The 121,896-nt window shown below is 38.1% G+C and overlaps 21 protein-coding genes and 4 pseudogenes across 26 annotated transcripts; 14 read left to right on the top strand and 11 right to left on the bottom strand.

The window, feature by feature from the left end:
- Window positions 1-405: 405 nt before the first annotated feature.
- LOC110761956 (uncharacterized) lies at window positions 406-9,495 on the bottom strand. Its single transcript, XM_021964540.2, has 3 exons — window positions 8,945-9,495; window positions 1,409-3,359; window positions 406-1,033 (listed from the first exon to the last, which is right to left on the bottom strand). The coding sequence occupies exons 1-3, from the start codon at window positions 9,458-9,460 to the stop codon at window positions 642-644; spliced, it is 2,859 nt and encodes a 952-aa protein (XP_021820232.1). The 5' UTR covers window positions 9,461-9,495; the 3' UTR covers window positions 406-641.
- A 1,229-nt stretch (window positions 9,496-10,724) lies between these two features.
- Window positions 10,725-13,981, bottom strand: LOC110761896 (agamous-like MADS-box protein AGL104; annotated as a pseudogene).
- A 3,285-nt stretch (window positions 13,982-17,266) lies between these two features.
- LOC110761970 (uncharacterized) lies at window positions 17,267-19,876 on the bottom strand. The gene is made up of 10 exons (XM_088246911.1): window positions 19,692-19,876; window positions 19,468-19,524; window positions 19,315-19,330; window positions 19,120-19,181; window positions 18,403-18,433; window positions 18,227-18,288; window positions 18,008-18,107; window positions 17,876-17,917; window positions 17,629-17,771; window positions 17,267-17,527 (listed from the first exon to the last, which is right to left on the bottom strand). Exons 1-10 carry the CDS (start codon window positions 19,874-19,876, stop codon window positions 17,308-17,310), a joined length of 918 nt encoding a protein of 305 aa, XP_088103037.1. The 3' UTR covers window positions 17,267-17,307.
- A 1,956-nt stretch (window positions 19,877-21,832) lies between these two features.
- LOC110761957 (putative LRR receptor-like serine/threonine-protein kinase At3g47570) lies at window positions 21,833-23,902 on the top strand (annotated as a pseudogene).
- On the top strand, window positions 23,673-24,068 carry LOC110769736 (putative LRR receptor-like serine/threonine-protein kinase At3g47570). The gene has a single exon (XM_088249213.1). The coding sequence runs from the start codon at window positions 23,673-23,675 to the stop codon at window positions 24,066-24,068; it is 396 nt and encodes a 131-aa protein (XP_088105339.1).
- Window positions 24,069-24,229: 161 nt separating this feature from the next.
- LOC110761958 (cytochrome P450 81Q32-like) lies at window positions 24,230-26,126 on the bottom strand. Its single transcript, XM_021964542.2, has 2 exons — window positions 25,188-26,126; window positions 24,230-25,029 (listed from the first exon to the last, which is right to left on the bottom strand). The coding sequence occupies exons 1-2, from the start codon at window positions 26,088-26,090 to the stop codon at window positions 24,409-24,411; spliced, it is 1,524 nt and encodes a 507-aa protein (XP_021820234.1). The 5' UTR covers window positions 26,091-26,126; the 3' UTR covers window positions 24,230-24,408.
- A 909-nt stretch (window positions 26,127-27,035) lies between these two features.
- LOC110761965 (E3 ubiquitin-protein ligase APD2-like) lies at window positions 27,036-29,280 on the top strand. Of its 2 annotated transcripts, none has more exons than XM_021964551.2 (8): window positions 27,036-27,249; window positions 27,343-27,569; window positions 27,696-27,792; window positions 27,993-28,070; window positions 28,202-28,422; window positions 28,496-28,565; window positions 28,669-28,969; window positions 29,057-29,280. In XM_021964551.2, the coding sequence occupies exons 1-8, from the start codon at window positions 27,147-27,149 to the stop codon at window positions 29,133-29,135; spliced, it is 1,176 nt and encodes a 391-aa protein (XP_021820243.1). In that variant the 5' UTR covers window positions 27,036-27,146; the 3' UTR covers window positions 29,136-29,280. The 2 variants fall into 2 exon arrangements, with proteins under 2 accessions (XP_021820243.1, XP_021820244.1); XM_021964552.2 differs by having other exon boundaries at window positions 27,094-27,253.
- A 296-nt stretch (window positions 29,281-29,576) lies between these two features.
- Window positions 29,577-32,032, top strand: LOC110761964 (cytochrome P450 81Q32-like; annotated as a pseudogene). The gene is made up of 2 exons (XR_015832952.1): window positions 29,577-30,970; window positions 31,062-32,032. The product of XR_015832952.1 is annotated as a cytochrome P450 81Q32-like (transcript).
- Window positions 32,033-34,295: 2,263 nt separating this feature from the next.
- Window positions 34,296-37,996, top strand: LOC110761988 (metal transporter Nramp2). 2 transcript variants are annotated; one of them, XR_002527457.2, is made up of 5 exons: window positions 34,296-35,082; window positions 35,718-35,854; window positions 35,957-36,609; window positions 37,040-37,429; window positions 37,540-37,996. XR_002527457.2 is itself a non-coding variant. In XM_021964581.2 (4 exons), the coding sequence occupies exons 1-4, from the start codon at window positions 34,481-34,483 to the stop codon at window positions 37,259-37,261; spliced, it is 1,614 nt and encodes a 537-aa protein (XP_021820273.2). In that variant the 5' UTR covers window positions 34,296-34,480; the 3' UTR covers window positions 37,262-37,996. The 2 variants fall into 2 exon arrangements, 1 of the variants encoding a protein (XP_021820273.2); XM_021964581.2 differs by having other exon boundaries at window positions 37,040-37,996.
- Window positions 37,997-45,610: 7,614 nt separating this feature from the next.
- Window positions 45,611-49,100, top strand: LOC110761921 (pumilio homolog 12-like). The gene is made up of 6 exons (XM_021964503.2): window positions 45,611-46,504; window positions 46,631-46,793; window positions 47,712-47,875; window positions 47,966-48,224; window positions 48,493-48,626; window positions 48,762-49,100. The coding sequence occupies exons 1-5, from the start codon at window positions 45,771-45,773 to the stop codon at window positions 48,607-48,609; spliced, it is 1,437 nt and encodes a 478-aa protein (XP_021820195.1). The 5' UTR covers window positions 45,611-45,770; the 3' UTR covers window positions 48,610-48,626; window positions 48,762-49,100.
- A 4,866-nt stretch (window positions 49,101-53,966) lies between these two features.
- LOC148297967 (uncharacterized) lies at window positions 53,967-55,025 on the top strand. Its single transcript, XM_088249210.1, has one exon. It carries the CDS (start codon window positions 53,967-53,969, stop codon window positions 55,023-55,025), a length of 1,059 nt encoding a protein of 352 aa, XP_088105336.1.
- Window positions 55,026-60,027: 5,002 nt separating this feature from the next.
- On the top strand, window positions 60,028-65,602 carry LOC110761966 (aspartic proteinase 36-like). 2 transcript variants are annotated; one of them, XM_088246427.1, is made up of 12 exons: window positions 60,028-60,485; window positions 60,581-60,701; window positions 61,188-61,615; window positions 61,713-61,869; window positions 62,115-62,197; window positions 62,300-62,396; window positions 62,701-62,770; window positions 63,005-63,211; window positions 63,804-63,925; window positions 64,344-64,445; window positions 64,544-64,641; window positions 65,006-65,602. In XM_088246427.1, exons 1-12 carry the CDS (start codon window positions 60,262-60,264, stop codon window positions 65,181-65,183), a joined length of 1,887 nt encoding a protein of 628 aa, XP_088102553.1. In that variant the 5' UTR covers window positions 60,028-60,261; the 3' UTR covers window positions 65,184-65,602. The 2 variants fall into 2 exon arrangements, with proteins under 2 accessions (XP_088102553.1, XP_088102554.1); XM_088246428.1 differs by having other exon boundaries at window positions 60,345-60,485; window positions 60,581-60,690.
- Window positions 65,603-66,932: 1,330 nt separating this feature from the next.
- On the bottom strand, window positions 66,933-67,791 carry LOC110762011 (peamaclein). Its single transcript, XM_021964607.2, has 2 exons — window positions 67,608-67,791; window positions 66,933-67,465 (listed from the first exon to the last, which is right to left on the bottom strand). Exons 1-2 carry the CDS (start codon window positions 67,687-67,689, stop codon window positions 67,281-67,283), a joined length of 267 nt encoding a protein of 88 aa, XP_021820299.1. The 5' UTR covers window positions 67,690-67,791; the 3' UTR covers window positions 66,933-67,280.
- Window positions 67,792-72,705: 4,914 nt separating this feature from the next.
- Window positions 72,706-75,862, top strand: LOC110761985 (uncharacterized). Its single transcript, XM_021964576.2, has 3 exons — window positions 72,706-73,476; window positions 74,384-74,731; window positions 74,820-75,862. The coding sequence occupies exons 1-3, from the start codon at window positions 73,042-73,044 to the stop codon at window positions 75,441-75,443; spliced, it is 1,407 nt and encodes a 468-aa protein (XP_021820268.1). The 5' UTR covers window positions 72,706-73,041; the 3' UTR covers window positions 75,444-75,862.
- Window positions 75,863-78,574: 2,712 nt separating this feature from the next.
- On the top strand, window positions 78,575-81,208 carry LOC110761923 (ARM-repeat/Tetratricopeptide repeat (TPR)-like protein). The gene is made up of 2 exons (XM_021964505.2): window positions 78,575-80,614; window positions 80,751-81,208. The coding sequence occupies exons 1-2, from the start codon at window positions 78,829-78,831 to the stop codon at window positions 80,828-80,830; spliced, it is 1,866 nt and encodes a 621-aa protein (XP_021820197.1). The 5' UTR covers window positions 78,575-78,828; the 3' UTR covers window positions 80,831-81,208.
- A 949-nt stretch (window positions 81,209-82,157) lies between these two features.
- On the top strand, window positions 82,158-83,728 carry LOC110761998 (3-oxo-Delta(4,5)-steroid 5-beta-reductase-like). Its single transcript, XM_021964592.2, has 2 exons — window positions 82,158-82,398; window positions 82,490-83,728. The coding sequence occupies exons 1-2, from the start codon at window positions 82,360-82,362 to the stop codon at window positions 83,627-83,629; spliced, it is 1,179 nt and encodes a 392-aa protein (XP_021820284.2). The 5' UTR covers window positions 82,158-82,359; the 3' UTR covers window positions 83,630-83,728.
- A 7,750-nt stretch (window positions 83,729-91,478) lies between these two features.
- Window positions 91,479-93,747, top strand: LOC110744884 (3-oxo-Delta(4,5)-steroid 5-beta-reductase-like). Its single transcript, XM_021944920.2, has 2 exons — window positions 91,479-92,335; window positions 92,434-93,747. Exons 1-2 carry the CDS (start codon window positions 92,297-92,299, stop codon window positions 93,577-93,579), a joined length of 1,185 nt encoding a protein of 394 aa, XP_021800612.1. The 5' UTR covers window positions 91,479-92,296; the 3' UTR covers window positions 93,580-93,747.
- A 504-nt stretch (window positions 93,748-94,251) lies between these two features.
- On the bottom strand, window positions 94,252-96,107 carry LOC110744882 (3-oxo-Delta(4,5)-steroid 5-beta-reductase-like). Its single transcript, XM_088247072.1, has 3 exons — window positions 95,159-96,107; window positions 94,443-94,649; window positions 94,252-94,286 (listed from the first exon to the last, which is right to left on the bottom strand). The coding sequence occupies exons 1-3, from the start codon at window positions 96,075-96,077 to the stop codon at window positions 94,252-94,254; spliced, it is 1,161 nt and encodes a 386-aa protein (XP_088103198.1). The 5' UTR covers window positions 96,078-96,107.
- Window positions 96,108-101,267: 5,160 nt separating this feature from the next.
- On the bottom strand, window positions 101,268-102,934 carry LOC110744886 (3-oxo-Delta(4,5)-steroid 5-beta-reductase). Its single transcript, XM_021944922.2, has 2 exons — window positions 102,686-102,934; window positions 101,268-102,599 (listed from the first exon to the last, which is right to left on the bottom strand). Exons 1-2 carry the CDS (start codon window positions 102,722-102,724, stop codon window positions 101,463-101,465), a joined length of 1,176 nt encoding a protein of 391 aa, XP_021800614.1. The 5' UTR covers window positions 102,725-102,934; the 3' UTR covers window positions 101,268-101,462.
- A 562-nt stretch (window positions 102,935-103,496) lies between these two features.
- Window positions 103,497-104,879, bottom strand: LOC110744883 ((S)-8-oxocitronellyl enol synthase CYC2-like). The gene is made up of 2 exons (XM_021944918.2): window positions 104,738-104,879; window positions 103,497-104,659 (listed from the first exon to the last, which is right to left on the bottom strand). The coding sequence occupies exons 1-2, from the start codon at window positions 104,774-104,776 to the stop codon at window positions 103,529-103,531; spliced, it is 1,170 nt and encodes a 389-aa protein (XP_021800610.2). The 5' UTR covers window positions 104,777-104,879; the 3' UTR covers window positions 103,497-103,528.
- A 655-nt stretch (window positions 104,880-105,534) lies between these two features.
- On the top strand, window positions 105,535-107,636 carry LOC110744889 (glycine-rich protein). Its single transcript, XM_021944926.2, has 4 exons — window positions 105,535-105,689; window positions 105,778-105,822; window positions 107,137-107,169; window positions 107,278-107,636. The coding sequence occupies exons 1-4, from the start codon at window positions 105,650-105,652 to the stop codon at window positions 107,442-107,444; spliced, it is 285 nt and encodes a 94-aa protein (XP_021800618.1). The 5' UTR covers window positions 105,535-105,649; the 3' UTR covers window positions 107,445-107,636.
- A 62-nt stretch (window positions 107,637-107,698) lies between these two features.
- LOC110744888 (Syntaxin/t-SNARE family protein) lies at window positions 107,699-110,246 on the bottom strand. Its single transcript, XM_021944924.2, has 5 exons — window positions 109,881-110,246; window positions 109,313-109,427; window positions 108,556-109,191; window positions 108,275-108,458; window positions 107,699-108,108 (listed from the first exon to the last, which is right to left on the bottom strand). The coding sequence occupies exons 1-5, from the start codon at window positions 109,955-109,957 to the stop codon at window positions 108,083-108,085; spliced, it is 1,038 nt and encodes a 345-aa protein (XP_021800616.1). The 5' UTR covers window positions 109,958-110,246; the 3' UTR covers window positions 107,699-108,082.
- A 632-nt stretch (window positions 110,247-110,878) lies between these two features.
- On the bottom strand, window positions 110,879-114,001 carry LOC110744891 (uncharacterized). The gene is made up of 4 exons (XM_088249197.1): window positions 113,839-114,001; window positions 111,748-113,725; window positions 111,206-111,630; window positions 110,879-110,991 (listed from the first exon to the last, which is right to left on the bottom strand). The coding sequence occupies exons 2-4, from the start codon at window positions 113,583-113,585 to the stop codon at window positions 110,879-110,881; spliced, it is 2,376 nt and encodes a 791-aa protein (XP_088105323.1). The 5' UTR covers window positions 113,586-113,725; window positions 113,839-114,001.
- A 1,341-nt stretch (window positions 114,002-115,342) lies between these two features.
- LOC110744880 (ankyrin repeat family protein) lies at window positions 115,343-116,716 on the top strand. Of its 2 annotated transcripts, none has more exons than XM_021944916.2 (3): window positions 115,343-115,658; window positions 115,803-116,156; window positions 116,273-116,716. In XM_021944916.2, exons 1-3 carry the CDS (start codon window positions 115,385-115,387, stop codon window positions 116,584-116,586), a joined length of 942 nt encoding a protein of 313 aa, XP_021800608.1. In that variant the 5' UTR covers window positions 115,343-115,384; the 3' UTR covers window positions 116,587-116,716. The 2 variants fall into 2 exon arrangements, with proteins under 2 accessions (XP_021800608.1, XP_021800607.1); XM_021944915.2 differs by having other exon boundaries at window positions 115,345-115,658; window positions 115,761-116,156.
- Window positions 116,717-117,140: 424 nt separating this feature from the next.
- On the bottom strand, window positions 117,141-119,659 carry LOC110744890 (subtilisin-like protease SBT1.7 pseudogene; annotated as a pseudogene).
- Between the last annotated feature and the right edge of the window lie 2,237 nt (window positions 119,660-121,896).

The raw sequence follows: 121,896 nt of genomic DNA, 5'->3' as shown, positions 1-121,896 counted from the left end.
TTACATTGAGAGGCTATAGGCTTATTTATAGTAATAATAAGTCGGCAACTTTGCTTTGGACAAGTCGGTTGCATAGTAATTAACTTTTTCAAAGTCATTTTCAGCCACAAGTTGTCTTCTAATTCTAGATTTCTCTAGTTGTAATATATTATATAATTAGTAGGTTGTTTCTAGTGACTTTAACTTTTCAACTTCTCTCAATTTTTCTAGATTATTCTATATTATTCAAGACACAAGTGTGCATTAATTTTAACAAAATAATATAGCCAAGCTATTATACCGTTCAAATATATTATTTAAATAGTATAGCCCGCAAGTCAAGAGAATCAATAGATAGAAGGGAAGGCTGGATTGGTCCACGGAGATTGTTTCGTGCATATTCAACACTCGAAGATTTGTCAAGTGACTGAGATTTTTAGGAAGAGTTCTTGTGATGTTATTTGACAACAACCCATTATTCACGGTAAACCTAATCCCCCATTGACAAAACATTAATAAGCCCTAATTTAAACAATTCACAGAACTACTATACCCATAATCAAAATTAAACCCAAAAGTTCAGGCTTTATAGCCAATTTCACTATCCAAACTGTTAACTTATTGTAATTTCTACATTCAACAACATGCAATTGTTGTTAAAGTTAATGCCTAACACTCTCCACGTGACCAAGACTGAAAAGGGTGTGTCTAGCAGTTTCCAGTTTGTAAAGGGCTTCCCTCAGGCTAATGCGGGCATCAGGCAAGGCACAACTGCAAGAGAGGCCAACCTCCAGAATTGAGATCAAGCAATTACGTTCTAGTTCTGGGATGGTTCTTGGGTCTTCATTGGGCAGATAGTGCATGAGGTCTAGCATCTGAGAGTCTATCACTTTGGTCATGTTGTGAGGGAAACTTGACTGCACCCATCTGATGAGGTTTTGGTCCCCTGTGAATCTTTCATGGGTTGGGCTTTTCCCAGTAAAGAGCTCCAACAGCATTACACCAAAATTGTATGCATCTCCTGCTGTCGATGGTTTTTGTCCAAACCCATACTCTACATTGTAGTTCAATCTCAAAGTCAGCATAACTACATGGTGATATTAATTGCTACCGATTATCAATCTACAATATTTGATACATTAACAATACTTAATCGATGTTATGAATATTGATCAAATATCAATACCACCATGCATAAAATTTCGATAATGTAGCATGTACTGTAAATTAGAACTTAACACAAAACACTAATTATTTTTAAAAAAATGATAACTTAGTATGATGGAAGATCATGAAATATTGAACCTAACTAAATAACTTTTCAAGTGTGGAAATAATTCTGAATTATTTGAAGTGGGTAATGACCACCAAAGTGATATCAACTGTATAAAGTACTTAATCAAAAGAGGGCAGTTTGATTAGTACTAACCTGGGGGTATGTATCCAATAGAACCCTTTAGGAAATTTGTGGAGCTAAGGGAATGTTGAGTGCTCATTGTTCTCTCCATCAGCAACTTAGCTAGTCCAAAATCTCCAATCTTTGCGGTCATATCTGTGTCCAAGAGAATGTTGCTGGGCTTTAAATCACAGTGCACCACTGGAACTTCACAATCATGATGCAAATAGTCCAATCCACAAGCAACATCAATGGCCACATTCAGTCTCTCCACAATGTTCAATGCATCTCCATCTGCATTTTTTCTCTTGCCGTTTATCCAGTCTTCCAAGCTCCCATTACTCAGATACTCATAAACCAAAGCCAGAAACTCCATGTTCTTGAAGTCCAAGCTGGAGCATGATGTGATCAGCTTAACAAGATTTCTGTGCCTCACACTCCTCAGCGCCTCGCACTCCGCCAAAAAGCTCTTCCAGGAGCCTTTAATTTGTACATCAAGCACTTTCACTGCGACATCAATTCCTTCTCTTAAATACCCTTTATACACAAACCCAAAGCCCCCATTTCCAATCAAGTTTTCCTGGTTGAAATTACCAGTTGCCACACGTAGCTCTTCATATGTGACCATTTGATGCTTCCCATTTAATAAGTCAGAAGAACTAGTTTCTCTACTTGTTGCTTCGTAGCCGGAGCCTTTGTTTTTCCTAAAATAAAGCAAACAACCAACCACAGTACATATTGCTAGTGTAGCCAGAACAGCAGCAATGATAAGTACTAGGACCAGTATTTTTCTCCCCTGACTGCCACTCTTCTTCACACATGGCCCGTGCAGGCAAAGTTTTGGGTTGCCTTCTAGATGGACATTAGAGGTATTTTTAACAAACACTCCACCATTGGGAATTACTCCTTCCAAGTGATTAAAGGAGAGGTTCAAGTAGCTAAGGGCATGTAGCTCCTTAAGTTCATCAGGAATGGACCCAGAGAGCTGGTTTGAGGAGAGGTCTAGAATCTCAAGACCTCTCATTTCTGCCAGGGCATTTGGAAGAGAACCAGAGAGTGTATTTCTGGCCATGAACAACTCCTCCAAGCTTGTACACTTTGCAAATGAGCTGGGAATGGATCCAGATAAGGCATTGTCAGAGAGGTCTACAGCGACAACACTTTGTAGTAACCCAATTTCAGGCAAAGGTCCACTTAGAAAGTTGTTAGACAAATTCAGAATGGTGCTCAAACTAGGGAGGTTTAGAATTTCTCTTGGAATGGTTCCATTGAGCAAATTGTTTGATAAGTCCACGGAAAGCAATTTCTCAAAGCTTGCAAAACTAGGGGGTACATGGCCAACAAAGTAATTTCCAGATAAATCAACGTGGTTCAACTTTCTGAGATTACGTAGGGAGTTTGGTATTAGGCCAGACATTTTGTTTCTGGCTAAACCAAGCATTTGCAGCTCTTCCAGCTGGCCTATTTCAGATGGAATTTCACCCGAAATTGAATTGTAGCTTACATTTAGCAAAGCTAAACCACTGAGTTGACAAATTGATGCTGGTATGTTACCGTAAATTCGGTTGCCTCCTATGTATAACTTTGAGAGAACCTTGGAGAGATTGCCAATGGACTCTGGAATTACACCCTGCAGACGATTTTCGTCAATGGCAAGATAATTTAGACGGGTGCTATTTGTCAAAGAAGTAATGAAACTGATACCATCATCACCATAGCTTACAATCCGATTGAAACCAATGTTGTACATCTCAAGGAATGGCAAATTCCCGAGGCCTGGTGGAACCGTTCCTTCAAGAAAGTTGTTGGACATTCGAATTGATCGAATGCCGGAGACATTGTGCAAAGACACTGGAATATTTCCGGTGAATAGATTAAAACAGTTTCTAAAGTATAGAAGATTCGGAAGTGTGTGACCAATATTGCTTGGAATCTCACCCCACAGTTGATTTGAAGCTACAGTGAACAGAACTAGAGAAGAGATTGTTGATTATTGGCTCAAATTGCACCCACGTGTGTTGATAGTTTCTTCATGATGGCTGCCACACTAGCCATCACATGGCCAAAGGAAGAATTGTGTCAGCCGACCAAATATTGTGGGTGGATGCTGTCAAGTGGTGGCAGCAGCTTTGTAGGAGAATAACAACCTTGCAGAGCCTTTGCAGAGGAATATTGAAGCTTTGGCAGAAGATGGGAGCACGTGGGAGACAAAAGCCATGCAAACTTGGCTGGCTTTCTGACTTCATAGTTGGCCTCATAATTTGACTAGCTGGCCTTCACCCGTTGGCTTCTCTATAAATTGAGAAGCATGGCAGCAGCTGAAGGAGGGAAGTAGAGGGAGAGAAACAGCAAGAAGCCATTCGGCAGAGAGAAGAAAATTCTCTCAAGTTGTCTTTGCTTTGTATTTTCAGTTTCTCTTCCTATTGTAAATGTGTGAGCTTGGGTTATTTGGGTCTTTGGGAAATTGAGTGATAAACACTGTTGTATGTTCTCATTGATTATAGTGGAATACTCCGTCGTCTCCAAACTGGATGTAGGCATTGCCGAACCAGTATAAATCTTGGTGTTCTTGTTGGTGTTGTTTGTGTTCATTTTATCTCCTGCTAGTTGTGTTTATTTTTCACTCGCACTCGATTGACGCTTCCGCACAACAAGTGGTATCAGAGCTCCAGTTTCGACTGGGGAAATTGGCGTGCTACAGTACTGTGAACAGTACCGGTTCTACAGTGCCGTGAATAGTGATTTGCTACAGTAGCCGTGAATAGTGCCGAGTGGATTTGATGGCTGGAGATAAAGATGAATCTGTGAAGGAGAAGGAGTCGGCATCATCTTCGTCGGCACCTACATCCAATAGACATCCAATCGCCACTACAAGGTTAGAGGTTGAGAAATTCAATGGCTCTAATAGTTTTGGTATGTGGCAATGTGAAGTTATGGATGTGTTGTATCAACAAGAATTGGATATAGTTCTGGAGGATAAACCAGAAGATATTGATAACAAGCAGTGGACGCGAATTAATCTTCATGCTTGTGCCACTATTCGATCATTCCTTGATAAAGAGTTGAAATACCCATATATGAAGGAAACTTCTGCTAAGGAGTTTTGGACGAAATTGGAGGAGAAGTATATGACCAAGAGTGCAGAAAATCGGCTCTTCTTGAAGAAGCGACTCTTCCGATTTCAGTATCGTCCAGGTATTTCTATGCATGAACACCTCAATGATTATAATAAAATACTTGCTGATTTAGCAAACCTTGATGTGAAAATTCCTGACGAGGATAAGGCACTATGTTTGTTAAATTCATTGCCTGATGATTATGATCATTTGACAACTACTTTGTTGTATGGAAAATCCGAGGTGAAACTTGAGGAGGTGTCTGCGGCATTGGTGAATCATGAGTGTCGTAAAAGGGATCAGAAGACTCACAATTCACAAACCGAGGCACTTGTTGCAAGGGGTCGAACAGAGGAAAGAAAATCTGGGAAGCGGGGAAAATCTCGTTCAAAGTCGCGAGGGAAGTTTCCTGCTAAAGACGAATGTGCCTTTTGTCGCCAAAAGGGTCATTGGAAGAAAGACTGCCCCAAATTGAAGAACAAAGAGAAGGAGAAAGCGAGTTCTGAAGCAAATGTTGCAAAATCTGGAGATGATGATTTCGAGTTTGCTTTGGCTAGTTCATCTGCTGATGGTCACTCCGAGGAGTGGATTTTGGATTCAGGTTGCACCTATCATATGTGTCCCATTCGGGAATGGTTTTCTAGCTTCGAGGAGCTGGATGGTGGAGTTGTTTTGATGGGCAATAATAATGCCTGCAAAACACAAGGAATAGGCAAAATCTGTTTGAAGATGCATAATGGAACAGTCAGAGAATTGAGTGATGTTCGGTATGTACCGGATATGAAGAAGAATCTCATCTCATTGGGCGCTTTGGAATCCAAGGGTCTCAAGATCACCATGGAGGGTGGAGTTCTTAAAGCTGTGTACGGGGCACTGGTGGTGATGAAAGGTACAAGACGAAATAACTTGTATTTCTTGCAGGGGAGTACAGTTATTGGTGGAGCAGCTGTCACCGAAGCTGCTGACGCAGATAGCACAGACACTACGAGGTTATGGCATATGCGTCTTGGGCATGCTGGTGAAAAAGCGTTGCAAGGATTGGTGAAGCAAGGCTTATTGAAAGGTGCAAAGGCATGCAAATTGGAATTCTGTGAACACTGTGTGTTGGGTAAGCAAACTAGAGTAAAATTTGGCACTGCTATTCACAACACTAAAGGCATTCTTGATTATGTTCACACTGATGTTTGGGGACCTTCCAAGAATGCATCTTGGGGAGGTAGCCATTATTTTGTCTCCTTTGTTGATGACTTCTCTAGAAGAATATGGGTGTACACCATGAAGCGTAAAGATGAAGTCTTAAAGATATTCCTGAAGTGGAAAAAGATGATTGAAATGCAAAGCGGTCGAAAGATCAAGACTCTCAGATCAGACAATGGTGGTGAATATAAGTCTGATCCTTTCTTGAAAGTTTGTCAAGATGAGGGTATTGTGAGGCACTTCACGGTTAGGGAGACACCGCAACAGAATGGGGTGGCGGAGCGCATGAACCGTACTTTGCTTGAGAAAGTTCGGTGTATGTTGTCTAATGCTGGTTTAGGCATGGCGTTTTGGGCTGAGGCGATTACTTATGCAAGCCATCTCATTAATCGGTTGCCGGCTGCTGCGAACGAGGGCAAAACGCCCATGGAGGTATGGTCTGGTAAACCTTGTACTGATTACAAGTATTTACACATATTTGGTTGTTCTGCTTACTATCATGTCAGGGAAAGCAAGTTGGATCCAAGAGCAAAGAAAGCTCTATTTATGGGCTTTAGCACTGGCGTGAAGGGATACCGACTCTGGTGTCCAGATGAGAAGAAATTTGTTGTAAGCAGAGATGTGACTTTTGATGAGGCTGCTATGGTTAATCAGAACAAGCATGAAGGTGAAACTGAAGCGACCAAGACCATGAGTAGTTCAAAGCAGGTGGAGTTACTAAAGACTCCGGTTGTTCCAGTAAGGTCTGATGTTACAGACACTAGTCCTGCAGTTGATTCTGATGATGAGGACGATGAAGAGGAGGCACCTACCCAAGAGCCTCCACAGCAACAAGATTTTATTGCAATCAGAAGACAGAGAAGGGAAATTCGGAAGCCTGCTCGGTTTACTGATATTGTGGCATATGCACTTCCTGTTATTGAAGATGATATTCCATCCGCCTTCAAAGAAGCTGTCAGAAGTTCAGAGAACGTGGAGTGGAAGAAATCTATGGATGAGGAGATGAAATCTCTTCATAAAAATGAGACTTGGAAGCTGGTTCAGTTACCAAAGGGGAAGAAAGCAATTGGTTGCAAATGGGTTTATGCCAAGAAGATGGAATCTTTGGGAAAAGACAATGTAAGATTCAAAGCCAGATTGGTAGCTAAAGGCTACGCTCAGAAGGAAGGCATTGACTACAACGAGGTATTTTCTCCTGTAGTAAAACATTCTTCTATTCGTATTTTGTTGGCTTTGGTTGTGCAGTTTGACCTCGAGTTAGCTCAACTTGATGTCAAGACGGCGTTCTTACACGGTGATTTGGAGGAAGAGATTTATATGTCTCAGCCAGAAGGTTTTAAGATTGCTGGCAAGGAAAATTGGGTTTGCAAATTGCAAAAATCATTGTATGGCTTGAAGCAGTCTCCAAGACAATGGTACAAGCGATTTGATAGGTTTATGATCGGGCATGAGTACACAAGAAGTCATTATGACCATTGTGTATACTTTCGCAAGCTACAAGATGGATCCTTCATTTATCTGCTTTTATATGTTGATGATATGTTGATAGCATGTAAAAGCAAAGTGGAGATTGAAAGGTTGAAGACTCAACTCAGTAATGAATTTGAGATGAAGGACTTGGGAGAAGCTCGGAAGATACTGGGTATGGAAATTGAAAGAGATAGAGCGAAAGGCAAGATTAGTCTGTGTCAGAAGCAGTATTTGAAGAAGGTACTACAACGTTTCGGGATGAATGAAAATTCAAAACCGGTTAGTACACCTCTTGCCCCTCATTTCAAACTTAGTGCTTCTATGTCTCCTAATACTGATGAGGAGAGTCATTACATGGCTCAAATTCCATATGCAAGTGCTGTTGGTAGTTTGATGTATGCTATGGTGTGTACTAGGCCTGATATTTCACAAGCTGTTAGTATTGTCAGTAGATATATGCATAATCCAGGAAAAGGGCACTGGCAAGCTGTGAAATGGATTCTACGGTATATTCTGGGTACTGTGGATGTTGGTTTATTGTTTCAGCAGGATAAAGTTAATGGTCAATGTGTTGTTGGATACGTAGATTCTGATTACGCAGGTGATTTGGACAAGCGTAGGTCCACTACAGGTTTTGTATTCACTATTGCTGGAGGTCCAGTAAGTTGGAGGTCGATTCTGCAATCTACTGTTGCTTTGTCGACTACTGAGGCTGAATACATGGCGGTAACAGAAGCTATAAAGGAAGCCATCTGGCTTCAAGGGTTGCTTGATGACTTAGGGGTTCAACAGGACCATGTGGATGTGTATTGCGACAGTCAGAGTGCTATTTATTTAGCAAAGAATCAAGTTCATCATGCACGTACGAAACACATTGACGTGAGGTTCCATTTTGTTCGTGAGATTATTGAAGAGGGAGATATTCTTCTTGAGAAGATTGGAACCACCAACAATCCTGCAGATATGTTGACGAAACCAGTTTCGTTGCTCAAGTTTAAGCATTGCTTAGACTTGATTGGAATTTGTAAAATTTGTTGATTGCCCCGTGGGGGATTGGGAGACGACCATTGGGAGTATTACGAGTTTGGTACAATTTGAGCCAAGGTGGAGATTGTTGATTATTGGCTCAAATTGCACCCACGTGTGTTGATAGTTTCTTCATGATGGCTGCCACACTAGCCATCACATGGCCAAAGGAAGAATTGTGTCAGCCGACCAAATATTGTGGGTGGATGCTGTCAAGTGGTGGCAGCAGCTTTGTAGGAGAATAACAACCTTGCAGAGCCTTTGCAGAGGAATATTGAAGCTTTGGCAGAAGATGGGAGCACGTGGGAGACAAAAGCCATGCAAACTTGGCTGGCTTTCTGACTTCATAGTTGGCCTCATAATTTGACTAGCTGGCCTTCACCCGTTGGCTTCTCTATAAATTGAGAAGCATGGCAGCAGCTGAAGGAGGGAAGTAGAGGGAGAGAAACAGCAAGAAGCCATTCGGCAGAGAGAAGAAAATTCTCTCAAGTTGTCTTTGCTTTGTATTTTCAGTTTCTCTTCCTATTGTAAATGTGTGAGCTTGGGTTATTTGGGTCTTTGGGAAATTGAGTGATAAACACTGTTGTATGTTCTCATTGATTATAGTGGAATACTCCGTCGTCTCCAAACTGGATGTAGGCATTGCCGAACCAGTATAAATCTTGGTGTTCTTGTTGGTGTTGTTTGTGTTCATTTTATCTCCTGCTAGTTGTGTTTATTTTTCACTCGCACTCGATTGACGCTTCCGCACAACAGAGATGTTGTATATGGACAGGGAAACAGTCCCATTGAGTTGGTTACCGGAGAGATCAAGTTCCTTGAGTTTATAAAGGAAACCAAATTCACTCGGTATTGTACCACTGAGACTATTTGTGCCTAAATTTAAATGTGTGAGGGTGGAAGAGAGGTTGCTTATGGATGATGGGATCGGACCATGGAGATTGTTTCGTGCCAAATTCAAGACTTGAAGTTTTGTCAACTTACCAACATGGGGGCTTATGGTCCCTGCAAGTCCCAAGCCCGAAAGATTAAGAGACACAACTCTCTGAGTCTGCCCAATTTGGTTGCATGCAACTCCAGTCCAGTTGGAGCAGGGCGATGAGTTTTGGTCCCAGAAAGATGGAGGGAGATTGACCCCTGACTTGAATGAGATCAAGGCCTCCTTGTCTGTAGAAATATTGCTTGCAATGGCTGAGTCTACTGTCGGAAAAATATTTACAATAACACATAATATTATGGCAAACGTCTGAGGCAATAGATGGAAGTGGGAATTCATAGCTATCTCTTGGGGTTTCCTGTTGAGCTTCAATTTTGCAGGTACATATATTACATGCTCCTCGTCAAATTTGGAGTGCTACGGGCCATTATTGAACTTAAATTTTGCTTTCAGGGATTTGGTCAGATCAGGTGTCTAGTGGGATTCTTTCAATTTCCTGATTTGGTCAGATCAGGTGTCTAGTGGGATTCTTTCAATTTCCTGATTTGTTGACTATTCTGACCTGGATTTCATTTCTAATCACCCACCAATGACAGTGACACATCATCTTATGAATATATTTTTTCATAATGTGCTAGGCTTCCACATGATTTGATGCTTGCCATAGATCTCAAAGTTGATCAACAAGTATTAGGGTACCAAAAACGAGTGAAGCATATATTGGTGTACAAAAGGCAGAGGAGCACGTACTCGCAACGTCTTATTTGATCGACAAGCGTACTAAGTTTGACACTAATTTGATATGTTATTTTCTTGTTTAACATGTCATATTATATTCGTATTTGTATTCGTGTTCGTATTCGTGTCAATACAACCTGCAGACGATTTTCGTCAATGGCTGTTGAGAATAATCTAGACTTTATTATTATTATGGCTGTTTTGGTTGGTTGGTGTTTTAAATAGTAAAAATTAACAGGCTTGGTGGTAGTTGTGTTTATTAATGTGTTGAGTCGGTGGCTATCTGTATAAAGCCACTTTTGCTTGCTGCAGGTCTAATATGAAGAGAAATTAATATCAGAAAAAGTCCTATTCCATTCCCTTTGTCTTTCATACAAGAGAACAAGTTTCTTCTCTTGTGAATTAACGTTTCCACATAAAAATAATCAATATCAGAAAATCTAAATTGCTTTCATCAATGGCATGATAATTTAGACGGGTGCTTTTTCTCAAAGAAGTAATGAAACGGAGACCATCATCACCATAGCTTACAATCTCAAGGAATATAGCTGATGTAAATATATCTGAATATTTAAATGAGTATAACCGTGTGAATATACTTTTTAAATATATTTGAATATTTAAAGAGGTATTTAGTTATATACTCATTCATAGAAGTTAGAACTAGTGATATTGATAAACCCTATACCATTTAATTTCTATACAAAAAAACCCAAAACAGGACAGCTGCTTTGTTGAGTTTAATTTTGATTATTAAATTACTTTGATGTCCTTCTGAGTGTTTTGGGTTTCTTCTCCTCACTTTTATTTAGAATTTTGAATGATCAGGTAGAATCCGAGCATGCAGCCTGCCTCTGTGTGTCCTCTACCACCTTTGCTTGGCCCTGAACTCTTCATCATCCCAACTGACAAACCCTCCATTGTCCCTCTTTCCTTGGTCAATGGCCGAGCTTCCATTTACCCAACAGGACTAAAACTCAACAGCAGAAGGAGGAGAAGAACTAGACCAAGACCGCGAAAGCTTTGAGATCTCGGATTTCCAGTTCCAGCCATTTATTTAGCACTGCAGAGCAATATAATTCGAGTGCTTCAAAAGTTGCATGAGAAAATGTCTTGGTTGGTTGGTTTAGCTAGCTAAGAGGCCTTTATATAGTATCCTATTGGAAGCTCATATAATTGTAAGTCTATTGGTTTAGATAGCAACAAGGGTTACTTGTTATTTATTTATTTATTTGTTTATGTACCTTTTCACGTACATTGACTCTATATTAGGTCTTTTTTCAAGGAAAACGAACAGTTGATTTAGGAGGAAATGCATTAAGGCACTTTTTTCCTGGAGTGCTCCTCCTCTCGGATGTGGTGGAGGAAACAGTTCATTACCTGGAAATAAATATACATATCTAATTAGTCAACCATGGTTACTCTTACTTTAATAATAAAAATACAGCACTGACACATGCATGCGTTTTTGTCCTTGTATGACTAAATTTGGATGGACTATATATATCTTTTTCCTCCTCATGAGTTGCAACTTTCTAGAAAATTAAATTTTTTTTAAGGAACATTATTATATGCAAAACAAGTACCTATCGGGTAGAACTCTTTCCACGAGGACAAGTTGATATCCATAACTTGTCCCAGCTCTGGATGTTGTGAAGTAGTGTTGTTATTCTCATCGTCTAAACCACTGCCTGGGTTCATATGATCTTCAAGATTTATGCCATGAAGGAGCGTTGATGACTGGGGTGCTGCTATGACTTCAAGTCTACTTCGCGCCTCATCTCTGAATTCCCACAAAATTAAACTATTAAAAAAATATGATTTAAAAGGAGAAATTGATTCATTTCCATAGCTAATTAATAACCTTGGGGGAAGAAAGCCATTTGCATTCAAAAAGTTGAGGCTCTGAAGGTCTCTTTGTGGAAGCCAGTCAACTAGCATATTGTGTGGACTTGCTGTAACAAATTCATCTACATTTGTTGTAGCTGGAGGTGCATGTACCTACATACACAATTCAACACACACACACACACACATATATATATATATATATTTCGACATACACATGTTTTTTTTTTCTTCTAAAGATCTTCTAGCACACCTGTAGTACTGTAGCAGAAGAATGATACTCCTAAGGACTTGCTGCTTTGCCATAAATTGTCCAGTAGTTATAAGTTCAGCAGGGATTGATATATATTATTATAATGACAATAGAATATGTATATACATACCTTGCGCACATGCAAACGTTTTAGAGTTTCCTCAAGGATCTGCTGTCGAGATACTCAGCCACATGCAATGTCGTGACTTCAGAGAGATCTCCTTCAAAGATCCTGCAATGGACACTTAGCTTATAAGATGAATGCATGTGATGCTGGCTAATTGAAACTAATTATTTAAAAACATATAGGAGAGTTTAGGGTTTCAGCAAGGTGCAAAGAATTAAATTGCACCTCAGTTGATTTTCCATTTCTTTTACTTGTAGGATTTCTTGTTGAATCTCCTGTAATTGATATGAAATAAATCAATTTTATGGTAATTAAAGAATGTATTAAGCTGCCAATCAATCAACTGCTTGCTTGCATGTGCTTTGACAAAGTAATTCTATTTCATAAGGTACCTCGAGTTGATTAGAATCAGTACTGATTCGGCTGCATCCATCAAAATGACATGGAAAATTGTAAATAGAACGTAAATGTTTATATATCCTACTTTCCATTATGCTGCCGCGAATCTGATCTTCAAATATAAGTACTGACAATATTAATAACCCTCCAAATGAGAACATCTCACATCTCACATTAATAAAAGAACAGAGCCATGACCTAGTTGCTTGATATGTTTGATCAGCTTCCCTCATCAACTTAACAAGAACGCGTTGGAGAAACTGCACATTTAAATACACTCAAATGAATAATAATTTTTTTGGGGGGGGGGTAAAAAACACTCAAATGAATAATTAAAACAAGTAAAGATTGATATAGAAAAACATAGAAGTTCATAAGATAACATGGGGCACTGCCACTGCTCTTCGGAATGATATATGTATATATTATATTATATTATATATATGTACTTAGCACTAGCTGCTTACCTCTCGATTATGGAGACTTTATAATTGTAAAGAACGTTGATAGAAACCAAGAACAACAAGCATCGAACAAGAGGAGGAAAAGAAAAGCCATTAGCACAAGCACTACACTGATGATGACAAGTTCATACACAATCAGATCATCTCCTTACCGTCCCCGTTCATGCTCAGGAAGATTAACATAGCATGCCAGAATCTCTTCAATGCTTCACAAAACAACAAAAGAAACAGGAAAAATAATCATTTTTTAATTTATTATTAGTGAACTAGTAAAATAAAATAATACTTGTCTAGCTTTACCAATATTGAGCAGCTTATAAAAGATTAATCATGTTGTTAAAAGTAATGCACATTGAATAATAAAGAAAAATCTTGAATGATATAGAAAAATCTAGATAAATTGAGTGAAAGTAGACAAGTCAAATTTGAGCTCTACTCTAGAAACATCCTATTAATTATTTAATGTATTGTAACTAGACTATTCTAGACTTATATTATAACTTGTGGCTGGAAAACAGTTTGAGAAGTCGGTTACTATGCAATAACCGACTTCACTAGATATTTGTCATCTTTAAGTTGGTTATTGCTACTCTATATATAGCAATAGCAGCCCAATTGTGTAATCAAGTGAAAACTGAAGCTACAGCTTGTCTAACTCCCAGCCAACTCTTGTATCCAATTCTAAAGCCTTGTACCCTTCTTAATAAAATAAAATTATCTTGTTACCCTTTCAAAAGCTTTCTATTCCACATAAACAATATTGTCCTAAATAGTAAACTAACTATTCTCTAAGCCTCTCTTCTCCCTTCAACTAACACATGTATATAGAATCAGCCAGATGATTACCTTTTATTGCCAGAAAAGAGACTGAGTCTCTCGGATGGAGAAAACATGATAAGAGCTACATCAACATCACAGAGAACAGAGAGTTCATAGGCTTTCTTGATAAGTCCGCTTTTAATTTTTGAGAAAGTGACTTGTCTATTAGTCGTATTCTCAATCCTCTTGATCTGAAGCTTCACTCTCCCCATTCCTTTAATTTATTCCTAAACTAGCTTTTACAATTTCTTTTAGCTCTTGCACCTTACCTTTTCTATTTTGCTATTTTGGGATACTAGGTACGTAATAGGTGTTCCTGTATTACTTGTTGCAGGTAAGGGATGAGCTTGAACAACTGTTGGATGATGACAATGATATGGCTGGTGGGGTGTTTAAGATAATTAAGCACCTGTCATGTAAACCGAAGTGTCAAAGAGATGTCCAAATTCAATTGCTACTGCTGCTGCTTATATGGTTGAGATGTTGGCGAGTCCTTACTTAGTTAGGATTTTGGTTCCTTATTTCATTAGAATTTTGGTTACTTACCAATTATTATTTAGTCTTATTGTAATAGAGATTTATTTCCTATTGTAATTTAGATATATTTTCTATTGTAATTTAGATTTATTTCCTATTTTATTTAGGATTGTACTTATATAAATACCTCCATATTGGAGAAGAATAAAAATATGAGCAAATATGAGCGTATCTGAGCATAACTAAATATTTACCCTACTTTGTTTGACATGGCATCAGAGCCAACGTTTCCGGTGACCTGTGTGTGTTGTGTCCACCCGTGTTCTACTGTGTGCCCTAATTTCTTTTAGGATTCTTGTGCCTGTGCCTTTGCTGTGTTCCACTGTGTACTCCGTTGTGTTCATGCCTCTACTGTGTTCGTGCCTGTCTTCGTGCATCTACCGTATTTGTGTATTTGCTGTGCTCCGCTGTGTTCCCCTGTGATAACCTCTGCCAAATTGAGAGTCGTTGGCACTCCTCATTCCTAACCCATCATGGGTCTTCATCTTATGGTCTTTCTTGATGTCTCAGCTTCTCTATCTTTGAAACTTCATAACAAGTTGCTTTCCTCCGTGAGCCTCGTCACCGCTCACTGAGCCGTTGATTTCCTCCGCGAGCCTCGTCACCGCTCGCCGAGCCTTTCCTTTGACTGTTCTGCCGGTCTCTGTCTTCTTCGGCTGCTCTCTTGAGTTGCCTTTCCGCTTCCTGTTTGAGCACCTTATCTTTGTCTTTGTCTCTGTTCATGATTTGCTGGGTTTCCTCCCTTACTATTCTCCTTCTCTGAATCTGAAGTTTTTTCTTCATGGGACAACCGTATGCTACCACCTTCCCCTCTTGCATTTGTTTCTGCCACGAGACTGGCATGTTTGAGTCTCTTTACTATTATTTCAATTTCTCTTCTTTCAAATCTCGACCCTTTACCAGCGTCGAATTTGAGGGGGAGTGTTGCAACTTTATTTGGGTGTTACTTTCTCCAAATCTCGACTCTCATAAATCGTCGGATTTGAGGGGGAGTGACACCGCTGCTCATCTATTGCGCTGCAATTTAACCACCTATCTGCCATGGCTGATTCTGCTACATCTCAGTGTTAGTCAGTGCATGTTTCTCAAGTACCATTGATCATATGGCTCCATCGACCCCTTCTCTTCAGGGGGAGAAGGGGAGTGAAGAAAAGTTGTCTCTGTTGTTGCTAGTGCCAATGCCTTGTATTGCTGTTGATGATGCCTGTTATGTCTCTGTCTTGTTGCTCCTGCTTGTTATGGTGCCAGTATTGTTGCTCATGCCTTTGCTAGTGTGTTTGCCTTGCCTTACCCTATTTTTTAGGGTTTGGTTTCTGCCTTATCTTCTGCCGTGCTCACAGGGCTTCTGTGTTCTGCCTTATCTGCTGCCGTGCTCACAGGGTTTCTGTGTTCTGCTATTTGCCTTATCTTCTGCCGTGCTCACAGGGCTTCTGTGTTCTACCTTATCTGCTGCCGTGCTCACAGGGTTTCTGTGTTCTGCTATGTGTCCTATTTTTTAGGGTTTGCTCTTGTGTTTTCAATGTGAATTTTGCTTTATGTTGTCACTTGTTTCACTCGTGGTTGACGAAAAGACCTTCTCTACAATTGGTGCTTCTCACGTATGGTGTTCTGTGACTCGCTTGTCAAGTTGGGCATGCGAAATATCTTTGCCCAACTTGAGGGGGAGTGTTGGCGAGTCCTTACTTAGTTAGGATTTTGGTTCCTTATTTCATTAGAATTTTGGTTACTTACCAATTATTATTTAGTCTTATTGTAATAGAGATTTATTTCCTATTTTATTTAGGATTGTACTTATATAAATACCTCCATATTGGAGAAGAATAAAAATATGAGCAAATATGAGCGTATCTGAGCATAACTAAATATTTACCCTACTTTGTTTGACATGAGAATCTCATGGCACAGAGGTTCTTGATGATATTATCATCAACAAATCCGATGGCTTATTTGAGTTTTGTTGTTGGTCCTTCGAACAAGCCAGCCTTGCTCCTCACTTGAAACTTCTAGCACACCGACTCTTCTCTATCTAATCCATATAGCACCCAAAGCAGTTATAAAGAATCTGAAGGAGAAATTAAGAGGAAGAAGAAATGTAGAAGATATCCCTAAAAGACTGTTCTAAAAGCCACCATGGAATTGAAAAACACCAATTGAAGAGGTCATCTAACTTGACTTTTTGTCACTGTCAAGTGCCAAGATTTTGTCACTGTCAAGTGCCAAGATTTTGTCACTGTCATGGACCTGAGTTCTATATTTGTTAGGTATCTGATTGAGGATATAGTTTTTTTTGTATATTATGTTTTTATAAATATATTATTATCCATAAAGAGAAAAATGAATATTTTTAAAAAAATGCCAAAAAACTTTCTTTGATTCTCAAAGCAAAAGATAATAGAATTGAATCTGAAACTTATCCATATCATTACTATGTTAGCATAGGTTGCAGGATGGGGGATAGGCCTCCCGACTCTTTTTGGGCCATATAACAGTTGAGGAACAAGGTAGGGACTTTGGGCCCATAGCTACTGGTCGGTAACTTTTGTTAGCTCCAAATCAAACATTTTACCAATTTTTCTTCACTGACAAGATGAGTAAATTTTACTGTATCGAAAGAGGTAAAAGAAATCATTAAAAAGGATAAAAAAATTCCCCGTTATCTACATTCAGATGTCACCTTTGTCGTAATTTTAATGTCATCTTTGTTGTTGATCATCATGCAGATGATTTGGTGGTGTACTCAAAGAAAGTTGGTGGATTGAACTGATCAGACGACATATATATTTCTCCAAGTACTCGACCTCTGGGACGTGAAGCAGAAATCAGTTCATTAACTGGAAAGAAATTTAAATTTCTAATCATCAATCTACCAACCATGGTTACTCTCCTACTTTAATAATAAAGATAAATGAATATTTAAAAAATTTCTAATATAACTCTAATAACTAATTTGCATGTAGAACTGAGAGAATTAAATTTTTATTTCAAGGATCATTAATTAATTTCATGCAAAAGAAGTACTTGTCTGGTAGAACTCATTCCACTGGGACAAGTTGACATCAATAACTTGTCCTAGCTCTGGACGTTGCAAAGTAGTGTTGTTATTCTCATCGTCTAAACTACTGCCTCTGCCTGGGTTCATCTGATCTTCAGGATTTATGCCATGAAGGAGTGTTGTTGACTGGGGTGCTGCTATGACTTCAAGTCTACTTTGCGCCTCACCTCTGAATTCCAACAACAACAACAACAACAAGAAAAATTATATAATTTGATTAAAAAGAAGAAATTGATTAATTTCCATAGCTAATAAATAAGATATAAACACCTTAGGGGAAGAAGGCCATTTGCATTCAAGAAGTTGAGAATCTGAACTTGTGGGTCTCTTTGTGGAAGCCAGTCAACCAGAATATTGTGTGGACTTGCTGTCACAAATTCATCTACATTTGTTGTAGCTGGAGGTGCACGTACCTACATGCACAAATTCATGATATATATATTTGATATTTTTTCCTTGACATTCTTAATGCATTAATTCCTCGTTCTTAATAATAATGATGCCAAATAACACACACCTGTAGTACTGTAGCAGAAGAATCATACTCTTCCACGATTTGCTGCTTTGTCATAATTAAATTGTCCATTAGTTATAAGTTCAGCTAGGCTTGATATTATAATCACAGTAGAATGTATATATATATACATACCTTGCGCACATGCAAACGTTTTAGAGTTTCCTCAAGGATCTGCTCCCGGTACTCAGCCTCATGCAATGTCGTGACTTCAGAGAGATCACCTTTAAAGATCCTGCATTGGAAACTTATTAGTGTATAAGATGAATGCATATGCTTTGCTAATTGTAAACTAATTATTTAAAAACATATAGGAGAGTTTAGGGTTTCAAGGTGCAAAGAATTAAATTGCACCTTAGTTGATTTTCCATTTCTTTTATTTGTGACTTGCAGCATAGGATTTCTTGTTGAATCTCCTGTAATTGATAAGAAGTTAATCAATTTTCATGTACTTAAAGAATGTATGCCAGTGTTATAAAAAAAAAAAAAAATGTATGCCAATATCAACTGCTTGCTTGCATGTGCTTGACCTCGAGTTGATCAGAATCAGTACTGATTTGGCTGCATCCATCAAAATGACATGGAAAATTGTCAATACAACGTTTATGTTTATATATATATATATATATATATATATATATATATATATATATATATATATATATATATATATTCCTACTTTCTTTTATGTTTCCATGAATCTTATCTTCAAATATAGGGTAAATTACTCAAATAGTCCTCAAATTTGTACCCGATTTACATTTTGGTCCCTCAATTAAATTATTCGTTCAAATGGTTTATCAACTCTATATTAATCGCTCCATTGATCCTGCCGTTAAATTATGTTAATGTTGCCGTCAAATGTAAGGGTAAAACCGTCCATAACCGTCCTATGTTCCCCAAATAGGTGATAAAGTGGTGACACATAGGTGATACCGTGGTGATAAAGGGGTGATACATAGGTCAAAAGTCTTATTTACTCCTACAAATGTAGCATGTACTGCTCACATGACTAAATTTAACAGAAAATGTAACGGTAGGACCAAAGTGCCGATTAATAAAGAGTTGGTGGACCATTTGAACGAATAATTTAGTTTAGGGACCAAAATGTAAATCGGGTACAAATTTGAACACCATTTGAGCAATTTACCCTAAAATATAACTGAAGTATTGACAATTTTAACCATGCAAATTGTCTTATCAAAATGAGAACATCACATTATATAATAAAAGAACGGAGCCAAGACCTGTTTGCTTGATGGGTTTGATCAGCATCCCTCCTCAACTTAACAAGAACGCGCTGGAGAAACTGCAGATTTAAACACACTCAAACGATCAATAATTAAAAGAAGTAAAGATTGATAATACATAAAAGTTCACAAGATAATATGTCTCTTTCGAATGATATATATAGATTTATGCACTTAGTGCTAGCTGCTTACCTCTTGATTATGCAGGCTTTATAATGGTAAAGAAAGTTGATAGGAACCAAGAACAAGAAGCATCAAACAAGAGAAGGAAAAGAAAAACCATTAGCACAAACACCATATTGATGGTGACAAGTTCAATACATAATCAGATGATGATCTCCTTACCGTCCTCCTCGTTCATGCCCAGGAAGATTAACATAGCGTGCCAGAATCTCTTCAATGCTTCACAAAACAACAGAAGAAACAGGAAAACTAATCATTTTTAATTTAATGATATTAGTAAACTAGTAATAGGTAATAGGATATAAAATAAAATAATTATTGCCTTTACCAATATTGAGCAGCTTATAAAAGATTAATCATGCATATAGAAGCAGTCAGATGGTTACCTTTTATTGCCAGAGAAGAGACTGAGTCTCCCAGATGGAGAAAACATGATGAGAGCTACATCAACATCACATAGAACAGAGAGTTCATAAGCTTTCTTGATAAGTCCATTTCTTCTTTTTGAGTAAGTAACTTGTCTATTAGTCGTATTCTCAATCATCTTGATTTGAAGCTTCACTCTCCCCATTCCTTTAATTTATTCCTAAGCTAGCTTTTACAATTTTTTGTAATTCTTCTCCCCTTTCCTTTTATGTTTTACTATTTTGGGAAACCTAGCTAGCTACCTATATAGAAAGATAATCAATATGATGAAGAAAGAGGAAGAATCTTTGGCTCTCACACCCATATATAGTTCAAGATAGAAGGTACAAGAAGAAAACTAAGGGAGAAGGATAAGGAGATATGTTGATAATTGAGTTTGTCACTATTAGGCTATTTATGGAATTATTTGACATATACACACAGATACGGCGGTGTAAGGTTAAACAACTAACGAGAACTCTTCCAGTATGACGGTGAAATCATGTGATAACCTGACTTTACAAGTCGGTCTAAATTATTACGTGTTCAGCATTAATAATATCTAAACACTAAACCCATTAAACATGTAAACTTATTGTGTAGTGGATTTATCATTATTGATTATTTTGAATTTATATTATCTGAAGGCCGAACACATGAAATTAGATTGTCAACTAATGTTGAATACTAAAGTTTAAATTTTGAAGATAATCACAAAGAAGATTAAGAGGAAAAAAAAAGATCGGATAAAAGAAATTTGTATTTTGTAACGAGCTATAGTTAGTTTGTATGTCAAAGAGAAAACAAGGATGCTGAGCTAATATATGAGGCATGATTTATCGAAGGGGCACGAGGGGATTGTGGGAGGGTCCCACGTAGCACATAGAGAAAATGCGACGTGTCAGTATTTTTCTTGTTTGCGCCGAACTTTTGATTATGAGCTCACACCCACGACGTCTATCTGCATATGTTCCCCGACGACCATCCCATTGCTTAATTGCAGAGACTCCGGTGAGAAACGTCTCTGGTTGGGCTTCAGGCTTCATAACTTGCCTTGAGATTTGAGGGTTTTTGCAGATCATCCCGTGCATGGAGGAGAAGCACTTGTCGATCATGCAAATTCTTGGCGTTTTCACTTTGGTTAAAATTAGTTTATTTTATTTTCAATTTTGTTAAATTATGTTCTTGCCATGCAACCAATCTTGTGCCTAATCAACTCACCGTTTCCTAATTCAATGAACCTTTCATTTTCCTTCATGACTTCCCTTATGTTGATTCTCTTGCGGCTGCTGGTTTGATCAGGTATATATATATATATATTGCCAACCGATTATTAAGGAACTTGTGGGTTATTGTTCATAGGAAAGAGATGTAGCCCCATATGAATTTCTTTATTTCTTTTATAGTACAAGCGATAGTACAGCCTAAAACAAAAGAAGCAGAAACCCAATCTTTTTAATTATACCAAAGAAAGAAAAAAATCTGAGACATCTTGACTTCTAAATCTTGGTAATGAATGAAACATCTTTCTTAAGGAGAGAACTAAACATCTTTCCTTGAATAATTGAAACTTAATCATATGTGTATTCTTTTCTATTTCTTGGCTAACTAAACTACAAATACTTTTTTTTTGCACATTTGCCAGCAAATAACTTTTTAAAATTTAAATTTTAAGCATCAAATTATCATACTTCAAAAACTCTTTTGAAACACGCAAAGTTCTTGCCAAGAGGCTAGTAGTTATTATGCTAAAGTCTAAATTCTAAATTCAAAAGTCAATGTTCAACCCAAAAAAATTCAAAAGTCAATGCATATTAATCACAAGTAGAATAGGCTTGTAATGTAAAGTCAACATGTGATTTTACATGATGTTTGCAATTATTTTTTATAATGAAAACGTTGGGAGTAACATTCTAAATTGAAGATGATAGATAAAAACACATTTTAAATTGAAAAGTCGTCTCCCAACAATAATGCGCTTAAACGAATTACAAAATAAGACTTTTATCATTCACTTTGACTATTTCATTCCTAAACTATCATTTCCCAATTGTAATTTTATTCTCCATTTATAAAAAGGACGAGTACTTAATTGCTGGTCGTTCGTCATATAACACAGTATATGCCATGTGAATTGGGTTTCCTTTATAAACTCAAGGAACTTGATCTTGCTGTGAACCAACTGTGGGGTGAGATTCCAAGCAATATTGGTCACACACTTCCTAATCTTCTATACTTCAGAAATTGTATCAATCAATTCACGGGAAAAATTTCTGCTTCTTTGCACAATATCTCCGGTATTCGATCAATTCGCTTGCCCAACAACTTGTTTGAAGGATCAGTTCCACCAGGCCTCGGGAATTTGCAATTCCTTGAAATGTACAACATTGGTTTCAATCAGATCGTTAGCTACGGCGATGATGGTCTCAGTTTCCTCACTTCCTCGACAAACAACACCTGTCTCCAATTCCTTGCCATTGATGATAATCATTTGGAGGGTGTAATTCCAGAGTCCATTAGCAATCTCTCTAGAGTTATCAAAAAGTTGTACATGGGAGAGAACCGTATTTACGGTCACATACCCTCCTCAATTGGTCACCTCAGTAGCTTGACTTTGCTTAATGTAAGCTACAATTTGATCTCTGGCGAAATCCCACCTGAAATAGGCCAGCTGAAAGAATTGCAAATGCTTGTTTTAGCAGCAAACAGAATGTCTGGCCATATTCCAAACTCCTTAGGTAATCTCAGAATGTTGAACAACATTGATTTATCCGGAAATTACTTTGTCGGCAATATACCTCTTTCTTTTCCCAACTTTCAGAAGTTGCTTTCCATGGACTTATCCAACAACTTGCTCAACGGAAGCATTTCTAGAGAAATATTTCTAAGGCTCCCAAGTTTGAGAAATATTTCTAGAAATGAAAGGTCTTGAGATTCTAGACCTATCCTCAAACCAGCTTTCTGGGTCCATTCCTGATAAACTTAAAGACCTACAGGTCCTGCGCTACTTGAACCTCTCCTTTAATCTCTTAGAAGGAGTAATTCCTAATGGTGGAATATTTTTTAAAAATATCTCTAGTGTCCATCTTGAAGGCAACCCAAAGCTCTGCATACATTTTCCTTGTGTGGAGAGTGCTGCAAGTAGTCATAGGAGAAAAGTACTGGTCCCAGTTACAACAATATTGGGAATATTGGCAGTATGCATAATGGGTGGTTGTTTGCTCTATGTTAGGAAAAGCAAAGCAAGAGTTGCAGCAACTTCTGATTTAGTAGTAAAAGGGCAGCATCGAATGGTCACATATGAAGAGCTCCATGGGGCAACCGGAAATTTCAACCTGGAGAATTTGATTGGAAGTGGGAGATTTGGGTCTGTGTACAAAGGGTGTCTACGAGAAGGAATTGAAGTTGCAGTGAAGGTGCTTGATATAAGAAAGACAGCATCCTTGAAGAGTTTTTTGGCAGAGTGTGAGGCACTGAGGAGCACAAGGCACCGACTTTAAGAACATCATGCTCCAGCATGGACTTTAAGAACATGGAGTTTCTGGCTTTGGTTTATGCGTATCTGAGTAATGGGAGCTTGGAAGATTGGATTAAGGGTAAGCGAAAGAATGCAAATGGAGATGGATTGAACATTGTGGACAGACTCAATGTGGCCATTGATGTTGGTTGTGGGTTGGATTATCTGCATCATGATTGCGAAGTTGCAGTGGCACACTGTGATTTAAAGCCCAGCAACATTCTTCTGGACAGAGATATGACTGCAAAAATTGGAGATTTTGGGCTGGCCAAGTTGCTGATAGAAAGAACTGGCAATAACGATCTCAGCTCCACAAATGTCCTAAAGGGTTCCGTAGGATATATGCCCCCAGGTTAGTATTATTAAGCAGCCCTCTTCTCGTTTGAAGTATGTGGTTTACCTTATACATCAAGCTAGGTTTTATGATTGTTTACAAAAAATAAGAATGAAATATTATGCAGAGTATGGTTTTGGACAAAAACCATCGACAGCCGGAGATGCATACAGTTTCGGAGTGGTGCTGTTGGAGCTGTTTACTGGAAAAAGCCCAACCCATGAAAATTTCACAGGAGATCAAAACCTTATTAGATGGGTGCAATCAGCCTTCCCTGAGAACGTTGTACCAGTACTAGACTCTGAGCTACTACACCTCATGCAGCATCTGCCTAATGAAGGCCCAATTAATATCATCCCCGAAGCAGAACGTAATTGCCTGATCTCAATTACTGAGGTTGGGATCTCTTGCACTTGTGCTTCGCCTGATGGACGCATTGGCTTGAGGGATGTCCTTTGCAAACTGGAAACTGCTAGACAAACCCTTTTCAAGCATACTCATGTCTGAAAGTGTCACTCATTAATTTCATAATTCAACGTCTAATAACCGGCTTGTAACTCAAGTGGTTAGAGCAACATGTAATCCTATAGCCGAGGTCATTTATTTGATTCCCTCTTCCTTATTTATTGCTTGTATCAAAGAAAACATTTATGTTCTGATAATTGATGTAGTAGATAGTGGAATGCAAGATTTTGATTCCATGTGACAATGTAACTATCACAAATACATAACCAAACTTGAGAATCTTGCCTAAAACCAAAAGAGGGATTATCATATCCAATACCATCTGAAGATAATGTGTATATATGACATGAATTAGCAACCCAAAAATGCCCAATAGTTATTCTCAGAGTTGAGAAAGTATGTTCAGCATTGTTGGGCGTGGCCTGCACTTTGCAAGTAATGGGTGAGCTTTAGGCATGGAGAGCCCAGGCCCTTCACTCATGTCCACCATCTCCTCACCAATCCTCTCCCAATCAAAACACTGTATCAGTGATCCCAATGTCAGTCCAACAATCCGATTTGCTAGCCCTTCCCCAGGACAACCTCTCCTCCCTGTCCCAAATGGCAACAACAAGAAACCATCTCTTTCCCCTTGTACATTCAAAAACCTCTCCGGCCTAAATTGTTCAGGCTGTGACCACAACTTTGGGTTGTTCTGTATGGCCCAGACATTCACCAACAGCATTGTTCCACGTGGAGCATGGAAACCTCCCACGGTACAGTCCTCTGATGACTCGTGTGGGACCAGCAGTGGGCCTGCTGGGTACATCCGGAGGGTCTCATTGATGATGCCATGGAGATGGGGAAGCTTGGCAAGGTCTGATTCTTCAATTAGCCTGCTTTGTCCAATTTCGATATCGAGTTCGGTCTGTGCTTTTGCAAGGGCTTCTGGGTTGTTCAGCAAAAGTGAGAGTGCCCATTCCATTGTTCCAGCTGAGGTTTCTGTCCCTGCTGATAACATCACCTGTGTGCAATTATGCAAAAAGCCTTTAAACCAACCAGTTCATTTCATATTTCTACCTTGGGACACAAGTTTGATTATTTGATCTGAGTTTTGCATATAGCCCTTGTTTTGCATTTGTTATTGGATTTCACAAATTGTGGGTGAGAGAGACTACTTACTTGCATTATGCCTCTTATGATTTCATCTGTATAATATTCAGGTTCATTTCCTTGAAGCGATAATAAAACCTCCACCATGGTCTTGCTCCGCTGTTCAGAAGCAGAGCCACTCTGTTTTTTTCTATGTTCTTCAATCAAATCCTGCATGAATTTATCCCTCTTCCTCTGCAACACCACCAGCTTCTTCTCCAGCCCACTCACTCCCAAAAAGTTCAAAGCTGGTACAAAATCTCCAATATTAGTAGCCCCACTCAATCGAAAGCTCTCTACCATAATTTCTTCAAATCGCTTAGCCTCTTCCAAATCTGCCACATGCTCCCCATGATATCTCTTCCCAGCAATCATCCTCATCATAACATTAAGAGTCAGCTCAAAAAACGTTGACTTCATGTCCAAACTCTGAAACTCCCCACCACCCTTAGAGCCTCTAATAAGCCGGCAAAGCAGTGACCTGACTTCATCGACACGGATGCTATAAAACATCTGAAGGCGGTTCGACGACAATAACTCAAGGGAAGTTATGCGTCTTAGGTTGCGCCAGTGGGAGCCATAGGAGGCCCAGGTAAGGGAGGTGTAGTTTTGTCCAAGGTGTTTTCCGGCAAGCAGCTTTGGACGGTTGGCAAAAGCGATGTCGTTTTTGGTGAAGCATTCCGCAGCTGCAGAAGGAGAGGACACAACAATGACAGAGCGGGAGCCAAATTGGAAGTATGCGATGGGGCCATATTTGTTGGACAATTTGGCAAGTGTTCTGTGGAGGGGTTTCTTGAAGAGGTAGAGATGGCCTATGATGGGGAAGGAGAGAGCAGGGCTTGGTGGGAGTCTTTTGCTAAATTTCTGCAAATAGTTCTTGAGGAAAAGAAAGATGACGAAGAGCAAAATGTAATAGTAGAATGAACTTTCCATTGCTATTGATATGAGATCAGATAGCTGTGCACTATGATGAATCTGTTTGTTTTGTACTTCTTGATATAAAAGAAGTCAAATATCAACCTCTCATGTTATTTTCATTGTTGCGTCATCTTATTAGATAATTAAAATTTATTGCTTAATCTTGGATTTTAATCAACTAATGAAAATCAATAAGATACAAAGAGAAACAGTACAAATGTTTGGTTGTTGTGTGATGTCACATGAAAATACCCATGTTTTTATTTAACTTTTTTAAAATGAAAAGCTGTTAACTTAGGGCCAGTTTGGCATTGCTGTGCTGTGAAAATAATCGCTGTCAGATTTGCTGTGAGAGAAATCAGCTATGAGATAACACAGTTTGGCGTTTGGTAAACTTTTTGTTAAAAGCGTTGTTGGTATGGATTCCCGTATAATCAAAAAATAATTGATGTATAATCATTAAACCCAGCGCCTCTTTTAAACTGATTCCTGTATAATCAGAAAATGAAAGCACCTTATTAGCTGCTTTCCCAAATAGCTTTCTCTCACAGCAATTTTTAACAATAAGTGATTTTTTTATAGTTTACCAAACGGGTTGTGCTTCCCAAAATTTTTAAAAAATCACTTATCACCCGAAATAAGCAATACCAAACGGGCACTTACTATATTATCGAAAAGTTTCACTTCTTAATAAATTCATTAACCAAGTGCACTTTTTGAATGTTTTACCATTCATTAACCAACCTCTCATGTTATTTTCAATGGGTAGAAACCCATTGAAAACTATGTGTTAAGTTACTGTACAAGGCAGCCATGAAATAACGAAAATAACTAACACCTAACATTCAAAAAAAAACTTGCCATTCAAATTTTCCGCCAACTACATGAAAAAACGGTTAGTTGAGCAGACGGAAGAACCTAACAAAACTACCAAACACAAAGCTACTAGTCTTCTTCCCCCCAATCCCAATTCCTCTCCTCCAGTAGAATAATTGAAACTTGTTCTAACAACCACCACTCTCTGTAGCTTTCGCTCTCTCTCTCTGTCATTCCCATCCTTCTGCGCGAGCCATGTACCGTCCGATGTGGGCTCATCCGACTCCTCCCGCCGGCCCTCAGCGGTGGCAAGAGACTTGGGCGCGCCTCCTCACTCCTTTGACCCTTTGGATATGCGGCATGTATACATAAGTTTTTCATATTCAATGCCAATTTCTCTTCCACTGACCCCTGCATCTCAAACAGAGCATTTCACTTGGTTTTTTGGCAGTTTCGGTGAGTCTTCGGTACGGGTATTATGGCGACCGTCGGATGGAGCTTGGGCCGAACTCCTCTCGCTTGATGAAGGCTAGCGCTGTCTTTGTAGAACATGTTGAAGTGAGAGATGTTGACAGGAAAGGGGTCTCTCTCTATGCTTTCTCTGAAGAGCCTGAATTGAGCCACCAAACCAATTGGACTGTCTCCAATTACTTGATTGTTGGCTCCTATAGTCGCAAGGTATGTACCAATTGAAAATTTAATTTGTTTTAATTTGTGCACTTATGGTTTCTTAGCTCCCACGTTTATGCATTGCCTCCAAATTATTGATTTGGATCTCTAGAGAGGTTGAAATTTTCTTTTCAGGGATTTTCCTTCTGGTTAAACAAGGGTTCAAGGATATCCATGAGAGTGGAAGCTCATGCTACTACATTAAATAAACTCCAAGTTGTTATGCTTAAAGGTAAGTTTCAATAAATTTTGTCACAGGTGTTATAAGTAAATGAGGTCCATAATGAACCCAAATTTTGAATAAATGAGAAACTGTCGCATTATTTGGTGAACAAATTTAATGAGAGTAGCATAACTCTATTTTCTCTGTGCGCTGCATCTAATTTACGTTTCGGGTCTCATCCTAAAGCAAATGTATTCATGTTTTGACAGGGGAACAAAAGATTGAAATATTGCATCCGGAACATACAAGTTCTCAAGATGGCCTTGCCTCTATGGAACCCAAAATCGGTAACCAGTTCTACATTTTCAAAACTAGTGTGGTACAAATAGATTGCATAAAAAAGGAAGTGTTTTAGGGGCATGAAAAAACTGATCACAAAACTTGCGTGCAAATGTTCATCATATGTGTGCTTGTTCAGGTAAAGAAGCTGAGTACAATATTGAGGAAGATGACAAGTACTACCTTGACATCATTAACACAAAACCTAGAGGCATAATCATAACACTGAATGTAAATGTTTCGTCAACGATGTATGACATTACGAAAGCTAAGGCCGTCTGCTCAACAACAAAGGGTTCGTGCCGGCTCAGACTAGTATTCCCCAATACTCATTATGTCATACTAACCACACCTAACTATGTAAGGCCTGATCCCATACTTATCTCACCTAGTTACAAAATTTGGGGCAACATAACCAACAAAGTCATTGCAGGGGGATCTTGGTGATTGGTACATTGAGCTTTCATTCGTGGCCCGCGTCGTAACCTACATTGCAATTTTAGGTACAGACATCAGAAAAAGACCTAACTTCTGTTGATCTCCTAGTACTTTTTTTCAATAATCTTGTGATTTCAATCATTGATCTCAATTATGTTCAACTTTCAGGGTTTATTGTGGTGACTATTTTTCTTATATTGAAATACCTTGGCGCCTGTGATGTTGAGAGTAGTACTCTAGTAGAAAGAGTAGAGGAAGAAGTTAATGAGACTTACCCTATAGTGCCACAGAAGAATATTCGACAGACATATGGGACAAATGAAGAAGATGAAGAAGATCCAGGAGCCTCTAGTAGCTCCTCAGAGGAATTATATGATGAAAAATTATGCATAATTTGTTATGATGAGCAGCGCAACTCCTTCTTCGTTCCCTGTGGTCATTGTGCCACCTGCTATGACTGTGCTCAGAGGTACATAAACAAAGAGTTTCATATTCTTCTTTTCACATGTTATTTTATTTTATTTTATAGAGATTTTGACTAAAATGAATCTTGCAGGATTATGGATGGGGAGAATAAGGTCTGTCCAATATGTAGAAGGCTCATTCACAGAGTGAAAAAATTGTTTAACCCTTAAAGCGAAGGCCTTGATTGTGAATTTTTGTGATTAGTAGGTTGAGAGGATTTTATTTTTTTTGTGAGTGTGGAAAGAGAAAAATTGTATCTGTAGAGAGTGAGTGTCATCAAACTCTTGTGCTCAAATCCACTGCCTAATTTCTCAATATGCCTCATGAATTGTTCTTTCTCGGATCAAGCTGCACAGAAGAGAGTGACTCTGGTGTGAATTATTTATCGGCCAACACTAGTGCACGAAGGAAAAGCTCTCTTTAGTATACTCTAATGCTTGAGAAAGAGATCCATGAAAATTTTAGATGAGACCCTGTTAAGTGCTTGTGTTGGATACTTGTTCATTGAGAGAATGTAGATTGCATCAAGTCTGTGAAAATTCAATCACTGGAAGAGAGTCTGTTTATAATTTCTTCCAACTTTCTTGAGAAGAAAAAGTAAAGAACCCACAAAGAGACTATTTTAATATTCTTTTTTATGCTGCCATGACATTGCTACATTCATATGATGGGGAATATTTGAGCTCCCATAAGACAATGGTGTGTGATATCTAATTGGACAACATCAAATGACAACAATCCAATCAGTCACAGTATTTCTGCATACAATATATCTGAAGCTAATATATGTGTGGCTGGTCTCGGCAGATCCCTAAGGTGATTATACTTGAACCCCTTAAGTTGATGTAGTGTCAGTTTGTGTCCAGCTGCTATTACTTGGGATTTTCAGCATCTCCATATATAAGTTATCTGGATGGACTACATATTGGAATCTCAAGCGGCTGTCTTTTTAGATAGCATCCCCAATTTTGTACACTTCCTGTTGTATATTATTATTATTTTCCATCAACCAATAAATTGCCCAGCAATGAAATGTACCAGATGATTTGATCATATATTAGCAAGTACATCAGTTTCAGCATTGCAGACAATATTCACCATATCCATGGAAACTTCATTTTACTATTACATTTTGCTCTTCATCATCTTCCTTTTCCTCAAGAACTTTTTGCAGAAATTTAACAAAAGACTCCCACCAAGCCCTGGTCTCTCCTTCCCCATCATAGGTCATCTCCACCTCATCAAGAAACCCCTCCACAGAACACTTGCCAAATTGTCCACAAAATATGGTCCAATATTGTACATCCAATTTGGTTCTCGTCCTGTCATTGTTGTCTCCTCTCCCTCTGCAGCTGAGGAATGCTTCACCAAAAATGACATCGCTTTCGCAAACCGTCCTGGGCTGCTTGCCGGCAAACACCTTGGATAGAACTATACCACCCTTGTCTGGGCATCTTATGGCTCTCACTGGCGCAACATGAGACGCATAGCCTCTCTTGAGTTATTGTCATCTCCCCGCCTTCAGATGTTTCATGGCATCCGTGCAGATGAAGTCAGGTCATTGGTTTCCCGGGTTTTTCGAGGTTCTAATGGCAGTGAATTTCAGAGCTTAGACATGAAGTCAACTTTTTTTGAGCTGACTCTTAATGTTCTGATGAGGATGATTGCTGGAAAACGATATTACGGGGAACATGCGGTAAAACTGGAGGAAGCTCAGCTGTTTAAAGAACTTGTGATAGAGACTTTTGAGTTGAGTGGGGCTACTAATATTGGAGATTTTATACCAGCTTTGAAATATGTGGGAGTAACTGGGCTTGAGAAGAAGTTGGTGATATTGCAGAAGAAGAGGGATAAATTCACTCAAGATTTGATTGGAGAACACAGAAAAATGCAGAGTGGCTCTGTTTCTGAACAGAGGAGCAAGACCATGGTGGATGTGTTGCTTTCCCTGCAAGAAACTGAACCTGAATATTACAGTGATGAAATCATAAGAGGCATGATACAAGTAAGCTCTCCCAACCAAAATCTATGAAAACAACTCAATAACAAATGTAATGATTTTTTGTTGAAGGCCTTTTTTGCATAATTGCACACAGGTGATGTTATCAGCAGGGACAGAAACCTCAGCTGGAACAATGGAATGGGCACTCTCACTTTTGCTGAACAACCCAGAAGCCCTTGCAAAAGCACAGACCGAAATCGATATCGAAATTGGACAAACCAGGCTCATTGAAGAGGCAGACTTTGCAAGGCTGCCCTACCTCCATGGCATCATAAATGAGACCCTGCGGATGTACCCAGCAGACCCAATGCTGGTACCCCATGAGTCATCAGAGGAGTGCACAGTGGGAGGGTACCATGTTCCATGTGGAACAATGCTGTTGGTGAACATGTGGGCCATACAGAACAATCCTAAGCTGTGGTCACAGCCTGAACAGTTTAAGCCAGAGAGGTTTTTGAATGTACAAGGGGAGAGAGATGGTTTCATGTTGCTGCCATTTGGGACAGGGAGGAGGGGCTGCCCTGGAGAAGGCTTAGCAATAAGGATGGTTGGGCTGGCCTTAGGGTCATTGGTTCAGTGTTTTGAGTGGGAGAGAATTGGTGAGGAGATGGTGGATATGAGTGAAGGGGCTGGGCTCACCATGCCTAAAGCTCACCCTTTGCTTGCAAAGTGCAGGCCACGCCCAAAAATGCTGGCCCTGCTTTCTCAACTCTAAGAGCACCTGTTGGGCTTTTTGGGTTTGCTATTTCATGTCATGTTAGTTTTGTTTGTGCAGATTGTTTTGTTGATTGACTTTATCTCTGTGTCATTTTAGCTTTTAAAGAACTGATGCACAATGTATTTTTCAAGAAAAGTAATAAATATGATGATTAGGACACAGCAATTTTTGTTCAATATGGTGGTTCAGGGGTGAAATGTACATGAACAACCCAAATAAATGAGCATTATTGTGTGTAATGCAGACTAGGCTTTGGTTATGCACAAGTTTTCCTTTTGTAGCAGATACTTCTTCTATCAGAGAGTCCCCAGATAAGAAATAAAGGTTTCCTATTATGTTCTGCAAAAGTTTCTCTCTCTCTCTCTCTCTCTCTCTCTCTCTCTCTCTCTCTCTCTCTCCAATGAGTTTGTCCTAGCAGTATAATCTGCTAATTGTCAATTAGTTGATGTTTAATTTGCATGGTAATAACACATTCCTAAACCCTTCACCTACCTATCATTGCTTACCATACAATTTACAGCCCACAACACTAAACATTCATGTGTGCCTTCAGTTCATGACTGCAATTCTACCTGCAGACATATCACCCTCTCTATCATCTTTATTCTCTCTACTTCACAAAAATGGAAGCAACCCAAAAGATTGTGAATATCAATTCTTAGCTCTATTTTATTCGGGAACGATATTCTAAGGTTTAAGATCAAGCAATTAAAGCAAAACAAAATCCATTTGGAAATTATAAGAACCTAAGAATCAGCAAGAGAATCAAGAAAATATAAGGGCTTGGATTGGATGGTGTTGTAGCATATTAATAACTTTTATCATTACAAATCCATCCAGTGGTTGTGGTATGAGATTCGACAGCCTAGCTAGCTATTATCCTGGCCAGCCTTCAACACCATCTTTGACAATATTTGCAACCTTACATCACTCACAGTGTTTCAAAGATCAAAAGGTGCAAAAGGAAAACGAAAGGTTCTTGGCCATGGCACCTCAATTCAAAAGGGTTTCCGAATTTCCATATATTTAGCCAAGAGCAGTACATGCTCATGCTGGCTTTGGCAAAAGGCATAAGCCCTTGTTGCTGATCACTTGAAGAGTTCTATGCTTTGTGCGCCAAATGGCATGCTTTATCACCTGTAACGAAAAGAGTGGTGCCTGTCCTCTTCATCAAGCTAAATTCAGCCTAAAATTAATGGTTTCTTTTAGACTTTGGAATGGTTCTATGCTTTATTATTTCAAATACTTTTTTTTATTAATACTGAAATGCCCAAATATTATCATAATTATAGTTGGTACCAAATCTTATGATATTGTTTAATTACATCATCTCATCATATTATTTTCTTTTTTTGACGCAAAAGCGATAGTGTTTTATTAATCATGAAGGAACAAAAACCGGAGTATGACTTAGAGGATTAGGTGTTATTAGTCGTCGTTCAAACAAATTATTTTCTTATTTGAATAGAAGTTATGCGTGTAAATCCTGACAACTTACAGAAAGAAAGAAAAATGAATGTCATTGGTTTATTTGTAATCATGAACGATTGTGATATATTTGTTTCATTTTATCAAGAAAAGCTTCATTCAAGATCGCAGTTACAAAGTTCTAATGGACAATCAATTCATGTTGATCGATACTACACAACTAATATAGACAAATAATTAGTTAATCAACTCAAGCTGAACTACAACTTCATTAGAGCCTCTTATCTATAAATTATCTTTCCATATACTTGTATGAAATAAGAAGTCACTTAATCGTACTACCAATAAAAGAAAGAGAAAATAGTCTCACTTAATACAAAAATAAGTTAAATTCATAAAAATTTATACAGAACTCTATTCTTTTATATATACATATATATAACAGGACCTCTTACACCTTCGATATAATATTTAGGGCCTGTTTGGGAGTGCTTCTGAAAGGGCCAAAAGCGCTTTCTAATAACTAAAAGCGCTTATGACAGCGTTTGGCAGAAAAATTTAGAAGCGCTTTTGGGTCATAGAAGCGCTTCTTAGAGAAGCACCTGCTATGTGCTTCTTCAGGAAGCACCTGCTATGTGCTTCTTCAGGAAGCACTCCCAAGTGCTTTTCCACGAAGCACTTTAATTTTTTATGAAAATTCAAGATTTTTATAATAAAAGCGCTTTTGTTAGAAGCGCTTATGAGCAGAAGTACTTCCTAGAGAAGCATTCCCAAACGAGCCCTTAGTTGAACAGGTTTGTTCTCTCAAAATTTTAATGAACGAAAAAACAATAAATATTAAGATGGTGCTCATTCTTTCATCCAACAAAAAAACTCTTAAGATGACCAGTAATTGCAAGGGACTTGTAACTTAACTGGTTAAGAGCATTTATCCCAATACTCGAGATACTATAGGTTTGATTTCACACTCCCCCAATATCTCTTGTATGAAAAAATAATAATAATAATAATAATAAACCCCAGTAATTAAACTTTAAAGTAACAAAAGGGCATCAGCCATTCCAACACGTGGCAACTTCCTAATGGCCAGAATACAAGACGACTGCAACCAATAATAAATGCCTAATTATTTTGCACGTAAAGAAAGAAAAAAAAACGACTATAAAATACAACAAAACGCAAAGCCGACACTCTCAAGAGCCCACCCATATCGGTCGGTCCGTTTACCACTAACGTAACCCATCCCATACAACTCAACAGGCCACAGTCCACACTATCTCCACAGTCCACCCCAACATCCAACATTAAACGCAAAAACCAAAAACGGCGACGCTCCGTTTTTCGTTGACGACGCCAACCAACAAACCATGAGCGCTCAATTGCGCCAAGACGATGACGAGCCGAAGCTCCAAGATGCCAAGGACGAAGAAGCAAACCGCTTGCTGCAGCCGCAGTCGCTGTCGCTGTCGTCGGCATGGGACGACGACGACGAGGTGGCGTTCGAGGCCAGAGAGAAGATCCTGATTGCCGAAGACGTCGACTCAATCGACGCCGTCGATGACAATTCCACGGCGGTCCCGCCCTTCTCGTGGAAGAAGCTCTGGCTGTTCACCGGTCCGGGTTTCCTGATGAGCATAGCGTTCTTGGATCCGGGTAATTTAGAAGGAGATCTCCAGTCGGGCGCAATCGCCGGGTACTCGCTGCTCTGGCTTTTAATGTGGGCCACCGCCATGGGCCTGCTGGTCCAGCTGCTCTCGGCTCGGCTCGGAGTTGCCACGGGCCGGCATTTGGCGGAGCTTTGCAGGGAGGAGTATCCGAAATGGGCCGGGTTGGTGCTCTGGTTCATGGCTGAGCTGGCGTTGATTGGGGCGGATATTCAAGAGGTGATTGGGAGCGCCATTGCTATTCAGATTCTTAGCCATGGATTTTTGCCGCTCTGGGCTGGAGTTCTCATTACGGCGTTGGATTGGTTGGTATTGAGTATTTACTTTCAGTTGATGTCGTTTTTCAAGTCTTATTTGGGGTTTTTGTTTTCTCTGCTTCTCAATGCTTGTTCATTTGTTTTTGAATTCTGGTTTTCCTCGCATAATTTTGTTCATTTCAGTCCATCACCAAGTAGGGGAGTGATTTTGCTTTTCTGAAGCTTGACTTCTGGTTGGAATCTTTAATCTTCTAGCTGATTTTCTGTTGATTGAATGGAACTTAGGCTAGTTATTTGAACAACGAGCTTGGGTCAATTGACGTTAGCTTGGAGTGGGTAGGTTGAAATTTATAACATCCTCACCATTTATTTTTCTTCGTCATAATTGCTGGGGTGCTAAGTCTCAATTTAAACCCAACTTAATTAAAATGAATTGTGGTTGGGAGATTAAGTTTGGAATTCATGGTTTTGAAGAATTCTATTACTTATCCTTGAAAATTGAAAATAATAAAGTTTCTTACAATTGTATCATATATATTTTTTGGGACATAATTGTATCATGTTAATTTCATGTCTTAAATGACAATTTCCTCTCTTCTTCCATGGGGGAGTAGCTGGTCAATTTGGCCCTTCAGGGATAATTCTGTTAACTAGGGTTTTCTGTTTTCTCTTTCATGCTACAGTTTCATCTTTTTATTTCTTGAGAACTATGGGGTGAGGAAGTTGGAAGCTGTTTTTGCAGTTCTCATAGCAACTATGGGTTTATCGTTTGCCTGGATGTTTGTTGACACAAAACCGAGTGGAAAAGAACTATTAATGGGTAAAAATTGTATTTATTATGCTATGTAAACATTGAATCTAAGTAAACTATATCACCATTGGCCGTACTGATATGTATTTATCGACTTCCTCCTCCTTGCAGGGATTCTGGTTCCAAGACTTAGCTCAAAAACAATTCGGCAGGCTGTGGGGGTTGTGGGTTGTGTCATTATGCCACACAATGTATTTTTGCATTCTGCTTTAGTACTGTCAAGAAATATCGATCCCCACAAGAAAGGACGAGTTCAAGAGGCACTAAACTACTACTCAATTGAGTCATCAATTGCACTTTTTATCTCCTTCATGATCAATTTGTTTGTCACCACTGTTTTTGCTAAGGGATTTTATGGTACTAAACAAGCTGATAGTATAGGACTAGTAAATGCTGGTCAGTATCTTCAGGAGAAGTATGGAGGAGTGCTTTATCCGATTCTTTATATCTGGGGTGTTGGGTTATTGGCAGCTGGGCAAAGTAGCACAATAACTGGAACATATGCTGGGCAGTTTATCATGGGAGGCTTCCTTAATCTCCGTTTGAAGAAGTGGCTGAGGGCATTGATCACACGAAGTTTTGCAATTGTGCCAACTATAGTTGTAGCAATTATTTTTAATAGGTCTGAGGCTTCGTTGGATATTTTGAATGAATGGCTTAATGTGCTTCAGTCTATTCAGATTCCGTTTGCTCTTATACCACTTCTTACCTTGGTGTCCAAGGAGCAGGTCATGGGGGTCTTTAAGATTGGACCTGTTCTCGAGGTAAGTTGTTAACTTCATTGTTTCTATCATTTTGGTTTTTAGCTTTCTGTGAACAGCCATATTTTTGGTTTGTTTTGCTCTGTCTATTCAATAATAACTAGTCATGGTTGATATTGATATTGGATCGCTGTCCATGTTTGGTATTTGGATGGCTCTAAAGAAAAAGGAGGGGTTGAAGGAGGGAGAGAATACTTATTCATTTCAACTTCTGCTAAAGCAGGTTCATAGCAGAAGCGTACGGTTATCGGCAGCTCATTTTGCACAGTAAAAGTTAATTTTTAAGTATAGTAATCTAAAATTGGAAAGATGTGGGTGGATATAAGAAAAGCATTTCCTTCATAGCATTTGTTGGTCCAATTTGTATGTGGGTGAGACTTTGGTTCAGATGAGTTGACTTTCAAATAATTGAAAATATCAATTTATTTTGCAGAGAGTGGCATGGACTGTGGCTGCTTTGGTGATGGTGATAAATGGTTATCTGTTGTTGGATTTCTTCATTTCTGAAGTCAATGGACTGCTGTTTGCTCTTCTGGTCTGCAGTGGCACGGCTGCATATATAACATTGATTGTATATCTTGTTTCACGTAGTGGTGCTCTCCCTTCCACATTTTTCAGTTCATTGTCCAAGAAGTTTGCAGACGCAGGGAATTGATTGAACAAATCCATGTGATTGCACGAAGCTCTGCATATCTGAGTTATGCATGCTGCTGTGAACCAAAGCAAAAGCCGGTTAGGCGGCGCGAGGGTCTTTGATCTGCTCTTTCTGGAGTGAAAGCATTCTTTCGACGTAACGGTCTCTAACCTTGGTGCATATGTTAAAGTGAGTATACAAATTTAGACAATTGAAGGCCTTTTTGCATTATGGAGCTACACAGTCATCTTGCACAGGTTGATGTCTGATAACGTAAAATATTCTTTTCCCCATTTTAGATGATGGACAAAGCATCGTAGCGACAATGCAGAATGAATTACCTTGGCTGTAAAACATGTAGTGTTCCCCTCTTTAAACTTCAGAAAATCGGAACGAATTGCTTTGTTATTCTTGAGGTAACAGTTTTATCGTGTACTATAGTGAAACTGGTAAATCTTTGTTCCTCTCAGAGGATCGGTAACTTTATACAAAATGAGGAAGTGAAGTTTGCAATACCGTTATTTTTTCTTTTTAAACGAAGATTGATGCAGAAACAGTAGACTACTGATTTGTTGGTATTATTGGGTCGAGCCGATGGTATAAGGGACTTTCTCCATTACGAAGTGCAGCTGTGCGGAGTCGATGCGGGGTTCTATTATTGACCGTCAGAATACTTTTACGTTGTAGATTTGAAACATAACTGAGAGAACTTGTTTTCACATCTGTAAATATCAAAGCTTTTCAATCTTTTCATTAGAGCCAGAATTTCCCGCATTAGAGCATCTACAATCATGCTCTCTATTTTTTAGTTATGATGTTAAACAAACCTTAAAATTAACTGAGTACACCTTATAATTTAAGTACATCTTAATATTTAAATCAAAATATAAAATTAACTAAGTATATTCTATTTAAATATCAAAAATATCCTTAATACACCCTAATAGGGTTGGGATAATTTCATTTTCATTGTTCGCGAAGTTTGGCACACAAAAGTTAATATTTATAAAATCCATCATGAACATTTTTAGACTTCAGCTAGGAAATCCATTTGGGATATTATTTTGATGAGCAAGATAAGATCTGTCCAGATTTACAGCAATAGTAATTTAGTTGGATTTTTTAGATGGTCAAGAGAGTATAAGGTTTTTATAGGATTAATTTTTTTTCAATTATCCAGCGATGCTAGAATTGATGTGGAGAATGAATGTAATGATGTGATCTACATGTGACGTCGTGAGAATCTTTCCGTGGAAAAGGAGGTAGGGGAGGAGGAAGAGGGGAAGGGAGAAAATTTGTTATCGGTAAGTTTTTTTCAACCTAAACCAAAAAAATTCAAAGTTAATACATCTTTGGATGACTCTCGCCACATGTCTGAAGCATACATAAAACTTGTTTGCTTCAATAAATTACTTAATAACGATGAAACAAATTGTTTGAGTTAATATTAAGATTTTTGGAAGTAGGGTTTTTCGCTTACGTTTGATTATAGTTGAATATGTTGCATAGGGTGTACCTATTAAAATTACATTTATTTCACAATTTAATATATTATTTTTAGTTATTTTATATTAGGGTAAATTAGTAATTCAATAATTAGTTTGGCAGTAGGGTGTACTCAGTTAATTTTAGGGTTCATTTAGCAGCACTTTAAAATTTAGCAGAGTCATGCCAACTCTTTAATATATATTTATTTGGCAAATACTCAATTTGTTTCATTTTCATGTATGCCAACACATGCCGACATAAGATTCCTTCAAATTCAAATTTCTTACATATACATGAAGCATGGCCTGCAACTTTGTCAACCATGACTTCACGCACCTTCAACTTGAAGCTAAGCTACCATCTTTTTTCCTCTCCATTACCTTACAAAAGCATAAAAGTGTCATCCTCTCTTGCAAGTTGAAGTACACACGCCAAACATTTCCACAACTCTTTTTGAAACTTGTAGAAAATTTTACGAGTATAAATGGCAGCCATTTGCTTCTCCATTATAGGCTGCTCATTGATATCAACATGATCAGCAATTATCTCTTCATGACGTTGCTGGGCAAGCCCCCTATCAAACCGTAGTATGACATCCATTAAAGAATTTCATTTTGAAATATATAGCTTGAAAAATGCATGAACACCTTCTACTCGTTGGCTACTTGACATTTCTGCTAAAAAAATATCTTTCACATATGCTGACACCCATCTTGAACGTATTCTATAGATTGAAGATAGCCACTCATCATCATTTAGTTTACCTTTGTGGACCACATCCATCCACTTTGACTCAAATTCTTCCTTTGTGTCTGATTCCCACACACAACTTTGAAGTTCTTTATTTTTATCCTTATAAATGTGTCAAATGCAATATCTATGGAACACTCCTGGAAAAGATTGTGAAACAGCATTTCCCATGGCTGGATCCTAATCTGTAATAATTATTTTGGGTGGACCAACAAGCATAGCTTTCTTAAATTGATCAAACAACAAAAGACTCGGTGGTCTCATTGCTCAAAAACCCACAACCAAACCGATAAGTATTGTATGGGGTATCAAATACAACCACATCACCATAAAACTTATAAGCTCTTCTAGATGTTGGATCAGCCCAAAAACAATGTTTAAGCCTATCATCATTGTCAGCCTCTATCATAAAATGATTCATTTTTTGCTTGCTCACCAATAAAATGCTCACTCAACATGTGTGCATCATGCCCCTTCATCTTTCTCTGCAATTGTCTTTTGTAGTTATATAAATCTTTCTTTGTATATCCAATGTTTTGCATCGCTCCTGCTTGCACTTGAAGAAGACTAAATTGTTGATGTGTTGGGATATTAACATCACCAAATCATTATGCCGATACTTTACTAACTTCAGAAATGTTGCGATGCAATCTCAACAAATGTAATATTTGAGGGGCTGTCAAGGCATGATTGTGGCCCTTCACAAAGTTAAAAATTATGTATTTTGTTCCTTCTCTTACCTTTAGAATCGCAATCTTAACCTTACACCCACTTCGTACTACACCACGCCGCCTTTCACTTCCATTAGAAACTTGTTTGGAATATATTCCCTCTTTGTAGCACACATATTCTTTTCTTAAGATGTCATTAGAAGTTTTACTCATTTTCTGACAATAACTTGGAACACTAAATCCCGCTTCTTTTGCATACTTGTTATATAAGTTATAGGCCTCCTCAAGTGATTCAAACTCCTGACCAATTTTGGGTACATGCCTAATTTTCTACTCGAGGATTGAAAACTAAGTCTGAATTATTTTCATTAGTATCTTCCATAAATTTATATGTTTCGAGTCCTTCTTGTGGGCTTCCCATCTCTAAATTTTCATCTATTAAAGCAAAAAATAACAAAAATATTGGTCAATGGGACATTGGTAAGCAATAGCAAAGAATAATGTAGCAATGCTTAAACCAAAAGCCAAACTCGTAAGTCCATATCAAACCTGAATTAGATAAACTTTCAACGAAAAAACGAAATAGAATAACTTAGCCAAAACCATACAAAAACAAAGACCAATTAGTTGAAAGTTTATCTAATTCAGGCTTAAACCAATTACCCGTCATTCTTTTTCTTAAAAAAAAAGATAATAAATTCTTTATTCTCTTGGGATTCCGATTGTGATTGGACATAATAAAAGATAGCCTATAAATAACGCAGCAAGAAGATACACAGAGGGATCCTCACGTTCACCCTTAAAGATTCATCTGGATTCCACCAGAAAAGTGAGAGAATTCTCACAGACTATATTGATTATTTTGGAATACAATTGATGCCTAAGGCAACGCTTACATTGCCTATTTATTCTACTTGTAATTTGCATGATTAATTATACATATTGAATGCTATTTAAATCATGGCATGTAATACTCATGGCCCATTCGTCTTCACCTTGCGCCTATCAAGCTGTGCTTCAAATTCCTCTGCTAAACGTTCTACGTCAATAAATAATACGTAGAAAGAATTTTAATCAAACATACCGATAAAAAAATCAAACAAATTCTCATAATAGCATCTCAACAGTACTAAATCAAAAATTATAATTCATCCCAAATTAAACCCTAGAATACTCAATTTTAACAAAATCCCAAATCAAAGCCCTAGAATAATTCATCCCTAATTAAAGTCCTAATTAATTTCAACAAAATCCCAAAATTATAATTCATCCCTAATTAAACCTTAGAATACTCAATTTTAAATTAAAACTGTAATTAAACATATATAGAAAAAGGAGAGAATAAGAATAATACTTGTTGTTGACAAAAGGAGATGAGAAGAAGTTCCCAAGTTGCCCACCCAAGATAATAGAAGATGTAGCCAATAGAGTGAGAATTTGAAACCCACCCAACCCCCCAAAAAAAAGAGAGGGAGAAACAAGTAGATGTCGGGTAGCAAAGAGAGAGAGAGAAACAAGAAGTCTCATAGCCAAAAGAGAAAGAGAGAGAAGATATAGGAACACATGGATGGCCATCATGTGTGTAGGATTTCCTTTAAATTTTTTTAATTTTGGGTTGGGCGTATAACACATGTAGTTTTTTGTTTTTTTGAAAAAATTTGGCCTCCAGTCTACCCTGTTTACCGCACCGCCCCTGGATAGGGGCCACACCCCAAAAGCAAAGAGAAAAATTGTCGATGTTTTTTAATAGGGTAATGATTTCCCCATTCCCATTTTGATCACTTACACTCCTTTTTCAGTTATAAAATGGAGTGTAAGTGAATAAAATTGGAGTGTGGAAATCACCACTCTTTTAATAAACCCCAAAACAGCATCGATAGACATGAGCGAGCGCGCGAGGTGAAAAGACTGCTCAAGGAGGGTCAATGATGGTTTGAACTGATCATTGGCCAACAGCAAGCGTACAACAATGGATTTGTAGATCAATGGACGGACTGCAGGTCACGTGTCTCACAATCTACAAAAATAGCATGCATGAAGGGAAAATTGATAAGAGTTTATGTGTATACCTTTGCATTGGCAAATCAGACATGTTGTAACGCCTAAAGTGATGCATTAATATATGAGGAATTCTAGCCACCACATTTTTCTCACCACTTTAATTCTAGGTGTATATCCTTATCACTATTTTCATAACTTGACACGTGTCCACATACATAACCATGGTTTTATAAATACAAAATAAAAAATTTAATCATGGTTATCTCTATAGACACATGTCAAGTATTAAGAAATGTTGTGAGGATACACATTGGGTTAAAGTGGTGAGTAAAGATATTTTCAATCTTCTCTTGTCTTTTCTATTTAGTTTTGCGCCACTTGTATTCCACTTACACATAAATCTATATGTTCAACCAACTTTTTATTATATTTACACGCAAAATATCATTACTTTGCATTAAATACATAGATTTATGTGTTAGTAGAATACACGTGGCAATCTATGTATTTAATATGTTCAACTAACTTTTTATTCTCTTTATTAGCAAAATATCATTACTTTGCATTAATTACATAGATTTATGTGTTAGTGGAATACATTTGACTGGAATACATGTGACACAAACTGAATGAGAAAGGCTGAGGAAATGTAACTAGCATTCTTCTTAATATTAGAGAAGTCAATTGTTTTCTTTGTTCACTTATATGATAGGTGATCTATGAGATGAGATTATGAAATTATGTAGAACCCATTTTAGACGAGTAAAAAAAACTTTAAATGTGTAATGTTATTGTGTTACCCTACTTTTATTAACTCGTCCATTATGTGTTTTAAGTGTATTTGTCATGGTTGTTTGGTGTTTAGGAATTTTTTCAATTTCGAAATGCACAACATGCGGCCACCATAGTATAATTTAGCACCCAAAGGAAAAGTTGAATTTTTTTTTTTCCTTAATCGTTTCTTTCCGCTAGTGAAATGTGATATTTCATTGAAGGAAATGAAGGCTAACAAGAGTTAGATGCAACTCTCAAATCTAATCTCTCTGCAACTCTCTCTCAAATATGACCAAGCCATAGACCTTGTAGGCCGCCCAGCAGAGAGAGAGAGAGAGAGGAATAAATAAAGGAAAGGGAGAGAGAGGGGAAAGTGGGATTTGATGGTGAAGAAGGAAGTCTCTGCCAGAAAACCAAACCTGTGTGACATGCACACTGCATTTTTGTATTGAAATACTAAATATGTTAGTATGGAACCTAATCAGATAGAGTAATGCTGGAAATAGTTCCTAATCATATCGGCTCTGTTTGGTTCTTGGGAAATCAATTGCTTTTCCATATTTGGTAAGTCCAGGCATGGAAAATTGTTGTCTTGCACATGAGAAAGTAGGGGGAAAGTGATGCCCTCCTCCCCCATTGGTTTTTGTTTTCTTCCTCATGTGAAAGTTTGGAAAAATAAGCCAACATTAAATACACATTTCTCATGACCATATTGTCCCCATTAACAATTTAGAATTACAATATAGCATTAAATGCATTCTTTGTTTATTTAATTTCATATGGGTATAATTGAAAAATTAAACAAACTTTGTTTTGCATTCTTACACAAACCAAACATGTGAAAGGAAATAAAGTAATATTTCTTGATTACTTTCTCAGGATTACCAAACATGGGAAATGAATCTTCATTTCTCATCCCTTGGGAAGTGATTTCCCCTCAAATTCGTTCTGTGAACCAAATGGGGCCATAGAGTAATGCTAGAAATACTTTTTAACACAACTTGAAAGTGTTTTTAGTTAATTTTTTTTAAAAAAAATTTGCGCTCCTTTTCATTTACAAATGACATGTTTACTAATTTGCAATCAAGTTAAGAGGAATTGAATTAAGGGGGAGTTGGAATCAATATTCTCATTAAAGTTGTTTACTAAATTATCATGAATCGGAATTGAAACTAGTTTGATTACTAAAATGCACTTGTTCTAAATAATTATTGGGTTAAATTGGATGATAAATTTGAAATTTAAAAAATTGTGAGGATAAAATGGGTAAAAAAGATGGGTTCATAATGGGCTAGTTATCCAGCAAAGAGTCCAATTTCTCCAAAATCATGAGTTGAATTCCTAATTTTGTGTAGGGCCCGCTTGCTTTTTCATTCCTTTATGTGAAGTAAACACATAAGTAGTCCGTAATCGGAATTCAACTCCTCATATTGATTCCCATTACGGAAATGCACTATAATTACCCAAACTTGGTATTTGGGACCTCCCGACTTGGACTTGGCCTTTCGATTTCTTGCGTTTGGCCACAAACCCATTCCAAGCCTCGGGAGCTTCATATCCAAAACTCACAGCTCTTCATTCCAAAAAATTCACTAAAAAATACTACGAGCTCTTTGTAACATACACTTTCATTCTATGATTTGAAATTCACAATTGGATCCCCCAAAAAATAAAATTCAAATTTCACATAAAACTAAAAACTAAAATAAGTTACCAAACAACTTGTGTTCAGTTTTAACTTTTAACTTTTTTGGAAAATTGAAATTAGATACCAAATAAGTTTTTAGTTTTTTAAAAAAAATGAAAAAAGAAAACTGAAATGGTTGTCAAACTGACCTTAAGTGACTTAACGAGTAAGTTGAATCAAAACGACTTTCCAGGTGCCAATTGGAATTAGTAAGACCTTTAAAATTAGGAAAATGCTAAGGAGACTATCTTTAGAGACCAACTTGTATACCATCTCCCTAATAGAGGTGGAACCCATTGTATTGGTGGGCTCCACTTTAATTAGAGAGATAGTACACAAGTTGGTTTTTTAAAATGATCTCTCTAGCATGACCCTTAAAATTAATGTAAATACATTGATATGTATGTACCATCTAATTAATAGAGATGGGGCCACTATATTATTATTTGTGGATTCCAAGTCTATTAGAAAGATAGTAATGGTCTAAAAATATAGTCTTCCCTACCATTAGTCATATTCAAGATAGTAATGGTCTATAAATATAGTCTCCTTCCCATTAGTCATATTCAAATCATCTATTTGTTTGCATCAATCATTCACAAGTCACACGCATAACTTTTTTAATTGGAAATTCACTCACAAAAGTACCTGAGAAGCTTTGGCGTTTTTTATATTTATTTTTAAACTAGACAAATAATAAAAACACAGAAGAAATGAAAGCGCACAACCAAAAAAGAGACCAAGACCATGAAATGCAACAAGGCTATTGGTCAATGAGAGAGAGAGCCCATTATTTTAGGTGACAGACATACGCCGCGTACACAGGCAACTTTCTTCACGCTTTCTCGCATGAAAAGTTTCCATAAATTGCATGCAAACTCAGAGGCCGAAAAAAACTCTCCCAGTCCCAGTTTTAGTATCAGTCTACAACCCAATCACCTACGGTAAAGTCAGTCAAGCAATTTCCCAACCACATTCAAACTCTTCCTAACATTTTCCTCTTCAAAATCCCCCAAATTTACTACCGAAACTCAAAAATATATTCCTCAATATATATCTCTAGCTCCTCCACCCCTTTCTCTCCTCAATCTAGAACCCCAACTCTCAAAAAATCTTGTAAACTTTCTGGAGTTGTTTATCTTCGCTGTTAAGACGGAGAATGGAGGGTTTTCGGTGTTTTCTGGACACGGAATCGCTTCGTATTCCACAATCTCCGTTGCCGGAATGTGTGTCCGGAAGTTCATCGCAGAACCCCATTGGAGAATCCCATTTTGATCAAACCCTAGAAGCTGCTTTTTCTCGCCTCAAAGTCTCACCTTTTTGCCGCCAGCCGCAGCTTTCTCGCTTTGACGGCGATTGCAGTAATGGGTCTTTGATAAAATACCCAATAAACGATCATGGGTTGGGTGGGGAAAATTTTATCCCATTTTGCAACGACGAGCTGCAGAGTCTGAACTTAAATAGTGGCGGTAATGGGGTTCTTTCGCATTTGGGTCTTCAAGATTGCTGGGTTCAGTCTGATATTGATTGCTCGAATGGCTTTGTGTCCAATTTAAATCAACATTCTGATAATAGCCCACATTGGTTGCAAGCGTCCCTAAATGGCTGGTCTGTGGCTGATTTGCGTGGGAGGGTAGCCTTTCTGGCCACGGACCAAGACGGTTGTCGTTGCTTACAAAGAGCAATGGAGGCTGTACCAAACAAAGAATTGATTGATTTGATATTCTTGGAGGTTCTAGAACATGTGGCCACTTTGATGCTTGACCCTCATGGGAATTACGTTATTCAGAAGCTTGTGGAGGTCTGCAGTGAAGAGCAGAGGACCCAAATGCTTTTAATGTTGACCAAGAAAAATGATTTGCAGCTTATTTGTATTTCCCTTGACACTCGCGGGTATGGTTGGTGCCTAGTTGTTGTTTGCATGTGTTAATAATTCAATTGTTGTAAGATTGCTGACCAAATAGTTGTTTTGGTTTTTTTTTTATTAGTATAATGGTTTTCTTATCTTTCGTGTGACAGGACTCGATCTGTACAGAAATTGTTGAAGTATGTTTCCACCAAAGAGCAAATCACTCTGATTATGAGAGCTCTGAGTCCTGGTGTTGTTGCATTGAGTAAGAACAGCAATGGTCAACATGTGATCGAGCATTGCTTAGAGCATTTCTCTGTTCAAGACAATGAGGTATGTTCTCTCCTGTTTGGGCGATTTGCAATTATCCGAATATTTTGTTCATGTTGCATTTGGAGTTGATGTTTTGCTAGTTCTGCTCATGTCATTTTCATGATGAGTGACATCTTGCAAGAATCCCCCTTCAGTACTTGCTTTTGATCATTAAAATTATGATTCTAAGCCAATCCACAGCTTGCGAAAAGCTGGAACATTAGCCGATTAGCCCTCGAAAGCAGGAAACATATCATCCATGCACCTGAAATTTATCAGCTATACCATCATGTCATGTTGGTTAGAATATCTTGTCTTTGTAGTCGTTATAAAGGTAAACTATTGATAACACAATTTGAAAGTTTAATATGTAATTGGCTATTATTGGTCATGTTTCATTCAAACAAAGGGTGTGATACGCTCATTGGGAATTTACTTTTTGACTGCATATGTGACTAGCTTGAAGCCTGGCACCCTAATAAAACAACCAAAAGTTTAGGCTTATTACTTCTAAAATTTCAGTGAAGCGCATGAGTTTTATATCCAAGGATCGCATGATGGATTCTTGTAACTGAAGGTTATTTAGATTATCCTTATTCTTAATACGCATCCTTCTTTTTCATATTTACTTCTCTTATCACGGTGTTTCTAACAAAACATATTTTGTTCCACATCATATTTTGACATTTCTATCCTCATCCCAAACTTTTTATTTTAAAGTATCCTCGTAAGTTAACCATCAAATGTAAGTTGACATGCATAATAAAGAGATCAACTCACTTGGTGATAAAATATTTGGTAGTAAACAAGCACCAATCTTTCTATGTTGCTTACACCAATGTTTCAGAAGCCCTTTGTAACTAGTCCATGATTTCACTTTCCTTAAGTACAAGGGAAAGGTGTAGTATCTTGATTATCTGGCAAAATTTTTGTTGGCAGCATCTTCTGCATGTGGTGGCAAATAACTGTTGTGAAATCGCAAAAGATAAAAGCGGCTGTTGTGTGCTACAGAAGTGTGTTGAACACTCTAATGGACAAAACAGAGAGCGTCTGGTTGCTGCGATAACAGTAAAAGCAATAGTTCTAGCAGTAGATCGTTATGGGTTTGTTCCTATGAAACGTTATCCATACTTTTTAAAAATATCAATCATGATCTTTATTTATTGTTCTATTTTATTGTTCCTATACCCTAGAAACTACGTGCTGCAACATTTACTGGGGTTGAGGATGCCACAAATCACAGAAAATCTTCTGAGGCAACTTCGAGGCAGTTATATGTCTCTCTCTTGCAATAAGTATGGCAGCAATGTTGTGGAGAAGTGCTTGTTAGATTCAGGGGAAGAAAAGTCTTCACAAATTATTTTTGAGTTGCTTACAAATCGGAACGTTTCAATGCTTCTTTTACATCCTTTTGGAAACTATGTCATCCAGACAGCACTGTCAGTTTCGAAGGTTAGATCATCTGAATCTGCATATCAATTAACAAATTGTTTAGATACACAGAAGTTCTTGTTATCCTTACAAATTTATGACATATATTGTGTCAGCAAGGCGGGACTGCGTTTGGATATTTTCACTTGCCCATATTGTTCAAATTACTTCATTTGATTAACCTGTCAACTTATCGTCTTTTGATACGTCCAGTTGTCTCTTAAACCTAGATGATTTTGATTAAGCTCTAATGATTTGATTTAATTTCTCATTTATTGCGCAAGCACAGGGTCTCTACCATAATGCTCTATTAAATTTGGTTCAATTAAACTCCCACGTCATGCGCGGCAATTATTATGGACAAAAGGTACTTGCTTGGTGCGATAGGAGCTTGCAACATATGTAGAGATGGACAAATACAAGGTATTCCATTAACAAGAAATAAAAATGCAACTCTAGTGTGCCTGGCATTTTGTTGTTTCTGTTGTTCTGTCCCATTTGAACTTTCGATGGAATGATTTCCTCACTGTCCTGTTGTGTTGTGTCGTCATCTTGCAGTGCTTTTTCTCCCTACTTTTCAATGTCACTCTTGTAGGGATGCAAGGATTCGTTCATTGGAGCAGCTGGATAGGAGCTAACTTTAGGTTTGTAATATCAAAATCCTTCAAGGGGATCAGAAAGGGATGATACAATGTGTGTTTCTAAACCGTAGAGTTCGGTGATCTTAATTCCCACTGTTTTGGTTTTTGGGTATAGGTTTTGTATATTGAGATCCCCCATTGTTGTACTCAGTGTTATATTAGAAATTGTTTCTGAATTCATCTACTCGTGTTAAACTCAGGGGATTGTTTCTCTTCTTGTTAGTTGTTCTTACAGATATAAAGGTTCAGTTTCGGATGCTATTGTGTTTGACATGAGGGAAATTTTCACTCTCAAATTATAAATAATAGCATGTTATCCTTCAAAGTTTATTCCATTGTTAGGTTGATATAGGAAGTTCATTTGTGCATGATTTTTTTTTCTTTCACTTATTATGGTTTGATCAACAATTCAACTTTATGTAAGGACCGTAAAAAGAATACAATTCTTGTGCCCGCGAAAGGAATAAATTATAGAATACTACAGATGTACCAGGTGGCCACGTAGTATTTTAAGGCCTTTTCCAACTCATATGGGCTAAACCTAAATTTCATACTTAATTGATTGGAATTTGCAGATGAATTTTAACTAGATTATATATAAATTGGATTAAGATAGGCTGAATTGGAACCGAAGTACACCCGAGAAGGTTGTTGTCTTTTGAAAATCGACAAAGGTTCGTTTTTAGTTGAGTTCAATGGAGTTATAAAGTTTGTAGAGTTCAATGTAGTTCAATTGATTTCTATCAACTCCACATAGAGTTTGATTGAATTCCTAGATTGATTTTGATGGTGTTTGTTAGAGTTTTATCGTAGATTTTAAAAGAGTTGATTAGAGTTCTAAAATATATTTTTTTTCTTTTTTTCTTTTTTTCTTTTTTTTTTGGGGCTATTTATGGTTTTTCTAGATTTTCAAAAGAGAAAAGTACCTTTACAAAAACATTTGAGCTATTGAACTTCCAAATCAATACATCCAAAGAAAATTTTAAAAAAAAAGGCATCTAATTTGTTCAAATGTGCAACCAAATAAGGATTTATGTCTGCATGTTTATGAAAAATAAGCAAAAGTAAAAACATAAAAGTAATTTCATGACAAAAAAATGAAATTGGGCGTCGAGCTAAAGAACGTTCAATATGACCATCATGTATGAGAGCCATTAAAGCATTGAGCACTTGAGCTATTGCTTCTGTTGCCATCAACAATATCTTAATGGTTTCATAATCATGTTTCTCTAATTCTACATCGTCCATTTCCTCTTCTTCTTTTTCTTCGTTGATTTCTTCATTATATAGTACTTCATCTACTTCTTCCATCTCCATTAATAACAAAAAAAAATCTGAAGTGCACATATAACATTGTAACACAAGCAATACTCATAAGTTATTGATATTTGATGAATAGCAACAAAAAAAAAAGAAGGATGATTGTAGATGAAGAAGCCTATCGATATTTGATGAACAACAACAAAAAAAAGGATGATGTAGAAAAAGTACAGAAAAAAAAAAAACAGCAACCAAAAAAAAGAAAAAAGAAGGAAAAGTAGAAACAGCAATTGCTTGGTAATAAGGCAGACGTGCAAACCCTATTTCATTTTCTTAATAAGATAAAGATGTTGTAAGTGTATAGGCAGGCAGCTCGTGAAACAGCAGCCTAATATATGACGGCAACAATAACTATTCAACTATTCATACATGATGTGCATCGAATACAAGCAACAGCAATTGCTTGGATATATGATGATGTATAGTGTTGGCGCTAAAACTGATTAGATAGAGATGAGTGCAACTTACAAGTGATGTGGACGATCGAGAGATCGATTGAGCGTTGGATGCGGATTCTTCCTGTCCATGGATGCTGATCCTGAATAGAAGGAAGCCGAGACTCGTAAGGTCTATGGATCCGGTGTGGAACCAGCCTAAGACCCTTCGATGTCAAAGTAAGATTGTTTTTTAAGAGCTTTTGCTGTTAACAGGATATTAATATAAAAGTCAAGCTGAAAAGTCTTACCCTTGTATTGTAGTGAAGGGGCCTCTTTATATAGGGCATTTTGTATGCTCTTGGTACTTAATTTCGATGTGGGACTCGTGGGAGGGCCCTATGAGGTTGACACGAGTCCTTAGATATTTCGGGCGGGTGCTTCGAGGTTGATTCTGCAGAAACGGTAGGAGATACCGATTGTAGACTATGCTGGGCCTGTAGCGACCATTTGCTGCTTTGAGACAATATCATCGGTAGCCGATGCTGATTGTTCGGAGCCTTGGGCACTTGGGGAGTTTCTCTGGTCCACGTGTCATTGGATGAGTAGAGGGTCAGATATGGTACAAACATATAGCAACAGCAATTATTCAAGCACTGGAAAGCGTAGAAAAAGAGAAGAGATTTTTTACCTTTACTTGACAAGCACACACGTTCAAGGACTGGAAAGCGTAGAGCACGTTCAAAGTTTCTAGGGTTCACATAAGATTTGTCAAAGCCTTTTGTATTTGTACTTACCACTTTATTTTCTAACGAAATCGGGCAACTTATTAATTTCTTCAAAATAAATTACCTTTTGAATACACTTAAATTTTGTTTGACTTTTAAAAAGTCATAATTGAATACACCTAGATTGCGATGTATTTTTTTAATAAAAATTGAAATATGAATTGAATACACCCAAATTTTTACAAACTCTTTTAAAATATGAATTGAATACACCCAAACTTTTAAACTCTTTTAAACTCTTTTAAGGACTAAGCTAATCAGCTAACTAATCTGCTAACAGATGCTAACAGACTGACAGCTAAGATAAGATAACAACTCCTAATTAAAATGCCAGATCAGCAATTACATTTAATCTCATGTCTTAATATCTAACATATACTCCATTGAATCATCAAATGATGGTAACTTTCCTTTTGGGCAATGTGCAGATTATGAGGGAGATGCGTTTCCTGAAACAAATCCCAGGCCCAAACGCATCTCCCTCATAATCTGCACATTTCCTGATATTTGTTTTGCAGGTGCTGGAAGGTAATTGCTGTAGAAAACTTGCACAACTTGAGTTTTACGGCTCTTGATTTATTGATTGGCTTAGGTTTTCATCTGAAAGTTTAACATGGAATTGTGCTTTATGTCACTCAGCTACACAAATTCTTTCCACCGGTTGATATGGTATTCAGTAATGGACAGAAGTTATCATTGTCTCCAGAGAACTACATGTTCCTGGTAACTGGATAATTTATTGTTCTTGAGCTTTTCTCTTATATACCATTTTATCTCGGAAAATGCTAGGGAGACCAACTTGGGAGACCAACTTGGGATACCAACTCTCTAATAGAGCGTGGGACCCATTGTATTGGTGGGCTCCACCTCTATTAGAGAGTTGGTACCCAAGTTGGTCTCCCAAGTTGGTCTCCCTAGCATGACCCTTTTATCTCTTATATCTCTTATATCCCACATTCCCTCGTTTCACTTTTCTCCCTCGATCACATTGCACATGCATTACGTGTGCCCACGATCCTTTTTCCATCACTGTATTTATTAAACATGCACATCTTGATGTATTGTATTTTCTGTCCTCTGTTTCACATCATGTGCCCTTACATCTCAGAATACAAATGTTAGCGGCGCTTATTGCCTAGTAATTTTCGAAAATGAGGATTCAACTACTATTTTAGGAGATATGTAACAGTTGCAAAATCACTCATCTCATATAAATGTTCTGTTATAAATAGTGGAAGTGGAGCCCACAATCAATTATGAAGTTTGAAAATGAGGCAAAAAATTTCACTGTACACTCACGGATGAAAGTGATGGTTTGAAATTGAGGCAGAAACTTTGCACTGTACACTCACGAGAAAACTTCAGAAGCGCCTATAAATAGGCATGTTCGTTCATTTGTAATGTACACCATCAGAAGAGAAGAAAGAAAAGGAGAGTGAGATTTGAATATTATTGAGTGAGTTTCTATTTGAGAGGAGATTCAATCTGTGCAAACGCCACAAGAAAAGATATAATTCCACTATCATTTTTCAGTGGTAATTCCATACTCTAATTATTTTATTTTATAACACGTTATCAGCACGATAGTCTCTCCACTGTTAAATTTTCTCAGCTCAACACTATGTGGTTATTCCTCTTTCTCCTCTCCGTCATATGTCTCCTCTCACTCTACTACTACGATGACATGCAAACTTTCTTTTTTGTGTTCTCACAATTTTTGTGTTGTTTCATCCATGTTTGCTTAATTTATTTCTTTGTAATATAATTTGGAATGGCACGGTTTTATACCACATTCTGTTGTTTTATGGTGGTGTAATTTTCATTACCCATCGCGTTGTAACACAAATCATCATATAATATTATTATAGTATGATTTTTTTTTTTTTTAATGCATACATATTATATAAGGCCCACGTAAACTTTACTGGACTATGATAATATACTATTATATTATATCATTTGATTGTGGTGTTAATAAGAACCCACCAATAACCTTATGAACGGTTTCACCTCATATATTTTTAAGTGGTGGTTTTATTCCCACACTTATTTTATTTACTGTATGATGTAGGTTTATTACCCATATGACAGTATTTATTTAAAGTGTGGAGCGGGTTTATCGTCCACACAACTGCCTTTTATTTCTTTTATTAAAAGTATGGAGCAGGATTAGTGCCCATACCAGCACGTTTACTTTACAGCACATTTACTTTTATTTAAAGTATGGGGCGGGATTAACGTCCATACAGCAAGCAATTTACTTTATGCATTTACTTTATCGCACGTTTACTTTACCGCACATTTACTTTTATTTAAAGTATGGTGCGGGATTAACGTCCATACAGCAAGCAATTTACTTTATGAATTTACTTTACTGCACATTTACTTTCATTCAAAGTATGGTGTGGGTTTATCGTTCATACCAGCAAATTTATAGCACTTTATTTTTATAACCAACTAAAATAAGGGCCTGGAGTTCCTCAAACAATTATAGGGCCTGAAGTTCCTATTAATAAATGGCTTAATGTCCCAGATCCCGAATCTGAAATTTTGAGTAAAATATTTTTGGCATGAAATTCAAAAATATATTAAGCCTGAAGATTATTGCGAATTCTAATGCATCTCATTCTTCTTTTGAAGATGGCAAATCTGGCTAAATTGGAATTCGCTGCCCTAGAGCTTTCTGGGGACAATTACCTATCATGGGTCCTGGATGCCAAGATCCATCTGCGTGCTAATGGCCTTGGCAAAGCCATTGAAGATGGAAGTGATGCATCACCTGAGGAAAATGCGAATGCCATGATTTTCCTTCGCCGCCACATTCATGAAGCGCTGAAGAGCGAATATGTGGTGATTGATGAACCATTGGTCCTGTGGAAAGCCTTGTGTGAGAGATACAATCATCAGAAGACGGTGACTCTCCCAAAAGCTAGATATGAATGGACACACTTGAGATTTCAAGACTTCAAGACAGTGTCCGAATACAACTCAGCTATGCACAGGATCACCTCCCTTATGAAATTATGTGGTGAAAATATATCTGAGGAAGATATGCTCGAAAAAACTCTGAGTACATTTCATGCCTCAAATGTGCTTCTGCAACAGCAATATAGGCATAGTGGTTTCACAAAGTACTCAGAACTTGTATCTTGCCTCTTGCTTGCTGAGCAGAACAACGAGCTTTTATTGAAAAATCACCAATCTCGCCCAACAGGCTCAGCACCACTTCCTGAAATAAATGTTGCATCTCGGGAAGTGAATACCACCTCATCTTGTGGCAGTATCCACAAACGTTGGCGAGGAGGCAAACGTGGCCGATGGCAAGGGAGTAGAAAAGATCGTGGTGCTCACTCATACAGCTTGGGGCCAAGAAACAATCCATCCATGAATGGCAAAAATGCACCCAGAAATAGGGGAAAAACACAAACAAGCTATGTGCCTAGAAATAATGAAAGAGCTTGTTACAGATGTGGTGCAAAGGGACATTGGATGCGTACATGTCGTACGCCGAGGCACTTGGCGGATCTTTATCAAACTTCACTTAAAAACAGAAAAGTGGAGACAAATTATGTTGCACCAGATCCGCCAGCCATAGACGGCTCATCGGAAATATCGCGTCGTTTAGACAAGACGCATCTAGATGTTTTCGATTTTGTTACTGAAAGGGGGAATGAAATTTATGGGTCCGAACTGGATTAAATTCCTTCATGTACCACTTGTATTATCTGAAGCACTGTTTATTTTCCTTTCTGCCTTCAATAAAAGTGGCAATGTTTTGAATGATTGTTGATTCAACTTATTTTATTTGAAGGCATGGATGTAAATTATGGATGCCCCCAAAACAAGAGCTCCAGCAAAGATATTTGTCTTGCAGACAGTGCAACTACTCATACAATCCTTCGAGATCGAAAGTATTTCTCAAAATTGATGCTTACAAAAGTAAAGGTAACAACCATATCAGGACCTACAGACCTGATTGAAGGCTCAGACATAGCCCAAGTTATGTTACCAAATGGGACAATACTGTCCATTCAAGATGCCTTGTATTCATCTAACTCCAGAAGAAATCTGTTGAGTTTCAAAGATATTCGTTTGAATGGTTACCATGTTGAAACGAAGAATGAGAAAAACATGGAATATCTTTGTATTATTTCCAATGATACCCAAAAGCGTATATTGGAAAAGCTTTGTGCGCTCTCATCAGGGTTGTACTATACAACCATACGGACAATTGAGGCACATAGTGTCATGGATCAAAAGTCCATTGACTCAAATACTTTCAAGCTTTGGCATGACCGGTTGGGTCATCCTGGATCCACCATGATGCGTAGGATCATTACCAACTCTGAAGGACATCCCTTATTGATAAAACATATTATGGTATCAAATGACAGCTTTTGTCAAGCTTGTTCACAAGGGAAGTTGGTAATCAGACCATCACAACCAAAGGTTGATATTGAATCCCCATCATTTTTACAGAGAATTCAAGGGGACATTTGTGGGCCTATTCATCCTCCATGTGGACCATTTCGGTACTTTATGGTTTTGGTGGATGCATCTACCCGATGGTCACATGTTTGCCTTTTGTCCACTCGGAATATGGCATTTGCTAGGCTCTTGGCTCAGATAATTAAATTACGAGCCCAATTCCCAGATTATCCCATCAAGTCCATTAGACTCGATAATGCTGGTGAATTTACATCTCAGACTTTTGATGATTACTGCATGTCGTTAGGCATTGACATTGAACATCCTGTTCCCCATGTTCATACTCAAAATGGCTTGGCAGAAGCTTTGATTAAGCGTCTTCAATTAATAGCACGCACATTGCTAATGAGAACAAAGTTGCCAGTTTCTGCTTGGGGATATGCCATTTTACATGCAGCATCTCTGGTGCGGTTGAGGCCCATCACCAACAATCAATATTCTCCAATACAGCTTGTGTTGGGTAATCAACCAAATGTTTCACATTTAAGAGTCTTTGGTTGTGCGGTTTATGTGCCTATTGCACCACCGCAACGTACTAAGATGGGCCCTCAACGCAGATTGAGAATTTATGTTGGCTTTGATTCACCATCTATCATCAGATATCTGGAGCCCTTGACTAGTGATATCTTTAGGGCACGATTCGTGGATTGTCATTTTGATGAGACAATTTTTCCATTATTAGGGGGAGAAAAATCTGTTCTTAAAGAACAAGGCAAACTCGTTCATGAAGAACGACGTGAATTATCATGGGATGTACCCACTTTGCTTCATCTCGATCCTCGTACCGCTCAATGCGAAAACGAAGTGAGAAGGATCGTTCACCTCCAAAGCATTGCGAATCAGATGCCAGATGCATTTAATGATGCAACGAAAGTGATGAAATCACATATCCCAGCTGCAAATGCACCTGCAAGGATTGATGTTCATAATAAAGAAGGCAATGCGCCAGCAACCGGCTCATCTGTTGCACGCTTGAAGCGTGGCAGACCACTAGGCTCAAAGGACTCAGTTCCTCGAAAGAGGAAGTTGATGGCCAACATGAATGCAAATGAAATAAATGGAGAGCCCATAATTCATGTTTCAAATTCCCCCCATGAGGGACGGGTACTTCCTGAGAAGGAAAATGTCCTTGATGAGACACGTGCTCCTGAAGTGGTAGCTGTACCTGAAAGCCAAGAAATCTCCATAAATTATGCATCCACTAATGAATTGTGGAACAGAAATGAGATAATCATCGATAATATATTTGCATTCTTAGTGGCTACTGAGATCATAAAAGTTGATGATGTTGAGCCTTGCTCCATTGATGAATGCACACAGAGACAGGATTGGCCTAAATGGAAAGATGCAATCCAGGCAGAATTAGACTCTTTGGAAAAAAAAGGAGTGTTTTTGGACCTATTGTTCCAACCCCACTTAATGTGAACCCTGTAGGTTACAAGTGGGTATTTACAAGAAAGCGCAATGAGAACAATGAGATTGCAAGGTATAAAGCACGACTTGTTGCGCAAGGTTTTTCACAAAGGCCTGAAATTGATTATGTGGAAACATACTCCCCAGTAATGGACGCAATTACGTTCCGTTACTTGATAAGCTTAGCGGTTTCAGAAAAACTTGAAATGAGACTTATGGATGTCATTACCGCATATCTGTATGGAGAGTTGGATACAGACATATACATGAAAGTCCCAGAAGGACTTAAGCTGCCCGATGCAGCCAGTGATAAACCACGAGCCATGTTCTCAATCAAATTGAGAAGATCATTATATGGGTTAAAACAATCTGGGCGAATGTGGTATAATCGTCTCAGCAAGTATTTACTGAAGGAAGGATACACAAATGATCCTGTCTGCCCATGTGTGTTTATTAAGAAATCAGAGTCTGAATTTGCAATAGTGGCAGTCTATGTTGATGATATGAATCTAATTGGAACTCCTAAAGAGCTCCAAAAGACTGCTGATTATCTCAAACGTGAATTTGAGATGAAAGATCTTGGAAAGACAAAATATTGTCTTAGCCTACAGATTGAGCACAGTGCTGATGGAATTTTGGTGCATCAATCAAATTATACTGAAAAAGTATTAAAGAGGTTTGGCATGGATAAAGCCCATCCACTTAGCACTCCGATGATCGTTTGGTCGCTCGACACTAAGAAAGATCCATATCGCCCAAAAGGGGATGATGAAATGGTCCTTGGTTCAGAAGTACCATATCTTAGTGCAATAGGTGCTTTAATGTATTTAGCACAATGTACCAGACCTGACATAGCATTTTCAGTAAATTTGTTAGCAAGATACAGCTCTGCTCCAACAAGTCGACATTGGACCGGTGTTAAACATATTCTACGATATCTTCGTGGAACGACCGACATGGGCTTATTCTATTCCAGTGAATTGACCAATGCCCCGAGTATTGTTGGGTATGCTGATGCAGGATATCTCTCTGATCCACATCAAGGACGCTCACAAACTGGGTATGTATTTACATGTGGAGGAACTGCAATCTCATGGCGCTCAACAAAGCAAACGTTGGTAGCCACATCTTCCAATCACTCAGAAATATTTGCCCTCCATGAAGCCAGTCGTGAATGCGTTTGGTTAAGATCAATGATTCATTACATTCGAAGCACATGTGCTTTGCCCTCAGCAACGGACACTCCAACCATTCTAAATGAAGACAATGCAACTTGTATTGCTCAAATCACAGGAGGGTACATCAAGGGTGACCGGACCAAGCACATATCACCAAAGTTTTTTCTACACACATGAGCTTCAGAAGAATCAAGAAATCAAAGTCAGACAAATCCGTTCAAGCGATAACTTGGCAGATCTCTTCACCAAGTCTTTACCCAAGTGCACATTCCAGAAGCTAGTACATGGCATCGGATTACGACAACTCTGCAAGCAATCAAGTTGGAGCATGCAAAATTAGGGGGAGCATTCAAGAGTCCTCTAACACAGGACATAAGCGCGTTGTACTCTTTTTCCTTCGACTAGGGTTTTTCCCACTGGGTTTTTCCTAGCAAGGTTTTAACGAGGCAACATGTGCGCACTTCACATTACTCTAATGTCCCAAGTAAGGTTGTACTCTTTTCCCTACGCTTCGGTTTTTTCCCACTGGGTTTTTCCAGGCAAGGTTTTAATGAGGCAACTAATCTAGGGATATGTGGTCTCCAAGGGGGAGTGTTATAAATAGTGGAAGTGGAGCCCACAATCAATTATGAAGTTTGAAAATGAGGCAAAAAATTTCACTGTACACTCACGGATGAAAGTGATGGTTTGAAATTGAGGCAGAAACTTTGCACTGTACACTCACGAGAAAACTTCAGAAGCGCCTATAAATAGGCCTGTTCGTTCATTTGTAATGTACACCATCAGAAGAGAAGAAAGAAAAGGAGAGTGAGATTTGAATACTATTGAGTGAGTTTCTATTTGAGAGGAGATTCAATCTGTGCAAACGCCACAAGAAAAGATATAATTCCACTATCATTTTTCAGTGGTAATTCCATACTCTAATTATTTTATTTTATAACATGTTCTCAATTCTTTTGCACATAACAAATTCCCTTCCCATGGTCACTTGGTATTTGTTGAATTGTATAGGAATTGTTACACGTAATACCCTTGTGACTTACGATCGGGTAAACAATAAGATTGGCTTTTGGAAAACCAATTGTTCTGAACTATGGAAGAGACTGAATTACAGTGATGCCCGTGCTCGGGCTCTGGCTCCCTTTAGTTTCTGATGGCTGGAACATGAGTGTAGAAATTTCTCCTAGCATTTCCCAAGGATCACTTGTGTTACCTTCAACATGAGTTCCTTTAATTGATGCTTCACCTAGGCTACGTGTTTACTACTAAAGTTTCATTATGCTATTGATTTTAGCATTGAGAGGAGATTTCATTAACAATTTTTATGTAACGAAAAAAGGCAGCTTGGATCCCTAAATTCCGAAAATCATAAAGAGTTTAATAAAAACAGGTAGGAGGGAAATTTGAAAACCAAGCATTAATAACTTCTATTCTAGTTTATGTAAAATGCGGTTAACATATTTAACTTTAAAAAAAATGAATTAACATGGGAAAAATATTTTTGTCTTAGTAATTGAGAAAAATATTTTTTTTTCATAATGGCTGGAAGCCCGTATATAGCAAACATTCCAAGGATTTTCTTCTCACTCCTTCCTAATCAACCGTTGACCTGACGTGCTGCGGACCAATTAGTTAATTTATGCGCAACCCAAAAAGAAAAGGAGTCAGTTTTTACGGCTTTAATTCAATCGGCCGCCAATTCCATGCCCAAAATCCCGAAAAGTATTTAATCATTTTGAAAAGAAAAAAAGAAAGTAAAATCAGTTTCCAAGAAATTTTCATTTGTGAGCAGTGCCTTTAAATCGTGCGAGCACAGAGGACTTTGGTCCTCTGCGATTCAATCGTAGCAGGCAGGCATGGCTCGTCGGACGTTGGTCCTTCTCATCTCCTCCATCGTCTTCAATCTCTGCGGCGCGTTTGCTTCAGTCTCCGATGATCACAGCCGTCCAATGATCCTTCCTCTCCATCTCTCATCCCCAAACGCTAATTGGCACCACCGGCAAGCCTTCGACGGCCGACGTCTCCAGAGATCGGAGCCAAATTCTCACATGAGGCTCTACGACGACCTCCTCGCCAACGGGTTTGACTCTGCTCCCAAACTTTCCCTAATTTTCAGGTTTTGATGTTTTCGAATTGTACTGAACGGAAGGCTCTGTAACTTGGAATTTGAAATAGGTACTACACAACGCGGCTATGGATTGGGACACCGCCTCAGCAATTCGCTTTGATTGTGGATACGGGAAGTACAGTGACTTATGTGCCTTGCTTTGACTGTGAACAGTGCGGTAGGCATCAGGTTTGGCTTCGCTTGCGGACTTACTTATAGTCATAAAGTTTTGTGCATTTAGGTTTTACTTAATCGTACATTTGTAGATATGTAGCTCAATTTAATATCCGTCTAGCTTTTGAATTGTTTGAGTACCATTAAGGATTGACTTGAGCTGACTAGCGATAAAAGCTCAACAATTGCAGTCCACAGTTCTTGATTAAAATTCGGTATAAAGTTTTGTGTGCTTCTTGAAAACAGGAAGGTAGGGACTAAAAGAATGTGAAATCACATTCACTAGTTTAGCTGCCAGTTTAGTAATAATTTCACTTTTTTTTTTTGTTTGGAGCTGAAGAAATCCGTTTTTCCTACTTTTGTCAATCATTCTGCATAAGTTGAAGGTTTATTCAACTTGTGTGTAAAGTTCTACCTTCTTACCTTGCAGATTCTCCCTATGTTTCGATATTATTAATATTAGCTCATTGGTCTTGAAACTAAAATATTGTTGTTATGCAGGACCCAAGGTTCCAGCCTGATTTATCTAGCACATACCAACCTGTAAAGTGTGATATCAATTGTAACTGTGACAAGAAAGAAGCCCAATGCACTTATGAGCGGCGCTATGCTGAGATGAGCTCTAGCAGTGGCGTGCTTGGTGAGGACGTCCTCTCATTTGGCAATGAAAGTGAACTTGTGCCACAGCGTGCTGTTTTTGGCTGTGAAAATATTGAAACCGGTGATCTTTACAGCCAACGTGCTGATGGAATAATGGGTTTGGGTCGTGGTCGGCTTAGTGTGATGGATCAACTTGTTGACAAGGGGGTTATTAGTGATTCATTCTCATTATGTTATGGAGGGATGGGTGTAGGCGGGGGTGCCATGGTTCTTGGCAGCATCAAATCTCCCCCTGATATGGTATTTACGCATTCAGATCCTTTTCGCAGGTGCATACTTTTTTAACACCCTTAACTGGCACTTAGGTTTCCTGAATAATGTATTTTGTGCATCTCACGCATTACTTTAGTTTTGGAATTGCAACAGTCCTTATTATAACATTGAGCTGAAGGAAATACATGTAGCTGGGAAGCCTTTGAAGTTAAACCCAAAAATATTTGATGGAAAGCATGGAACTGTACTGGATAGTGGAACTACATATGCATATCTTCCAAAGGATGCTTTTCATGCGTTTAAGGATGCTGTAAGCCTTCACGTTTTGAGTTTCTTCCTCTCTTTGTTTTAATGCTTATAAAGTCTAGCTTATTTTGACACCATTGAAACGGTCAAGTTCGCTCTGACCAAAAAGGTAAAAGGAAAAGGTGGGTTTTACTTAAGGAACAAATTATTGAATTGTTTTCCTCCGTAAATTGGTTCAGTTTGCAATCAATCTATACCCCGTTTGAACCATCATGTGATGGTAATATTTTCTTTTGGGTTAATGTGCAGGTTACGAGGAAAGTCAATTTCCTTAAAAAAATCCATGGTCCTGACCCAAATTATCAAGATATTTGCTTTTCAGGTGCTGGAAGGTAATTCCTGCAGAAAGTTTGCATATCTGGAGTTTCATTTGTCATGATTTAGTAATTAGCTCAGTTTTTCATCATAAAGTTTAACATGGAATTGTGCTTTAGGGATGTCACCCAACTATCAAAGGTTTTTCCACAGGTTGATATGGTTTTCACCAAGGGACAAAAATTCTCACTGTCTCCAGAGAACTACCTGTTCCCGGTAACTTGATTATTTATTGTTCTTAACCATGTCTTCTTGAAATAATTTATGAGCCTCTTTATGGTGGAAAATCTGATTGAAAATGGTTTTGAGGCCTTTTTTTTTCCTGACATTTATAATTCAGATTTCTTATCTATAATATTGTGAAGAGAGAGTCCTTGTGAATCATCACATAGGAAATGTCATTTATCTTCAGTCATATTGCACTCACGTTGCGTGCGTGGGTCCTTCTTGTATTTATTTAATCATGCACATTTTGATCTATTGTTTTTTCCTCTGTTTTGCTTGTGCTCTTAATCCTCAGCATACAAAGGTTAGCGGGGCTTATTGCCTGGGAATTTTTGACAATGGGGATTCGACTACTCTTTTAGGAGGTATGTGATATTTACAAAATCACTCATTCTCTCTCTCTCTCTCTCTCTCTCTCTCTCTCTCTCTCTCTCTCTCTCTCATTTGGTCTGATGTTGTTCTACAATTTCTTTTGAAAATCATGTCTTGCGTAAACATTTCAAATAATAAATATCCTCCCCATTTTCTGCCCAAAGCATGCATGTCCAAGCATTTTCACAATCGATAAATGGAGCTAGCTCACTTTGTGGATTGTACAGGAATTGTTACACGTAATACCCTTGTGACTTATGATCGAGCAAACGACAAGATTGGCTTTTGGAAAACCAATTGTTCTGAACTATGGAAGAGATTGAATTATAGTAATGCTCCGCCTCCAGCACCTTCAGCATTTGATGGCCGAAATACAAGTGTAGAAATTTCTCCTAGCATTGCTCCAAGTGGATTGCCTGATACAGTTATTCCAGGTACAGTGGGTTTCAAGAGTTTAAATGGCCTTTATGGTACTTTCAAATAAAAAACATAGTTATCAAATATCGAACCATATTGGATATTGATCCACAATCGGTCACTAGTTCACTGGTACAGCTTCAGGTAGATAGATGAAGAGCTAGATTTTGTGAAAAATGGAAGCAATAATTACATTTATGAGCAGAAAAAGGGAGGATTTTTTTCGTTTATTGATATGTCTATTCAAACTTATTGTTGTGCATAGGGCAATATGCTAGTGTCCGCATGTGGTCCAACCCATAGTGGGTTCAAGAGCTATGATTTAAACCCTAGTGTTTAGGCTGTTAGTATAATTTCTTACACTAACATTTCTGTTAGGTTGGTTGGACTCATTTCTAATCCAAGTCAACATCTTTCTGAATATACTTAAGTAGTTATCTTCTGTTATCATGAAATAGGAAGCATTTTTCTTTTGGGGGGTTGGGGAGAGGAGGGATTGTGCACGTGCATAAATTTTAACCTTATACTCCTCTCATGCATTTGAAATTTGCTCTCCCTCTGCAACTTTGGCTATTTTCTTCCGTGACATCTCAAACATTTGATATGTAGGTGTACTTCAAGTAGGGCTAATAAGTTTTGATATGATGCTCAGCATCAACAACACTATCAAACCCAATTTCACAGAACTCGCAGAGTCTATTGCTCATGAGCTGGAACTTAATATTTCACAGGTATGCTTGAGCTACTTTATCTTCAACCTAGTATCCTGTCAAAAATCTTCTTCCCCTTAATATCTAGATCCCAGGTGCTCAACTATGCATAAGACCATGTATGATATCAAGAATTCAGCATCCAGCTGTAAGAAAGAATCAAGAGAAAATTACTCCAATCTCTCCCATGGTATCCCGATATTTAAAAATAATGAAAGGCTTTGAAGTTCTATGGCTGTCAAGGTCTTTCTTTTTCATTTGATCAATGATTAGATTAAACTTGGGCTCAATTTTCTTTGGTAACCAACTCAGCCCATCCAATTGCCACCCTTGGTGGTCTGGAGTACATGCCCTTACAGTGTGCCAGTATCTCTTATTATTATTTTGCCTTTGTATATCTTGGATTACTTTAACATCCACGAAACGAACTCTTTTTCAGGTTCGCTTAATGAACTACACCCATACAGGAAATAACTTTGTCATTAGGTGGGCGATCGTCCCTGCTGAATCTGCAAATTGCTTTTCTAATACCAAAGCAATGGTAATAGGACTACTGGTGCTGGAGTACATCTACTTACAATTGGAGCCTTTTCCATATGCCAACTACAGTTTTAAGCTAATTCTTATTTAATATTGCAGGGCATTATTCTGCGGTTAAAGGAACATCAAATGCATATTCCTCAGAAATTTGGAAGTTATCAGCTGGTCAAATTGAAGGTTGAGCCTCAAATGAAGCGGTATGCTCTACTGTGCCTGTTCTTTTTTGTCTTTTTTACTTTTTTGTGTTTTTGGTACTTCTTCTTTTCTCACTCCATTATTGGTTCTCATTTTTTGACTTCTTTTCACTGGAATCAAACATCTCATTCTAGTATTAGAGGCCAATCAGGTTGAATTTGTTGATTTTATTTTTCTCCTTCACTTTGTGTTTTAATCGTTTTCTTGGTAAGGTTGTATTCGAATCTTTTGTAGATTGATAGTTGCAGTGCTGGATTCCTTTTCCGTGTCCTGTTTCCTCAACCGTTTTAACTTTAGAATTTTGCTGCAATCTTTTATGCAAATTATGCGTCATCTTTAAAATTGGATTATGTTCGAGAATTGCAGGTCATGGTGGAAGCAACACTATTGGGCGGTGGCAGTTGCAGTTTTAGTTACCTCCGTTCTTGGATTATTAGCATTAGGGACATGGTTGGTTTGGAAATATAGATTGCAAGACATCGTTTCGTATGAGCCCGTTGCTGCCAGGGCCATTGTTCCAGAGCAAGAGCTTCAACCGCTTTAAAATCGAAATTTTCAAAACAGTGTAGTTGGAAGAACTTCTATTACTCACTGTGGTGGATATTCTGTTTCAGACAGCACCGAAAGCATACGCATGTGGTGGGTGCATTGAAGAAGCTGGACATTGGGAGGAGATGAAATCTGCAATCCCTCTGTTACTCCAGTTACTGTACAATGGAATTTCAGTATAGAAAAGTGGAAAGACAACAAAACAAATAGGCATGATTTTGTCGATAGATGAAAATAGTTGTGTAGATCAATCAAGTGATGGACTTGTACGGCCAATTGGTTTATTGGTGTCCCCTAGCTTAATGGCTGCCTCCCACCAACCGAAAAGAGTGATAATAATTGGAACCGTGGACTGTTGCATTATCTTTCGGTTTTTTCCGGCCCTTTCAATAAAATATTTTATTTTACCCTCTATTTTCTCGTGTACATAAACATGCATATAATCTGACTGTGAAGTAGTTGGATTTAAGTCCAAGACTTCCCGTTATTGACGTTTAATCACACCGCTGAGTCGGACTGTGACGTGAAGTCAAGGCATTGGATCAGGCAGCATTATTTCATTTTTTCGGGCAAATATTTCTTAGCTATCTACCAAACTAACAAAGAAACTCGTTTTCAGGCCAAATGAGAAACAAACTCACCTAAGTTTCAATATGATTTCATTAGACACTCGCTTTTAGCGGGAGTTCTTGTGAGAATGACAAATTTGTCCTTGGAGGGCAACCCGTTACCCCACCCCACCACTCTTCTCCTCAAAAAGTGGGAGCTAGCTGGATAGAGGGGCAACTGGAGATCTTTGTTTTCATGTTGGACAAAACAACCGGATCTACACTACCCGTACGTCCTTGATTTCATGTTAACTCTATTATCGAAGAAATACTATTATCGAAGAAATAAGAAAACGGGCGACGGTTTGGCACCAGATATCCGGGGGTGTGGAAAGAGCAGCTGTGAGAAGCGGAAAATAAGGCTGACTCAAAATATTATCATAATTGTATATTTTTTTAAATTTTTTAATTTGGTAATATTATAACACTGTAAAACTGAAAACACAGAGAAAACCCAAATTTGGGATAGAGAGTTTGCGCCACAAAATTAGTTACTCATTGAATTGAACGTGTTTGAAAGTTGAAACAGAGTGTATAAATGTGAGATATTGAGAGCAAAAATTGTTGAAAGAGGGCAAAGAAAGAAAATAAATGTGAGTAATTAATTTAGGGCTCAGGTGGGGTGGGCGCGGCAGATGTGACGTGTCAAGTACCAATCTTACTGTCAAACAGGGTGATTAGTGCCTGATTAGTGCCTGATGACGATTAACGTACGATGCATGTGAAATTAAAATTTCATGCCCACAAACAACCTCGAAAGCGAACCATTTAAAACGACGCGTTTAATTAATACGAATTGTGTCCATATCCAAAGTATAATTTAGGAGCAGATGCACCTGCCAACTCTTCCCGTATGAAGCAATTAATTTAATAATTAAGGCACCAACCAACGAACCATTACGTAGAAGCATCAAGTGGTGCCACAATCAGGGCCCTCCATCCCTCCCTTCATCTTGATCAAGATGAGCATCCATGATTGATTGATCAAATCAAGATGAGTAGTATTACACTTGTACCAAAATCATAGAATGCGGGAAGGATAAGAGGAGCGCTAAAAGCGTGCTAGCTAGCTCCTAAGCTTCTCCAAACCAAAAAACAACTATCATGGAACATTAAACCAAAATGAGATTAAAATCCAATAACAAATCCACCATAATCATAATATATAATTATAATATAGTGCAATATAAAGATTTTTATTACAACATCACGTACGGGGCTCCGCTTATTCACTTAACTTTGTATGACATAACTAATTCTTTTTTTAGAGGAAACGATGTATTGCATTTATAAATTAAACACAAAGACTGAACCCGTATAACTAATTCTTTATACATATGATATACACCATGAATTGAAGAGAGTACTTACTTAGCATATTTATATATAATGCAATATCAACTTCTGTTAATATATTTTTTTGTTGGGTTTTATGGGTCCGAAATCAATTAAGATTTGGGGAATAATAATAAGCGAGTGGTTAATTAAGGGCATTTGGGGTTGCCCTTGGAGTTTTTGAGGTCCCTGTAGCAAGGGCACTCGTCCTTGTTTCCGTAAGTCCCAGATGGAACGCAGTTGCATTTCTCACAGCAGATTCCACAGTACTTCAAGCACCGCTCCTTATATCCGGCTTTCGAACATCTCACCCCACACTTGGAGTCACAGAAAGCTGCCCATAAATAAGCAGGCATCTAATTAATTTCATAGTTTTAGAATAAACAAATTAAAAAATGAAAATATATATATATATATATATATATGATGAAGCCAAGAGTAATATATAATTAGTTGAAAGTAGGCATATATCGTACATGAACCAGCCATTGTAACCTCAAATACAGAGGAGCTGAGAAGAAGACAAACAAGCAGGAAGGTTGCAAAGCCGAGCTTCATTTTTGCCAAGAAGAGAGGTTGAAGATGGAAGAGGCTGGGCTAATGTGTTTTTGTGTGTTTGTGTGTGTTTGTGTTTGTGCGCGTTATGGAAGCGGGGATGAGGAGAGTATTTATAATACGCGGGGTAGGTAGGTGAAATGTTGGATTAACTTAACTATGTAAATTAATTTTGTGTAAAACTTTGGCAATGGTTTTTGGATTATTTAATTTGGCCAGCTGGAAAAGAGTGTATCCCGCAAATAAGAAAACGAAGGTTTTAGTCAATTCATCCCTTGCTTGACCACAAGTCAAAATTAAATGTTTTTTAATTGCCCATAAGCCTCCTTCAAGTGGCATCAGATTGGATGTGGACTTAAATATGCTAAATTCTTATGTAACCTAAAAATCCAATTTCTATCTTTAACTCAAACGTGAAATGAGAGAGAGAGTCTGTGTTTTAACCCAATTTTCATACTTCTAGGGATATCTGAATGAGTCGTGCTAATAACAGCTGTTCACGTATTTTTCACATACACAAAAATCGTAAGTTACAATCTATAAACCTAATTAAGCATATTGTCACACTAGGAAATTCTAGACAACCTCATAACACCCTTCCAAGTCCAACTCCAATATAGAGAGAGAGAGAGAGAGAGAAATGAGCCATAACTTTAGCCTTTTTTGTTTAAGTGAACTCTAATGTGTATGGAGCTACAGTGCCATCCATCAGAGCAGAATTTGTCGGTCCTCTCTTTTGCCACTTTTAGTGTGATTTGTCATGTGATATGTCGGTTTAAGATTGCTTCTTACCAACACCAAGTCAATATACATTCAAAACCCTATATCTGCACTGCACCTTCTTGCCAGACTCCACTAGGATTTTCTTTTTCTTATTTTTGGGGCCTAATCACTGCTCTTTTAATGGAGTTGTTCAAAAAGAATTTCCAAAGCTTGCAAGCTGGAAGACTTAGCTGGCCTGACGCTGACTTCATTTGGGCTAAAAATGCAATGTATAAGGCCCTAGAGAGATACTTGGAAAGAAGCTTTAGAATTAGACCTAATTGGTTGTGTTCATGGGGAAGAAACACATCACCAAAAATTGATGAAAATATCTCTCATTTGACCAAACACCATCACTTGCAAGCAAAGATGCATATATATATATATATATATATATATATATATATATGGCAGTCTCTTCCCCACACGGTTTAAAATGCGTGTGGGCTAAGTGGTCCATCCCTTCAAGCCAAGGAATCAAATCCTTATCAAAATACTGAACAAAGGTCCGAAGCAGACAAAAGCCCTCTTCTGAGGAAAGTTTATTCTTGCCCACTAGCATCTAGTTGAGCTGGAGCCAGACGGCACAATTTTGGTCACAAAACACAGCTTAGTGTTAGGGCCCAAAAGCTACAGCCATATTCGCCCAATGCAGTATTACTGGTATTAGGGAAATGTTGGAGGTAGGTAGGGGACCAACATGCATTATTTGTTTCATAAGCAATCTCTCAAAACTCATTTGGGATACCTGAAACCACCACCTGAGTATTGAAACACAGCTTTAAAACTACACCGTATCAAAGGTGAAAGGTTGCTTTCTCGCCAGTTGCCACACTTGATGAGTGAACATCCAAATGAGGAAAATGTGTGGTGGTCCAAATAATGTGTTCTGGTACGTACGTACGTGCCCCTTTGGGACTAATTAGGGTTGCCAAATTGTGTGGTCGAGTGATTAAATGGGGCCATGCACCCTTAACCCATATCAAATTCCGGCTTGCAGCTGAAAAATGGGGCACTTTGGTTGTTAAATAAACACAATTATTATTGTGGTTAGCGAAGGATATGATGGATCATGGCTTTATTTATATGTCTTTATACCAACTTAAATATATTTTCATGATTTTGACGCCATTGATGCATAAAACATCATCAATTCTTGCATTTTAGTGGTCTTCATTATTTATGCACATAATTAGTTTATTGTACATATATTGTAATGAATTTATGTGTATCAATGAAGTTGATTAATTAGAATTATCAATTGGTTAAAAGATCTTTGGCCAAAACGACATCGCTTGGGTGCGTTTCGTTGTGAAAGCCAGTATGTGCAAGAAGACATGGCTTGTGTCAAGAAGTCTTTGTTGGACTGGACCCAACTCTTTTCATGTATGGGCCGGCCTCCATGATTGTAAGACTTTGGGAAGGTTCATTAATCTTGGGGTTTTTTTATATTATAAATATTAGAAGAAGAGATGCAAAGTGAACTGCAAACTCTCGGCCACATGAGTAAATATTCTTAATCATATAATATTGAGTTTTAATTAGATTTAGTCATCTCCAATCAACAAAAATAGACATTAGTCTAAAACATCGAAAGTCATATTAAACCTAATAAAGGGCAATTCGTTCTTGTGTTCTTTGGAGGTGACAGGAATAATTTTCAACAGAAACGAACCAGAAAAAAGAAGACTAAGTTAGAATAGCTCTGACAAATTATAGCAAAACATTGACTGATCCAGTTTCCAATCAAAGCCGTTTGAAACGGAAATTTGAAACGAGAATGCCAAACCCAAAATCATGGTTCTCACTTACGCCATGATTCATGAATAAATAAATAAAAATGAAAAATAAACTGATTTCCGTGATTGGCGAGGTGATTGAGGAGATGGTGTTTGCCTTTTAAACTTAAACTAATGAAGTGGAGGACACTTTTGTTTTATTGTCAATCTATCAATGAATATAAATATGAGATAATCGACCAAAGAAAAAGTATATGAACATTTTATCAAAATAAATATGAGAAAATGTTTGACCAACATTTGATCAGTCGAGTTTGTGGAACTAAAGTTTACAAGAAAATAATTTGTACATTTAAAGGGACCCATTTCTTGTCTTTTCAATTAGATGGGTCCCGTTTCGTTAAAAAGATAAACTTGGTAATTGACATTAAATAATTATATTGCTGGCCTAATTGCAAGGTACAACTGAACTCTCATGCACAAAGATTTTGGTCCTGGCTTAGCCCAATTTAATATTATAATGTCCATCTCCACTGCCAAGAAAATCTATTAATGTCCCCACGAACTGAAGTTACCGAACCACCAAGAATTGTCTTTGTCACACTGCTCAAGTGTCAAGCTCCATGGCAAGTGATGACTAGGTGGTTATGGCGATCATTAAGCACATGGGTCGACTCAACAATGAGTATAGGGTGGTAAGTTTTAAAGTGGTTAAAAAAATTAACTTTATGTTTGCAACTGAGATGAAAAAATATTCATATAATAAAGACTGAAATTCGTAGATTTTAAAGAAGAATAAGGAAAATAAGACTGTGAATGGAAGGATAACAAAAGTCCATTAAACCAATGTTAGTAACAAGGAGGGTATTCTTAAACCTATGCTAATAACAAGTCTGCATGATTAACCAGCTTCATAAAGAGGTTCATGAGTAGTCCTTTATTTTCATGGTGAATTTGTCAACAAAACATTCCTCATTGCACTAATTAATAGCAAAGATGAATGAGGGACCATAACGAATAAGATGATGCCACGTGCCATCATGCATAAAAAGGACAAAAGTACCCTTTAAAGTCCGAATTGGGTCCAAATAAATGATTAACTAAAGAGTGGCTTCGGGTCCACTATAGAACGAGAAAAGGAAAAACTCAAACCGAAAACAAATTACTTTCAGACTTGGGGAGAGATTACCAGCTCAATGCAAATATTTAGAAAGATATAAATTTAGTCTTAATTTTTAGGAAGTTCATCATGTTTAGTGAAAATTAGCCCATCCCATCTCATAAAAAACTAGTCCACTCCAACCGAGCATCTCCTTGAACGAAAAACAAAATTAGAGCCTACCCTATAATAGTTAATGGTTTCACTCTTGCTCAAATTTACCATTTTATACTCTTTTCAAGACTAGAAAGTTTACAGTCTCCCAGCCTAACAAGGAGTCCACACAAACAATATAAGGGACACAATATATTCATTAAGCTCTAGCATATATTTCTTCAAGTTAATTTCAATTAGCCTACCAATTTATGCGTTTTACGTCCAAAATTTACTTGTTTTCCAAGTTAATTTAGAAAATATTGTCGAAATTTTTAATTTTTCGACGTGCACTATCCAAACTTAAAAGGTCATTGCACAAGTCAATGAGGGTACACCATTCTTTCTAGTAGCTCATAAGTTATCATTTTACCAGCTTGAGCAACCAATCTTTTTTGGTCGTTGAGAAGCTTATATGATTATTACTTCGAAGCAACCTTTTTTTAGTTACACCCATTTCAAACATCAACAAAATTGATTTCGCACTTCACATTGGAATTTCTAATGTCCTGCTTTAACTTTTGCACCTGCTTGCTCTACGTAAATATTCAATTATATTTATATATAAGAAAAGAAATAGGTTTGAAATTTGTAAAGCGTTAGGCAATTGTTTGGAGCATGCTTTACTTAGCAATCGTAATTTTGTAGCACGCTTATAATAAAATACAAAGACCCATCAATTCATTCACACTCATTAATGCATGCAAATATGATCTCTTTTTTAATCTACCAATAATAACGTGCCAACAAAGCAACAACAAGCCAATTGAAGCCAACAACTAAAGACCAGATCACTTGCCGTTTGTTTGACCGAACCTCAAGACACTTGACCGTTGCTAACGGCGCCAAACCCAACAGACAGCCTCCTGCCATATCATTATAGCTCACGAGAAAGATTTTGGCCCCAATATTTTCCAATTTTCTATGATCAGAAAACTTTTTCTTAAAAAAGAAAATATTTGTCAGAGCGTCGTCGTATTGTAGCAGCCCTACAGGCTATGGTCTTATTATTATCCCCCCGAGAGGACGAAACCCCAAAACTAGAGGGAGGCACCGAATGAGAAATTTGGGACTTTGGGAAATGACCAATATGTCCTGACTTACCCGCTCTTTCTTCTTCTTGTTGCTGGTTGGCCAAACCCCACCAGACAAAGAAAAAGTAAAAAAGTGAAACACACTATTTTCCATTAATTATTAGTAGAGACGGACACAAATAAAACAGAGAAAAATAAATAAATAAACGAAGAAGAAAAGAGAGCGCAGAATCAGATTTCTCAGAATGTGATTTGTCTATCGCGGCAATATCTTTCCTTTGTTTAATCATTGCTGCCCTTTAATTTCCTTGAATCTTTTCCTTCCTCAAAAATCAAAAGCCAGAGTTGCTTTCAGTAAGCTTGGTTCTCACTGTCTCAGCTCTTTACTCTCTCTGTCACTCTCTATAGCTTCAAAACACAAACCCAACAAAGCAAGTTCTGCTGCTATTCTGCCATTCTCATTTTTCTGCTTCTTCTTTACAATTTAGTTGAGGGGCAGAGTTGTGAAATGGAGAGAAAGCAGGGGTTTTTTTCGGCTTTGAAAGAGGAGGTGGTGAGGGGGTTGTCGCCGGGAAGGTCCAGGGCAAAAAGTCCGGCTAGGAGTGGGTCCCCAGTGTCCAGTTTGCTGAGGCGGAGGAGGAACCACCACGTGGCTCCGCCTGAGCCGTTGATGATTCCGAGATCCGGGAGCTTGAGGCCCGCCGAGGCGTTGTCGCCGTTGAAGGAAGGGCCGGATGGGACGGACGGTGGAGATTCGAGGATGGAGGGGAAGTGGGGCCACTGGATGAAGGGACAGCTGTGCAGGGCTCCTTCGGTTTCGTGCTCAGCTTACAAAAGGTCGGATCTGAGGTTGTTGCTTGGGGTTCTGGGTGCGCCGCTCGGCCCGGTGCACGTTAGCACCACCGAACCTTTGCCTCACCTTAGCATCAAAGACACTCCCATTGTTAGTACTTCTCTTTCTCTCTCCAAGCTACATCCTTTTTTGCAATTAAATTAATTTTCTGCATGTTGTGAAATGTTAAATTTTCCAAATTCGGGTCTAAAGTTTATGACTTTTTGTTATGAGATAAACTCGTCTTAGTTTGTGTTCATTTTTATGAAGATTAATGCTTTTCTTGTTTTGGGTTGGTTGGTGAGTTATTGCTTGATACATTTTCCAGTTTCTGAAATGAAAGAACAGGCTCATCAATGATTTTCCTGTGCATGCTTGATTTTTTAATATAAAATTTGGTAGGACATGTTGATTATTCAAAGTAAGTTACTTTGATTTCACGCATATTGATTTGATTAACATGGAGGAAAAATTAAAAGAAAAAGATGGTAAGCAAACCAACTTGATGTTGAGCACTGTAACTCCCTTTTTCTTTTTTTAATTCTAAAAGTACTCTGCACAACTGGTTTAGATGGCCATTCTGTTCTACCAATATACACAGTGCAGCATTTTCCTTTTTTCCTTTTACCACATATACCCCCTTACAATCCGCATGAACTCATAATGTAGTTATCAATTACTTAATGCATTTTAAAGGAACTGCACTGGAATGTTGAATCTGAGTATTTGATGCCCATTTTCCAGTATATCTACAATTTTGAAATGTAAGGATGTGAGAATATGTCATTTCTGCATTTACTGGACAGGATCATGACCTTTATTCATCTCAGTATTTGATGCCCATTTACTGTTGAATCTGAGTATTTGATGCCCATTTTCCATTATATCTACAATTTTGAAATGTAAGGATGTGAGAATATGTCATTTCTGCATTTAGTGGACAGGATCATGACCTTTATTCATCTTCATTTCAGTTTTCATAGACCCTCTCAACATGATTTTGTAATATCTATTGCAGGAATCTTCATCTGCTCAGTATATATTGCAGCAGTATACGGCAGCATCAGGAGGGCAAAAGCTTCAGAACTCGATCCACAATGCTTATGCTATGGGTAAGGTCAGAATGATAGCTTCAGAGTTTGAGACAGCCAACAGGGTTGTGAAGAACCGGAATTCCTCCAAAGCAGCAGAGTCTGGTGGCTTTGTCCTGTGGCAGATGCATCCAGACATGTGGTATGTGGAGCTTGCACTTGGTGGCAGCAAGGTGCATGCTGGTTGCAATGGACAGCTTGTGTGGAGGCACACACCTTGGCTTGGTGCACATGCTGCAAAAGGCCCTGTTAGACCCTTGCGACGTGCACTTCAGGTAATGTGCCGGTCCAGTTTTGTTTGGCTCAGTTTTCTTTTTTCCCCAATTCACGATATAATTGCGCTTAAATGTATTTCTCTTACAGGGACTTGACCCAAGAACCACTGCCAGCATGTTTACCAATTCAAGATGCATTGGTGAGAAGAATATTAATGGGGAGGAGTGTTTCATCCTCAAGCTTTCTACGGATCCTTTGACACTGAAAGCCAGGAGTGAAGGGCCTGCAGAGATCATTAGGCATGTTTTATTCGGCTACTTCAGCCAAAAAACTGGGCTCCTTGTACACTTGGAAGATTCCCATTTGACCCGCATTCAGAACAATGGAGGTGATGCTGTCTACTGGGAGACCACAATTAATTCATTTCTCGATGATTACAGGCCGGTTGAGGGAATTATGATTGCTCACTCAGGACGTTCAGTAGTAACCTTGTTCAGGTTTGGAGAAACTGCATTGAGTCACACCAAGACCAGGATGGAAGAAGCTTGGACAATTGAGGAAGTGGCATTCAATGTCCCTGGCTTGTCAATAGACTGTTTCATCCCCCCTGCCGAGCTAAGATTTGCTTCTATGAGTGAAACCTGTGAGCTCCCTCAGGGTCAGACTGTAAATAACACCATGGCAGCAGCTGCGTATCGAGCCAAAGTTGCTTCACTCGAGAGGTCTCATCAAGGCAATGTCAATAATGTTATGTGGAAGATGGATGCTTAGGAGAGGGGAAGGCCAGATTATTCCACAAGGCAAAGGGTCTCTAGTTGTATGGACTGACACTATCAAAGGTAGGTTTTGGTAACATAGGGGAGCTGAGTTGATTGCAGAACTTCTGCGCTGGATCAATGTATTTTCAAACTTGTACATAGTGAGTGGACGGTTGTCCGTAGATTTTCTCAGGTGCCTGGAAATTTTTTGTACTCGAGCAGAAAATCATTGCGGAGTCGGGGCTTGGGTTTTCGGTGGAAGATTGAGCTGTCTAAGGGAGCTCATTTACTGACGAGAATATCATGGAACACTTCTCTTGAGATTCTTGTATACTTCAACTATGTAATGGCCTTCAACACGGTACCTGCAGATCAATTACGATTTATGTAAAATTCATATTATCTAGGCTTTGATGCAGAATTGTACTTTAATTTCAGCTTGATTTGAAGGTTTTGCATTGTACCTTTTAGTGGCATGAAGTCTAAAGTGATAATGTAGTACTAGTAAGATCAATACACAAGCCGGTCTAACCGATCTCAATTTTCAACACTTGTCTAAATTATCTCAATTTTGAACACGTGATCCCAACTTGGGCTACACAAGTATTTTAAATTGTGATCATTTAGACTCATGTCTAGCCCGTTACCCAGCCCACAGAACTTGAAGTCCTTTCACTAAATTTGATCGATTCACTTGATGTCCAAACTTTCCAACTTTCTTCTATTAATTTCTTAAAAACATTTTTTTTTACAAGTGATATTCTATGGAAATGTGGGGGTGCAAGTTGAATTGGAAAATTCGATTCCGACCAATTCCATTTTGAAAATTTCTGATTTTGGCAAGTCCAAATCAATTCTGACATCCGGAAGTTCCGAAATTCGAAAATTCTGATAAAAATTGGATTGGAATTGGAATGTATCTAAAGATTCCAAAAAATACCAAATTCTGAAATATATTGGGGTTTCAAGCTTGTACTACACACAATTACTAATTTCATGTTGAACTAAATATAATTTGATGACCAAATAGACATAGAATTTTTTTTTTTATAAAGGATAACAATATCTAAGTATAAGCATCATTTGGGTGGAGGAATTGAAAATTACATAGAATTCTAAAATGACGGAATTTAGATTTCCATCATTTCAATTTCTGGAAATTGAAGATTTCGGTGTTCAGATTTATGTATATGTTGAATTTTGCAAATGGCATTACCTTTCGTTTGGAAGAGGAAAAATAACTTAGAATTTAGCTAAAAGTTGGGAATTTAATATGAGAAATTGACAATTCCCTTGTTTGGCAACTTAAGCTTGGAATTTATTAAATGACGCGCGGAAAAAATCGTGAAAATTGGGGCATCAAATTCCCGACTTTAATTTCCACCAATATAGGCGTCATTTCACAATTTCCATAGTGCCATTTACAAAATTCGACATACATAAATCCAAATACTGAAATCTTCAATTGCCAGAAATTGAAATGATGGAAATCTAAATTCCGTCATTTTAGAATTCTATGTAATTTTCAATTACTTCATCCAAACGGAGGGTTATGGAAATTGTGAAATAACGCCTATTTTGGTGGAAATTAAACTCGGGAATTTGATGCCTTAATTTTCAAGATTTTTTCTGCGCGTCATTTAATAAATTCCGCGTTTACCTTGCCAAACAAGGGAATTGTCAATTTCTCATCTTAAATTCCCTAATTTTAGCTAATTTCGGAGTTATTTTCCCTCATCCAAATGGAGGGTAGTTTTCCAAGCTTATGATATGAGTTTTTCAATTTTGAGTCAATTTTAATCCTTCAAATGGTTAGACATGTTTAGAATTTTGAACTAGTTTTCGAAAATTTCCACACTGAAAATTCGAAATATGTAAGTTCCCAAATATTCCAAAAAGTCTGAATATTCTGAATTGGAATGGGTATTGAAATTTTGAAATATTTTGGAATGGAATTGGAATATAATTTTCATTCCAAATTTTTTTGAATTGGAATTGGAATCCCGTGATTCAATATCAGCCATAGCAAAATATCTTTTGAACGTTGAAAGCAAATGGACAATTTAACATTCTCTCAAAGCCCGCAATATAGTTTTGTCGCATCTGGATTTTCTGTTAGTCTTCATCATCATTACGAGCTTTAGAAACCAAGGCAGCTATTTTCCACGCCAATCGTACGAACAAGAAATAAACTAAACAACAACATCAACAACAACAACATCAACACATACATATGTATGTATGCATCCCAATCCCCAAGTGCACGAGTCTTAGGATTAATTAAACATATTGTTTAATCCCAAATTACTATTACTAGACAAGATTAAACTCCATCTAAATCTGCTCTTTTCAAGCTTCTCATGCTTTCCACCTATATTTAGTACGTTTATATAGAAGCATGTGGTGGTCCCTCTCTTCCCCTTAGCAAACAAAGAACCCATCTGTAATCACAATACACTTTGCTTGCTGCATTATTATATATAATTAAAGAGATATAGGTTTTGGCTTTTGAACAAGAGTGCTAGAGTAGCACACTGTAGGCCTGTTGACAAGGGACTTAGAACGAAAACCCAGGCTCCAGACAACATCATGTCTAAGCTGCATTGAAAAGCATACATTTTTTGTTCTAACAAGTGTTTATTGGTTGGTTTATACTTGGTAGATTTTTAAGGATCTGCTGTCTTGCTTACGCGATCCTTAATTAGCTTTATTAAGACAAATGCAAGGACAAATTAGCATTTTAACTAGAAAATTAATGAAGAAAGAAAAGAACTGTTTCGAAGAAATGGCCATCCTTCCAGAACGAAAAAAGGTACTTAATCCGGGGAGGAAGGACCACTTACTTTCTCCGTGGCAAGCATTTTCCTATATGGTTGGTTACCTACTCCGCATATGCTTGTTGTTGCTCCTTGTATGGCTGCCACTCAGCCAGCAATTTGGAAAATATGTAGCCACGCCCATCCAACCCACAAATTTGAAATCCAATATTATTACAAGATTCATGAACAAATTCATGTCGGAGCTTGAAGCCAGATTGATCACGTGACAAATTTTTGATGAAGCAAATTTTCAAAGCAAAACTGCCACGTAAATCATTAAAGGGCGCAGTTGCCTTAAACATATTTACCTGATGAAAAAGATAGACATGTGAATGTATACAACATTACAAAAACCTTTTAGGACCAACCTTTCTCAAAACAAAGGCACAGATAATTCAAAAGTACTAAAAGATTCTTCAAAATATATAATAAGGTTTTAAGTACTATACATGCGCCGTTAATGTCACTAACTACAACACCTGGCCACTTGACACACCTTAATTTTCACTTTTCTTTCCTAACTCCCCTTGTTCTTCTTCACAAAACCCAAACCCTAAACTCCACCTTTGTCCCTCAGTCATGGATTCCCTGAAGCAAAAGGAGCAGGCTTGCACGAGACCATTTTGTTTCTTCTGCACCATGAAAGAACCAGACTCCTTTAAGAGGAGAGCTGGAATATCAGCCTGTTTCAAGGAACTACCACTCGGAGAAGACCAAGGAAATGTTCTGGTGCTGAGCAGTCTATGGCAAATTGCTATGACTCACCCTGATGACCCAGAGTTCCCATCCCTTGGAATCTTTGAGTGCATGGCAAAGCTAATCTTCAAAGGCATCAACAACAAGTGTTGGCTTCAAACAGACCAAAACATCTACATCCCTTACTATGCAGCTCATGTCATTGGTTCTTACACCATGAACAAGGCTGAGTTTGCCGAAAAGGCGGTAGCTTCAGGTGTAATTCCACCATTGCTTGATCTTCTGAGAGGAAAGATGAGTTGGGTTGAGCAAAGGGTTGCTGCTAGAGCGCTCGGTCACCTTGCAAGCTATGAAAGAACCTCTGAAGCTGTAGCACAATATGAAGAAGAGGTGGTAAGATCAGCCATGAAAGTAGCTTCTACATGTCTTCATGTGGTGTATGTGAGTTTTGTAGGAGTGAAGGATAAGAGAAAAAGACAAAAATACCACTGTGATTTGCTCACAAGAGGTGTTGGTGGATTAGAAATGGAGATTTGCAAGGCAGAGGAGTGGGCAAGTCAACTCCAATGTTGGTCTCTCAATATTTTAAATTGTTTTGCTTGCAAAGAAAAGTCTTTGAATCTCATTTGCAAGCAACACTTTTTGAAACAATTGTGCGGAATGTGGGGTGGTTTGGCCAATCGCTCATCACCAGCTGGTGTTGGACTTATTAGAATCTTGTGTTACAGTAAATATGGGAGGAAAAAAATTTCTGAGTCGAGAGAAGTTATAGAGAGCCTCTGTAATATCTCGAGGTCTTCAGATGATTGGCAGTACATGGGAATCGACTGCCTTTTGCTGCTCCTCAAAGACCCAGATACGAGGTACAAAGTTATCGATATTGCCGCCTTGTTTCTTGTTGATTTGGTTGAGCTAAGAAGCCTTGGAGATAGATCAAACTTAGGTGAAACAATCACAAAAGCCCTACTTCTTGCAAATTACAAGCAGGGAAAATTGAACAAGAACAGGAAAATTGAAAAGAATTTAGAAGAGCTATGGAATTTGAAAGTGGAGAGGAGGAAGAGAGAAAGAGGATTGTGTCAAGAAAAAATTGAGAAAAGAATGGTTTTGGTGGATATAACAAAACAAGAAGCAAATCATATGTTTTGTTTGGGAGAAATAGAGGAAGCCATAGTTAAGTATTCTGAAGCATTAGAATTGTGCCCATTAGGGTTGAGAAAAGAAAGAATGGTGCTTTATAGCAACAGAGCTCAGTGTCAATTGCTGATGAGGGACTCAGATGCTGCCATTAGGGACTCAACCAGAGCTCTTTGCTTGTCAACTCCAGTGAATTCTCATAGTAAAAGCCTCTGGAGAAGATCACAGGCTTATGACATGAAAGGGTTGGCTAAAGAAAGCTTGATGGACTGTTTGGCGTTCATCAATGGCTGCATCAAGTCTGAGAGTAGCAGGCGGGTGAAGATTCCACATTATGCTGCACGTATGATCAGCAAACAGATGGAGGCCACGTGGCTCTTCGCAACTGCCCGGTCAACGATGGCAACTCGTCAAGACTTTCAAGTGATGAAACAAGTACAAGAATTAGAAGGGAAGGGTAACTTATGTGAAAGTGGGGATGACAAGCAAGATTACCGTGATGAAATTATGAGAGTTATGATGGAGAAAAAAGGTAACTAAGTGAAACTAAATTTAGTGCTCATATATCATTATGAGACGCAGTACAAAATATGATTGATAAGTTTTTGAAATTCAAATAATAATGCATCTGTGCAGGTATCGATCACTTTTGATTTTATGTTTTTCAGGTCTGTCCACTATTTTAGAAGAACCTTTAATTGTAAAGGAAGAGAGTGGGAGGAAGATGGAAAGGACAAGAAGGGTGTAAGGGTTGTGTTGTGGCTCGATCAATGTAATGTAAGTCAATTGGGTTACCAAATGTTTTAGACCGATATGGCCACAAGATGTTATGTGTAAGGTGTTTGCCCAAGTTAAACAAAGCTGTTCAGAAAATGAAACAACACCATTTGAAAAAAAACAAAAATTATACAAGCGATATCAGAGGAGGGGAGTTTTTTCACACACACTTCACCAGGGTAAGCTATAAGGTAGGCTTTTCTAATTGAATTAAAATGTTAACTAAGTGAAAGAATATCCGAATTGAGATGATCTAATGACATACTTTGTAGCTGGTAATTAGATAATAGTACACGTACTATATTTATATATGTAAATAGTACTGTTTCAATAGAAAGGTGGAGAGGACCACTTGAGCATATTGATTTAACAAATTTTCAAATGAAGAGCAAGACGAAATGGAAAAGGGAAAAAGGTGTACCTAATCCCTCAACTTGACTTTGTGGGTTTTGCACATGCCTTTCTCTTCTAAATTTAGTGAACTTTATGATCTTGAATTGTTATTTATCATAATTACATTATTTCTACTGTAATTCAAATTTAGAAAAGATTACGGGAGCTTGTAGCTCTCTTATTATAGTAAGATAATAAGGGTCCGTTTGATAAATGTTTCAATTTTAGTTTATATTTTTTATTGTTTGAGCTAGAGTATGAAGGAAAATGAGAGTTATGATGAGATTGAGAGAGAGAGAGAGAGAATGAAAGGCGAGGTTCCGCTTGCTCCCTCTTGTAGTGAACATGATTTGTCATCTTAAGTTTTGAAAATTTGAACAGATACCTATATAACCAATTAATTACCCTCGAGAATCCTTTTCATGATTAGGTACAAGATAAAAAGCGATGTCATGATTTTGCCATTACTTACTATAACGTTCGTTAGGCAGATTTACACCTAGAGGCAATGCAACTAAGGACAAAATTCTCTACTTCACAATATGCAGCAAGCAAGTTTCTTTTTGTGGTAGGTAAGCTGTACGTTTCTGACTTCTTTGTCAATTGGAACATAACGGCTATAAAATCTAGCGGCTCATACTCAATACTATTTTCCACTTCCATCATCATATCGACATACCAATTTAAAGGAAACAATTTTTTTTTTAAATAAAAAAGCTGCTTAATCAACCTGCAATCAGGTATTAACAACATTAAAGCCAAGCCCAATACGGCGACGGATTGTGGAAGAATGGAGAAGGAGGTGGAGTGTAGGTGTACAAGACTAGACCACATGCAAACAAACACTTGCATGAATTGGAACCACATATTTATACACAACATGTCATACCTTGCGTCATTTGTCGAAAAGATCGAACCTTTGTCTCCCTCCCCTCCTCTCTCTTTCTATCTATACATATAAAAAAGACAAAAAAAAGAAAATGAAGCTGAAGAAGAAAAACCCATACAATTCAACTCTCCAATTTCCACTTTGGGTATATTTTGGATTAAACACTGATAGTTAGTTGCTGCTGCCGGAGAGTGGAGTCTTTTGATTTCTTACCCAAAATGAGCTGGTGGTGGGCTGGAGCTGTTGGCACTGCTAAGGTCATTATTCAATTACATCATCTCTATCATCTTATTTATTACTCAATTATTGGTTCACTAAATATGTTGCGAATTGTCACGAATTTTTCAGAAAAAGTTGGAAGGTGCTGACTCGGAAGGCTACCAAAGCGTGGCGCTAGTGATCGGCGTAACGGGCATCGTGGGCAACAGCCTGGCGGAGATCCTCCCGCTCCACGACACGCCCGGCGGTCCGTGGAAGGTGTACGGCGTCGCGCGCCGCCCCCGTCCCGATTGGAGCGTTGACCACCCCGTAGACTACATCCAGTGCGACATCTCGGACCCTGAAGACACCCAAGCCAAGCTCTCCAAATTAACCGACGTCACCCACATCTTCTACGTGACGTGGACCAGCAGAGCCAATGAGATCGAGAATTGCGAGGCCAACGGCGCAATGTTCCGCAACCTCCTACGTGTCGTGATCCCAGTGGCTCCTAACCTCCGCCACGTCAGCCTCCAAACCGGCACCAAACACTACCTTGGGCCGTTCGAGTGCATTGGCAAGATCAAAGCCCATGACCCGCCTTTCACCGAGGACCTGCCGAGGCTGGACGTACCCAATTTTTACTACACTTTGGAGGACATATTGTTTGAAGAGGTCCAGAAAAATGAGGGCCTGACTTGGTCCGTCCACAGGCCCTATAACATTTTTGGCTTTTCTCCTCACAGCTTGATGAACATAATTGGGACGCTTTGTGTCTACGCTGCTATTTGCAAGCAAGAGGGCAAACCCTTGAAGTTTCCCGGCAGCAAAGTGGCTTGGGAGTGTTATGCGATGGCCTCGGACGCTGACCTGATAGCAGAGCAGCACATATGGGCGGCAGTGGACCCGAATGCGGCAAACGAAGCGTTTAATATAAACAATGGGGATGTTTTCAAGTGGAAGCAGTTTTGGAAGGGGTTGGCGGAGCAGTTTGGGATTGAGGAGCATGGGTTTTATGAGGAGGAGGAGGGTGAGGGGAGGTTGAGCTTGGTGGAGATGATGAAGGGGAAGGAGGGTGTGTGGGAGGAGATTGTGAAGGAGAATGAGCTGCAGCCTACGAAGCTGGTGGAGGTGGGGGTGTGGTGGTTTGCTGACTATGTGTTGGGCGGGGAGGCTGTTTTGGACAGTATGAATAAGAGCAAGGAGCATGGGTTTTTGGGGTTTAGGAACTCCTCCAAGTCTTTCATTTCATGGATTGAGAAGATGAAATCTTACAAGATTGTACCATGAAGAAATGTACGATGATCATATATATATGCATATATGTTTTCTTAATGAATTGATAAGAGCTTGTAGAGATAATTAAAAGAGTTTTATTCTTTTTGTAAACATTGAAGTTACAACAAATTAATTGAGATACAAAGCTAGTTCCCGAAAAAACGGTTGCGCCTGAATGCTTAGCATATCTCAATCAAGGCACAAACAATCTATTCCAACCTTTTGGCCTCGTGATTGCATTTAGCCGCGTACAGACTAAGCAAGCATGCCAATAACCCATCAATGTGTTTTCTCTTTGTATGAGATTATTTATAGAGATAAACTTTTGTGTCAACTTATTTACCATGTGTGTGGCAAGAAGAGATGTAAGTTCCCACCAGTTTAATCATGACGAATTATAAATAAAAGGCTTTTTATCACAAATGGTCCTTAAAGTTTACGATTTTATCACGAATGGTCTTTGAGGTTTTTTTGTGACACTAATAGTCCGTAACGTTAGTGCTTTTTATCACAAATGGTCCCTCCGTTAAAAATTTTGTTAAGTGTAATAAGTGGAGCCCACATGTCCAATCACATCATGACATGTGGATTAAATAAATAAATAAATATTATATATTTTTTTTAATGAAAATCCACTCTCTCTCTGTCTCTCTCCCCCTCCCCTCTGCCCTCTCTCCTCCCTGTGCTCTCCCTCTCCCTCTGTTGTTTTTTCCTTGCCTCTACAGCCCGCATGCCCACCCACCCGCAACCCACCCCTCTCCCTCTGTATATTTTGCATAATCACTTGCACAAGGTAGTTTCACATTTCCTTTTACGCAAATATTTTTTCAAACAACTTAAAATAATTAAAAACAGAGGGGTAGAGTAGAGGAGGAGAGAAAATACAGTGGGAGAGGGTAGGGGAGTTGGGCGTGGGTTGCGGTTTGCGGGTGGCTGTGTTAAAAAAACAGAGACTAATAAAAGAATCCCAAAGACAATTTTTTCTTGCAGGTGGCAGGCAATGGGCAAGAAAAAAACAAAGGGGGATTGTGGGTTATGATTTATATACCACTATACAAAGATGGAGAAAGATATATGGTTTATATTATTATTTTTACAGAGGGAGAAGGAGAGGACAGGGGGGAGAGAGGGAGAGCAGAGGGGGAGAGAGGGGGCAGAGGATGGAGAGCAAGGGCAGAGGGGAAGAGAGATGGAGTAGAGGAAGGGGGATGAAAAGTTGTAGAAAAAAAAAAGGAATTTTCATAAAAAAAAAATTATTTAATTATTTTTCCATCCACATGTCACAATGTGATTGGAATATGGGCTCCATTTGTCTTCCACATCAGACACTTAACAGAATTTTTAACGGAGGGACCATTTGTGATAAAAAGCCCTAACGTTAAGGACTATTAGTGTCACAAAAAAACCTCAAGGACCATTCGTGATAAAATCTTAAACGTTAAGGACCATTTGTGATAAAAAGCCTAAATAAAAATATGCAAGAATTGTTATGGGATGTCGTACAAAATATTAAAATAAGAGTACAAGCATGAGATAACACAAATATTGCTTACATCCTTAGGTGGGAGAAACTTTGCTCAAATTCAAGCTCGTATCAGCTCAGCAAATATAATGTAACACTTGATGATCTAGTTATATCCTGCAAGAGCAAAAATCACAATTCTTTTGTTTCTATAAAAAAAAATAACTCTCAGTGTTAGGATCACTACATGGATTTGTTTTTTAGATGATAGTTCTAAAGAAACAAATCCCTTATAAATAGAGAGTTATAAAAAGAAAGAAAAGATACAAAGAATTGTGATATTGATTGCAAGGTAGGTAAGCAATTAGGGAAGGAAACTAGTGAGGTAACAGATAACAAATCTCATTTCTCCTAGCCTAGAAGAACTTCAGGAGATTAGAGCATATGGTCGTCCTTACAGTTCCCTGATCTAGCGGAAACATGATCATGGATAGTCTTGCCTCCTGAATGGATGATCAAAGATAGTCTCGCTTCTCAAGCACATCGAGCGCTCACTGATAGGAAAAACAAGTGGATATTGTATAACGAGATATGGAGAAAACTGGAGAAAACTGGATGTATTCTGGCAAAGAAATTTCGTTAGTAACATATTTATACACAAATTAGAGGAACAATTTGATTCGGTAAATCTCAAATTAACCACATAAATTTGTGAGGTTCTCGAGATGCTTTTGAAAAAGTGACTCCGTGAAATCCGTAAAAGCAAGATCAGCTTTGACAGAAATAGTCCTTGAAACCCCTAAAGTGCTGACAAACATTAATGAAGGTCGTGTGAAGTTTTGAAATCTGGAAAAGAAAAAGAGAATATAGGGATCTGAGAAAATATTGGGATTCTGGAAACGTTGCCACATTTCCGTCTATAGATATTGCCTCTGTAAGGCCTTATTGCAGTAATTGCGTTTCAACTCAACTTCCTTCCATTTTCTGAAAATTCAGCTTTTCTAAGATTTTCCTCGAAACCTTTTAAAATGGCTTCCTCTTTTTCTCGCCCAAAACATTTTCAATTAAATGTTACTCCCAAAACAACTCGTGGCGCCAAAGTCTGGCGTCCATCCTTTGTATCCCAAAATCTTCATCTCACGATTAATGACTCTATGATGATGAATGATACGACTGCTATCATAGTAGCTAAGAATTTCCTTATTCCTATGGATGAGATACTATTAACAAGAAGGTATGACGAAGAGACTATTGATGACTCAATGGCTTTGAGCATTCAGAGTGTTGCTTATGTTTCTAACATGACTTATTGTTTGTGTGCCAGAGCAAACGAGATTCAGGAGCTGAACACTAAAAATTCGTCTCTTCGGAGAATGCTACACGAGTTTCAGCAAGAGGTTGAAAACCTTAAAAAAGAAAATAAGGCCTTGTTGAAACTGGTGAATTCATACTCCATTGATACGCAAACAAGGCTTGACATACTACATGTAACAACCCAAACCTTAATTAATATTTAATTATTAATTTAATGAAGGAAAAGACTAAACTACCCTTGGAATATTTTACTCCGTTTTAAGTTGACTTTTTGACTAGAAGGGCAATTTGGTCTTTTGTGCTCGGCACTTGCCAGGTGTCGGACACGCACAGGGTTCGACTCGGATACCAAAAGGCCCCCATCTCTGCCCTCACGATTTTGTTTCTGGGAGCTCACGAGCAACTTCCCAGTGGGTCACCCATCCTGGGATTGCTCTAACCCCTAACTCGCTTAACTTCGGAGTTCCCATGACTCCGAAGCCAGTGAGCTCCCAAAAGGCCTCGTAATAGGAAGAGAAGTGCCCACACATTTAAAGCACTTCATCTTTCCCTCCCCGAGCGATGTGGGATTGCTCACCGTTCTTATTTCCCCAAGACACATGTCTTACAATCCACCCCCCTTAGGGCCCAGCGTCCTCGCTGGCACACCTCCGGTCGGGGTCCGGCTCTGATACCAAGTTGACAGGACCCGACCCAAATTCTACTTGGGAATCCGAGCCGAACCCTGTGCGTGTCCGACACCTGGCAAGTGTCGAGCACAAATGATCAAATTGCCCTTCTAGTCAAAAAGTCAACTTAAAACGGAGTAAAATATTCCAAGGGTAGTTTAGTCTTTTCCTTCATTAAATTAATAATTAAATATTAATTAAGGTTTGGGTTGTTACACTGCAGATTTCCAATGAAAAGATTCTAGAAGACAAAGAGAGGCTCATGTTTAAGCTCAAGAGGCGCCATTCTCTTTCTCCAGAGGCTTCCAGATCATAATAGAATTTTATAGATTTTACAGAGTCTGCCATTTCCTTTGTAGGTGAAAAGAATCTATCTGATGTATGCTCTTTTCCTGTTATAATAATTGGGCAAATTCTTAAACTTGCACCTGTGATTTTCACATCTTTTTAAAATGATGGTTTGAAACATTGTGCCTTATAGGTTTGAATAACCACATCAAATCTCTTAATTTACAAATTTAAATGCATGTGAGTCTGGAACTTCTAGTCTGGGCTAAACACGACCTCAGAATTTATTTGCCTTTTTCAAATGGGCATGAAATAAAAATTGAGGAAAAGTCATAATATTGCAATATAGTAGTGAAGAGCATGAACTACTATATATCCAAAAACTTCAGGTTCGGGATTTCTCATATATTGGGATCCATGGGCTTCCGGCCCAAATCATATATGTGGGGAGCCTTAATTCATCATTTGAGGTTTATCCTGATATTATTCATTCACGGTCTATCCTTAACAACCAGGATTCCAAAATATATTTCTTCATTGAGGTGTCGATTGTAACATAATCGAGCTTTATTAAATTTATCATTTTCTTATACCAAAGAAATATGTGGTGTACCACAATTTGCAATAATACCTCAAAGGTTGTCCATTTAATTATTGGAACTTCAGGTTCTCAACACTATTGGATTTTGAACTTCATGCCAAAATCACATATTTACATGGTATGGACATTTAATACTCTTAGATTTTGAACTTCAGGCCAAAATCACATATTCTCATAGTATGGACATTTTTTATTATTATTTCATGTTCATATTTCGGGACTTTAGGCCCTTATATAATTGTCCATGTTTTGAGGAACTTCTGGCATCTCATTTAATTGCTCATCCATGAGTTTAAGGAATTGCATGTTCCCTTTTGTATATAGTGACGGCTCACTCAAAATGGTTAATATTTATGCATACGTCATTATTCATGTACGGTACTATTCATCAAGTCATGAATTCGTGTCTATACATGTGTAAAACAAATTTGCTAGTACAATTACTATTCATGGGTACGATACTATTCACATATATGGTTACTATTCATATATTTGCCAACATATTTACTATTCATGTGTACTATACTGTTAATCGATACGGTACTGTTACATCATTAAGGAACTTCAGGTCCTTATTTACATGTCAAGGATCAAGGATCTTCAGGTCCTGATATAGTTGTATGATGAGGATTAGGGCTCGTCAATGAGCCGGGCCGGGCTAGCTTGGCCCAAATTTAATGAGCTTGGGCCGGGCCAAGCCGAGCTTTAAAGAGGAGAGAGAAAATATTGAGCCGGGCCAGGCCGGGCTTTTTTAGAAAATTCAAAGCCCAAGCCCATCTCATGGGCTAAGCTTGAAAAAGCCCATTGGGACGAAATGGGCCTAAAACATAATAAGTGTAAAAAAAATTTATTTATTTTTATAAGGATGGCATGAATAAATATGCAAATATTTGGTGATGTGTTAAAGAAAAGTATGATTATATTTGGTGGTATGATTATGTTTGGTGATATGATATGTTGTTCGTCTTATTATATATATAATTGTTGTATTAATAAATGATACAAATTAATGTGCTAATCATCCAATTATAAACTAGAAATGAGTAGAATTCAATAGAAACACAATTTTTCAAACAAGTAACACACACATAAAAAAAAATGAAAAAGGAGGATTTGTCATTCAAGTGATGTAATCCTAATCCTAAACCCTTATTTATACATAATTATATATGTATGTGGGCCTAACGGGCCGGGCTTTTGTGGGCGGGCCGGGCCGAGCTTTCATGGGCTTAGTGGGGCCGGGCCTATGGGTTGGGCCGGGCTTCAAACACCCAAGCCCAAGCGGGCTGGGCCCTCTCAAAGGCCATAACGGGCCGAGTCAGGCTTTTTTTCGATGGGCCGGGCAGGCCCTCGTAGGCCCATGAGCCCGCGGGCCAAATGATGAGGCCATTGAGGATCAATGAACTTATGGTCTTGATCTTTGTATGATGTAAAACTGATCATATCACACAATTAATTCTTAAATAAAATTGCTATAAATTGCAGGTATGGACAATAAACCCGCACCATACTTTAAATAATAAAGTAAATGTGCGGTAAAATAAATTCATAAATAAAATTGATTGATGTATGGACGTTAATTCTGTACCATACTTTAAATAATAAAGTAAATGTGCTTGTATGAGCATTAATTCTATTTCATACTTTTAAATAAAAAGTAGGCTTATTATCACAAAACATCCCTGATGTTTGCGAAATTATCACATTGCATCCTTAAAGTTTTTTTGTATCACTCGTGGTCCCTAACGTTAATATATGTGCTCTTAAATAGTCCCTCCATCAAAAAAACTGTTAAATCCAGGGATATAATCGTCAAATCAATCCAAAATTATATTTTAAAAAATATTTTTTATTTCCTTTCCTTCTCTCTTTCTTTTCTTCTTCTTCTTTCTCTCCGCCTGTTCTTTTCTTCTCTTCTTCTCTCTCTGTTTCTCTTTTTTTCTTCTTTTTCTCCTTTTCTCTCTTTCCTCCTCTTTTCTTCTTCTTTTCCTTCGCATGGCTGTTTCTTTTTCTTCCTCTTTCCTTCTTTGCTCCTCGTTTCTTCTTCTGTCCAAAAGCAACCAGATTCATCCTCTTAGAACAATGCGTTGATTCGTAGAGAATTTGACAGTGAGACTACTCTCCCTTGAGATGAGTTGGATTCCTATGTTTTTAGCACAAGCTCTGTTCTTGTTGAAATTTTATAAACATGCATCATGGGAGAGAGCCTCCACTTTTCCAAAAGCCGCTTCGAAACTGAAAAGCAACCCAAAAATCCCTGCTTCTGCTTCTCGTTGAAAACAGTAGTGGACCCAATTTCCAGCACCACTAGTCAAAACTGAAATCCGATTGAGTTGCATGCAGCTTCAAACTCCTGTGATCAGATTCAGATGAGTGAGTTGGTAGTTGGTAGTTTCTATGGTAAGTTGACAGCAAACAAACCCAGCAGCCCAGCTTCACTTCATCAAACCCAGCATTCCTTCTAAGAGGATGAATCTGGTTGCTTTTGGAGAGAAGAAGAAATGAGGAACAAAGAAGGAAAGAGGAAGAAAAAGAAACAGCATGCGAAGGAAAAGAAGAAGAAAAGAGGAGGAAAGAGAGAAAATGAGAAAAAGAAGAAAAAAAGAGAAACAAAGAGAGAGAAGAAGAGAAGAAAAGAACGGGCAGAGAGAAAGAAGAAGAAGAAAAGAAAGAGAGGGAAGGAAATAAAAAATAATAAAAAATAATTTTTTAAATATAATTTTGGATTGATTTGACGATTATATCCCTGGATTTAACAGTTTTTTTGACGGAGGGACTATTTAAGAGCACCTATATTAACGTTAGGGACCATGAGTGATACAAAAAAACTTTAAGGATGCAATGTGATAGTTTCGCAAACGTCAGGGACGTTTTGTGATAATAAGCCTAAAAAGTAAAGGCAGTTGTGTGGATGATAAATTCGCGCCACATTATTAAATAAATACTGTTGTAAGGGTAATAAACCTATACCATATAGTAAAGGATATAATCACCACTAAAAAAATAGGATGTGAAACCGTCTATTAAAAGCACACTAATAAAATTAGTATATACTACTAACTTTGCCATAATAATATTGTATATATTATTATACTATATGTTATTATACTAATATATAATCAGAAAAGTGGAGAATGGTTAGTGCCAGAGAATATCCCTCATGCTCCAAGTTTCAAATTCAATTACTCTTGTCCTGCCCCTAGGCAATTGCTCTTCACCTGAAACAAATATAGGCTTTCCACAACACTTGTGAGCGGTCATCAAGAGTATTAAATATTATAAATACAATAATATAATAAACAATTAAATATGTACACCAAAACTAATCATGTAATAATATAATATATACAGTAACCAAAAGCAAACAACAAGCGATTGATAAGGATATGGTCTTTGTCCATGCTCCCAATTGCTTTCTTATCTGCCACAATCATAATAATAAGTTCCACTAACTTTTTATATTCAACAATGATATTTAAATAATATAGATATAGTGATAATAAATTATCAAGATAAAGGAAAAGGTAGTGGGCTTATGTTTTTCGGTGGTTTTGCTCGTATATCTCTCTAGCAGACCATAGCTTCTCTACTACTTTTCTTCTTGAGAGCTTCTCGTGTTGATAACGTATTGTAGAATGGATGGAATATGCTAGAATATTGAGTTGCACGTAAAGTAAATAAGACACAATATTTAACGAGATTCGGTCATGCCTACGTCCTCGGAGAGTAGCAGCAGTAAAGTTTCCATTATTTAAAAAAATAGGGCTACAACTTTAGTGTTTACAATATATGTGGCTCACTGATTTGTCTCTCCTCTCACTCTCCCTCTTTCTTCCTTCTCTTCTTTCTTCTCTTCCTTTCTTTCCTCTTTACCCAGGCTCTCATTTCTTCTCAGATGGTCTATAAAACACAAGGGAAGGATGAAGCCTTTTTATAGGCAAAGTTGATAGCTTCCCATGGATGTGTGATTGGTTCTCAAGGGAAGATGACAGACAAACTTCATCATTATTTTCTTCTTTTTTTTTATGTTGTCTCCACCACATTCTTTACAACAATTGTATAAAATTTTCTTTCATAAGTATCAGTAATAGAGTCTCAGTTATTTAGCATTCCTGACGTCAAAAAGTTATTTTGAATTAATGGGACGTATATCTAGAGGGATGTATATCTAGAAGGATGTCATAGGTAATAGCTTGCGTCATATGTGAAGAAAAAGATGGAGCCTTTTGTTCCCTTCCCTATAAAAACAGAGAAGCCACAAAACAAAACACAACACTCATCAACACCGATTGTTACTTGTTACTTCCCTTCTCTTGAGGGCTTTTCATTTCAACCCGAAAATCAGAATGAGCTGGTGGTGGGCTGGAGCTGGTGCCGATGTCAGGGTAAGAATATATTACCATAATCTTATCAAATTAATTTGATTAATATGTTTAGCTAGCAACAAACTTATGTTTCCTTGCATTTAAAATGAATTTTTCAGAAGAAATATCAAGGAGTTGACACGTCAGCACCACAAGGCCAAAGGAATGTGGGGCTAGTGATCGGCGTGACAGGCATAGTGGGTAACAGCCTAGCTGAGATCCTCCCTCGCCCCGACACACCCGGTGGCCCGTGGAAGGTGTACGGCGTCGCCCGCCGTCCCCGTCCAAACTGGAACGCTGACCATCCCGTTGACTATATCCAGTGCGACATCTCGGACCCCGAAGACACAGAGGCCAAGCTCTCTAAATTAACCGATGTCACGCACATATTTTACGTGTCATGGGCCAACAAAGCCACCGAGGTCGAAAATTGCGAGGCCAACGGGGCCATGCTCCGCAACGTGTTAGGTGTCGTGATCCCTGTGGCGCCAAATATCCGCCACGTGTCGTTGCAGACTGGCACCAAACACTATCTTGGTCCGTTCGAGTCATTTGGCAAGATCAAAGCCCATGACCCGCCTTTTACTGAGGACCTGCCGAGGCTGGACTTTCCCAATTTCTACTACACTCAGGAGGACATATTGTTTGATGAGGCTAAGAAAAAGGAGGGTTTGAGTTGGTCGGTCCATAGGCCCAATACCATTTTTGGGTTTTCTCCTTATAGCTTGATGAACGTAATTGGGACGCTTTGCGTTTACGCTGCTATATGTAAGCATGAGAAGAAGCCTTTGAAATTTCCCGGAAGCAAAGCGGCTTGGAATTGCTACTCGGTGGCTTCGGATGCGGATTTGATCGCGGAGCAGCATATCTGGGCGGCTGTGGATCCGTATGCAAAAAACGAAGCGTTTAATGTGAACAATGGGGATGTGTTTAAGTGGAAGCATGTTTGGAAGGTGTTGGCGGAGCAGTTTGGGATTGAGGAGTATGGGCTTGATGAGGAGGAGGGTGAGAGGAGGTTGAGCTTGGTGGAGATGATGAAGGGGAAAGGTGGTGTGTGGGAAGAGATTGTGAAGAAGAATAAGCTGCAGCCAACAAAGTTGGAGGAGGTAGGGGTTTGGTGGTTTGCTGACATCGTGTTGTGTGTTGAGTCTGCGTTGGACAGTATGAACAAGAGCAAGGAGCATGGCTTTTTGGGTTTCAGAAATTCCCAAAAGTCCTTCACTTCCTGGGTTCAAAAGATGAAGGCTTACAAGATTGTTCCATGATGCGTGAGTTGTGTTTGATAGATCTAGAGAGGGAAACAGCTTATGTATACAAATAAGTAGAAGAGAGTTTTCTTATTTTATAAATGGTTTATTAGTACTTTATGCTTGTAAAAATCTGATCTGAATGTTACAAATTATTTAATAAACAAACCTTCCCAATCTAAGAATTTACTGGCCATGCTAAGCAATTAAAACAAGATCAAAATAATGGTTAACAAATTGAGTACACGTGCAATGGCATGTTGGGTTCTAACTTTTTTAATCCCACTAAAGAAAACACAAACACAAACTTTTATTACAAATTCATGAGAAATTATAAAATACTACGGTAGTATATCTTGCGCACATGTGTTATAATATAATGAATATTTATTGATATTATTTCATAAAAGGAGGAAAATAAACCATATTGTCCGCTTATATTATAATATGTGTACAAGATAATAACCACGTAGCTATACTACCGTAGTATTATATAATTTTCCAAATTTACAAACAGTCTAAAGATAAAGACGAAACATAATTAAGTTCGACCAGAGAAAAAAAATGAAACATAAGTCTTTATTTTCTGCAATACAAAAAAGATGAAACATAAGTCTTTATTTTCTGCAATGCAAGAAAACCAGAACCAGTCGACGGCAACAAACAGTTTCCCAATTTTGAGACCATCTCTCAAGGCACAATCTTGAAAGCTTTGTTTTTATCAAGGGTAATGCTAGGCTTACCACATTTTTCATACCACATTCATACCACCTCTTTAATAGAGGTGGAACCCACCAATACAATGGGGCCCACCTCTATTAGAGAGGTGGTATGAATATGGTATGAAAAATGTGGTAAGCCTAGCATTTTCCTTTTATCAATCCATGAAACAAAGGACTTCCTGGAGTTTCTGAACCCCAAAAACCCATGCTCTTTACTCTTATTCATGCTAGACATGAGACCTTCCCCACTGAAAAACAAATCCATCAGCCACCACTGCCCTATCTCCTCCAACTTTGTGGGCTCCAGCTGGTTCTCCCTCACTATCTCCTCCCACACACCCTCCTTCTCCTTCATCATCTCCACCACTGTCGGACCCAGAATTTTTTTAGCGGAGGTGCAATATTGACTAAGTATGAAAAATGGTTTTTCGGAATAATCATTTTCTCAAGATAATTTTTGGCGGCTTTTGTTCCATACACATCAAATAAGAAAACTTGATTTTATGAGATTTTAGTATGAAGTATATATTGACTTAATGAGCCATCATTTTTAGCCTAAATCGTATTTTGCACTAAAATCGAATTTTCATATTTTGATTTGGTGGGAATTTGATTTTCTAGTATTTTTATTTGAATCCAAATGGGGGGTACTTCCTTATTTACATTGTAAACTTAAGTAAATGAAGTAATATAAAAATAAATAAAAGTAAAAGGACAAAGACATTTACTTAAATGTTGAATATGGAAATAAGGTAATCTGTACATCAGTTGAGTAAAGGGGCAATTTCAAGCACCTACAATGGTTTTTCCGGCGAGGGGAGGTGCAGTTGCACCTCCTTGCGACTTAGTAGGTCCGCCTCAGATCTCCACCATACTAAACCCCCCACCCTCCTCATCAAACCCATACTCCTCAATCTCAAACTGCTCAGCCAACACCGTCCAAAACTGCTTCCACTTAAAAACATCCCCATTGTTCACATTAAACGCTTTGTTTTTCGCATTCGGGTCAACCGCCGCCCATATCTGCTGCTCCGCGATCAAATCCGCATCTGAAACGTCCGAGTAACAATTCCAGGCCTCTTTGCTTCCAGGAAATCTCAAAGGTTTCTTCTCATGCTTACATATAGAAGCGTACACACTCAGCATGGCTACAATGTTGACCAAGCTGTAAGGCGAAAACCCGAAAATAGCCCCCGGCCGGTGCACCGACCAAGTAATATTCAACTCCTCTTTCTTCCCCACCTCTTCAAACAACACGTCCTCCAGGACGTAGTAGAAGTTCGGGGTGTTCAGTCGGGGCAGATCCTCCAAACAAGGAGGCTCCTGGGGCTCCAGTTTGCCGAACGACTCGTAGGGTCTGAAGTAGTGTTTGGTCCCTGTCTGCAAACACACGTGGCAGAGGTTTGGCACGTTCGTGAGGACGACACGTAGCACGTTGCGGATCATGGCTGCGTTTGCCTCGCAGTTTTTGGGCTCCTTGGATCGGCTGGCCCAAGTGACATAAAAGATGTGGGTGACGTCAGTTAATCTGGAGAGCTTGGAGACGGTGTCGTTTGGGTCCGAGATGTCGCATTGGATGTACTCCATGGGGTAGTCGATGTTCCAGTGCAGGCGAGGACGGTGTGCCACTCCATAGACCTTCCATGGACCGTCGGGTGTGTCTGAGAGTGGGAGGATTTGAGCTAGGCTATTGCCCACTATGCCCGTTACACCGATGACCAGCCCCACGCTCTTGGGCCTACGTGGTGCCTCATGATCTTCTTCATGTTTCCTCTGCAATTTAAAGTTCATCATTAAGTAAATTGATAATTATGCTTTGAAATTGAAAACACACTTAATTGGAGGAGAAAATAGAAGAGATTTTTTATTTAAACCCCGCACTTCTCTTTGTTCACCCCAATACTTAAATCATTACTTAAATCATTAAGCTGTAAGTTTTATTATTGTGTAAAAAGACAAAAAAGGTCATCCAACTTAATAATTAACTCTAGTACATCTATACACACACCCCACACACCCCACCACTCTTCATATTAATTAAGTTTTAGAAAAATACAAACTCCTCTACATCCTATTTAAATTGGATCAGGACAGAGGTAAAGTATAAATTGGATCAGATCATGACAAACTGCTCTACTTGGAGAGAGGTAAAGTTGTTCTCTTTCTCTAGAAAGTATTAAATTTTGGGTTTGGGGTTCCATTTGTTTGTGTTTTTTTTCTGCTGGGAACAAAGAAAATTGTGGGGTTTAAATAGAAAACCTCTTTTATTTATTTATTTTTTTTCAATTTGGAGTGTATTTAAGGGTAGTTTGGAAAGATAGTGGGATTTTCTTAGAAATTGTGAAAATTTAAATTAAAAGATAGGGTGAACTTAGAACATTGGGTGAACTAAGAGAAGTGTGGGGTTTAAATAGAAAATCTCAAATAGAAATAGAGCAGGAGAGTGGAATGGCCGTTGCCATCTACTTTTTGATAGATTTTCTGTTTAATATCACCTAAAGTTTTAATGTTGCAATTTCGTTAAAGTTTCCATTAACTGGATATTTCTTGGAGAGAAATTTTGTCAATTTACTATAGGACCGTTCCTCCTCCACATACAACATGGCCTCTTTACAAAAAGACACATGTTTTCTTTTTTCATTTTCTTTTTTGTTTTGTTTTGTTTTTTTCTTTCAACTCTCTAACTCAAGCTTTGTTGGCTAGCCTCCTCAACAGCAAACTCCAACTACGTTAAACTCCTAGACCTTTGCTTATTGCCACTACCAATTAGAACCATTTGACCATATTTAGAAACTAAAATCATTTAAGAAAATAGAAACCACAAAAACAAAAACAAAAAAGATCACAACTTGGTTTAGACATTTCTTCAAAAGGTTGGCTGCAACTTATAATCATTTATTTCACCAAAATTAAAAACCTAGTTAGCTTAAAGGAGAAAAGAGAATATTATATTACAAATCAAATAGATGTTTTTATATATTTATCAACATAAGTTCATTACAAGTAGACTACTTTGATATACCATATAAACATAAGAAACCCATTCATCAGAAATGGTTAAAAAAACAACCCCACAATATGTATAGAAATTATGAAAACTAAAATTCCAAAAATAAAAGAGAAATTAAGAAAGGGAAATATTGTTGTTAGACTAACCATCCCAAAAGAATTAATCAAATAGTAGGAGAAGTTCGTCGGAGATTTACGGTTGTCAGTGCTTAGAGATTTACGTGGCCGATAGTCGGAGGTTTAGGTTGTAGGTGATCGGAGTTAGGTGGTTGTCAAAAGAAAAGGCCTTCCTAAGAGAAAGAGGGTGACCTGAATTAAAACCGGGACTTGGGTTAAAAGAGTTTAAAGAAAGAAAAAAAAACATGTGTCTTTTTGTAAATAGGCCACGTTGTATGTGGAGGAGGAACAGTTCCTAATATATCATGAGCCAAGCATTATCCTTTACTGTAACTAGAAACGTTTTAAAAAGTAACGGTGCTTTTGGATGAGGGAAATATACTTGGAATTTTGACCAAAGTCGTAATTTCTAAATTGACATGAACCAATTCCCGTGTTTGGATAAAAAAACATAGAAATTTAGAAATTCCACGTAGTAAAAAATATAAAATTTGGAGATCATAAATCCTAACTTTAAATTCTATCTAAAAAGTCATCATTTCTAAAATTTCAAGAGAAATACTTTACAAATAAAGGTTGAATTCCGTATTTAAATCCGTTATCCAAACATGAAACTTTACAAATTCTAAAACTTTAATTTCCGTCATTTTAAATTTCATCATTTATGAAGAGTGCTACTAATTTCCACCCAATGTCCTATTTCCCCACCGAATTTCGAGTCTCTACATTTAGACTCCACGCATTTATCCGCATTTCGCCTCATATTGGCCATTACAACAATCCGATGACTTAAAACATGACACGTGAATCATAACATAAAAGTTAGTTTTTTTTTTTGAAATATCTTTAAATATTATGATATATATATTTGTAAGTTGACATTATTGTTGACGTTTTCTCAAAGTTCCCCCTCTCCTTGCTTTCTTCCCTCTCCTCAGTTCTCTGTAGTATCTCAATTCTCGCTTCCAAGTTCCCACAATCTCTATTACTCAACAGTGTCAACACCATAGATTTAATTTCTTATTTTTCATATAGTTTCAATGATGAAGCTTATCTCCTATTCATTAGCATGTTGGCGAGTCCTTACTTAGTTCGGATTTTGGTTTCTTATTATATTAGAATTTTGGTTACTTACCAATTTATCTGGTCCTATTATAATTGAGATTTATTTCATATTGTAATTTATATTTATTTTCTATTGTAATTTGGATTTATTTTCTATTTTATTTAGGGTTGTACTTCTTTATAAATACCTCCATATTGGAGAAAAATAAAGATATAAGCATATACGAGCATAATTGAATATTTGCCATACTTTATTTGAATTGATATCATAGCCAGGTTCTCTTGTGACTTGTGCTTGCGTTTTCCTTGCAATTTAAGTGCTCTCCTCCCCTTGAAGAGAAAGGGAAGAGAGGGAGTGAAAAAGATATGTTTATGTTGTTGTTATGTTAACTCGCAATTGTATGGGCCAATTAGTATTATGGCAAGACAAGTACGAGGTCGTACCCACAAGGACTGAGAAGTTAAACTGAGTTATGTACTTAGATTACCGAATTCAAGAAAGTGGGAAGTTAAGTCTAAAACAAAATTTAAAGTGAGAGTGCTTGTGATTGTGAAAATAAATGAATAAAATTAAATTGCAAACAAAAGCAAGTAAACAAGTGTAACAAAGAGTGGTCTTAAGGGTTGGAAACAGATTTGGAGACTAGGGCATTAGATTCACCATAACAATCCAATTCTAGGCTATAAGGATTCAAGTGACAAGTCTAATTCAGATTCAAAGATTGATTCTCTCTAATATATAATATAGCCATGGTGTATGGTGTAAACCATGTATTCTTAATTCCTTAATTAGATCCTTGTTGTCAAACCTAAATTAAGCATTAGAAATCCATTAAGCATAGGAGAACATTTTAAACAACCAAGTATGTATCTAATCCCTGTTGTCGAATGTCCATACATACTCTTCCTATTCATAGTTCAATTCGAATTAAAGCATATGGTGTCTACTCTTAATTCCAACCAAGATAGCTAACATACAAGTTGATCAAACATTCAAACAAGCATATCAACTGATAAGCATAATGAATAAGAACCAGAATCTTGAATCAAACTTAAAACTTGAAACTTATAAAACCAGAATATTCATATTAGGTTACATCGAAACCCTAGATATAGATTTAGCTACTCATAATGCCAAAATAACATGAACGGAATTGAGAAAACATAATGAATACAATAGGAGTAGAAAAACCATTTTCTGAAGTTCTTGTGGTGTCCAATGCATATCTGGGCGGTGATGGATCCGTATGCAAAAAATGAAGCGTTTAATGTGAACAATGAGGATGTGTTTAAGTGGAAGCATGTTTAGAAGGTGTTGGCGGAGCAGTTTGGGATTGAGGAGTATGGGCTTGATGAGGAAGAGGGTGAGAGGAGGTTGAGCTTGGTGGAGATGATGAAGGGAAAACGTGGTGTATGGGAATAGATTGTGAAGAAGAATAAGCTGCAGCCAACAAAGTTGGAGAAGGTAGGGGTTTGGTGGTTTGCTGACATCATGTTGTGTGTTGAGTCTGCGTTGGACAGTATGAACAAGAGCAAGGAGCATGGCTTTTTGGGTTTCAGAAATTCCCAAAAGTCCGTCACTCCCTAGGTTCAAAAGATGAAAGCTTACAAGATTGTTCCATGATGTGAAAGTTGTGTTTGATAGATCTAGAGAGAGAAACAGCTTATGTATACAAATAAGTAGAAGAGAGTGTTCTTGTTTTATAAATGGTTTATTAGTACTTTATGCTTGTAAAAATATGATCTGAATGTTACAAATTAGTTAATAAACAAACCCTACTCCCAATCTAAGAATTTATTGGCCATGCCAAACAATTAAAACAAGAACAAAATAATGCGTTAACAAATCGAGTACACGTGCCATGGCATGTAGGGTTCTAACTTTTTAAATCCCACTCAAGAAAACACAAACTTTTATTACAAATTTATGAGGGATTATAGAATACTACAATAGTACAATCACGTGGTATATCTTGTGTACATGTCACTACAAAAAAAGAAGACAATAGTCACATTCTTAAAGCAACAAATAGATTTTGGTGACATTTGAATGAGTGGTCAATGGTTTTGCTTACTACTCACCAAGGTTTAAAATATCAATGATATCGGAAATATTGGTAGTACAAAAACACGGAAATTTGATTCCGATTTGATTCCGATTCCGATTTGACTTGACTTTTAAACCAAGGTCTAAAATTCAAACCATATACAGTCTGATTTGATTCCGATTTGACTTTTAAACCATTTAATTTCTTTATAGTCAAAACCAATCCAAATCGATAATTACGGTTTGATTTGACCAGTTTCATAATGTCAAAACCAAACCAATTTTATAATGTCAAAAAAACCAAACCAAATCAGTAAGTACGGAAGGAGCATGATTAACTATTACTAAAGCAAGGGGTGCATTTTTGCTCACCACTTTAACCATAGATGTACTTTTACCACCATCCTCAATGCTTGACACGTGTCTATAGATATAATCATGATTCTATAAATACAAAGCAAAAGTTAACTATGGTTATGTCTATGGACATGTGTCGAACATTGAGAATGGTGGTGAGGATACACCTATGGTTAAAGTGGTGAGCAAAAATGCTCCCCTAAAGCAATGAGGGAGCATGATTACTTTGGGATTTAGGAATTTCAAAGCCATTCATTTCCTGGATTGAAAAGATGAAAGCTTAAAGATTCATAATTTAGTTAAAAGAAAAGACTTGCTGGCTCAGCTGAAATGTTTTGTTGCCCTGCAAATATTTGTCCTATACTTGTATTTGGTAAAAATGGAAGCTGTTTAAAGCAGAAAATATGTCACATTTCATCCACCATCACTGGTACATTAATCTCTGATACTTCAAAAACAACCACAAGTATCTGCTACCGATTATTTTAGAATTCATGCAGAACAAGAAGAAGCAAACCACAACAAACATATTTTCCAAACCCCAAAAAAACACCATCACAACATCCTCAAACCCCAATCCAAGATCAAGGCACAATCTTGAAAGCCTTCATTTTATCAATCCAAGTGACAAATGAATTCCTGGAGTTTCTAAAACCCACAAACCCATGCTCCTTGCTCTTGTTCATACTACACAACAATCCCTCCCCACTCAACCAAACATCCACAAACCACCACACCCCAACCTCCTCCAACCTTGTGGGCTGCAGCTGATTCTCCTTCACTATCTCCTCCCACACTCTCTCTTTCCCCTTCATCAGCTCCACCAAGCTCAGCTTCGCCCCCTCCTCCTCATCAATCCCATACTCCTCAATCCCAAACTGCTCAGCCAACACCTTCCAGAAATGCTTCCACTTAAACACATCCCCATTGTTTATGTTAAATGCTTCGTTTTTGGCATACGGGTCCACCGCCGCCCATATGTGCTGCTCCGCTATCAGATCCGCATCCGAAGCCACCGAGTAGCAGTTCCACGCCGCTTTGCTTCCCGGGAACTTTAACGGCACTCTCTCGTGCTTGCAGATGGCGGCGTACACGCAGAGCGTGCCGACGACGTTCATCATGCTGTACGGAGAGAACCCAAAAATCGCATCGGGTCGGTGGACGGACCAAGTCAAGTCCTCCTTCTTCTCCACCTCAGCGAGCAACAAATCTTCCAAGGTGTAGTAGAAATTCGGGTAGTCCAGTCGGGGCAGGTCCTCCGTGAAGGGCGGCTCGTGGGGCTGGATCTTCCCGAAAGCCTCGAACGGCCCGACGTAGTGCTTGGCCCCGGTCTGGAGGCACAAGTGGCGGAGATTGGGCGCGTTTGGGATGACGGAATTCAAGACGTTGCGGAACATAGCGCCGTTAGCCTCGCAGTTCTCGGCCTCGGTGGATCGGTTGGTCCAGGTCACGTAGAAGATGTGGGTGACGTCGGATAACGGAGAAAGCTTGGCCTTGGCGTCGTCGGCATCGGAGATGTCGCACTGGATGTACTCGACAGGGTGGTCGGCGTTCCAGTTCGGACGGGGACGACGTGCGACGCCGTAGACCTTCCATGGACCGCCGGGGGTGTCGGAGAGCGGGAGGATTTCGGCGAGGCTGTTGCCGACTATGCCGGTGACGCCGATCACGAGACCTACGCTCTGGGGGCTTCGCGGTGCTTCGTCTTCGTCAAATTTTTTCTGCAAAATTCAGGAATAAAATGTTAATTACGCAGAAAAAGAAGAAGAAAGGGGAGTAATTTATGTGAATCTAATTAGAAAATTGCCTTGGCAGCGCCAACAGCTCCAGCCCACCACCAGCTCATGATTTTGGGTAAAGTTGGGAGAGAAGAAGGAAGAAATGAAGATGAGGGAAATTGATTGGAGAAATTGGGAGTATGGAGTTTGGATTGGGAGGGCGGAGAAAGACCAGTAGATAAGCTGAGATTGAATCTGAGCGTACCTGTCAGTCTCTTAAATTATTAATCAAATTTCACAAAAAAATAGCTGAAATTTCTTCCATATTCTCTCAACTGTGCTTCGATGCAAGTTCATCTATAACCCAATGGCAATTCGGGTAAAATTGTCTTTTCGCGCGGGCCATGTCATTAGTATTACCCGCTGATCTGGAGCCTTTATCATCTACGTGTCATTATAAGGTGAAATAGATAATTAAATATGCATATGGATATCTACAATCTTTTTGTATTAGGTGGTGCCAAAGTCGCTCCCGTCCCCAATACGCATATTAAGTAAAGGTAAAAGTATTTAGCCCTAAGTCTTCAATTTTAGTCTTTATCATTGATTTGTCTTTATAAGAGAAAGATTTAATTAAATGAAACTCACCATTTTACAAATAATACGACTCTAATTTCATATTATGAAACTTATTACAATAACTATTCGTAACACGATGAAGAATGAGTTTATATGAGCATTTTAACCTCTACCCTTATTTTCTCTTTCTTTGCTTGTTGAGTTGTCATTGTTGTGTCCTAAGTGACAAAAACTCAATCAACATGTCCACATTCACATATTTACACCAAAAAGTCATACCAACATTAAACTTACAAGTCACAATCACACAGCAACCAAACATTTCCAATCAAAATTCAACATTATGAATTCAATCATGGTACAATCTTGTGAGCTTTCATTTTATCAATCCAATAAACAAGGGAATTCCTGGAGTTTCTAAACCCGCAAAACCCGTGCTCTTTATTCTTGTTCATGCTAGACAACTCAGCTCCCCCGCCCAATACAACCTCCACAACCTCCCACAGCCCCAACTCCTCCAACTTTGTGTGTCGCAGCTGATTTTCCCCCACAATCTCTTCCCACACTCCACCTTTGTCCCTCATCATCTCCACCAAGCTAAACCCCTCATCAAACCCATACTCCTCAATCTCAAATTCCTCCGCCAACACCTTCCACAACTGCTTCCACTTAAACACGTCCCCATTGTTGATATTAAACGCTTCGTTTTTGGCATAAGGGTCCACCGCCGCCCATATTTGCTGCTCCGCTATCAGATCCGCGTCTGAAGCCTCCGAATACGAATCCCAACCCGCTTTGCTACCCGGAAATCTCAACGCCAACCCCTCCTGCTTGCATATAGCAGTGTACGCGCAAAGCATGCTCACAATGCTCAGCATGCTATAAGGCGAAAACCCGAAAATAAGTCCGGGTCGGTGTACGGACCAGGTCAAGCCCTCTTTCTTCTCCACCTCTTCGAACAACACATCCTCGAGGGTGTAATAAAAAAGCGGGACATTCAATCGGGGCAAATCCTCCGTAGACGGCGTGTCATGGGGAGCCACCTTGCCGTACGCCTCGAAAGGTCCATCGTAGTGTTTGGTGCCGGTCTGGAGGCACACGTGGCGGAGATTTGGCGCATTTGGAATCACGGAGCTCAAGACGTTGCGCAGTAGGGCGCCGTTGGCCTCGCAGTTGTCGGCCTCGGTGGAGCGACTGGTCCAGGTGACGTAGAAGATGTCGGTGACGTCGGTCAATTGGGAGAGCTTGGTTTGGGCGTCGATTGGGTCGGAGATGTCGCATTGGATGTATTCAACGGGGTGGTCAACGCTCCAATCTGGGCGTGGACGGGGTGCGACACCGTAGACCTTCCAGGGACCTCCGGGCGTGTCATGGAGGGGGAGGATTTCGGCAAGGCTGTTGCCCACTAGGCCGGTCACGCCAATCACCAATCCCACGCTTTTGAAGCTTCTTGGCGCTTCATGATCATCATCCTCATGCTTTTTCTGCAAAAGAAATTAATGTTAATCGCAGTAAATAAGATTTTAAAAAGAAGAAGTAATTAAGTGGGTAAAAGGTTTTGCCTTGGCAGCGCCAATAGCTCCAGCCCACCACCAGCTCATTTTGGAGTGGAAGCTTTGCTCTTCTGTTTCAAGTTTAAAAGGTTACAGCAGCAACCGCCAGCGTCACCCATGACATGCGTTTGCTTGATGGAATACAAAATGGGATTAATTTGGTTGGATCCTTTGTCGTATGATATCTTTGCCTGAAAAAATAATTCCATTTTAAATAACACGTTATGCGAATCTACAATATTTATTAAATACAAGGGTGAGTGAACCGTTGAATTTACATCCTACGATGAGCGACCACAAATTTCTTGTATCCCTGTAGTCCAAGAGATCGGGATTATTATTAAATAATCATGCAAATGCATTCTTTACTAGTTTAGGGTTTGCTAGGCTTGGGCCAATAGCTCCAGCCCACCACCAGCTCATTTTGGAGTGGAAGCTTTGCTCTTCTGTTTCAAGTTTAAAAGGTTACAGCAGCAACCGCCAGCGTCACCCATGACATGCGTTTGCTTGATAGAATATAAAATGGGATTAATTTGGTTGGATCCTTTGTCATATGATATCTTTGCCTGAAAAAATAATTCTAGTTAAATAACACGTTATGCGAATCATGAAAATCTACAATATTTATTAAATAATCATGCAAATGCATTCTTTACTAGTTTAGGGTTTGCAGGCGGCTGTCCTTCAAATCTGTAATAATTTCAAGTTTTTCTTTGAGCGGTGGCCCAAGCCTAGCAATGGGCCTAGTTGGGAGACATGGGACGGCTTGCCCATGGGCCACAGGTATTTCCCAAGTTCAGATAAAGATGAGGGGAGAGAGACTTTTTAGTTTTTACCGAAAAACAAAAAGAAAAAAGAAAAAAAAGAAGGGGAGACTGAACTGAGGAGCACACCGCATTCCAGTCGTTGTAGGTAGCTGCAATGGTGCTTACCAACTTCAATGGAGCTGGCGTTGGATTTGGTATGATTTCAAAAAGCTTTGTTTTGTGGGTTCTGATTTTTATGTATCCCGTGAGCTTATTATGACCAACTCAGTCGTTTTTCTTCAGGATTCGGTATTGGTTGCGGGTTTGGCGTTGGATGGGGTTTCGGAGGTTTGTTCCTCCGCCTCCATTATTTTTTTCTCGCTTTCACTTTCCTGTTGATTTCATGTTTTATTTGCCTGAAATTATTTAAACTTTAAACAATTGGCTAGTTTCACACTCGGGCTTATCTGATCAGGAAGGAAGAGATTATTATTGCCTACTTTCGGTCCATTCAACACTTTCATGTAGCTAAAATTCGGAGCAGTCATAGTTATTCAGAAGATTCTCACACAGTTCGGTGTTCAATTTCATTGTAGGGTTTAGATTCATTAGGCATTTCTTTAGATTGTGCAATGAAAGAATGTTACAACATATCATCTAGCTGCAGATTGGGCAGCCACTAGCCAAATGGTTTCAAAGTGGTTATGTCTATCGCAAACCCATTAACATATTAGGTGTATTGAAAAAAATAGAATGAGAAGAATGTTAAATCATCCCTCTATCACTTACCAGTGGTTTATAGTTATCTTATCAGGATCACCTTATCATCTTGGTGAATCTTGTGTTCTTGTGGTTATTTATTGGTAGATAGAAGGGGTTGGGTTCTCTGTCCTATCTTTAAGGAATGGAAAGTTGTGATATGTCATCTCATGAAAGGATTAAAAGCTGACGATGCCTGGGTCGTATGATCCCATCTTTCCTTAGGTTCATCCTCTACTTAAAGGAATAGTAGGAATCGGCTATTCTTGTTAGACCAGAGTTAGAAAGTTCAACAGTGTCAATATCTCAATTGAAGACAGGCTAATCCTGTTTAGGAATCTCAAAAGTAGTGAGATGATCAACTGATGGCCCGTCCTGCGTCCTTTCTCATCATTTTTATATATTAATGCTTGGTTACAACTTACAACTTAATGTATGTGTACCAGGAGGGTATGCCGGAAGAGTTTGGTGTGCTTAGACATGTTTTTTGCAACTGGAAACAAGATCTCCCAATCCGACCCCCCGGCCCCCCCTCTATTTTTCTTTCTTTGCCCCACCAGTGCAAAAATGCCTTGGTTTTTCTCTTATTCTGCTTGGCCAAAATTTAGGTTCCTTGTGAATGCTGTCATGCGTTTGGACCAAATAATTGCTTCACTAATTACTTCCTCATATTCAATGGAAAGTATTGAACTGGTTTAAGTTTCTCAAAGATTGAGGCTGCATTTAAGCATCAATTAACTTATGCTATTACTATACATATTATTTGTTGGGACATTGGATTATCACATTAAGTAATTCTTGTGCTTGTGCATATAAACTTATTTTCTTAATACCTTTGTTATTCGTCCTGCTGTAATGTATATAACCCTTGTTTGCTAATTTACAATTTTGTTTTTGCTACAGGCACACCGTTGAATTTCTTGGGCCTTGGTGCAGGTATACCCCTTACCTTTTAGTCCAACTGGAATTTCTAGTTTATGTTTTCGGAATGCATTCAAGTACACCATGGTGCGTATATCATTAACATGGCATTTTGTTTTCAAGGTGGAGGTTGTGGGGTTGGTCTAGGTCTTGGATGGGGATTTGGCACCGCCTTTGGTAGTCAGTATCATTCATCTGGGGTCACATTCCAGGGCCTAGACTTCGGCAAGAAGGATCTTGATGGTTTTGCTTTACAGAAAAACCACCAGGACAATCGTGCTTCGCGATAGCTTTCAGTTTCAGCACAATATGATCCAAGACAATAAACTTGTGTGTATTTAAAGCATTTCGGCTGTATGTCGTGTAGAGAAAGGTGGAGATTGTTTTGATGTATGCTGTCCTTCGAGTTTCTAGAATATATTTTGAGAGAAATTGTACAAACATTGAGGATTGAAATGAAAATTTATTTACGGTCTCAAAAACGTAGGCAGAATATTTCTTCTACCTTCTACAACTGTTTGTTGGTCAGATTGAAAAGCAAGGATAAGAAATCTAAATTTTTATATACTACACAAATAGTACCAGTACATAAGGAGTAGCTACACGAGCGAGAAAAAAAAATTTATATTACAGGATGCATTAGCAAAATCTTCCAGCTTACAACCCCGTTCCAGCTTATCTGAAATTTTTGTTCTATAATACAACAGAATTTACCCTCCTTCAGGGATGTCAAAATTGAATAACAAAACAAAAGGGAAATTCTTTGAAGGTTGTAGGTTGTGTTCACCGCTAGACGCTTCAACAATGTGTGCAAATAATATTGTAATCTTTTGAACACAATATTCCACCCCTATGTCCAACAATTGACAGCTTGGCTTTCTCCTCGCGCTGTCATGAGTTACCAAAAACTGTGGACACGGGCCACGGCTCAGATAGCACGCAATGCAATTAAAACTGCAAGGAACGAAAAGAACAAACTCATGAATACAAAGATATCAGTTACTTAAAGGGAAATGATAGAAAAGAAAGATTCTGTTGTATTTCACATAAAAATTATTAAGAATATGCACTTAATAGATGAATTAGCAAACAAAACCACATAGGGTTCAGAGAAGCTTACCAATCAAGCAAACAAGAAGAGCAATCCAAAAAGCTACACGAGCAGGCCAACTATATTGCACGTAGTACTGAGACCTTTGAAGTTGTCTCTGAATAGCTCCGTACCAGCCATACAATGGTTTATCATAACAGTCATCGCAACTATCCAAACAACTCTTACTTTTTTCATAACAAGCATTGATGCCCTAAATGGAAAACCAGAATTTTAATCATTAGTAACACAACAACAACAAATATAAAGTTCCAGTAGTAAATTAAATCAAAGGACTAAAGCATGCATACCCTAGACAACTGAGAAGATGGCAACAATGCAGCATCAGCATCTTCATGACGGTCCACTGCCTTCCACTTCCTAAAACCATTCTTTGACCACTTCAACTTTGATGCGGTTTCCATGGAACTAATAAACCCAGAGAAACTGGGAATCTTTCGTACAGGTTGCTCAACCATCATCGCAGAAGAACTTGGTAAGTATGCATCGTCAAAAACTGCAATCTTCCAAACACCAATGTCAGCACTAGCACTAGCTGTCCTCCTATGCCCATGTGGCTTCTCCTCCCTCGTCTTCTGGGAACCCCACTCGGCTGAACCACATGAATTCTTCGAACAACCTGGTGCTGATTCTTTATCTGTCCCTCGTAGGTTTTCACCATCCCTGTCGTTACTCAAAGCAATAACTCTCTCTTTAGATGCAGATGGTCCGGAAAGAAAAAATGCAAGCTCATTGCACTCCCCTTCATCCAAACGCACCCAAGGCTGAGAAGCCTTGCCTTCAGAAAGGGCAGCTTCCCGTAATGAGTTTTCAATTTTGGAAATCTGGTCCTCAATGGCAACAATGAATTCATGGTGCCTGTCTCTTGCATCTTCACATGAGCTTCTAGCATAACTTGACTTGACAGCTCGCGCAAACTCCTCTAACTGCATTGCCAACACAGAATTTAATCAATTATTCACTACACTAATACGGGCATAACACCGATTAATAAGGTTTGCTCTGCCTAAATGTCCACACCAATAGCCAAGAGAGAGAGAAGAGGACCTGCCATTTGGTAGTTCCAAGGGTTGTACGGAGATCCCTGTGAAGTTCCTCGGGATCCCACATACTGGAAGTGTCTTTCTTTGCATGAATCCATGTTCTATATGTAGATTCCATCCTTCACAACCACATAAACATTAAATTAACAAATCAATGACAACAACCAAAACCAAACTGAATATCATTCCCAGCATTCAATGCACCTTTCATCGCGAAAAATAAGTGCAGAAAGAAAAACCCTAATTTTGTCTTTCCCAGCAAACAGGTTGCAGATAAACACTATTAACTCAATGAGCACTTGCACAAATTGCAAATGTTGAAGAAATGCAGGGAAAAAAGAGAGGAATATGAACATAATATTCGGAAAATTTTGGATTAATTGGGGCAAAAAACGAATCTGCTGAAAGCTTCCTAACGCTGGAAGTTGATTTAAATTAGCTGGAAGCTACCAAATCCAAGATGTAAACCAAGGTTGCAATAAAACAAAGAAAAGTTCAAAATTTATTGGGAAAATGAAAAGATTAAAAATGAAGCCCTAGAGAAGACATAAATGGGCAATTAGAAATGCTACCTGTCTGCGGATTCTTGAACTTCCTCGGCCGCCGAGAAAAATGGATCTTTCTCCCACCGATCAAAACTTGACGCCATTAATAAATCACCCCCACGATTCGTAAAGTTGAATATACTCACAAATTAACAACAATCTTGTTTTGTTTCAGACAAGAAATGAACCCTAGCTCAAAACACGTTCAATTTCCAGATGAACTTGAGCACAACATTGACAGTGGAAGAAAATACAAATGCAAAATAGATAAAGACGTTAAAAAGATCAATGGGTTGAGGAGAGATTCCGTTATTTCAACGAAGCAACTGCAATTCCAGGAAAAAGAAGGTTGGGGAGAGAGAGAAGCTTAAAATTGGTGCGAATATAAAACTAACGTTTTAAAGCTAGCTTTGTTTTTTTGGGAAACTCCGCGAATAAGTGAGTTCCTAAACGACGTCGTTTCCACCGTCAATGGGTGACATACGAGTTTGGAGCGTGGTCAAAATTGGTCGATTGAGATGGTGACGCTGATCCCCCACCGCGTGAGTTATTGTGGTCCATTGACTATAATAGCCTTGGAATTATGATTATGACATTGGCAACTCTCTCGAAAGCTTTAAATTAAGCATGATGATTATGATTATTGATTTAAGTATTTTTCTTGGCTTTTACCTTTTGTTGCCAACAATCTTCTTGACTTCTTTTTTTTTTAGATGAGACCCAAGGGTATTCACCGCCGACAGTAGTGACCAGAGCCGGTCCTGGGTTTTCTAAGGCCCAGGGCAAATTTTCTCAAGTGTGCCCCTTTATACAAATTAAACCAAAAATTTAAAATATATATATATATATATATATATATATATCAACTAATTAATTTTATTAAAATTATAAGAATTTACAAAAGATAAGGAAGAACACTTTGGGGCCTCATTAAAACCTTGTTTGGGGAAAACTCAATGGGACAAAACCCCAAACGAAGGAAAAAGAGTACCCCGGATTGTAAACATTGCATTAAAAAATGAAAACTACATATTTGAGTCTACATGCTTCCTCCCGAATCTCCGTAAGCATTTCTTGATTTGATCAATCTTCTTTTCATCCTCCACAACTAATCGAAGCAAATAATCATCACATGTACCTACAAAATAAAAATAGCAATGAAATCTGAACCACAAAACATCATTTAAAATGTCTTCTTGATGCACTTTTAGATGCAAAATCATCAATTATGCTATCATATTTAATGTTTTCTAACATATCCTTTTCAATGCATAATATTGCTAATCCATTTAGCCTATCTTGACTCACGGTGGTCCGCAAGTAAGATTTCAATAATTTTAATTTAGAAAAACTTCTTTCAGCAGATGCCACGGTCACAGGTATAGTCAATAATATCCTATAAGAAACCATTACATTAGGAAACATATCCACACTCTTTACAAACTCAAGAATTTTAATGGATGTCCATGGTTTATCTGTTTCATATGCTTCTTTTGGTAACATCACTTGCAACACCTGTAATTCTGAAAATAAGTCTCTTGCATCAACATCAAAAACATCACCATGTTTTAAATCATTTTCAAGATTCACACAAAAACTTTTCAATTCATTATCATCAAACGAAGTCAACTTTGCAGCATCAAATAAGAACCCAAAAATAGATTCAAAACAACGCAATTGTTCAAACCTACTCTTCAATTCACCAAGAGCAATATCCACTATAACAAGAAAATAATCAGTTCTAAATGATTCTTCAGCTGATTGTTGTTCCCTATCACTATTGGAAACCTCATCAAAATGCCTTTTTCTACAAACTTGACGTTTTTTTGGAAATACAGGCTCAATTCCCATATCAAGGGAAATTTCTTTAGCATCAATCATGGTAGAAATAAACCCATTTATTCTATAGTTTTCAAAAAATAAAACAAGTCCTTCTAATTGTCTTACAGCCGCATCAAGACGCATGTCTTCAGATTGTAACTTTTTACTAACTAAGTTAATCTTATGCAAAATGTCATGCCAAATAACCAAACTTAATATAAATTCAAAACTTGAAAGCTCTCCTGATGCTAAACTTTGAGCATCCCTACTCAATTTGGCATCTTCACTAATTTCTGTTAATTTAAATAAAGCTTCTCTGATTTGGGAAGCTTGAGATTTTATTGCTTTGACACTTTCAATGTGACTTTCCCAACGTGTAGTTGACAATGATTTCAAAGTCAAACCATCTATGTAATCAAGTAACACATTCCATCGCTTTGTTGAATTAGAGAATACCGTATATATGCATTGGCATGCTCCAAAAAAAGATTTTGCTTTAACACATGAGTTGGCCATATTACATACTATTAAGTTGAGACAATGAGAACCACATGGCATGTAAAATGCTCTAGGATTTATATCAAGTAATCTTTTTTGTACACCTAGATTTTTTCCTTTCATATTAGAGCCATTATCATAACCTTGTCCCTTCACATCATCAATATTAAGTGTAAGGGACTCAATTACATTTTGCAATTCTTTAAAAATTCCTAATCCAGATGTATCTTCCACATTTAGAAACTCTAAAAAGTACTCTTCTATATTTATTGGAGTACTTGACACATCTACGCACCTCAATATTAAAGTCATTTGTTCTTTGTGACTTGCATCAGGAGTACAATCAAGAATGACTGAAAAATATTTAGCCGTTTTTATTTTTTCAATGATTGCATGTTTAACATTTGATGCTAAAATAGCTATCAACTCATTTTGAATTTTATGGCTAAGATAATGATAATGAATCTTCTTATCTTGAATGAGTCGAAAATGGTGTTGCATTACTGGATCAAACTCTGCAATCATTTCAAGTAGGCCTAAAAAGTTACCATTACCATCTTCATAAATTTTTTCATTTGTTCCACGAAAAGCCAAATTATGTATAGCAAGACATTTCACAACAGCGATGATTCGGACAATAACATTTTTCCAGTGTAGTGTATCTTTCTTGATTAGCTCTTGTAATTCTGTATCAATTGTTTGATTTGTTTTCAATCTAATTTGCAATTCAACAAAAGACCTCAAGTTAGTGAGGTGTTCAATACTGCCTTCATGTTGTTTAAGCTTCTCACCAAGATGTTTCCAATCTCTAATTCCTTCACTAGTTAACTGACTTCTAGAATTCATTGTTTTAAACAACTTACAACAAAAACAAAACACTTTATCCAACTCCTTTGAGTACACTAGCCATTTTCGATCCTTAGTTTCCCCATTTGGTAACGTACGAAGATAATAATTTGAAGAAAAATGTCTAGTGTGTTCGTCCACGGGGAATTTGAGATTAGTTTCTCTTAGGGGACCTTTTTCTACAAGTAAATCTCTCATTTTTGCATCAAGATTATCCCAAACTCGTGGATCATAAATGTTCAAATCAAATCTTGTTTCTTGACATTCATTTTCATGGCAAGGTTCATCAATATTTTCATTTTCATCAAGGAAAGGTTCATCAGTATTTTCATTTTCATCAAGATCACCAATTTCTTCATTCACATCATTCTCATTTTCTACTAATTCTTCCAATTGAATTGGTTGTTCATATTCATTTGGTAAATCTTCATCTAAATTTTCAAGTGAAGCATTGGTTTGTTTAACAAAATATTTATTCAAAGACCCTCTTAAACTTTGAGCAATTTCTTCTTCTTTTTTCTTTCTTTGTCTCTTGAGATTTCCGGAAAGTTGTTTCTTAGGAAACATTTTTTAATTTTTATAATAAACACAACACAATAAAAAACAATAAAACTAATTAACAAAGAACAATAAAACCTGGATTTTGAGCTTATTTTCTTCCACTTGAAACTTCCAAGTATAAAGAACAAGAATCCCAGCCAAGTTTTCTATTGAATCAAATAATAAATAAGAAAAACTTAACAAAGATATGTATTACAATTTACAAAATTTATACATCTACATTCTATATGTATCTATATAAAAAAAAAAAAAAAATTACCTTCAAAGAAAGGCACTAGTCTAGCTTGTGGATGATTTATTTTGGAGAAGAGGAGAAGAGGAGAATCACCAAAAAAAAAAATTTGCTTGAGTTCAGAGAAGAGGAGAATCACCCAAAAAAAATGCTTGCGTTGGGTTATGAACTGAGAAGTCTGTTTTGTGGCTGAAAAAGTCTGTTTTGATTTATTCCATAATTTGTTTATTTATTTTATATTATATTGTACAATTAATAAGGACTTTCTTACTCTTTACGTTTCTTGAGATTGAGTATATAGAGACTGATTGTGATTGATTGACTTCCCTTTTCATTGAGAAGTACAATCGGCAACTTCCTTTTTTTTTTTTTTTTTTATATTTTTTTTTTACACATATATACATAGGTTTAAAAAAAAAATTTGGGCCCCGGGCTGTAGCCCTGGTGGCCCTTGCCCAAGGCCGGCTCTGGTAGTGACTAATACCTTTCGACGCGGGAGCTCTCCCAATGAAGGTAAACGGCTGGCCACAAAATGCGCTTCATTCCCATAGGCGAGGATCGAACCCCCAACCTCATGATTAAGGAATGAATCTTCTTGACTTCTTTGGGACTATTTGTGCTCATATTTTTTTTATGAATAAAACTTGCTTTATAATGAATACCTTTTTAATATTTAATGTTGTTTTATTTACTTTATAAGATGGCATTTTTTTAATCTAATTTTTTGTTTAAATTGAAACTTCATTTTTAAAAAAATAAGTAATAGATCGACACATGTTTTAAGGAACAAATTTAGTAAATAAATTTAGTGACCTAATATTATAGCTAACTGAATTGGCTTCATTCCATTCTATTGCAATGGATTTTTTGTGTTTTGATAAATTATTTAATGTAATCATCACACTTGTCATCAATACATTATAATGTGTTTTTTTATTTATTAATGTTACACTTTATAATATAAATACATTATTTATTCATTTTATAACACGTGAATAGATAACACCTTATTTAAGGTATCTAAGTGTGTGACATTAAAAAAAAATAGTAACATAGTTGAGTGGTAGTCCAATCAAAATGTCAATTGCATTTGAAAAGTACAAATTTGATTTCTTTGACAATGGTCAACTGCTGCCAAAAAAGGAAATCTTTTAGCTACTAATGTCCTTCCAGTTGTGTGTGTGTATTGGGAGAGACTTCCATGAAACGGAAATAGCATTATTTTGTTATTCTTGGTTAATAACGCTATAACACGCATGATAATATTTTCATATGGTATAACAATATTGGTCGAGAATAACAAAACAATGTTACCCCTGTTACAACTAAGTTTTTCTCGTGTATTGGATAAGATAATTGTTAATGTGTATTTTTTTAGAACATTAGGAAGTAGTTAATTGATAATCACAAAAATAAATAAATAAATAAATAAATAACGTGGTCAATATATAAATAGAATAGCTATCATGGGAAGAAATCATAATTTTAGAAAACTTAGTGGGGGTAAGTCCAATTAATCCTTCGTTAATAAACCTTGACCAGGGTTTGACAGACACTGCACACTGAGACAGACATGGCGGAAGGCGAGCAACTATGCGAGGCGGCGAGGAACGGCGACGCCGAAAAGCTGAAAACTTTAATGGAAACCGGAGCTGACGTTTCGTACTTCGACGGCGACGGCCTTACCCCGCTGATGCACGCGGCCAAGCTGGGCCACGGAGATGCCGTCAAGACTCTTCTAGAAGCTGGCGCGCCATGGAACGCCCTATCTCCTTCCAATCTCTCCGCCGGCGATTTCGCCATGGACGCAGGCCACGAAAATGCCTATGAAATCCTCCTCAATGCCGGTACGTGCTTAACATAGAAACTAGAAATTTACTCTAGGTTGTTCTAATTTGGAGTTGTATGAATGAAAAATGAAAAGTGTTTGATTAATTTGAGCTAATTAGGGATTCAATCTGAATTGGTACTGGGAACGATTGCGAGGAAAGAGAATAAGAATGGGGATGGCAATGGAGATTACTTGGAAGACAGGGTGAGCTTCAGCGAGGACAAGCTGATGGACTCAGACAGTAAGGCGGTGATGATGGCTTGGGAGAAGCCATTAATGGAGGCACACGCGAAAGCTGTTTGCTCAGGAGGTGGGCATGTACTGAACATTGGATTTGGGATGGGCCTCGTGGACACGGCCATCCAACAATACTCCCCTGCTTCGCACACCATTGTTGAAGCTCACCCGGAGGTTTACGAGCGCATGGTTCGAACCGGTTGGGCTCAGAAGGACAATGTGAACATAATATTTGGGCGCTGGCAGGATGTGCTACCTCAACTTCAATCTTATGACGGTAAGTGAAATTGAAATGGACCAATTCAAATTGCTGTTTAAGCTTCAAGCCTTCAATTTTTTCAATTTTTCAGTCACAATATTTGAAATTTTTGGGGTTTTTCGTTTGTTGTCCAGGGATTTTCTTTGACACCTATGGAGAGTACTATGAAGACTTGAGAGAGTTCCACCAGCATCTTCCTGTGTTGTTGAAGCCTGGGGGAATCTACTCATTCTTCAATGGCCTTTGTGGAGGTAATGCATTCTTCCATGTTGTGTACTGTCACTTGGTTTCACTAGAGCTTCAGAATTTGGGTTACTCTACACAGTTCATTCCATTGCCTGTTAAGGATTGTTTAGGAGAACAGGTTTGGGAAGGTGTTAAACAAAAGTATTGGCAGCTTGATACTTATTACCTCCCTGTTTGTCAGTCTGTAGACGATTTAGAATGACACTTGGGAGTTTTGTTTTATTTTACTTTTTAAACTCATTGTAACTTCAAGGTATTTCAATTTGATCGATTTCATGATGTTTGCATTGTAGACTGCTCTATGATTTTATAGTTATACAATGTTATCGTAAGTCTCTCTAATCCACCCTTCCCCAAAAGTGCTAAATGGATGCCATGATAGCTGATTGCCTGTAAGGAATGCGAAAGACCAGTATAATGGATGAGTTTCTCGTCTATGTTCTGGGTAACCATGCGGCTTATAGTAGCTACTGTTTACCCAGGGAGATTGTATTCGTAAACACCCTCCATATATCAACATGGTTTGCCTTTTTTGGTGATTAAATAGCTTTGTTGGAGAGTTTAGCCTAAATGAGGTTAGAAGCTATTGGCTATTACCATAAACATTTGGCAGATTTACCTCTTCCAAAGCTTCAATTGTGGCAAGATTGTGTAACTAGTTAGTTTATTTATTTATTTTTTATTTAATAAATAAATTATCCCTCAGTCTCTGGTGATATCCAAAACAAAATTCTCAGCATATCTTTCCAGGAAAGAAAAAATTGATGTATTAAGCGATACAACTAAAGCAAAAATAAACTGAAAAGAGAACCCACCACTGCAGATTTTTATTTCACCACGCTGCATGATTCAGTGCATTTCTAAGCACCTTATCAGCAACCGCGGATCAGCAGAGGAGCCACTACATCCTCTGATCTGGAGTTAGATTAGGTTCAACAATGTTACTAAAATTAAAATCAGCTGATAGCAATAGGACTACTCACTATATGTTTCCCATCAGACCATTCCAAGCGAGCAAAGCTTTTTGTACCAGATGGCATAGCACTGGTCACAAAGGTTACAGTATACATCTTCTTCTCATATGCTCGAGCAAAACTCAGTGATTTTGGTTGAACCCAGATCTTCACTGATGGTGATAGTGCAGAAACAGATACCTTGTATGTTCCTGGGGTACCCACATTGTTGAGAGTCCTTGTGTATATTTTAGTGCCTGCTCCCCTGTTGCCTGAACTTGTGTTTAGAGAAACAGCAAAAGATGGATAATTTAGATCTCCAGCCCTGTAATTCTTGCTTGAATCACAGGTGAAGTCTATGTGGGTGAGTATCTTGATATCTCCTGTTGTATAATTCAAGGCACAAAGGAAGCTTAGGTAGTCCTCGACACCAAGATCATAAGCAAGGCCTGGGTCAAGGGCTGCCACTGGGTCCACATGCCCGGCACCATAATCGAATGGTGTTGCAGCATTTCTTGTAGCAATATCTTTGAGTGGTTTTCCATTTTTGTATGTGGTATAGGATGTGGTCATGAGAGCAGACTTAACGGCTGCAGGGCTCCATTTTGGGTGAGCCGCCTTGAGAAGGGCAGCTAGCCCACTCACATGTGGGCATGACATGGATGTACCTGAAATGATGTTGACGCTCAACCTCCTGGTGTCTTCATAAAATCCAGATGGTGGAACTGCACCAGACCACCCAGCTAGGATATTCACTCCTGGTGCTATTAGGTCCGGTTTGAGTACGGTTGGAGAGATTAGATTTGGTCCTCTACAGCTGGGGACTATCATGGGAGGCAATATATCGTTTTATTGCATCACCAGCTTTCTGGCCAACCACTACTGTAGTAGGCAATAGATATGAGTCGGCAACAACCTCTTCTCCATAAGCTTTAGTATATGCCAAAATCATCCCTACACCACCAGCCTTTTTAACCACCGCACTCTTCTCAGCATTATAGGTTATCCCTTTATCACATACCACAATTTTCCCGGCAACCTTTCCAGGAATCAAACTGTCAAGACTGCATACATCACCATCTATGGAGTTACTTGCATTACCAGCATAAACAAGTGGAAGTAATCCACTAGATAGTGATGGTCCGGCATAGATTGATATACCTCTATATTTTTTTCTATTTCCGAGGCTAACATAAGCCGGGAAATCGCGGTCTAGTGTTCCAGCACCCACGGTGGTTATCCCCCATTTCCAGCTGAACCTGACACGAAGATTCCCTTGGCCACGGCAGAGAAGCTCCGATGGCCATAGCGTCTGTGTAATAATTATGGTACCGTGTACCCCCTATGGACAAAGATAAAATGTTGACGCCATCTTCAACAGCCTTGTCCATTGCGGCTATAATATCAGAGGAGTAACACCCACCAAACCAGCAGGCCTTGTATGTGGCTACTCGAGCTTGTGTAGCCATCCCCCTTGCTGTCCCCAAAGCATAACCAAATAGGCTAGCTCCTGGGACTGCAGACCCGGCTGCAGTGGTCGTGGTGTGAGTTCCATGGCCACTATCATCTCTTGGTGATGTTGATTCTACTCTTTCATCAATGGGTTGTCCCACTGATGCTTCATATCCTTTCGGGAAAAATCTCGCCCCAACTAGCTTTCTATTGCAACTTGATAAGTTGAAGTTTGTTCCTTCCTCGCACTTCCCTTTCCAGCTCTTTGGCACTGGGCCAAGACCTTTATCATCGTAGCTCTTGATCTCAGGCCAGACACCGGTGTCGATTAAGCCAATAACCACCCTGCTTATTTTATCTGATGTCGGGAAGATGGCCTCGTTTCTGGAAAAGGTTATTCCAAGGAACTCGGGTGTCCGAGTTGTGTGAAGTTCATATCTTAACTCAGGTAAAACAGAAACAATCCCTGATTGTTTTTCAAGCAGCTCAGCTTCCTCAGCAGTTAGCCTTGTGGAGAAGCCGTGAATTATGATTCTGTAGGTGTAGAGCACGTCTGCTGACTTGGACACCGATTTCAAAGATGAGCCATACCATTGCAAATGGTCGTCGCCAAAACTCGCAGGCATTTCGGACTTGTACATGCGAATGATGTAGGTCTTTTTCATCTGCTGCTCTCTCTCTTCTGCTACCACGCACGAGATGTGAGAGAGAGCCAGAAGCATAAGCGTTAGTGGAAGCATGCAAATGGGTATCTTCATCTTCTCACTTTTAGCAAGCCTGAGCTTCATTTCCTTTTGCTTATATGGGAAATGCAGAATTATTGCAATGCCAGTGCCAAATTATAAAATAAAATAAATTCAAGCGATATTAAAGGAGGGGAATTAAATGCTAATGAAATTTAAACTCACGAAACATGGCTACCGTGGCTAATTAAATATTCTGCACTTGAGTGCCAATGAAATAAACTCAGAAGTTTCACAAGAAGAAAGAAGGAAATAAAATCAGACGTGTTGACAAAATACGATTTTGTCTATAAAAAAAATTCCAATACTGAGAGATCGATCAATAGAACTCACATGGCACTGAGAGATCGATCCCCTATTTAAAAACTATTTGAAATTCACATGGCATCTCCAGAATTTTGAAAATGTGTTGAAATCTTCTCTTTTAATTTAATAATATTTGGTGATATTGTACAGTACTAAGTAACATGTAATTGCTATGAAAGACACCACATCTATTGCCCAGTCCTGACTCCTGTGAACCTGAATGCCATTTTTCACCTGCTAATTCAGTCTAATTCCCTTTTGGGGTTCATATTTGTGAGGATTCAAGTGTGGTAAGAATTCCTGACAATTCCTCCTTTTATTATTTTTTTCTCTCAAGTCTGCAGTAAGCTTAATTGTTCTTGTTTCCTGGGATTTTAGTTTTATATATTCGGGCAATTATTCACTAAGTGGCACCCCTCTCCCGTTTTGTTGTAAGAACAATGCCTGAGAAATTTAGTGTATCTCTGAAGGAGATGGTTCCGTTATTGGAAAATTTAGTGTATCTGTTCTTCTGGGAGATGTATGAGATTGATGGTAATTAGTGGTGAAGAGGTGATTGTTTTGTTGCTATATTTTGTGTGTACCAGAATGTTAAAGTGAATCCAACAATGGCGCAACAATGAAAAATTCGCAAAACAAAATTCTGGACATAGGTTCGCATGGAATGGAATGGTACTTGGCTATTTAAATTTTCTCCAATTGTGTGTATCCGAGGAATAATAAAGAAATACAAATTGTAGTTGAGGGCCAATGAAACGACTCGGACGCCAATAAACACTCACGTGGGCATGGCATGGCACTGAGAAATTCCTTATACACTTTTGGAAACTCACGTGAGATTGGAATTCGTATCATATTATTTTTTTTGGAACTTGGATTGGATAGAATGAAAATGCTAATGCTGCATTGTGATTCATGACTGGATATGGATAAGCTTAAGCAGCACCATTGGTTTGGTCGTATTAAATGGGCCAACTGACCCAACTCTAAATTTGCCCCCAAATAAAAAATTGACCCAACTCCAACACCCCAGACGAGAAAAAAGAAGAAACAAGGACATGCTAAATTAAATGAAACCACTCGGACACCAATAAAACTCATATGGCACTCAGAGATTCCTAATTTAAATAGTATTAATTGTAGCAGAGTTGAGTTGAGTCTTAATTGTAGCAGATTTTTGTTTCTTGGATATAAAGAGAGAGCACTTCTGCTCATCACTTTAATTTAAAGTGTATTTTTATTATCATTCTTAACACTTGACACGTGTCCATATACATGATAATGGCTCCCATTCATAACTAGATTATATTTATATTGATAAGCTGCATAATTTGGTCGCATTAAGTGGGCTAATTCACCCAACTCTAACACCCAAGAGAAAAATAAATAAATTTAAGATGGGTTTTATTTTATTTATAAAGACTTGTTTGTTTTTTAATAAACTCTCACTTGTTATAAAAAAAAAAACAAAAACAAAAACTTTCACTTACGATGAGCAGAATAAAGAATGGAAGAAGTGACAAGAAAACATTTATACTAAATATCATTTTACAATTATGCCATTTTTCTTTTTCATTATCATAATTTTTACTATTCATTTCAGTTATGATTAGTCTTCGGATGAATTCAATTAAACCTCTTGACATTTGAACCATCTTTTTGCCAATTTTCTAATTTAATTCTTTGCTTGAATATGTTAAAAAGGCTTCAATTTTTATTTTATTTTGTCGTTAGTGAAATGGGGCCCAAAATGTACAAGCAAATTAATCTGGGTTTCTGACAACGCCAGCCCAGTCTGCCTGCAAAGTGGCTGTTAAGCAATCAATCAGATTAGTTTGAAGACCCAAACCCAGCTCCAAGCTCAACATTTGGGCTAAGCAATCAATCAATCAGATTTTTGTGGATGAGGATCAAAGATTGCTTGCTAGAAGAAGACCAAGACCACTCGTCGTGGCTCACTAGTGCTCTGGCGAATGAGGTAGCCAATTTTGTTGTTGTTGACTGAATTCTGATTTGTTTTATCATAAAAGATATACATATCAGATATTGTCTTTCTCC

Source organism: Prunus avium, chromosome 1 (assembly GCF_965620075.1).
Source record: "Prunus avium chromosome 1, drPruAviu1.hap1.1, whole genome shotgun sequence".
Lineage (NCBI taxonomy): Eukaryota > Viridiplantae > Streptophyta > Magnoliopsida > Rosales > Rosaceae > Prunus > Prunus avium.
Note: the sequence above shows the minus strand (reverse complement) of the source record. Positions and strands in the feature narration are given on the sequence as shown.

Bases quoted from the DNA above. Each gene is read 5' to 3' on its own strand.
- LOC110744891 (XM_088249197.1), bottom strand. From the start codon at position 113,585: ATGTTTCCTAAGAAACAACTTTCCGGAAATCTCAAGAGACAAAGAAAG. The intron at 111,631-111,747 runs GTTTATTTCTAC...GGTTTCCAATAG, and splicing joins GAAAACTATAGAATAAATGG to TGATAGGGAACAACAATCAG. The intron at 110,992-111,205 runs GTTTTTCTAAAT...TTTATTTTGTAG, and splicing joins CGTGGCATCTGCTGAAAGAA to GTACATGTGATGATTATTTG.
- LOC110761966 (XM_088246427.1), top strand. From the start codon at position 60,262: ATGGCTCGTCGGACGTTGGTCCTTCTCATCTCCTCCATCGTCTTCAAT. The intron at 62,397-62,700 runs GTAACTTGATTA...CTTAATCCTCAG, and splicing joins CAGAGAACTACCTGTTCCCG to CATACAAAGGTTAGCGGGGC. The intron at 63,926-64,343 runs GTATGCTTGAGC...ACTCTTTTTCAG, and splicing joins TGGAACTTAATATTTCACAG to GTTCGCTTAATGAACTACAC.
- LOC110762011 (XM_021964607.2), bottom strand. From the start codon at position 67,689: ATGAAGCTCGGCTTTGCAACCTTCCTGCTTGTTTGTCTTCTTCTCAGC. The intron at 67,466-67,607 runs GTACGATATATG...ATTTATGGGCAG, and splicing joins GGTTACAATGGCTGGTTCAT to CTTTCTGTGACTCCAAGTGT.
- LOC110761985 (XM_021964576.2), top strand. From the start codon at position 73,042: ATGGAGAGAAAGCAGGGGTTTTTTTCGGCTTTGAAAGAGGAGGTGGTG. The intron at 73,477-74,383 runs GTTAGTACTTCT...TATCTATTGCAG, and splicing joins GCATCAAAGACACTCCCATT to GAATCTTCATCTGCTCAGTA. The intron at 74,732-74,819 runs GTAATGTGCCGG...TTTCTCTTACAG, and splicing joins CCTTGCGACGTGCACTTCAG to GGACTTGACCCAAGAACCAC.
- LOC110744888 (XM_021944924.2), bottom strand. From the start codon at position 109,957: ATGGCGTCAAGTTTTGATCGGTGGGAGAAAGATCCATTTTTCTCGGCG. The intron at 109,428-109,880 runs GTAGCATTTCTA...GTGGTTGTGAAG, and splicing joins GTTCAAGAATCCGCAGACAG to GATGGAATCTACATATAGAA. The intron at 108,459-108,555 runs GTATGCATGCTT...TTTTCCATTTAG, and splicing joins CATCTTCTCAGTTGTCTAGG to GGCATCAATGCTTGTTATGA.
- LOC110769736 (XM_088249213.1), top strand. From the start codon at position 23,673: ATGAAATATTATGCAGAGTATGGTTTTGGACAAAAACCATCGACAGCC.
- LOC110744883 (XM_021944918.2), bottom strand. From the start codon at position 104,776: ATGAGCTGGTGGTGGGCTGGAGCTATTGGCGCTGCCAAG. The intron at 104,660-104,737 runs GCAAAACCTTTT...TTTCTTTTGCAG, and splicing joins GAGCTATTGGCGCTGCCAAG to AAAAAGCATGAGGATGATGA.
- LOC110761921 (XM_021964503.2), top strand. From the start codon at position 45,771: ATGGAGGGTTTTCGGTGTTTTCTGGACACGGAATCGCTTCGTATTCCA. The intron at 46,505-46,630 runs GTATGGTTGGTG...TTCGTGTGACAG, and splicing joins ATTTCCCTTGACACTCGCGG to GACTCGATCTGTACAGAAAT. The intron at 46,794-47,711 runs GTATGTTCTCTC...TTTTGTTGGCAG, and splicing joins TCTCTGTTCAAGACAATGAG to CATCTTCTGCATGTGGTGGC.
- LOC110744880 (XM_021944915.2), top strand. From the start codon at position 115,385: ATGGCGGAAGGCGAGCAACTATGCGAGGCGGCGAGGAACGGCGACGCC. The intron at 115,659-115,760 runs GTACGTGCTTAA...TGAGCTAATTAG, and splicing joins TGAAATCCTCCTCAATGCCG to GGATTCAATCTGAATTGGTA. The intron at 116,157-116,272 runs GTAAGTGAAATT...TTTGTTGTCCAG, and splicing joins TCAACTTCAATCTTATGACG to GGATTTTCTTTGACACCTAT.
- LOC110761923 (XM_021964505.2), top strand. From the start codon at position 78,829: ATGGATTCCCTGAAGCAAAAGGAGCAGGCTTGCACGAGACCATTTTGT. The intron at 80,615-80,750 runs GTAACTAAGTGA...TATGTTTTTCAG, and splicing joins AGTTATGATGGAGAAAAAAG to GTCTGTCCACTATTTTAGAA.
- LOC110744886 (XM_021944922.2), bottom strand. From the start codon at position 102,724: ATGAGCTGGTGGTGGGCTGGAGCTGTTGGCGCTGCCAAG. The intron at 102,600-102,685 runs GCAATTTTCTAA...TGAATTTTGCAG, and splicing joins GAGCTGTTGGCGCTGCCAAG to AAAAAATTTGACGAAGACGA.
- LOC110761965 (XM_021964551.2), top strand. From the start codon at position 27,147: ATGTACCGTCCGATGTGGGCTCATCCGACTCCTCCCGCCGGCCCTCAG. The intron at 28,071-28,201 runs GTAACCAGTTCT...GTGCTTGTTCAG, and splicing joins CTCTATGGAACCCAAAATCG to GTAAAGAAGCTGAGTACAAT. The intron at 28,566-28,668 runs GTACAGACATCA...TTCAACTTTCAG, and splicing joins AACCTACATTGCAATTTTAG to GGTTTATTGTGGTGACTATT.
- LOC110761970 (XM_088246911.1), bottom strand. From the start codon at position 19,876: ATGGGGAGAGTGAAGCTTCAAATCAAGATGATTGAGAATACGACTAAT. The intron at 19,525-19,691 runs GTAACCATCTGA...TGTTTTGTGAAG, and splicing joins CTCTTCTCTGGCAATAAAAG to CATTGAAGAGATTCTGGCAC. The intron at 18,108-18,226 runs GTGCAATTTAAT...TTTCCAATGCAG, and splicing joins GAAATGGAAAATCAACTAAG to GATCTTTAAAGGTGATCTCT.
- LOC110744882 (XM_088247072.1), bottom strand. From the start codon at position 96,077: ATGATGAACTTTAAATTGCAGAGGAAACATGAAGAAGATCATGAGGCA. The intron at 94,650-95,158 runs GTATGGTGGAGA...TGGGTCCGACAG, and splicing joins TGAGGAGGGTGGGGGGTTTA to TGGTGGAGATGATGAAGGAG. The intron at 94,287-94,442 runs TTGATAAAAGGA...CTAGCATTACCC, and splicing joins GAAGTCCTTTGTTTCATGGA to TTGATAAAAACAAAGCTTTC.
- LOC148297967 (XM_088249210.1), top strand. From the start codon at position 53,967: ATGGCAAATCTGGCTAAATTGGAATTCGCTGCCCTAGAGCTTTCTGGG.
- LOC110744889 (XM_021944926.2), top strand. From the start codon at position 105,650: ATGGTGCTTACCAACTTCAATGGAGCTGGCGTTGGATTTG. The intron at 105,690-105,777 runs GTATGATTTCAA...GTTTTTCTTCAG, and splicing joins TGGAGCTGGCGTTGGATTTG to GATTCGGTATTGGTTGCGGG. The intron at 105,823-107,136 runs GTTTGTTCCTCC...TTTTTGCTACAG, and splicing joins CGTTGGATGGGGTTTCGGAG to GCACACCGTTGAATTTCTTG.
- LOC110761958 (XM_021964542.2), bottom strand. From the start codon at position 26,090: ATGGAAAGTTCATTCTACTATTACATTTTGCTCTTCGTCATCTTTCTT. The intron at 25,030-25,187 runs GTAAGTAGTCTC...AATTGCACACAG, and splicing joins TCATAAGAGGCATAATGCAA to GTGATGTTATCAGCAGGGAC.
- LOC110761998 (XM_021964592.2), top strand. From the start codon at position 82,360: ATGAGCTGGTGGTGGGCTGGAGCTGTTGGCACTGCTAAG. The intron at 82,399-82,489 runs GTCATTATTCAA...CGAATTTTTCAG, and splicing joins GAGCTGTTGGCACTGCTAAG to AAAAAGTTGGAAGGTGCTGA.
- LOC110761988 (XM_021964581.2), top strand. From the start codon at position 34,481: ATGAGCGCTCAATTGCGCCAAGACGATGACGAGCCGAAGCTCCAAGAT. The intron at 35,083-35,717 runs GTTGGTATTGAG...TTCATGCTACAG, and splicing joins CTCATTACGGCGTTGGATTG to TTTCATCTTTTTATTTCTTG. The intron at 36,610-37,039 runs GTAAGTTGTTAA...TTTATTTTGCAG, and splicing joins AGATTGGACCTGTTCTCGAG to AGAGTGGCATGGACTGTGGC.
- LOC110744884 (XM_021944920.2), top strand. From the start codon at position 92,297: ATGAGCTGGTGGTGGGCTGGAGCTGGTGCCGATGTCAGG. The intron at 92,336-92,433 runs GTAAGAATATAT...TGAATTTTTCAG, and splicing joins GAGCTGGTGCCGATGTCAGG to AAGAAATATCAAGGAGTTGA.
- LOC110761956 (XM_021964540.2), bottom strand. From the start codon at position 9,460: ATGAATTCCCACTTCCATCTATTGCCTCAGACGTTTGCCATAATATTA. The intron at 3,360-8,944 runs ATCTCTGTTGTG...CAATAATCAACA, and splicing joins TTTCCCTGTCCATATACAAC to ATCTCTTCTCTAGTTCTGTT. The intron at 1,034-1,408 runs GTTAGTACTAAT...ACTACAATGTAG, and splicing joins TATTGGATACATACCCCCAG to AGTATGGGTTTGGACAAAAA.